Source organism: Rattus norvegicus, chromosome 2, assembly GCF_021556685.1.
Source record: "Rattus norvegicus strain SHRSP/BbbUtx chromosome 2, alternate assembly SHRSP_T2T, whole genome shotgun sequence".
NCBI lineage: Eukaryota > Metazoa > Chordata > Mammalia > Rodentia > Muridae > Rattus > Rattus norvegicus.
The window spans coordinates 70896984-71041162 of NC_141535.1; positions in this window are offsets into that span (position 1 = coordinate 70896984).

Below are 144179 nucleotides of genomic sequence, written 5' to 3' on the forward strand. Positions count from 1 at the left end.
TTCATAATAGCCAGAAGCTGGAAAGATCCAAGATGTCCTTTAGCAGAGGAATGGTTACAGAAAATGTGGTACATTTACACAAGGGAGTATTACTCAGCTATCAAAAACAATGACTTCATGAAATCCTTAGGCAAATGGGTAGATCTAGAAAATTTCATCCTGAGTGAAGTAACCCAGTCACAAAAGAACACACATGGTATATATTCTCTGATAAGTGGAAATTAGCCCAAAAGCTTGGAATACTCAAGATATAATTCACAGAATCTCAAGAAAAAGGAAGTTGAAAATGTGGGTACATCAGTTCTTCTTAGAAGAGAAAACAAAATCCTCATGAGACGACATACATGGACAATGAGTGAAGCAGAGATTGAAGGAAAGGACACTCAAACCATCTGGGGATGGATCCCATATGTAACCACCAAACCCAGTCTCTATTGCTGATGCCAAGAAGAGCTTGCTGACAGGAACCTGATATGAAGGTCTGCTGAGAGGCTTTGCCAGAGCCGTACTGAAACAGATTAATATGCTTACTGCTAACCATCAGACAGAGCACAGGGACCCCAGTGAATGAGTTAAAGAAAGGACTGAAGGTCCTCTAGGGTTTTGGTTTGCAATCCCACAGGAATAATAATAATATCAACCAACCAAAGCCCCCATAGCTCCTAGAGAATAGACCACCAATCAAACAGTACACATGGGGGTAACCGTGGCTGCAGCAACATATGTAGCAGAGGATGACATTGTCTGCCATCAATAGTAGGAGAAGCCCTTGGTCCTATGAAGGCTCTTTTCCCCAGTATAGTGGAATGCCAGGGTGTTGAGGCAGAGTTGGTGGGCATGAGGGTGAGCATCATCACAGAAGCAGGGGAAAGGCATGTGTTCGAGGAGGGAACCAGAAAAGCAGATAACATTTGAAATGTAAATACAAGAACTGTCCGATAGAAAAAAGAAAACTCATAAGAAAATCAATAAACCATGTCTACTCTGCATTCAGGCTTAAAGAGATAGATATGTGGGCTAGAATCCAATGAGTTAACTAAAAAGGGCATATGTAAGTTTTGTGTTTTTATGGCACTAAGTGGTAAGTCTATATTAACAGCAATCAAGTTTAAGGCAGGAGGATTATGCGTTCAAGGCATCCTGGACTACTCCAGCCTACTCTGGGCTGTGCAGTGAGAACTCACGTCAAACAAAATGAAGCACAGGTAAAATCTTCAACAAAATATCGACTTGGTTGGAGGAGGCAACAAATGAAATGACTCATTCACTGAAGCATTACTGTGCTGACTGCTTGAGTCACTGACAGATAATGTCAATGTCTGCTTTTGTGTAAAATTTCCTATAACTGGAGTTTCAGTGTTTTCCCCTCTAGTTTTTAGTATATGGCAATTTCTATGGTTTCGTCATTTGGATATTGGACTTGGAGGTTATTAATTACATATTAGTTTTCTAATATATAATGTGAGAATTACTTGTATAGCCTTTTAAAAAGGAATCAGATCTGGTTACTTTTATATTATATTATCATACACATTTTGTTTCATGTTGAAAATTAATTCCAGACCCTCGCACATGCTAGGGAATTATCAATCCTCACTCCCTTTTATTTGATTTATGTGGAAATCTTGCATTTATTTGTTAAGAGGAGGGAAGGAGCAGTGATGCATGTATAGTCTTTTTTGGCATCAGATATTCTGAAATAGACTATTTTTCAGAAGAATTACTGTCCAATATTTTATTAGAATTATTATGGCTATAAAAGAAAGAGCTTGTGTTAATATTACAATATAAATTTGCCTCTAGATTGTATCACTATATAGTAGTAAGGCTATCGAACTTTATCAACTCTTTAGTGTTCAGTTTTTGGTTTGTTTGTTTCGCCTTAGATCAGGTATCAATGTTTTCAATGACCCTGGTTCTTTTTCTATGATTTAGGTAAATTCAGAGCTACATGTTCTCTCCTTCTCCCTTTCCCAATCCCTCTCCCAAACCCTTTCACAATCCCTCTTTCTCTTAATGAGTGTCTCTGAATATATGTCTCTTCTTCTCTCCTTCTACAATCCATCTTTCCCCCATTTTGATTGATTTTAATTTAGTAAAGTAATTGTCCTCATGATTGGAATTTGGCCTATTGGGTGCAGTGCTTTCTTGACATATCAAAAGCTCCGAAGCTAGATATGGTGATGCATGTCTGTCTTCTCAGTACACTTGAGACAGAAGCAAGGATATCATTAATTCAAGGTTATCCTCCTGCTACGGTTCTTCATGACTTTGACGATCACCTGTCAAAAGTTATTAGCTAAACAACAAATATGAATGGAGCCATCTATTTATACTCTCTAGAAATTCAGTTTGGATACAGCAATGACTGATTCTTGTTTAAAAAATCACTCTCTCCATGTTGTAAGACCTACTTTAGACTCTATCTTTATTGCTGTTTCTGAATTTTTTTACTCAGTTTGCATCCCAATTGCAGTCCACTCATTCCTTTGCTCCAAGTCCCACTCTTACAAATCTCTCCGCTCATTTCCCTCACCTCTTCTCCTCAGAGAAGGGAGCATCCTTTGGTTACTACCCAAATCTGGGGCATCTAGTTCCATCTGGTTTAGGCACATTTTCTCCCACTGATTCTCAACTGGGCAGTCCTAGTAAAAAGGAAGGGGATGCAAGGGCAGAAAACAGAGACCAAGACAGAGCCCATTTCACTTGTTAGGGGAACCACACAAAGACCAACGTGCACATTTGCTACAAATGTGTAAGTAGGGTGTCTAGGTCCAGTTCCTATATGCTCTGTTTTGGGTGGTCCAGGTTCTGGGAATCCCTATTGTCTCAAGTTAGTTGACTCTGTGGTTCTTCTGGTCTCTTTAACCAGCCTGACTTATTCACTATTCCTCGACTCTTTCAGAAGATTCCCTGGGTCTTTGCCTCAGCTTTCATCTGCTGCTGGATGAAGCCTCTTAACAAAGTGCTGGACTAGGATACCATCTGCAAGCATAGCAGAGTATCATTAACAGTATCAGGGATTGGTTCTCCTACTTGAGATGGGTCTCAAATTGGGGAAGTCATTGGTTTGGTGTTCCCTTAGTCTCTGCTCCATCTTTGTGCCTGCACACGTTGTAGGGAAGACAAATTTTGTTTTTAAGGTTTTGTGGGTGGATTGATGTCTCCCTCCATCCTCTGGAAGTCCTGTCTGGCTACAAGAAGTGTACATATTAGTCATTATATCCCCGAGTAGTAGAAATCTAAGCTAGGGCTACTCTATAGACTTCCCTTATCCTCTCCCATTTCAGGGCTCCAGCTAGATTTCCCAACTACTACACCAATTTCCATTCTCACTACCAAGATTTTCCACCAAGCTACTGCTTCCCACACCTGATTGCCATCCTGTTTCACTTCTTACCTCTTCTTCTCAGTAACCTCTCTCTATCCTCTTCCTGTGATGTTTTTAGTTTTCTCTTCTGAGGAAGATTTGTGCTTCCTCCACTGGGATCTCACTGTTACTTTCTTTGGGTCTGTAGATTATTGTGTGGTTATCCTGCACTTTATGGCTAATATCCACTTATAAGTAAGTATATACTTATATGTCTTTCTGATGCTGGATTATCTCACTCATGATGATATTCTCAGATTCCATCCATTTGCCTCCAAAATTCATGATATTGATGCTTTTAATTGCTGAATACTATCCCATTGTGTCAATGTACCATGTTTTCTTTATCCATTCCTCAGTTTAGAGACATCAAAGCTGTTACCGATTTTTTTGGCTATTAAAAAAAAAAAAAAACTAGGTTCTGGGATCTGGTAGATAAGGGCACTGGAGCTGCAGGTTCCCTGCCCCCGAGACACCACCAGAACATGAAAAGACCAACCGGATCAACAGTTCTCTGCACCCAAATCGCATGGGAGGGAGAGCTAAACCTTCAGAGGGGCAGACACGCCTGGAAAGCCAGAAGAGACTACACCCTGCCCACATTTCTGACTCCAGAGGAAAACACCAAACGCCACCTGGGACGCTGGTGCACGGGGGCACCTGGAAAGGGCAGTGCAGGTCCTCCTGGTTGCTGCCCTTGCGGAGAGCTCGTAGGAAACACCCCACGAACGAACTTGAGCCTCGGGACCACAGGTAAGACCAACTTTTCTGCTCCAAGTGACCTGCCTGGTGAACTCAGGACACAGGCCCACAGGAACAACTGAAGACCTGTAGATAGGAAAAACTACATGCCCGAAAGCAGGACACTCTGTTCCCATAACTGGCTGAAAGAACACAGGAAAACAAGTCTATAGCACTCCTGACACAGGCTTATAGGACAGTCTAGCCACTGTCAGAAATATCAGTACAAAGTAACATCAGAAATAATCTGATGGTGAGAGGCAAGCATAGGAACCCAAGCAACAGAAACAAAGACTACATGGCATCATCAGAGCCCAATTCTCCCACCAAAGCAAACACTGAATATCCAAACACACCAGAAAAGAAAGATCTAGATTTAAAATCATATTTGATCATGATGCAGGAGGACTTCAAGAAAGACATGAAGAACTCCCTTAGAGAAACACAGGAAAACATAAATAAACAAGTAGAAGCCTATAGATAGGAATCACAAAAATCCCTGAAAGAATTCCAGGAAAGCACAATCAAACAGTTGAAGGAATTAAAAATGGAAATAGAAGCAATGAAGAAGGACCACAGGGAAACAACCCTGGATATGGAAAATGAAAGGAGGAGACAAGGAGCCATAGATACAAGCATTACCAACAGAATACAAGAGATGGAAGAGAGAATCTAAGGAGCAGAAGATTCCATAGAAATCATCTACACAACTGTCACAGATAATGTAAAGCAGAAAAAGCTACTGGTCCAAAGCATACAGGAAATCCAGGACTCAAAGAGAAGATCAAACCTAAGAGTAGTAGGTATAGAAGAGAATGAAGACTCCCAGCTCAAAGGACCAGTAAATATCTTCAACAAAATCATAGAAGAAAACTTCCCTAACCTAAAGAAAGAGATGCCCATAAGCATACAAGAAGCCTACAGAACTCCAAATAGATTGGGCCAGAAAAGAAACTCCTTCTGTCACATAATAGTCAAAACACCAAATGTACAAAACAAAGAAAGAATATTAAAAGCAGTAAGGGAAAAAGGTCAAGTAACATATAAAGGCAGACCAATCAGAATCACACCAGACTTCTCGCCAGAAAATATGAAAGCCAGAAATCCTGGACAGATGTCATACAGACCCTAAGAGAACACAAATGCCAGCCCAGGTTACTGTATCCTGCAAAACTTTCAATTAACATAGATGGAGAAACAAAGATATTCTATGACAAAACCAAATTTACACAATATCTTTCTATGAATCCAGTGCTACAAAGGATAATAAATGGTAAAGCTCAACATAGGGAGGCAAGCTACACCCTAGAAAAAGCAAGAAACTAATCATCTTGGGAACAAAACAAAGAGAAGAAAAGCACAGAAACATAACCTCACATCCAAATATGAATATAACAGGAAGCAATAATCACTATTCCTTAATATCTCTCAACATCAATGGTCTCAACTCTCCAATAAAAAGACATAGATTAACAAACTGGATACACAACGAGGACCCTGCATTCTGCTGCCTACAGGAAACACACCTCAGAGACAAAGACAGACACTAACTCAGAGTGAAAGGCTGGAAAACAACTTTCCAAGCAAATGGTCGGAAGAAGCAAGCTGGAGTAGCCATTCTAATATCGAATAAAATCAATTTTCAACTAAAAGTCATCAAAGAAAAGCCACCAAGATGAACTGTCAATGCTAAATATCTATGCTCCAAATACAAGGGCACCTACATATGTAAAAGCAAACTTACTGAAGCTCAAAACACACATTGCAACTCACACAATAATAGTAGGAGATTTCAACACCCAACTCTCATCAATGGCAAGGTCATGGAAACAGAAATTAAACAGAGATGTAGACAGACTAAGGGAAGTCATGAACCAAATGGACTTAACAGACATTTGTACAACATTCTATCCTAAAGTAAAAGGATATACATTCTTCTCAGCACCTTATGGTACTTTCTCCAAAATTGACCATATGATTGGTCAAAAAACAGGCCTCAACAGATACAGAAAGAGAGAAATAATCCCATGTGTTCCATCAGACCACCAAGGCCTAAAGCTGGTCTTCAATAACAATAAGGGAAGAACGCCCACATATACATGGAAGTTGAACAATGCTCTACTCAATGATAACCTAGTCAAGGAAGAAATAAAGAAAGAAATTAAGGACTTCTTAGAATTTAATGAAAATGAAGGTACAGCATACCCAAACTTATGGGACACAATGAAAGCTGTGCTAAGAGGAAAACTCATAGCTCCGAGTGCCTGCAGAAAGAAACAGGAGAGAGCATGTGTCACTAGCTTGACAGCACACCTAAAAGTTTTAGAACAAAAAGAAGCAAATACACCCAGGAGGAGTAGAAGGCAGATACTAATCAAACTCAGAGCTGAAATCAACCAAGTAGAAACAAAAAGGACCATACAAAGAATCAACAGAACCAAAAGTTGGTTCTTTGAGAAAATCAACAAGATAGATAAACCCTTAGCCAGACTAACTTGAGAACACAGAGAGTGTGTCCAAATTAATGAAATCAGAAATGAAAAGGGAGACATAACTACAGAATCGGAGGAAATTTTAAAATCATCAGATATTACTACAAAAGCCTATATTCAACAAAACTTGAAAATCTGAAGGAAATGGATAACTTCCTAGACCCCATAACTCCTAACGAAATAGAAGCAGTCATTAAAGGTCTCCCAACCATAAGGAGCCCAAGTCCAGATGGGTTTAGTGCAGAATTCTTTCAGACCTTCATAGAAGACCTCATACCTATACTATCCAAACTATTTCACAAAATTGAAACAGATGGAGCACTACCGAATTCCTCCTATGAAGCCACAATTACTCTTATACCTAAACCACAAAAAGACCCAACAAAGAAAGAGAACTTCAGACAAATTTCTCTTATGAATATCGATGCAAAAATACTCAATAAAAATTTGGCAAACCGAATCCAAGAGCACATAATTATAATCATCCACCATGATCAAGTAGACTTCATCCCCGGCATGCAGGCATGGTTTAATATACAGAAAACAATCAACGTGATCCATTATATAAACAAACTGAAAGAACAAAGCCACATGATCATTTCATTTGATGCTGAGAAAGCATTTGACAAAATTCAACACCCCTTCATGATAAAAGTCCTGGAAAGAATAGGAATTCAAGGCCCATACCTAAACATAGTAAAAGCCATAGACAGCAAACCAGTTGCTAACATTAAACTAAATGGAGAGAAACTTGAAGCAATCCCACTAAAATCAGGGACTAATCAAGGCTGCCCACTCTCTCCCTAATTACTCAATATAATTCTTGAAGTTCTAGCCAGAGCAATCAGACAACAAAAGGAGATCAAGGGGATACAATCGGAAAAGAAGTCAAAATATCACTATTTGCAGATGATATGATAGTATATTTAAGTGATCCCAAAAGTTCCACCAGAGAACTACTAAAGCTGATAAACAACTTCAGCAAAGTGGCTGGGTATAAAATTAACTCAAATAAATCAGTACCCTTCCTCTACACAAAAGAGAAACTAGCCGAGAAAGAAATTAGGGAAACGATACCCTTCATAATAGTCCCAAATAATATGAAATACCTCGGTGTGACTTTAACCAAGCAAGTAAAAGATCTGTACAATAAGAACTTCAAGCCTCTGAAGAAAGAAATTGAAAAAGACCTCAGAAGATGGAAAGATCTCCCATGCTCATGGATTGGCAGGATTAATATAGTAAAAATGGCCATTTTACCAAAAGCGATCTACAGATTCATTGCAATCCCCATCAAAATACCAATCCAATTCTTCAAAGAGTTAGACAGAACAATTTGCAAATTCATCTGGAATAACAAAAAACTCAGGATAGCTAAAACTATCGTCAACAATAAAAGGACTTCAGGGGGAATCACTATGCCTGAACTCAAGCAGCATTACAGAGCAATAGTGATAAATACTGCATGGTATTGCTACAGGACAGACAGATAGACCAATGGAATAGAATTGAAAACCCAGGAATGAACCCACACACTATGGTCACTTGATTTTTGACAAAGAAGCCAAAACCATCCAATGGAAAAAAGATAGCATTTTCAGCAAATTGTGCTGGTTCAACTGGAGGTCAACATGTAGAATGCAGATCGATCTATGCTTATCACCCTGTACAAACTTAAGTCTAAGTGGATCAAGGACCTCCACATTAAACCAGATACACTCAAACTAATAGAAGAAAAAGTGGGGAAGAGTCTAGATCACATGGGCACTGGAAAAAATTTCCTGAAGAAAACACTAATGGCTTATGCTCTAAGATCAAGAATCGACAAATGGGATCTCATAAAACTGCAAAGCTTCTGTAAGGAAAAGGACACTGTGGTTAGGACAAAACGGCAACCAACAGATTGGGAAAAGATCTTTACCAATCCTACAACAGATAGAGGGTGGCTTATATCCAAAATATACGAAGAACTCAAGAAGTTAGACCACAGGGAGACAAATAACACTATTAAAAAATGGGGTTCAGAGCTAAACAAAGAATTCACTGCTGAGGAATGCAGAATGGCTGAGAAACACCTAAAGAAATGTTTAGTCATAAGGGAAATGCAAATCAAAACAACCCTGAGATTTCACCTCACACCAGTGAGAATGGCTAAAATCAGAAACTCAGGTGACAGCAAATGCTGGCGAGGATGTGGAGAAAGAGGAACACTCCTCCATTGTTGGTGGGATTGCAGACTGGTACAACCATTCTGGAAATCAGTCTGGAGGTTCCTCAGAAAATTGGACATTGAACTGCCTGAGGATCCAGCTATACCTCTCTTGGGCATATACCCAAAAGATGCCTCAACATATAAAAAAGACACATGCTCCACTATGTTCATAGCAGCCTTATTTATAATAGCTAGAAGCTGGAAAGAACCCAGATGCCCTTCAACAGAGGAATGGATATAGAAAATGTGGTACATCTATACAATGGAATATTACTCAGCTATCAAAAACAATGACTTTATGAAATTCATAGGCAAATGGAGGGAACTGGAAAATATCATCCTGAGTGAGGTAACCCAATCACAGAAAAACACGCATGGTATGCACTCATTGATAAGTGGCTATTAGCCCAAATTATTGAATTACCCTAGATGCCTAGAAGAAATGAAACTCATGACAGATTATCAAAATGCGAATGCTTCACTCCTTCTTTGAAAGGGGAACAAGAATACCCTTGGCAGGGAATTGGGAGGCAAAGATTAAAACAGAGACAGAAGGAACACCCATTCAGTGCCTGCCCCACATGTGGCCCATACATATACAGCCATCCAATTAGACAAGATGGATAAAGCAAAGAAGTGCAGGCCAACAGGAACTGGATGTAGATCTCTCCTGAGAGACACAGCCAGAATACAGCAAACACTTAGGCGAATGCCAGCAGCATACCACTGAACGGGACCCCCGTTGAATTAATCACAGAAAGGACTGGGAGAGCTTGAAGGGGCTCGAGACCCCATATGAACAACAATGCCAACCATTCAGAGCTTCCAGGGACTAAGCCACTACCTAAAGACTATACATGGACTGACCCTGGGCTCCAACCTCATAGGTAGCAATGAATATCCTAGTAAGAGCACCAGTGTAAGGGGAAGCTCTTGGTCCTGCTAAGACTTTACCCCCAGTGAACTTGATTGTTGGGGGAAGGGCCGAAATGGGGGGAGGGTGGGAAGGGGAGCACCCATAAAGTAAGGGAGGGGGAAGGGTTAGGGGGATGTTGGTCGGAAATCGGGAAAGGGAATAACATTGGTAATGATCCTTCTGTTTCCATTTTGTGGAAAAGTTGAAGGAGTATTGCTATGAGCTCTTTTTTTTAAAGATCTGGTGGTATTCATCATTAAAAGTATCTGGCTCTTGTAGTTTTTGGTTTCTTTGTTTTGAGACTTTATTGGCTGTTTCTATTTCCTCATTTACTATTGGGCTGTTTAAGTAGTGTACCTAATCTTGATTTAACTTTGATAAGTTCTATCTATCTAGAACACATTCATTTTTCTTTGGCGTTCCAATTTTAGAATGTAGTGTTTTGAAGTAATGCCTAAAGATTCTTTTAATATCCTTGTTGTCTCTTTTTATGTTTCCCTTTTCATTTCTAGTTTTGGTAGTTTGGCTTCTCTGCATGTCTTTTATTTTGTTTGGTGAAGGTTTGGCTATTTTGTTGATTTTTCAAAGAACAAGGTCTTGAATTCATTGATTCTTTGTATTACTTTTGTTTGTTTGCTTGCTTCTAATTGATTGATTCAGCTCGGACTCTTATTATTTATTATCTTCTTTGGTGGTTTTTTCTTCTTTTAATTTCTAGACTTTTCAGACGTTATTTTAAATTGTTAACATTCTAATTTTTTTATGGAGGCAGTTAGTGCTATCAACTTTCCTCTTAAAATTGTGTTCATTCTGTCCCATAAATTTGCATATGTTGTGCCTTCGCATTCATTGGCTTCTAGAAAGTTTTAAATTCCTTCCTTTACTTCATCCCTGAACCAGAGATCATTGAGTGATTATAATGAGCAAATGTGGTTGCCCTTGTTTTGGGGATATAGATATTCAGAGCTAAGATATCATCTTGGTAGATTCTTTTCATTGATGATTATGAAGTGCCGTTCCTTATTTCCTTTGAATACTTTTGGATGAAAGACTACTTTATTAAATATTAGACTAGCTAATCCAGCTTCCTTATTGGGTCCATTTGCTTGAAAAACATTCCATTGATGTTGAAAGATATTAATGGCCAGCATTGTTAATTCCCTTTATTTTGATGTTGGTGGTGCTTGTGTGTGTGTGTGTGTGTGTGTGTGTGTGTGTCTGTGTGTGTGTCTGTCTGTCTCTCTGTCTGTCTGTCTTTCTGTATGTGTTTCCTTGTTTTGTTCTTGCAGGTATGGTGTTACTCAATTTCTTTGTTTTCTTGTGTGTATTTTTCCTCCTTGTGTTGGAGTTTTCCTTCTAGCACTTTTTGTAGAGCTGGATTCATGAAGAAATATTGTTTACATTTGATTTTATCTCGAAATATCTTATTTTCTCCATATATGTTGATTGAGAGTATTTTTTTTTTGATATAGTAATCTAGGTTGGTACCTGTGTTTTGTTTTTATCTTGTTTGTTTTGTTTGTTGGTTTCATTTTGTTTTGTTTTGCTTTTTAGAATTTGCTTAGTACCTATACAAGCCTTGGTAGCTATTAGAGTCTTTGTTGAAAACTCAGATGCAATTCTGATAGGTCTGCCTTTGGGTGTTACCTGGCCTTTTCCCCTTGCAGCTTTAAATATTCTTTCTTTGTTAGTAGATTTAGTGTTTTGATTAGTATGCAGTGGGAATATTTTCTTTTCTGGTCCAGTCTATTTTGTGTTCTGTAAGTTTCTTGTGTGTTTAAGGAACCTCTTTAAGTTGGGAAAGTTTTCTTCTATGATTTTTTAAAATATTTTCTTATCCTTAAAACTGGGACTCTTTAAATTCTATTTTTATTAATCTTAGGTTAAATCTTTTCATGATATTTCAGATTTCCAGGATGTTTTATTTCAGGAATTTTTTAAACTTAACACTTTTATTATTCTTGACTCATATATCAAATTCCTTCTGTGCTATCTTCAATACGTGAGATTCCCTCTTCCATCCCTTTTCATGGTGCTAGTGAAGTTTGTATCTGGTATTCTTTTTTTTTCCCCCTTAGGATTTCCATCTTCAGAACTCCTTTAGTTTGTGTTTTCTTTATTGCTTCTATTTCCATTTTTCAGACACAGAAAAGTTGTCTCTTTCACTTGTTTTATTGTTTTTTTCCTGTGTGCCTCTAAGGTATTTATTGGTTTTCTCTTCAAAGGCCTCTATCTGTTTGATTACATTTTCCTGTATTTCTTTAAGGCATTTATTCATTTCCTCTTTAAAGCCATCTATGGTCCTTACAAGATTAGATTTAAGGTTATTTTCTTATGATTGGATTGTGTTAAGATATTCAAGGCTAGCTGTACTCTGAAGGTGTCACATGCCCTGAAATTTTGGTTGTGTTTTTACCAGATGCTTAGATAACTGATTCTTCCTGAATGTTCCTGTTTTAGCATGAATTGGATGGGGGGCTAACCTCCATGACATTAGTGTGGCAGCCTCTGGTGGGTATTTTTGGGCTGTACAATAAAACTCAAGGGGACAGTGCAACTTCCCCAAAAGTTGGGTGTGCACCTGGGGAGAGAAAGGGGATTGGCTAGGAGAGGCAAGTAGAGAGTAGACCAGACAATGGAGGTTTTGCAGGGAAGAGGGTGGCCATAGCTGGTGTGCCTCAGAAGACTCCACTGGGAGTGGGAACTGAATGCATGAAGGGAATCTATCCTCTATGGTTCTGGTTCAGTAATTCTGATGAAAGTGAGAGGAGAGGTGTTTCGGTAATGGAGAACACAGCAACCTGTTCAGGCTGTGTTTGAAAATTTTAGTTACAAAAATAACCCATGCTAAAAGAATGTATAAAAAAAACACCTAATTAAAATTTTTATCATGTTTTTCTCTCTGCAACATTATTCTCCTCTCAGAAAAGCTTTATGCACATGCATCTACACACTTTTCTTTTTATTTTGTTTTCAAACACATACTTGTGGACTCGCTTGCACATGCACATGCGTGCATGCACAAACACACACACACACACACACACACACACACACACACACAGAATGAGAATTTTATCAGATGGGTTTTGTTCATATTTACCTCCTCCCAACTCTTCCCAGGTCCTCTAGATTCACTATTCTTTGCATCCCTTTGTACCTTTTTGACAAAGCAAAGAAACAAACCTGACTTCCTCATACTCAGAGGCTAATATTTGTCAATTACTCCTCAGCTAAGGGTGGGCTATCATGCTGAACTCCCTTCTATATGATAGGACTCTCTGGCTTTGACTTTCACAGAGGGCATGCAGGTGAGTTCACAGGTGGAACTTCCCTGTTGTGACAAGAAAAGTGTTTACTTGTAGTTATTCTCTACCTCTTATTCTTAACACTCTGTCTGTCCTTTCTTGTTCAATAATTCTTGCACCTTTAGAGGAAAGAGTGCAGTATATTTCTTATTCTTATGCTGAGCATCGTTTTCTTTGTTACTTAAACTAACACTATATTTACTATTTTGTAACGTCAATAAACATTACCAGCATATTTTGGAGGTCCGCATTGAAATAATTAAATTAATATTTAATTGTATTAATAGTACAGATATAACTATAGATGTGATAATAATTAAAACAAAAATAAAGATAGTGACAACTAAGACTTTTAAGAAAATATATTCATATCTTATAACACAGTCAATTTTTTCACCAAAAATGACATTAAGTATGCTAATACAAAATTGAAAATACAACTTGCAAAGTTTGTAGGTGGTAAAATCAGAATTCAAACATGGTTTATGAGTTTAGTCAGGGTTTGTAGTGTATCAGAATATGTAGAACTGAGCATTCTGCATTCTCTTCTTCTCCAAACCACTGACGGTGTGGGTCATATGTTAACCATCATCTGCTTGAAATATGTGCTTTCGAATAAAGGCTATCAAATACATTGTTCTATGAGTATTATGATAAGTTACTTAGAGTTGGTTTAGTACTATGCCCATTTAGCAAAAGTTTAAGGGCTTGTTCTTTTCTATGTGTAGGGACCATTACCTGTTAAGAAATAAGATGTTGACCTGATATTGGTGTCAGTTATGATTTAATATTATAAGGCAGGTATTAATTCTCATCAGAAAATATCTATTTTGACCGGCGGATCCCGGACCGCAGCAGCTCTCTGCTCCCAAACCCCGTGGGAGAGAGACCTCACCGCGTGATCAAGTGGGCACTCCTGAGGCTGCAGAGCGGAGGAGACCACCAACACTGCCCACCCCTGCCCACATCCCTGGCCCAAGAGGCAACTGTATAAGGCCTCTGGGTTCCCGTAGGGGAGGGCCCGGGAGCGGCAGGACCCCTGCGCCTGAGACACTGCCGGAACCTGAAGGAAACAGACCGGATAAACAGTTCTCTGCACCCAAATCCCGTGGGAGGGAGAGCTGAACCTTCAGAGAGGCGGACACGCCTGGGAAACCAGAAGAGACTGCACTCTGTGCACATCCAGGCGCCAGAGGAAAACACCAAACGCCATCTGGAACCCTGGTGCACGGAGGCTCCTGGAAAGAGCGGCGCAGATCTTCCCGGTTGCTGCCACAGCGGAGAGGACTTAGGCAGTACCCCACGAGCAAACTTGAGCCTTGGAACTGCAGGTAGGACCAACTTTTCCCCTGCAAGAAACCTGCCTGGTGAACTCAGGACACACAGAGGCAAAATTCCTCTAAGGCCGGGCACTTCCTGTGTTTACCGGAAGTCCCACACCGGCGGATCCTGGACCGCAGCAGCTCTCTGCTCCCAAACCCCGTGGGAGAGAGACCTCACCGCCTGATCAGGTGGGCACTCCTGAGGCTGCAGAGCGGAGGAGACCACCAACACTGCCCACCCTTGCCCACATCCCTGGCCCAAGAGGCAACTGTATAAGGCCTCTGGGTTCCCATAGGGGAGGGCCCGGGAGCGGCAGGACCCCTGCGCCTGAGACACTGCCGGAACCTGAAGGAAACACACCGGATAAACAGTTCTCTGCAACCAAATCCCGTGGGAGGGAGAGCTGAACCTTCAGACAGGCGGACACGCCTGGGAAACCAGAAGAGACTGCACTCTGTGCACATCTAGGCGCCAGAGGAAAACACCAAACGTCATCTGAAACCCTGGTGCACGGAGTCTCCCGGAAGGAGCGGCACAGATTTTCCCGGTTGCTGCCACAGCGGAGAGGACTTAGGCAGTACCCCACGAGCAAACTTGAGCCTTGGAACCACAGGTAGGACCAACTTTTCCCCTGCAAGAAACCTGCCTGGTGAACTCAAGACACAGGCCCACAGGAACAGCTGAAGACCTGTAGAGAGGAAAAACTACACGCCCGAAAGCAGAACACTCTGTCCCCATAACTGGCTGAAAGAAAACAGGAAAACAGGTCTACAGCACTCCTGACACACAGGTTATAGGACAGTCTAGCCACTGTCAGAAATAGCAGAACAAAGTAACACTAGAGATAATCTGATGGCGAGAGGCAAGCACAGGAACCCAAGCAACAGAAACAAAGACTACATGGCATCATCGGAGCCCAATTCTCCCACCAAAGCAAACACGGAATATCCAAACACACCAGAAAAGCAAGACCTAGTTTCAAAATCATATTTGATCATGATGCTGGAGAACTTCAAGAAAGACATAAAGAACTCCCTTAGAGAACAAGTAGAAGCCTACAGAGAGGAATCGCAAAAATCCCTGAAAGAATTCCAGGAAAACACAATCAAACAGTTGAAGGAATTAAAAATGGAAATAGAAGCAATCAAGAAAGAACACATGGAAACAACCCTGGACATAGAAAATCAAAAGAAAAGACAAGGAGCTGTAGATACAAGCTTCACCAACAGAATACAAGAGATGGAAGAGAGAATCTCGGGAGCAGAAGATTCCATAGAAATCATTGACTCAACTGTCAAAGATAATGTAAAGCGGAAAAAGCTACTGGTCCAAAACATACAGGAAATGCAGGACTCAATGAGAAGATCAAACCTAAGGATAATAGGTATAGAAGAGAGTGAAGACTCCCAGCTCAAAGGACCAGTAAATATCTTCAACAAAATCATAGAAGAAAACTTCCCTAACCTAAAAAAAGAGATACCCATAGGCATACAAGAAGCCTACAGAACTCCAAATAGATTGGACCAGAAAAGAAACACCTCCCGTCACATAATTGTCAAAACACCAAACGCACAAAATAAAGAAAGAATATTAAAAGCAGTAAGGGAAAAAGGTTAAGTAACATATAAAGGCAGACCTATCAGAATCACACCAGACTTTTCGCCAGAAACTATGAAGGCCAGAAGATCCTGGACAGATGTCATACAGACCCTAAGAGAACACAAATGCCAGCCCAGGTTACTGTATCCTGCAAAACTCTCAATTAACATAGATGGAGAAACCAAGATATTCCACGACAAAACCAAATTTACACAATATCTTTCTACAAGTCCAGCACTACAAAGGATAATAAAGGCTAAAGCCCAACATAAGGAGGCAAGCTATACCCTAGAAGCAAGAAACTAATCATCTTGGCAAAAAAACAAAGAGAATGAAAGCACACAAACATAACCTCACTTCCAAATATGAATATAACGGGAAGCAATAATCACTATTCCTTAATATCTCTCAATATCAATGGCCTCAACTCCCCAATAAAAAGACATAGATTAACAAACTGGATACGCAACGAGGACCCTGCATTCTGCTGCCTACAGGAAACACACCTCAGAGACAAAGACAGACATTACCTCAGAGTGAAAGGCTGGAAAACAATTTTCCAAGCAAATGGTCAGAAGAAGCAAGCTGGAGTAGCCATTCTAATATCAAATAAAATCAATTTTCAACTAAAAGTCATCAAAAAAGATAAGGAAGGACACTTCATATTCATCAAAGGAAAAATCCACCAAGATGAACTCTCAATCCTAAATATCTATGCCCCAAATACAAGGGCACCTACATATGTAAAAGAAACCTTACTAAAGCTCAAAACACACATTGCACCTCACACAATAATAGTGGGAGATTTCAACACTCCACTCTCATCAATGGACAGATCATGGAAACAGAAATTAAACAGAGATGTAGACAGACTAAGAGAAGTCATGAGCCAAATGGACTTAACGGATATTTATAGAACATTCTATCCTAAAGCAAAAGGATATACCTTCTTCTCAGCTCCTCATGGTACTTTCTCCAAAATTGACCATATAGTTGGTCAAAAAACGGGCCTCAACAGGTACAGAAAGATAGAAATAATCCCATGCGTGCTATCGGACCACCACGGCCTAAAACTGGTCTTCAATAACAATAAGGGAAGAATGCCCACATATACGTGGAAATTGAACAATGCTCTACTCAATGATAACCTGGTTAAGGAAGAAATAAAGAAAGAAATTAAAAACTTTTTAGAATTTAATGAAAATGAAGGTACAACATACCCAAACTTATGGGACACAATGAAAGCTGTGGTAAGAGGAAAACTCATAGCGCTGAGTGCCTGCAGAAAGAAACAGGAAAGAGCATATGTCAGCAGCTTGACAGCACACCTAAAAGCTCTAGAACAAAAAGAAGCAAATACACCCAGGAGGAGTAGAAGGCAGGAAATAATCAAACTCAGAGCTGAAATCAACCAAGTAGAAACAAAAAGGACCATAGAAAGAATCAACAGAACCAAAAGTTGGTTCTTTGAGAAAATCAACAAGATAGATAAACCCTTAGCCAGACTAACGAGAGGACACAGAGAGTGTGTCCAAATTAACAAAATCAGAAATGAAAAGGGAGACATAACTACAGATTCAGAGGAAATTCAAAAAATCATCAGATCTTACTATAAAAACCTATATTCAACAAAACTTGAAAATCTTCAGGAAATGGACAATTTCCTAGACAGATACCAGGTATCGAAGTTAAATCAGGAACAGATAAACCAGTTAAACAACCCCATAACTCCTAAGGAAATAGAAGCAGTCATTAAAGGTCTCCCAACCAAAAAGAGCCCAGGTCCAGACGGGTTTAGTGCAGAATTCTATCAAACCTTCATAGAAGACCTTATACCAATATTATCCAAACTATTCCACAAAATTTAAACAGATGGAGCCCTACCGAATTCCTTCTATGAAGCCACAATTACTCTTATACCTAAACCACACAAAGACCCAACAAAGAAAGAGAACTTCAGACCAATTTCCCTTATGAATATCGACGCAAAAATACTCAATAAAATTCTGGCAAACCGAATTCAAGAGCACATCAAAACAATCATCCACCATGATCAAGTAGGCTTCATCCCAGGCATGCAGGGATGGTTTATTATAAGGAAAACCATCAACGTGATCCATCATATAAACAAACTGAAAGAACAGAACCACATGATCATTTCATTAGATGCTGAGAAAGCATTTGACAAAATTCAACACCCCTTCATGATAAAAGTCCTGGAAAGAATAGGTATTCAAGGCCCATACCTAAACATAGTAAAAGCCATATACAGCAAACCAGTTGCTAACATTAAACTAAATGGAGAGAAACTTGAAGCAATCCCACTAAAATCAGGGACTAGACAAGGCTGCCCACTCTCTCCCTACTTATTCAATACAGTTCTTGAAGTTCTAGCCAGAGCAATCAGACAACAAAAGGAGATCAAGGGGATACAGATCGGAAAAGAAGAGGTCAAAATATCGCTATTTGCAGACGACATGATAGTATATTTAAGTGATCCCAAAAGTTCCACCAGAGAACTACTAAAGCTGATAAACAACTTCAACAAAGTGGCTGGGTATAAAATTAACTCAAATAAATCAGTTGCCTTCCTCTATACAAAAGAGAAACAAGCCGAGAAAGAAATTAGGGAAACGACACCCTTCATAATAGACCCAAATAATATAAAGTACCTCGGTGTGACTTTAACCAAGCAAGTAAAAGATCTGTACAATAAGAACTTCAAGACACTGAGGAAAGAAATTGAAGAAGACCTCAGAAGATGGAAAGATCTCCCATGCTCATGGATTGGCAGGATTAATATAGTAAAAATGGCCATTTTACCAAAAGCAATCTACAGATTCAATGCAATCCCCATCAAAATACCAATCCAATTCTTCAAAGAGTTAGACAGAACAATTTGCAAATTCATCTGGAATAACAAAAAAGCCAGGATAGCTAAAGATATCCTCAACAATAAGAGGACTTCAGGGGGAATCACTATCCCTGAACTCAAGCAGTATTACAGAGCAATAGTGATAAAAACTGCATGGTATTGGTACAGAGACAGACAGATAGATCAATGGAATAGAATTGAAGACCCAGAAATGAACCCACACACCTATGGTCACTTGATTTTTGACAAAGGAGCCAAAACCATCCAATGGAAAAAAGATAGCATTTTCAGCAAATGGTGCTGGTTCAACTGGAGGGCAACATGCAGAAGAATGCAGATCGATCCATGCTTATCACCCTGTACAAAGCTTAAGTCCAAGTGGATCAAGGACCTCCACATCAAACCAGACACACTCAAACTAATAGAAGAAAAACTAGGGAAGCATCTGGAACACATGGGCACTGGAAAAAATTTCCTGAACAAAACACCAATGGCTTATGCTCTAAGATCAAGAATCGACAAATGGGATCTCATAAAACTGCAAAGCTTCTGTAAGGCAAAGGACACTGTGGTTAGGACAAAACGACAACCAACAGATTGGAAAAAGATCTTTACCAATCCTATAACAGATAGAGGCCTTATATCCAAAATATACAAAGAACTCAAGATGTTAGACCGCAGGGAAACAAATAACCCTATTAAAAAATGGGGTTCAGAGCTGAACAAAGAATTCACAGCTGAGGAATGCCGTATGGCTGAGAAACACCTAAAGAAATGTTCAACATCTTTAGTCATAAGGGAAATGCAAATCAAAACAACCCTGAGATTTCACCTCACACCAGTGAGAATGGCTAAGATCAAAAACTCAGGTGACAGCAGATGCTGGCGAGGATGTAGAGAAAGAGGAACACTCCTCCATTGTTGGTGGGATTGCAGACTGGTAAAACCATTCTGGAAATCAGTCTGGAGGTTCCTCAGAAAATTGGACATTGAACTGCCTGAGGATCCAGCCATACCTCTCTTGGGCATATACCCAAAAGATGCCTCAACATATAAAAGAGACACGTGCTCCACTATGTTCATCGCAGCCTTATTTATAATAGCCAGAAACTGGAAAGAACCCAGATGCCCTTCAACAGAGGAATGGATACAGAAAATGTGTTACATCTACACAATGGAATATTACTCAGCTATCAAAAACAACGAGTTTATGAAATTCGTAGGCAAATGGTTGGAACTGGAAAATATCATCCTGAGTGAGCTAACCCACTCACAGAAAGACATACATGGTATGCACTCATTGATAAGTGGCTATTAGCCCAAATGCTTGAATTACCCTAGATCCCTAGAACAAAGTAAACTCAAGACGGATGATCAAAATGTGAATGCTTCACTCCTTCTTTAAATGAGGAAAAAGAATACCCTTGGCAGGGAAGGGAGAGGCAAAGATTAAAACAGAGACTGAAGGAACACCCATTCAGAGCCTGCCCCACAGGTGGCCCATACATATACAGCCACCCAATTAGACAAGATGGATGAAGCAAAGAAGTGCAGACCAACAGGAGCCAGATGTAGATCGCTCCTGAGAGACACAGCCAGAATACAGCAAATACAGAGGCGAATGCCAGCAGCAAACCACTGAACTGAGAATAGGTCCCCCATTGAAGGAATCAGAGAAAGAACTGGAAGAGCTTAAAGGTGCTCGAGACCCCAAAAGTACAACAATGTCAAGCAACCAGAGCTTCCAGGGACTAAGCCACTACCTAAAGACTATACATGGACTGACCCTGGACTCTGTCCCCATAGGTAGCAATGAATATCCTAGTAAGAGCACCAGTGGAAGGGGAAGCCCTGGGTCCTGCTAAGACTGAACCCCCAGTGAACTAGACTATGCGGGGAGGGTGGCAATGGGGGGAGGTTTGGGAGGGGAACACCCACAAGGAAGGGGAGGGGGTAGGGTGATGTCTGTCCGGAAACCGGGAAAGGGAATAACACTTGAAATGTATATAAGAAATACTCAAGATAATAAAAAAAAAAAAACAAAAGAAAAACAAAAAAAAAAAGAAAATATCTATTTTTCCCATAAAATAACCGGAAAAATTAAATTTCATTTGGGATCAGGGTTCTTTAGCATTACAAGGAAGGAAAAATAATGCTTAAGTCTCTTGAAAATCTCATCTAGATATCCACTACTGCAGATGCTTTTTATGATTTATATATATATATATATATATATATATATATATATATATATACTAACTTGTGTAAAACATTTTTGTTACTCTATAAAATCAATTAGCCCCATGAACGTGATTGTTGGGGGGAGGGCAGCAATGGGGGGAGGATGGGGAGGGGAACACCCATAAAGAAGGGGAAGGGGAGGGACTAGGGGGATGTTTGCCCGGAAACCGGGAAAGGGAATAACATTCGAAATGTAAATAAGAAATACTCAAGTTAATAAAAAAAAAATCAACTAGTCTTCTAGAAGGTAACATGCTCTAGTGTATAAAAAGTCCAATGTTAGAAGCTGCTTACTAATTTTGAATATGTCTGTCAGCAACATGCAAAAGACTTCCAAACATGAGTATAACACAGAGATATGGAAGATATCTCATACTTGTATATAGAATATGAAGAAATTATGCTGATTGTGACCTAGAAGCTTGATTCTCACTGGCTAGCTTTCTCAGTGATAGGTAGTTAGTAGGTAGTGATAGGTCGATAGGTAGTTAGGTACATGTTAGTTGAGGAGAAACTTATTTGTCAGTCTTACTCAGCTGTGAATTCAGGAAGCTCCAGTAATAACCAGGCTGGGAAGACATGACTACTGCGACAAGAGTGGCATGAACATAAGACTAGCAGGACTTTGCTTTTAAAGGTTTATTGAAACATCAGTAAACGAAGGTTTTCTAATAGTAAAATTACTAACAAAGAAAAAATCAACACATATATCCCTGGCCCAAGAGGAAACTGTATAAGGCCTCTGGGTTCCCGTTGGGGAGGGCCCAGGAGCAGCAGGACAGCTGCGTCTGAGACACTGCAGGAACCTGAAGGAAACAGACCGGATAAACAGTTCTCTGCACCCAAATTCCATGGGAGGGAGAGCTAAACCTTCAGAGAGGCAGACAAGCCTGGGAAACCAGAAGAGACTGCACTCTGCACACACATCTCGGACGCCAGAGGAAAACACCAAACGCCATCTGGAACCCTGGTGCACTGAAGCTGCCGGAAGCGGTGGCACAGATCTTCATGGTTGCTGCCACCACTGAGAGCTCCTGGGCAGCACCCCTCCAGCAAATTTGAGCCTCGGGACCACAGGTATGACCAACTTTTCTGCTGCAAGAGACCTGCCTGGTGAACTCAAGACACAGGCCCACAGGAACAGCTGAAGACCTGTAGAGAGGAAAAACTACACGCCCGAAAGCAGAACACTCTGTCCCCATAACAGACTGAAAGAAAACAGGAAAACAAGTCCACAGCACTCCTGACATACAGGCTTATAGGGCAGTCTAGCCACTGTCAGAAATAGCAGAACAAAGTAACACTAGAGATAATCTGATGGCAAGAGGCAAGCACAGGAACCCAAGCAACAGAAACAAAGACTACATGGGACCACCAGAGCCCAACTCTCCCATCAAAACAAACATGGAATATCCAAACACACCAGAAAAGCAAGATCTAGTTTCAAAACCATATTTGATCATGATGCTGGAAGACTTCAAGAAAGACGTGAAGAACTCCCTTAGAGAACAAGTAGAAGCCTACAGGGAGGAATCGCAAAAATGCCTGAAAGAATTCCAGGAAAACATAAATAAACAAGTAGAAGCCCACAGAGAGGAGAAACAAAAATCCCTGAAAGAATTCCAGGAAAACACAATCAAACAGTTGAAGGAATTAAAAATGGAAATAGAAGCAATCAAGAAAGAACACATGGAAACAACCCTGGATATAGAAAACCAAAAGAAGAGACTAGGAGCTGTAGATACAAGCTTCACCAACAGAATACAAGGGATGGAAGAGAAAATCTGAGGAGCAGAAGATTCCATAGAAATCCTTGACTCAACTGTCAAAGATAATGTAAAGCGGAAATAGCTACTGGTCCAAAACATAAAGGAAATCCAGGACTCAATGAGAAGATCAAACCTAAGGATAATAGGTATAGAAGAGAGTGAAGACTCCCAGCTCAAAGGACCAGTAAATATCTTCAACAAAATCATAGAAGAAAACTTCCCTAACCTAAAAAAAGAGATACCCATAGGCATACAAGAAGCCTACAGAACTCCAAATAGATTGGACCAGAAAAGAAACACCTCCCGTCACATAATAGTCAAAACAAAAAACGCACAAAATAAAGAAAGAATATTAAAAGCAGTAAGGGAAAAGGGTCAAGTAACATATAAAGGCAGACCTACCAGAATCACACCAGACTTTTCGCCAGAAACTATGAAGGCCAGAAGATCCTGGACTGATGTCATACAGACCCTAAGAGAACACAAATGCCAGCCCAGGTTGCTGTGTCCTGCAAAACTTTCAATTAACATAGATGGAGAAACCAAGATATTCCATGACAAAACCAAATTTACACAATATCTTTCTACAAATCCAGCACTACAAAGGATAATAAATGGTAAAGCCCAACATAAGGAGGCAAGCTATACCCTAGAAGAAGCAAGAAACTAATCGTCTTGGCAACAAAACAAAGAGAAGAAAAGCACAGAAACATAACCTCACATCCAAATATGAATATAACAGGAAGCAATAATCACTATTCCTTAATATCTCTCAACATCAATGGTCTCAACTCCCCAATAAAAAACATAGATTAACAAACTGGATACACAAAGAGGACCCTGCATTCTGCTGCCTACAGGAAACACACCTCAGAGACAAAGACAGACACTACCTCAGAGTGAAAGGCTGGAAAACAACTTTCCAAGCAAATGGTCAGAAGAAGCAAGCTGGAGTACACATTCTAATATCAGATAAAATCAATTTTCAACCAGAAGTCATCAAAAACATAAGGATGGACATTTCATATTCATCAAAGGAAAAATCCACCAAGATGAACTCTCAATCCTAAATATCTATGCCCCAAATACAAGGGCACCTACATACTTAAAGAAACCTTACAAAACCTCAAAACAAACATTGCACATCACACAATAATAGTAGGAGATTTCAACACCCCACTCTCATCAATGGACAGATCATGGAAACAGAAATTAAACAGAGACGTAGACAGACTAAGAGAAGTAATGAGCCAAATGGACTTAACAGATATTTATAGAACATTCTATCCTAAAGAAAAAGGATACCTTCTTCTCAGCTCCTCATGGTACTTTCTCCAAAATTGACCATATAATTGGTCAAAAAACGGGCCTCAATAGGTACAGAAAGATAGAAATAATCCCATGCGTGCGATCGGACCACCACGGCCTAAAACTGGTCTTCAATAACAATAAGGGAAGAATGCCCACATATACGTGGAAATTGAACAATGCTACACTCAATGATAATCTGGTCAAGGAAGAAGAAAAGAAAGAAATTAAAGACTTTTTAGAATTTAATGAAAATGAAGGTACAACATACCCAAACTTATGGGACACAATGAAAGCTGTGCTAAGAGGTAAACTCATAGCGCTGAGTGCCTGCAAAAAGAAACAGGATAGAGCATATGTCAGCAGCTTGACAGCACACCTAAAATCTCTAGAACAAAAAGAAGCAAATACACCCAGGAGGAGTAGAAGGCAGGAAATAATCAAACCTAGAGCTGAAATCAACCAAGTAGAAACAAAAAGGACCATAGAAAGAATCAACAGAACCAAAAGTTGGTTCTTTGAGAAAAATCAACAAGATAGATAAACCCTTAGCCAGACTCTTGAGAAGACACAGAGAGTGTGTCCAAATTAACAAAATCAGAAATGAAAAGGGAGACATAACTACAGATTCAGAAGAAATTCAAAAAATCATCAGATCTTACTATAAAAGACTATATTCAACAAAACTTGAAAATCTTCAGGAAATGGAAAATTTCTTAGACAGATACCAGGTACCTAAGTTAAATCAGGAACAGATAAACCAGTTAAACAACCCCATAACTCCTAAGGAAATAGAAGCAGTCATTAAAGGTCTCCCAACCAAAAAGAGCCCAGGTCCAGACGGGTTTAGTGCAGAATTCTATCAAACCTTCATAGAAGACCTCATACCAATATTATCCAAACTATTCTACAAAATTGAAACAGATGGATCACTACCGAATTCCTTCTATGAAGCCACAATTACTCTTATACCCAAACCACACATAGACCCAACAAGAAAGAGAACTTCAGACCAATTTCCCTTATGAATATCGACGCAAAAATACTCAATAAAATTCTGGGAAACCGAATCCAATAGCACATCAAAACAATCATCCACCATGATCAAGTAGGCTTCATCCCAGGCATGCAGGGATGGTTTAATATACGGAAAACCATCAACGTGATCCATCATATAAACAAACTGAAAGAACAAAACCACATGATCATTTCATTAGATGCTGAGAAAGCATTTGACAAAATTCAACACCCCTTCATGATAAAAGTCCTGGAAAGAATAGGAATTCAAGGCCCATAACTAAACATAGTAAAAGCCATATACAGCAAACCAGTTGCTAACATTAAACTAAATGGAGAGAAACTTGAAGCAATCCCACTAAAATCAGGGACTAAACAAGGCTGCCCACTCTCTCCCTACTTATTCAATATAGTTCTTGAAGTTCTAGCCAGAGCAATCAGACAACAAAAGGAGGTCAAGGGGATACAGATCGGAAAAGAAGAAGTCAAAATATCACTATTTGCAGATTATATGACAGTATATTTAAGTGATCCCAAAAGGTCCTCCAGAGAACTACTAAAACTGATAAACAATTTCAGCAAAGTGGCTGGGTATAAAATTAACTCAAATAAATCAGTAGCCTTCTTCTACACAAAAGAGAAACAAGCCGAGAAAGAAATTAGGGAAACGAAATCCTTCATAATAGACACAAATAATATGAAATAACTCGGTGTGACTTTAACCAAGCAAGTAAAAGATTTGGACAATAAGAACTTCAAAACACTGAAGAAAGAAATTGAAGAAGACCTCAGAAGATGGAAAGATCTCCCATGCTCATGGATTGGCAGGATTAATATAGTAAAAATGGCCATTTTACCAAAAGCGATCTACAGATTCAATGCAATCCCCATCAAAATACCAATCCAATTCTTCAAAGAGTTAGACAGAAAAATTTGCAAATTCATCTGGAATAACAAAAAACCCAGGATAGCTAAAACTATCCTCAACAATAAAAGGACTTCAGGGGGAATCACTATCCCTGAACTCAAGCAGTATTACAGAGCAATAGTGATAAAAATTGCATGGCATTGGTACAGAGACAGACAGATAGACCAATGGAATAGAATTGAAGACCCAGAAATGAATCCTCACACCTATGGTCACTTGATTTTTGACAAAGAAGCCAAATCCATCCAATGGAAAAAAGAGAGCATTTTCAGCAATTGGTGCTGGTTCAACTGGAGGTCAACATGTAGATGAATGCAGATCGATCCATGCTTATCACCCTGTACAAAGCTTAAGTCCAAGTGGATCAAGGACCTCCATATCAAACCTGAGACACTCAAACTAATAGAAGAAAAACTAGGGAAGCATCTGGAACACATGGGCACTGGAAAAAATTTCCTGAACAAAACACCAATGGCTTATGCTCTAAGTTCAAGAATCGACAAATGGGATCTCATAAAACTGCAAAGCTTCTGTAAGGCAAAGGACACTGTGGTTAGGACAAAACAGCAACCAACAGATTGGGAAAAGATCTTTACCAATCCTCCAACAGATAGAGGCCTTATATCCAAAATATACAAAGAATTCAAGAAGTTAGACCGCAGGGAGACAAATAACCCTATTAAAAAATGGGGTTCAGAGCTAAACAAAGAATTCACAGCTGAGGAATGCAGAATGGCTGAGAAACACCTAAAGAAATGTTCAACATCTTTAGTCATAAGGGAAATGCAAATCAAAACAACCCTGAGATTTCCCCTCACACCAGTGAGAATGGCTAAGATCAAAAACTCAGGCGACAGCAGATGCTGGCGAGGATGCGGAGAAACAGGGATACTCCTCCATTGTTGGTGGGATTGCAGACTGGTACAACCATTCTGGAAATCAGTCTGGAGGTTCCTCAGAAAATTGGACATTGAACTGCCTGAGGATCCAGCTATACCTCTCTTGGGCATATACCCAAAAGATGCCCCAACATATAAAAAAGACACGTGCTCCACTATGTTCATCGCAGTCTTATTTATAATAGCCAGAAACTGTAAAGAACCGAGATGCCTTCCAACAGAGGGATGGATGCAGAAAATGTTGTACATCTACACAATGGAATATTACTCAGCTATCAAAAACAATGACTTTATGAAATTCGTAGGCAAATGGTTGGAACTGGAAAATATCATCCTGAGTGAGCTAACCCAATCACGGAAAGACATACATGGTATGCACTCATTGATAAGTGGCTATTAGCCCAAATGCTTGAATTACCCTAGATCCCTAGAACAAATGATTCAAGACGGATGATCAAAATGTGAATGCTTCACTCCTTCTTTAAAAGGGGAACAAGAATACCCTTGGCAGGGAAGAGAGAGGCAAAGATTAAAACAGAGACTGAAGGAACACCCATTCAGAGCCTGCCCCACATGTGGCCCATACATATACAGCCACCCAATTAGACAAGATGGATGAAGCAAAGAAGTGCAGACCGACAGGAGCCGGATGTAGATCGCTCCTGAGAGACACAGCCAGAATACAGCAAATACAGAGGCGAATGCCAGCAGCAAACCACTGAACTGAGAATAGGACCCCCGTTGAAGGAATCAGAGAAAGAACTGGAAGAGCTTGAAGGGGCTCGAGACCCCATATGTACAACAATGCTAAGCAACCAGAGCTTCCAGGGACTAAGCCACTACCTACAGACTATATATACATGGACTGACCCTGGACTCTGACCTCATAGGTAGCAATGAATATCCTAGTAAGAGCAACAGTGGAAGGGGAAGCCCTGGGTCCTGCTAAGACTGAACCCCCAGTGAACTAGACTGGGGGGAGGGAGGCAATGGGGGGAGGGTTGGTAGGGGTACACCCATAAGGAAGGGGGTGGAAGGGGATTTTTGCCCGGAAACCGGGAAAGGGAATAACACTCGAAATGTATATAGGAAATAGTCCAATTAATAAAGAAAAAATCAACACATATGTATAAATGCTATAACAGTTTTATAGTGTACAATTAAATTCATAGGTACAGGAATGCATGTCCAGGAAAAGCAGTAGGTATAATGTTATTTTAGAAAAAAATGAAGCAAATAATTATTTTAAAATGGGAGGAGAATTTGTTGAACAGGGAGGTTGACATCCAGAAAACCAGAAATAAGAAAGAACAAAAAAAAAAGAAAAAAATACAATTTATAAATAATGTATGAAATTAAGAGATGATTGATGACTTAAAAAAGCATCTAAGTAAAATTATTTTAAAAATTCCAAAATAATAGAAAATACTGAAGAATTACATTATAAAAATAAGCAAGATTTGTGATCTGTATTATAATGTAATCTCTATGTTTAAATGCACAGAAAAGAGTAGATATAAAATTAGTTTATCCAATGGTTTTGCAGCCATGTACTATAATATTGAAATATTTCATCCTACAGGGAAGCTCTTTTTTCAGGGAGGCAAATAACTCGAAATAGCTTCAGGATCTCTTTAAAACTAACCAGATTCACTAAACCCTTCCTTTTCAGAGTAAGCAATAAAGAAACAAAGATGACTCAGAATAGCCATTGTAAAAAACAAACAGACAGACAGACAGACAAAACACTCTCTCAGGACAATACAACAGCCTTCAATATAAGGGACCATTTTAACTTCCTGAAGAAGTATAAGAACGAAGTCACATGAAAAGAACACACTCTATGTATGTTCAGGTTGACAACTTTTGTGAGCTGCCACCTATGTTGGGATGGGCTTTGGTCATACAGTGGTCTTTAAGTTATTTCTGGTCTTATAACTAACCCCTCCTCCATATTCCTAAGGGACACCTATAAAACTCTGGTTCACCAAGTTGAACTTTAGTGATATCTGTACTTCGCACTGGCGATGTTTTCCTATCTTGAATGAATAAACAGATGTGTTGTCTTTCCTGACAAAGAAGTTTTTTACAGAATAGCAAACATATTTCTTCAATCTGATGAATACAACCAATTAAAATCTAAATAAATAATAATGAATATGACAGGAAACCACACAGTTATGTCCTTGTCAACATATAAAAAGTAGAATTCTACTGAAAAAGTGCCCAGGGGATCGAGATTGGTGCAAAAACTGAACTTAAAATGTTGGCAGGATGCATTGATTTTTTTTTTTACTTCCAAGTATGTAATATGAAACTTTTAAAACACAAATATTGCAGAGCATGTCTCAGTTGGACATCAGTTGTTCAGTAACTTTGATTTCATTTATATATTTTTTCTTTTTTGTAGTTTGTAGTTTGTATTTTACTTTCTATTTTGTATTTTTCTTTTCAAATGTTCTAGAGAATAATTTATCAAGAATAAGCCTATAGGCTTCTCTGTGGTGATAAGGAAGATTAAAATCACCCAGTAAGTCAATGTTATATGCATTATTTATGTATTTCCACAATAAGAGTTAACACAAAATGCCAACAACTACCATAAAGAAGCAATGTCTGTGTTTGCAACAAATTATACAAATATATATATATATATATATATATAACCAGTATAACCAATTAAAATGATTTCTGCTTTAAATATTACTTTCAGTATTTTACCTTCACAATATTTTTTACAACTAAATTAAATAGAAATCTATTAGAAGGATGCTCAAAGTTTTAGTTGAAAAGAGAAATAACTCAAAATAAATTAATTTTCAATGATTAAAAATAGAAAAAGGAGGAAAATAATTGAACAGAGCTTAAAAGTTGAAGAGCATTATAAAAAGAACTAGTATATTAATAACAGCAATAAATGAGAGGAAAGAGACATACAGAAACTACACAGAAATGAAGACTAGAACATCCTCAGCTTGTTGCAAAAGATTATGCACACTGAAATGTTGAACAAATTCTAGTTACGCTACATTAAAGAACAGCCAGTTATGAGCATACACAAATTATTGAAAAACAAGAGCAAACATATTTAAACAAGTAATAATAAAAGACATCATTTGTAAGTGATCCATGTGTGCAAGTTATAAAGATATTATGATGACCTTCACAGCCACAGTGGGCAGGGGCAAGTATGTTCTGAAAAACAGATAGGGAAGCTTTCAGAGTAGTCTGTTTTGAAGTACCTTGAAGTGGCCAGGAGTCTGTTTAAGATGACCACTAGGGTGATCGTGAAGTAATCCTGAGGGAATGTCATTTGAGGTCCAATACCTATTTTGAGAAACATTTCTACATCTAAAATGGCCTCACCCAAATAAACCATGCTCAGTCAGAGCAAAGCTGCATAGTTATTCCCCAAATCTTTAGGCTTTCAGGAAATGTCTGAGAGGCTGACTGAAAACCCATCCTTCAAATTCTCAACCACAGAATAGATAAGTACATGGAGTCAACTGTGATAAGTCCCCAAGCTTCCAAGAATATGGCAAATATCCATGGTTTTGGATATTTGTTACAGCAGCCATGTCAATGAATCTACAGGTGTGGAGGCTGGAGGAGACTCTCTGTAACTTTTGGCAATGGTGCAAATCAAGTTTCAGATGATGAATAGTTCTTGGTTCAGAACACAACAAAGAACAAAACTGCACATCATAAAATCTCAGGAACTTTAGTGCACAGGAACAGGCATGCAAAACTAATATTACTACTTAGGCAGAGTAAAGTGAACAAGGAAATCAAAACTGTCACTTACAAACTGCAAAAACTGAAGGTGTAATGAAGTGTAAGCAGAAGTAAAACCATTTCCTCCCTTTCGTGTTATTTAGGAAAGTGTGAAAAACAAGATAGTACCTTTTCCTGTCCTTAATATAAAGTCTTATTTGTCATTTATATGTCGAAGATAATGTAAAGGTAAAAATGTAGAGATATGCCACACTTCAAGAGAAATTCTGGCTGTGACAATAGTCCTAAAGTTTTAGAAGAATAATCTGATTATAAATTATAGCTATAAAAATTGGTTGGTCCAAGAGATGGCTGATTTACATTTCTTGTCTGATCCTAATTATTGATAACATAAATTTTAGTATTAATAGGTTCTAGACTGCTGAATTTCTATGAATATATTGTCATAACTGAAATAAATAAGCCATAAAAATCTACAAGGACTATTTATAAAGAGTTGAAAGCTGTTTTGAAGAACTTTCTCACAACAACAGTGGAAAAGTTTGAGGAAAAATTGAATCTACAATTGATTATCATGTTTTAATCTGTTTTTAATGATATTCTTATCTGTAAAATTATATTTAAATGTTTATGAATTTTAAATAGGTAAAAATGAATAGAACTGAGACGTTGTTATGAATGTGTTTTACCAGTTCAACAAAAATTGACTGAATTGTATTTTGATTAAAATAAAAATTATGAATTTTGCTTTCTAGAAAGATGGGATGAGAAGGAGAAAGAAGAAACAGAGAGAATGAGTGATTTATTTTTTAAGAAACCACTATAGTTTAAATATCTCAAAATTTACAATAAGGAAACACATTTAAATAATCCTAAGAGATGAAATGTTCAGAGTATTAGGTCATAGATAAGCAAACCAGAAGAATGGACTGAGGTAGCACTTGTTATTTTGGATAGCTCCTAGTGATCAGCAGAAGAATTGTTCTTGTAAAATTGGATGGGTTCAAGATAACTTTTTTCTACCTTATTATTAATTGATAATTTCATAATACATGTAATGTGTACTGGTCTACTCCACCTGTTGACTAACATGTATGTCTCCTACCACCACATTTCCTTCACAACTCTAAACAGAATTGTGACATATTTTAAAATCCCTCACAATGCAACTCTTGCTCTCCTTAAATTGGCAACCTCTAGAATCCAAGTCCAATAAATGTCTATTGTTATGAATTTCTCAGTATAGATAGTCTGACACTAATTTTGGCTTCAGGGAATTTTCAACTTAGGAGTAACAAAATGGCACTCACTTGACAGTTCTTCAAGCCTGCAGTCAGAAAAAGCAACTTTGCAACATTGAGAACTCTTTATCTAGCTCATTCAACAAACTGTGATGATATAAACATAGTAGATATGATAAAATTAATTCACATTTTGTTGCTGGAGAGGTAACTCAGAGGTTAAGACTACTGGCTGCTGTTAAATAGGATCTGGGTGTGATTCGTCACCCAAGCAAGTGGATCACAATGACTCGGACCAAACTTCCAGGATATCTGATGGCTTTACAGGACCTACCTGTTGCACATATGGATAAAGTCACACTCATAAACATAAATAAAGTAAAATACAAAGTTAAAAGACAAATTATTCTTTAAATAGTTTTATCTGGAAGAGAAATATTTCAAGATTGTTCAATGAATTTCTGAAAGGTCAGGAGTATTAGAGCCTATATGTGTTATACTTTATTCTTTGAAAATGTCATTACAATAAAGATTAATTTATATATTAGTAGTAATAATATCTAAAAGTGAAGTTGATTGATTTTAGCTGTGATATGTAATATTATTAAAGACTTCTGAACTTTTTTACTTTATTTTTATTTTTCATTCAATATAATTGAAGCAGGATTGATTATGAAACAGTTTCAACTAATGTGAAACTACTCTATCTGATTCTGTTGCTTTCCTCAAAATAACACATGAGGTTAAAAGGATAAACAATTTGAGTTTAAATATAAAATAATCGTGAAAGAACTGATAATTACAGAAAACACTGTTACTCCACATGCACAAAGTATATTATCTTTTAACATCATTAATTTAAAAAGAAACCTGAAATTCTTTTAATCAATTTTAATCAATTTTGTTCCATTATCCACAATTAATTGAGTTTTTTTGAGGCAATTATGTTCATTAAATTAAATAATGGTTGAGTGAATAAAATCCATGGTTTAGGTGTGGTGGTTTATGTCAGAAGTAATATCACAATGTTTTGCCTTTAATTCTAAAATAAGCCGTTCATTGACTTTTTTTGGTGAATGAAATACAGCAGGGGGTTACTATGCAGACTGTGTTTCTTATTAGAAATGGAGACTTTTATTTGAGTATTGCATGTGTTATTTATTTAAACATAGACAAATAATAAAGACAGGATGATTCACATCTGTAAATTCACAAAAAAGTATGAGAACTTTATAAGTATGGATAAATTCTTGTTGTTGAAATGATTATTGAATGGGTTTCCTTGGTCTCAACTTATTTTGTTTTAATGTGAAATTATGTATTTTGTTTCCATTCAATGTTTCAAAGAAAGAATATCAACAGGGTGCATGCTAGGGGGATATTTGACTCTTCTTGTCAGAACACTTGAGTAATTTGTCAAATGTTTTGTAACCTCTCCTGCTGTACTCTGCATAAAATTCCACTTTGTAGTCTGTTTCTTAAGCAAGAATGGAGAATTAAATTTAGACAGAAGTAACGCCATTGTAAAATTTCATTTATCCTTTTGATAAGTATGTATGAATATAAGCAATATTATAATTAGAAAAGGCAATCAGCAACTTTTTCTGCGTAGTAGCATAACATGTTTGAGTAATATACAAAATGAGTCAATATACAAAAGTGAATTGAAGAATGCACAAGAAAGTAGATGAGTAAGAGAGGCATGATAGTTAATGAACAGGAAAGGAATGACTTACTGAGATAGCATGCTGCTTTATATATTAGACAATTCTGTTTGTAAATTTGACCAAGCTGTACTTTGAGTAAGAGTTAATTTAAAGTGACTTAAGAGCACTAGGTACTTAAATAATTTTTGATAATAATATAAAAATTCAGGTTTAAAGGGTTGAATACGTTCTTTCTTCTAGAAATTATATACTATATTTAGACAGGAATATATCCTTAATGCCAAGTACAGGATAAACAAAAAGGTGATCATGTTGTGATTTTTTTAAATTAGATATCATTACATAATATATAGAAATAATTTTAAAGATTCAGCATAAAATGAATGTTTATGTTACCATAAATATTCAAAGACTGCACTGAACTAATCTGTGTCAATTGATTCCCAGTGTTGTCTTTATATGGGAAATTTGTTTAAACTTTATTCACTTCTGTTTTTTGTTTGTGTGGTTGGTTGTTTTTCTTAAATTCTTTGAGTTGACAAGAGTTAAAATTGCTCTGATAATTACTTGCAAAGTTTTAAAACTTTGAGAACTTATGTTCTAAGAGAGTAATTACTACTCTAATTCTAATTATTTGATTAATTTAACTAACCTAAATGAAAACAATTGTCATATAATGTTCTAATTTTCTCTATTTTTCTTTTATGGAAATGTTTTTCATACAATATATTCAAATTATGGTTTCCCATCTTTGAACTCTTCCTGTCCTCCCACCTGTCCTCCTCTCTGGATTCTTAACCTTTTTTAAATCTTATAAGACAAACAGGCATTCAAAAATATGATAAAGTCAGACAAAATCTATCTTGGAATAGGACAAAACAAAGAAAAAGAAAAATAGCCAAAGAAAATCCACAAGAAACACAGACATGGATGTACACACATTTGCAAACACAGAAATCCCACAAAAAAACAAAAACAAAAACTTAAAACACACCAAGAATCAGTAATATTAAAGAAAAGGAAACAAAGAAACCAAAAAGCCCTGACAAAACATTATGACACCCACAATGATGCTCCTGAGTTTATTTACTGCCTGGTCTGAGGATTTCCTTTAATTGTGGTTTGTGTACCCACTGTACTCTTGGAGAAAACTAATTTTTCCTTCATCAGTTGTTATCAGCTTCATGATCAATTGTAGATAGCCTCAGTCTTAAGGTAAACATGTGTCTACAATGTATGGTACAGATATGTGTAGGTCCTGTTCATGATGCCACACTCTGTGAGTTCACATGTGCATTGGTCCTGCTCTGTTTAGGCATTGGTTGCATGGGGCCTTCAATCCCTTCTGACTCTAACAATCTTTCAGTCTCTTATGGCAGAGTTCCATTAGCCTAAAGGGGAGAATTTGATGGAGATAACACATTTTGACTGAGTCTTCCAGTGTCTCTAACTTTCCATGTATTGTCCAGCTGATGATCCTTATTTTTGTTCTCATCTGCTCTTGGAGGAAATGGCTCTGATGAGGGCTACGTAAGACTGAGTTTGACTGTAGGGGAATGTCCTTATGAGTCATTTTGTTGCTACACACCTTTAGCAAAACAGTAGTATTTGCTTTTTCCATAGGCCTTGGGCTTTTTACCCTTGTTTTTAACCATCCAATAGAAAGTGTCCGTTTCATATAGTGGGACTTAAATCCAATCAGATATTGGTTGGTTGCTTCCACAAGATGTGTATCACAATTGCATGTGTGCCTTCCAGCCAGGTCCCCATTGCAGATGTAAGGGATTGTAGTTGGAGTTCTTGACGCTTGGTGGAATTTTTTTGTTTTGGTTTTGTTTGTTTGTCTTATTTTTTAGATGTGGTTTTTGATTTGGTTTGCAAGAATTTCATTGAGATCTTTTGGCATGTATGCCCATAGAGGAAATTTATAGGTAATTTTTTTTTCTTTTTTTCCCTTTATTTGGATTAGATATCAGAGTAATGGTGGCTTTGTAAAAAGAATTGTACCACGTTTCATTGCTTTTATTTTGTGGAAAAGTTTGAGATGCACTGATGTTGATTCTTTGAAAATTTCACATGATTCTGTGCTAAAACCAAGTGGCTCTGGATTGATTTAATGATTAATCAATTAATTAATTAACTTGGAGACAATTAAATACTTAGATTTATTCTTTTAGAGTATCCAATTGGATAGAGTACAGGTTTTAAATGTATATTCTTATGATTCTGTGGATTTGTTTGGTCTGGTTTTATGTCCCCAACTTTCATTTTTTATAATGTAAATTTATATTTTCTCTCCACTTTTAGTTAATTGACTAAAAATTTGTCAATCTTACTGACACAACAGTTTGTATCATTGATTCTTTATATTGCTTTTGATTGATTTATATGTATCTAATTCATTGACTTCAGTACTGAGTTTGGTTATTTCTTTACCTCTCTTTTTGGGGGGTGTGTCTTTTTCTTTTTGCTCTAAAGAAATGGTCTAGACCTTGTTAATACTGTGAATCTTTAATAACTTCCTCTTTTGTAGTAATCTCCACACATAAAAATTATTTTTCTCGGCGGATCCCGGCCTGCAGCAGCTCTCTGCTCCCAAACCCCATGGGAGAGAGACCTCACCGCCTGATCAGGTGGGCACTCCTGAGGCTGCAGAGCGGAGGAGACCACCAACACTGCCCACCCCTGCCCACATCCCTGGCCCAAGAGGCAACTGTATAAGGCCTCTGGGTTCCCGTAGGGGAGGGCCCAGGAGCGGCAGGATCCCTGCGCCTGAGACACCGCTGGAACCTGAAGGAAACAGACCGGATAAACAGTTCTCTGCACCCAAATCCCGTGGGAGGGAGAGCTAAACCTTCAGAGAGGCAGACATGCCTGGGAAAACAGAAGAGACTGCACTCTGTGCACATCCAGACGCCAGAGGAAAACACCAAATGTCATCTGGAACCCTGGTGCACGGAGGCTCCCTGAAAGAGCGGCGCAGATCTTCCCAGTTGCTGCCGCTGCGGAGAGGACTTACGCAGTACCCCACGAGCAAACTTGAGCCTTGGAACCACAGGTAGGACCAACTTTTCCCCTGCAAGAAACCTGCCTGGTGAACTCAAGACACAGGCCCACAGGAACAGCTGAAGACCTGTAGAGAGGAAAAACTACACGCCCGAAAGCAGAACACTCTGTCCCCATAACTGGCTGAAAGAAAACAGGAAAACAGGTCTACAGCACTCCTGACACACAGGCTTATAGGACAGTCTAGCCACTGTCAGAAATAGCAAAACAAATTAACACTAGAGATAATCTGATGGTGAGAGGCAAGCGCAGGAACCCAAGCAACAGAAACCAAGACTACATGGCATCATCGGAGACCAATTCTCCCACCAAAGCAAACACGGAATATCCAAACACACCAGAAAAGCAAGATCTAGTTTCAAAATCATATTTGATCATGATGCTGGAGGACTTCAAGAAAGACATAAAGAACTCCCTTAGAGAACAAGTAGAAGCCTACAGAGAGGAATCGCAAAAATCCCTGAAAGAATTCCAGGAAAACACAATCAAACAGTTGAAGGAATTAAAAATGGAAATAGAAGCAATCAAGAAAGAACACATGGAAACAACCCTGGACATAGAAAATCAAAAGAAAAGACAAGGAGCTGTAGATACAAGCTTCACCAACAGAATACAAGAGATGGAAGAGAGAATCTCGGGAGCAGAAGATTCCATAGAAATCATTGACTCAACTGTCAAAGATAATGTAAAGCGGAAAAAGCTACTGGTCCAAAACAGGAATACAGGAATACAGGAAATCCAGGACTCAATGAGAAGATCAAACCTAAGGATAATAGGTATAGAAGAGAGTGAAGACTCCCAGCTCAAAAGACCAGTAAATATCTTCAACAAAATCATAGAAGAAAACTTCCCTAACCTAAAAAAAGAGATACCCATAGGCATACAAGAAGCCTACAGAACTCCAAATAGATTGGACCAGAAAAGAAACACCTCCCGTCACATAATAGTCAAAACAAAAAACGCACAAAATAAAGAAAGAATATTAAGAGCAGTAAGGGAAAAAGTTCAAGTAACATATAAAGGCAGACCTATCAGAATCACACCAGACTTTTTGCCAGACACTATGAAGGCCAGAAGATCCTGGACAGATGTCATACAGACCCTAAGAGAACACAAATGCCAGCCCAGGTTACTGTATCCTGCAAAACTCTCAATTAACATAGATGGAGAAACCAAGATATTCCATGACAAAACCAAATTTACACAATATCTTTCTACAAATCCAGCACTACAAAGGATAATAAATGGTAAAGCCCAACATAAGGAGGCAAGCTATACCCTAGAAGAAGCAAGAAACTAATCGTCTTGGCAACAAAACAAAGAGAAGAAAAGCACAGAAACATAACCTCACATCCAAATATGAATATAACAGGAAGCAATAATCACTATTCCTTAATATCTCTCAACATCAATGGCCTCAACTCCCCAATAAAAAGACATAGATTAACAAACTGGATACGCAATGAGGACCCTGCATTCTGCTGCCTACAGGAAACACACCTCAGAGACAAAGACAGACACTACCTCAGAGTGAAAGGCTGGAAAACAACTTTCCAAGCAAATGGTCAGAAGAAGCAAGCTGGAGTAGCCATTCTAATATCAAATAAAATCAATTTTCAATTAAAAGTCATCAAAAAAGATAAGGAAGGACACTTCATATTCATCAAAGGAAAAATCCACCAAGATGAACTCTCAATCCTCATCTTCGATTGGTTTATATACAAGTGTGCAATTTCTAGGCTTGAAAGTAAAATGATGCTATCTGGTGCTGGATAGAGGAGCCTTATTTTTTATTATGGCAGCTTGCTATTTTTGTAACATGGTGATTTGGTTGAACACAATAAAGTACAGTAGTAACTGAAAAAAAAAAAGAATTGGCTGCGTGGCGGTTGATCTCCTCGGAGAAACTTCAAAATGACGAACACATGTATGCGGTGTACAGATATCTTCTGAAACCTTTTAGTAATACACCATTGTAAACCAGCAGGCCATCAGCTAGAATTTTGAGAAATGTTGCAGTTTCCTAGTTTTGTTTGTCTTTCTAGTAAGTTTACTATATTACTATGATATTTGATCACTGTGACTGACATCATACAAGTAAGAAATTAATCAGGCTTTGTTTTTGACATAGCCTCATGTTCTATGGCACCCAGTTGTTAACGGAATGTTAAAAACAAACAGAGCAGTTTTTGAGGTAAAGTTATGCTTGGTCTTGATTGTAGTTTACAGATCTGCTTAGAAAACACTCATTCTTCAGAAGGTACCACCTGCAGTTTAACAGGTAATCCAGGACGACCTGAAACTGAATCCCCGCACTTCTTTCGTTAGCTTTTTGATTTTGAGCACATTACTTGATTTCTCCAGGCCTTGATTTTTTTTCACTCGTGAAGAAAGTGGAACTGGTATTTACTTTTTCTGGTATTTAAGTGGATTTGAATCAGGCAAATTCTTAGAAAACAAGAAGACTCATTAAGTGTTGGCCATTTATTGTATTCATTATAATTATTGCTGCTTAAAATACATTATTATCATTAAATCTGGTAAATACCCAGCACAATAACCTAAATTACTTAACACAAAAAACTTAAATAACTGCTTCTATGCCCTCAATAAGGCACTCTTTTTTTTGGGGGGGTTCTTTTTTTCGGAGCTGGGGACCGAACCCAGGGCCTTGCGCTTCCGATAAGGCACTCTTAACAAGTGCCTATTTATAGAGTCCTAAATATCTTACAAGTGGGATGTGAAATACATATCAACTAGTAGGTTAATTAGTTGTTCTGTGTCATCAATTAAATATGTAGCTAATACTTATCAAGAGGAATGATTAAGTGTTCACTGAGCCCTAAAACCTTTTGCATATTTGGTGGAAATACTAATTTGTTAGGGATCATCTTTTCTAGAATGTTGTTAAAATTGAATAACTACAGTTTCTGTTGTTGATAATCCTTGCTACATTGGTCCTCCTATCGGGTTCCAGGGACCGATAGTTAATCACCTCAAAATATTCAATGGAAGCTTCCAGAAATAAACTGTTGATATGTGTTAAATCGTAAAAAAAAAAAAAAAAATTTTTTTTCTCAGTAATTCATTTTGAATTCTGTTGTAATGTTGTTGCTATTATGAATTGTGATATAAATATCTGTGGTTTTGATGGTCTAAGGTGATCTCTGTGAAAGAGTTCTTGACCCCGAAACAGATTGTAGAGGAATTTTAGTCCAGCAACATGGCTGCTCTGGCAAGGGATCAGAGGTCTATGTGATCTGTCTGGAATGCCACGTTTATACCTTGGTTGGAATACAGACATGTCCTTAGGATACACCTTTAATCTCAAACATTGAAGATAAAGTTAGTTTGTCAAAGAAATCTACTTAATTCACTTCTTCTCTGTTGTTTTTTTTCCATTCACATGATGTATACACACACACACACACACACACACACACACACACACACACACACACACACACATTTCAAAATACATAGTACAACCTTCTCATGGAGCATAATGTTACTTGTATTTGTTTTGGGGGATGACCATTTGGTAGTGTTAACCAACTGGTATGCTCTTCCCTGATGAAGTCCATTTCTCCCATTCTCAGCTTTTCTCAGATCTTTGTGTAGTCTTGAGGCCTCTGGGCTTTCTCCCACTTACATTATTATGTGTACTGTTGTCCTTGTTCAGCATTCTTTAGCCAGGCTTCTGTGTGAGAGTTTATGAGTGAAGTTTTTAGGACAGTCAATACTTCCTGTTTGTCTGGACCTTACAATCTTTGGGCCACCACTTCAGCAATGATCCCTGAGTCTTATGTGACACTGTAGATATGTATGTGTACTGTAGATATGTCCATTTGGACTGCTTTTTACAACTTTGCATTATAAATTGAGGTCTTCTGCAATGGGCTTTGTTTCAAGGAGCCATTTGTGTCCTAAAGTGTGCTGACTACAGTTATTGGAATAAATCCAGGAGAAGGATGTCATCTAAGCAGTTTTTTGGTATTCTGAAAATATCTTCCTTAGAAATGAATTGATGAAAAGACCATGCTTTTGATCTAAAATATTGAATTCTTGCTTTGCCATCTGTTTATATGACATTGTAAACTATGGGTCATTTTACAAACTGGAAATACTGGCTATATTTTTAAACTACTATATTATAATTCCTAATGCTACACTACTTGTGATTGAATCCTATCCCTTAGTAGCCTAGAGGAAAGCTTAGACTTTTGCAGTCTTGATGCTGAGTAAAGATGTTCACCATAACAATTACTGTGTTAATATCTCAAAGACAAAGTCAAACCCAGACCCCGGGAACATAATGACATTCATAACAGATATATTCCCTTAAGCTTTCCTTCTATGCTTCTACTTGGCTCACAGTGTCCTCAAAATATATATTGTTCACATTTTTAAAAAAATCTATTTTTTTCATTTTTTTCTTTGTTAATGAAGAGGGAGAGAACAACATTATAGTTGAAAGTCTGGACTACATCTCCCTTTATAATAACACAGGAAAATACCAAAACCCAACTCCCAAAGAGAGTATGTTGGTATTCATTTTTATGTTCATTGTATTATTATTTCATCCATTTTGGATGGAATTTTGCTTAAAGATAGAGACAGTTTACTGCCACAATTAGGACTAAGAACAAGTAAATTTTACAAATCACTCACTAAAAAAGATATTCACATCTTCTTCTCTAATGCACAGGGAACACTGTAGAAGACAAGAGAGAAAGAATGCAATGGCTGAAAGTTAGGAACAAGGCTGTGAAATGCCATCTTCCCAGCAAAATGCAGCCACTTCAGTCTTTAATGCATAGCAGCTGCAGAAACATGTGTTGGATTTGCAAAAGAATCAGACCATAAACAGTCAGTCATGGGTGAAGTGAAGACTCAGAAAGCCCTACCCTTCTGTGTTCAGCCACTTGCTGCTGGGGGTTTTAGGGAAACCATCATTCTAAATTAAGTATTTACAGATGCTCCCATCAGGATGCAGTGCATGCTTCCAACTGAATGTTTCCACAAATGATCCTGGTTAAAGGAAATAGCTCATAAAACATGAAAAAACAAAACAAAAAATCAGGACCTTTGGGGAGGCATGATTGGCGTGCATTGGTAGTGAAGTAAATAAGATAAAACAGGATGTGGAAGAGAAAATAATCAAAATGGAGATTGTGTGCATGCATAACATTATCAATCAAATTAACCCAAAAAAGGTTATGACTGAGCTGATTGGATAATTGTATGTGTAAATTCATTGACTTATTTCCTCCTGCTTTCTCTTGATCTTTACATTGTGTCTAATATATGTGTTTTAGATGAGTGTGGTCATAATGGCTTTAAGTACCTGTTAAAGTACCAATTCAACAGACATAAGATACATGGTGATGTGACTTCAGGAATTTTTGCCACTTGGCTACTATAGCAAAAGTGTACTAAAAAATTATATAAAGAGTAGCTGAGGAGATGGCTCTGCAGACAAGAGCACTTGCAAGCATAAGGTTGAGAGCTTGAAATCTCAGTGCTAAATAAAAACAAAAACAAAAAGTCATGCATTCCTGTATGATTTCATTATACATAATGACTTAATAATATATTAGTCAGGGTCCACTAGATTCAAAGAAATTATGAACTGTCCCTATATATTAAGGGTAATTGTTGGAATGTCTGATGGTTTGCAGTTCAACCATGGGCAGCCGTGAATAAGAAGTTGCTCAGTCACATGAGGTTAGGTGCTTCAGCTGGTCTTCTGTGTGAGCTGGAATCCTGACAAAGTAGGCTCCAACAGATGTCCTGGCAAGTAAGTGCAAGAAGGCAAAGAAGACCCCTTCCTACCTCCATTGTCCTTTTGTAGGCCTCCAACAGAATGTATGACCCAGATGAAAGGTATATATCGATATGTCTGGGTCTAAGCTATTCTTTATTTAGAACTTGCTCTCTCCCAGGCTGACCTTGAATTCATAGATCTGCTTGCCTCTGTCTCTTGGGATTAAAGCTATGTACCACCTTACGTTGGCCTAAACTTTTCATGGCCAAGATCAGGATCAAAAGCTTGTGTTTTCCCGCCTCAAGCTCTGAATCACATCTGAACCCTCATTTCTGGACTATAGTTCATTCCAGATATAATCAAGTTGACAACTGGGACTATCCATCAGAGATAATGACTGAATTATTTTTATGATTTAAGTGTTGGGAACCAGGGATATGTAGATCCTCAGAGTTCTCTGGCAAGGTCTCATAGCTGAATTAGAATCCAATTAACTGTAAGACCCTGTCTCAAGGAAAAATGGTGTACTGCAATAGAGAAGGATGTCCTCCCTTCCGCTGGCTTCCACCTGTGTCCACATGGGTACCTCCTAAGCCATCACAAAGTCATGTACATGTACCACACACAATATATAAAGATATATAAGTTTAGGCAAATTAATCATGGAGGAAGAATATATTCTTCAAGTTTAATAAAATCTGAACATGACCAGAAGAAAGAGCAAGTGGTCATCTTCATGTGCATATATAGTGTATATGAAAAGACACTAGGAAGACAGACTGTGAACTTGGCCAACTCACAGGGTGCTTGATTTTGTGGAGGTCTAGCAGTTACCTCTGAATATGACAAGGGAGAGGTATGTTGACAAAAGAGAATCTGACACCAGAAAATAACAAAATGAAGGAAAAGATAATATTCACATTATGTATGTATATAGGTACCTCAGGATGAAAAGATCAGGCAACCACTACTTACTTAACTTGTAAACCATTTTGCTAAGACCGAGCTAGATTTAAACTAACAGACACATGTATGTAATAATAGTTAGAATACATCACATTTTGTAAGATTATAGCCCAAGAAATTTCAGGAATATTTTAAAAATACTTTATCCAGAATATGATTGTATACACAATAAATACAAAGTTAAACTTATGAATTGCTCTTCCTCTTTAGTTCAAGGGTAATTGATTATATCTTCCCAGTCAATAGTACATGTGAGATTAAAGTATTAAAAATTAACTTTCCATAATTACTCTCCATTGATATATATTATTTAAAACTACTATGTAATGGTTCTGGTACTAATTTTTTTTCTTTTTGTTCTTTGGTAAGTTATTTAGTCTCTTTAAATAGACATAAAATTCTTGATAGGAAGTAATCATCATTGGAAAAAGAATGAGCTATGTCTATGTAGTAGAGAATTATTTGAGAAAGAGCCCCCAGAATGGGGGAAATTACAGATGTGTGTAAACACATCTACGTTCCCATATTTTAAAAGTGAGTTTTCATTTTGTTTTACATTAAAACAACCTAAATATAAAGTAAGGGAAAATAATCTGGAATCCTGATAGTACTTTCTATCCTTATTTGAAAAAAAAAGTGTGCTTTGTATTATGGAGAAGGTAAGTTTCCAGTGAGATACTGCTCTTTTTGTTCCAAATAAAAGTGATCTGAAACTTCTGCACAGAAGTTTGCCCTTCAGTAAACAGATTTTCCTCTAAATTATAGAGGGACATCTACCACATGCAGCTAAGTGAGGGGAAATTGGAATTCAGTAAGTAGCCCTTGTTTCATTTTCTCTATGAAGAGCAAAACATGCTTCTGCATATTTTAGACTTTGATACAGCAAATTTCCTTTCTGTCCACTCTAGTGATTATAAGATTCTCATGTTTAAGTGGAAAAAAATGCCTTTCTGGCACATCTGTATTCCTCTCATTCACTTCGTTAACCATTTTTTTCCTTCTCTAGAATTTGGTGACACCTAGATGAAAGTCTGTGGAAATGTAAAGCCAATAGCTAAATATTAAAATTCTAACGTGGATGTAATATTACAAAATGGCAATTTAATCATGTCAATAAATATAATAAACCAGATTAATGAAATATAATATTCATGAGATATTTATGAGAAGGAAATCATTTAATTAATCAAAACTTTTAAAACTAACATATTAAATAGAGAGAACTTTCACAGAGTAATTTTATGAGGTAATCATACTGAAATATTTAATAATGTCTTTATAGTCTATCATAAATTTTTTTAAAAAAGTATATACTGTAACCTATTGTAGAAAGTATACCATTGTTGATACTTATTATAGATAATAGAAGTCTATTTCAGTGTTATTATTATGCAAAAGGTAGTATTTAAATGTAATTTTCGATTTTTAAAAGAAAATGAAAACAATACTTTTCTTTTTGTTTGAAAGTTCACCTGAGGGTTGCTCCAGAGGAAGACCAGCAGTCCTAACTAACCTGAACCCCTGAGATTTTTTTAGGCACTGAGCCTCCAACCAGGAAGAATTCACCAGCTGATATGAGGCCCCCAACACATATACAGCAAAGGACTGGCTGGTCTGGCTTCAACATGAGAAGATGCATTGCACCTAACCCTTGAGAGACTTGAGGCCCCAGGGAGTGGGGAGGTCAGGTGGGGTGTGGGTGGGACTGGGGACATCCTCTTGGAGATTCAGGATGGGTGGCAGGAATGGGATGAGGAACTGTCAGAGGGCAGGCCAGGAGAGGTATAATGACTGGATTGTAAAAAATATGATTAAAGAATAATAATTAAAAAAGTAAAAAAGAAAGGACGTTTTTGTTTTCGTTTATCATTCCATTGAAGGTCACAGAGAGAGGAACATCCTAAATCATACTTTATTTAGTATTAGCATAAACTGGCAATTAAACTGTCATCCCTAACTTAAAATCCTAATAAAAAATACACACTGGTTCGTGAAACCTTGTTTGGACCAAAGATGGGGACAATTAGAGTTTTTTTAAAAAATGTTATTTTTACATTTTATCAGTTTGGGGTACTTTAAATAATCCAGAGAAATTAGATCAGAAACTAAATTCACAATAAATGCCTCATGAATTCACAGACCCATATCTGGTTATATCCACAGGCCTACATACATCCCATCCAAGAATAGCCTATCTGTTTAGGCTTTTATTTCTGTGAGCACAGGATATGTACTTCCCTTGACTTGTTCAAACATTTCCAGCTGTGCTGTGTGAAATATAATTTATGTGTTTTGTGATTCCCACAGTGAGAGTCTAGACATCTTTTCCTTCTAGTCTGATTTTAAGTACTCTGCATTGGTTCAAAAGCTATACTTACAAGGTGGTTAACTGAGACAGTTGTCCAGATGTTACGGTAAATATTGATGTCAGCCCAGGCTTGTGGAAACCTTATCTCTGATTAAGATTGAGGAGGGAGTTTCTCAGTAGAATCCAATCTGTACAGCTTTTTGCTGACTCCCTGACAGTAAGACGGCTCTTGACTCTTTAACACAGAGAACATGAAGGATTGCTAGTTCCAATCTAGTTCGCTATGAAAGTAAAGAACAAGGAAACCGACTGTTGAGGATATGGGAAAGAACCTGATTTCTCCAGAGTACATTTGCCCGCTCAACGCAATTGTTTTTATTTCTGAGACGGTCTGTCAAAAAGCAGTTCCATTTCAAAAGTTTACAATTTAAAGAAATTGCTTTATTTTCTGACTTTGTCTAATATTGTCCAAACAAAGCCCAGCACAATACAAAATGCCTCACCTCTTCTGTGTCATTTTTCTATATGTGACAATATTTGTTCATGAAAAATGTGTACAAAGCAAGCCACAAAGTTATACCTCACTTTGAAAAAATTACCACAACGTCTTCTTTATGATAATGAAAATAAACAACAGTGTGTGTGTATGTGTGAGTTATTCTTCTTCTCCAAGATCAGACCTCTTGATTCATAAATAAAAGTGCATTTCTTTTGTTTGAAACTAATGACTTTTCCTCTATTAAAGGCATACAATGTGGAGAAATTGTATGGGTACTCAACTGGAAGCTTCACCCTTACTGGTTAGCATTCCACGGTGCTAGAGGTAATATACATACTACTTCATAAGAAATTTTGTCATTAATTTTACCCAGCTATGAAACCTTTGAGCAATAACTTACCTGCAAAATATGTCCACAGGAGCAAGAGTGGTACAAATATTCCTGGAACAACAGACCCCTTTTTGATTAGGTTTAAGACCAAGCTATGATATAAAGCCCATGGATAATATTGATAGTGAGGAAAAGAATCTGAAACTAGATGAATCATTGGCCCAGGGGAAAACCTACTACTATTATTATGCTTAAGGAATGCCTCATGAGGACATATTTTTGTAACCATAGACTCATGATGTAGCACAGAACCTTCTTAGAGCACATGATAATTAAACACACCAACATCTAGAAAACATGCAGAGAGGACAGACTTTGGAGTACTCAGCCTCCAATGTAATGTCTTTGTCACCCCCCTCCTACCCCCAAGGTTCAGGAACCTATGAAAATGAGGGGTAAGAAAAATATAAGAACCAGAGGTCATGGATTATTTTTAAATAAACAGAAGTTAACTGACACATATTCACATATGCTGCTGCATATATTAACAAGTAGAGACTGTAAAAACTGACACAAGACCTGTACAAGTACAAGTCAGCCAAATGTCCCAGCATAAAGGAGGGTACATGAGTGCAGAGCTCCATGTTCAGGCAATACATTAGTGACAGATAATAGATGCTGGAAGGAGAAAATAAAATTTCTCCAATAGAATGTCACTGTGGATATCAACCATACTTCAGGAGAGGACCCGTGCTCAGGAATGGATACCCAACACAATCCTGACTCTGTGGCTTTTTCTACTATTAAAATTGTTTTTTCTTTATTCTAAGAGAAGAACACACATTTTTTAGTATATAAGGAGGGGAATATCTGGAAGGATTTGGGGGACAGTAAAGTTTATAATAAAAATATGCCGTATGAAATTCTTAAAGAGTAAATTTAAGGTAGATACACGCAACACTAGATTTTTTTGTTTAAATACAATGAACTTTGAGTTTTCCTTTTGGTGTGATTGATACAATACTCAGTTTCAAATTTACACAGATGCATAGATTAACATGTCCTCTCATAGAATATTTTGATTATAAATTAACATTTATAATTTTCTTGAAAAATATTTAGATTGTTTGTTATTTGGAATAGTATTCAATTAATATTATTCGATGATATTGAAAAGTTTTGAAAACTTGAAAAACATGTGAATGGTACTGAAAATTTTATAAACTAATGCATGGAAAATTAGCATTGCAATTCCTTGTCATGGAGTTCCATGAAACATATATCACCTGTAATGAGGACTACAGGTGTGATTTTTTTCCCATTTTCTACACAAGGCTGTTGTTCCTGCCATTTAAACTTTTCTCTAAACTACTGTTTGTACAGATTTTGTCTGAGACAAAAGGACAATGACCAGGCCTTATTTTAAGTGGAGATGTGATATACTTGGAAGTAGAGAAGTTTAAGCAGGGAGAGACAGAAAAGTGTGGGGTAAATCAGAGAGATGAGGAATGGGAAACCTAGAGGAAGGGTGGATCATGTGATAGCTTACTGTCTCACAAGCCAATTATTAAGGCTTATGTCACACATCTCTCTGAACACAGTAAATATATCTCTGAATTTGGCTATAGAATCAGTAAAGATAAGAGGCTACAAAAGAGCTCAAGTGGTTTTAGAAGTGGACTCAGAGAAAGGTAAGTGGAGTCTGCATTGTTAAGATAATCAAGCCAAAGCAGCAGCTGGGTAATTTTTCATATATAAAAAAAAAAACATTTAATTGGTGCTGGCTTACAGGTTGAGAGGTTTAAGTCCATTACCATCAAGGCAGAAACATGACAGCATGCCAGTAGGTGTGGTTCAGGAGAAGCTTGAGAATTCTACATCTTCATCTGAAGGCTGCTAGCAGAATAATGGCTCCCAGACAACTTGGATGAAGTTTTATGTTTGTTTTCTCTCTCTCTCTCTCTCTCTCTCTCTCTCTCTCTCTCTCTCTCTCTCTCTCTCTCTCTCTGTTTTATTGGACATCCTTTTAATTTACATTTCAAATGGCATCCCTTTTCCCAGTTTCCCCTCTCGAAACCCCCTATCACCCTCCCCCTGCTTATATGAGGGTGCTCCTGCACCCACCCACCCACCCACTCCCTCCTGCCTCCCCGCCCTGGTATTCACCTACACCGTGGCATCTAGCCTTCATAGGACCAATCATCATTCCTTCCACTGATGCCCAATAAGGCCACCCTCTGCTACATATGTAGCTGGAGCCATGCGTTTCTAAAGTGTTGATGCTTCAGTCCTTCTTAGAAGGGGGAACAAAATATTCACAGGAGGAAATACAAAGTTTGGAGCAGAGACTGAAGGAAAGGCCACCTGTTCCACCTGGGGATCCATCCCCTATACAGAAACCAAACCCAGATACTATTGAGGATGCCAAGAAGTGCATACTGACAGGAGCCTCATAGAGCTGTCTCCTGAGAGGCTCTGCAAGAGCCTGACAAATGCAGAGGCAGACACTTGAAGCAAACCATTGGACTGAGAACGGGGTTCACAATGGAAGAGAGAAAGGACTGAAGGAGCTGAAGGGGTTTTTAATCCCATAGAAAGAATAACATTAGTCAACCAGACACCCCCCACCCAGAGCTCCCAGGGACTAAACCACCAACCAAAGATTACAGGGAACTTGAATTAGAGAATGAGGGCATGGGCAGAGAAAAATGAGCAGAAGTGGATTAGAAAAACAGGAAATGAGTTCAGCACAATACTGCTGAAGAGGAGACAGTAGATGACAGGCAATTTTGGAGACCCTATCAACAGAAAGAGGACAAACTGTTCTAGGGCCCCAGGCCAATTTGGAACACCACTGCCTGCTGATTCGTAAGACAAGTGTTAGATCATAGATTTGTATGAGGTCCTTGCCTTGTAAATGTTAAGCATTTGTTGTGAAAGAGTTTAAGTGAGAGAGTTACACCTTTTCCCTATTCTGACATGTCTAATACATTCCTGACCCTGGTTTTCAAGATCTTATTTTTCTCCATGTGCCCTACATTCTCACATCACCCTAATACGTCTGTATAGCAGCCCCTTTCTGCTGACAGGCATACAGCACTTTTCACTCTGTACTGTATGCTGCTGCTGGATGGTTTGTGTCATTTCTTGTTTACCTTCAAAACTGGTCCAGAAGTTGCTTGAGAGATGTATTGTCTCAGGGCAAGCAAGTATAGCCTAAAATATTCACCAATTTAGACAGTATGAAGTTGTTTAGAACAGGGGCTAGCTAAATCTTAACACAGAGGCTGTGCTTAAGTTTAAATCCTTTGTCTCAGTCTCTTGAGCAATAATAATGCCCATGCCTCCGTGAGTGATTAAAATTAACAAATAAATTTAAGAATTAAATTCCTTACTTCACTATTTTTCATTTGTTATGAACTAACATTCCATGCTTTCCTCAGTGTATAAATGAGACTTGTCACCTCAGTTTTTTTTTCTGTTCTCTGGCTTTGTCTTTGTTTCTTCTAGCTTATACATGACTTTTAGAACAAAATGATTTTTGAAACTTATTCAACACATAGGAGTTGCCATGAAACATGAGGACATGAACCATAATACATGTATATATCCATATGTTTCTACCAATCAAACAATCAATCAAGTTATTTTATATTTTATCATATATTTTATAATCATATTTTCAAACATATATGTATGTACTATATAAAAACTATATACAAACAAATACACACACATATATATACACATATATATATATACATATATATATCACATATATACACACACACATACACACACACACACACAGAGGCATGGTATTTATGGATTTAGCCTACAATGGCTTTCCATTCTCATTTGCTCCTAAGTTGTGAGACTTTATTTTCAGGTTTTCTTTATGTTTCAAAAATTTAAAATTCAAAATGCAGACTCTTTTGAGAAATAATCTCCTTATTCACAGAATTTTATTTTCTAATTCAGTTTATTTTCTTAATCAGCTAATTTTTAACACAGCTCTATCTTTATTTCTATCTCTCCATTGTATTCCAACCTCTGAATGTGTTTCTGTCTTTCTCTCTCTCTATTGAGATCATTCTTACCTTGTAGCCATGACCTCGAACCCATGGAATTCCTTCTTACTCAGCCTTCCAACTGTTAGCATTGTAGGCATGAACCAACATCCCAAACCACACCAATATTTTCTTCTGCTGCTGCATTTGATGATGTTTTCATGTTCTCTCTGTTTCTGTCTCTGTCTCTGTCTCTCTCTGTCTGTCTCTGTCTCTGTCTGTCTCTGTCTCTGTCTCTGTCTCTCTCTCTCTCTCTCTCTCTCTCTCTCTCTCTCTCTCTCTCTCTCTCTCTCTCTCCCTGTCTCTGTCTGTCTCTCTCTCTCATTCTGTCCCTGCCTCTGTCTCTTGGTCTCTCTGTTGATTCCTGGGTTTTTGACCCTATACCTTTAGTACTTTCAGTTTACATTCCTAAATTTAAAAAAATCCTTGAGATGTACTAAACTTGAAAGCAAATTAGGGCAGCACATTTCCTTTAATTAAATGTACAAAAACATGAAGTTTCATCTATGTATATAATTCAGATCTTGTAGACTTCAAGTTAAATGTTCCATGTGAACTCTTATTGTATCTTTAAAGAAAAACAAATCAGACTGATGTATTAAAGTCATAGGTTTTGAGACTTTATGCTATGTTTGCTTGCTTATTTCCATATGTAACACTTGAGAGCATTGTGAACATGCGGGTTAATGGGGGAGATATTATCTGATGAACTGTAGTTCCTGCAGAGTGAAACTCTTGTGATTGAAAAGATAACTGTAGGGCAAAGAAATACTTAACTCATGAACTTTTAGAAATTTATAGTAATTTTGACATAAGATAAATAAGTTATTCTGAAAGTGTAATCAAGAGGTCAAATGCAGATCTTTCAAAGATACTTTGTGTATTAATAGTACCAGTAGCCTAGTCCACAATATTTGGATTTTTTTTTAAATCTAGCAGTCATGACATTTTCAGACATTTAATAAAACCCTTCAGGTTGTTACATTGTTCACTGCATTTATAGCTATGAAGGTGTGTGCTGCCATGGCATTTTCTTTGGTTTGAATGACAGTTCTCGTAAATTCAAACAATGGCAATATGAGATCATTCAAAGAAAGAGCTGCTAGCTTTTGATTAGATCATTTAGATTCTGCCTTGGTTAATGGACTTAGCATTTTGATAAAAGACATGATGTTTTGCTAGCTTCAACTTTTTCCCATGTGGGGTAGAAGCAATAAGAGCCTCTGGATGTACTGTAGACCAGATGTCCCAGAAAAGGGTGGTTCTTATTAGGGGCTCCCAATTCTTTGAGAAGAAGGGGAGGGGCCAATGGGGGAAGGGATTTGTAGGGGTAGGACTGGGAGGATAAGAATGAGCATGGCTTTAATCTGTATGTATAGTGAATAAAAAAAAATTGAAAAAACTGAGTGGAAGTAATTACCCCCCAACAAGAGAAACCTTAGATGAACAAATTTCAGAAAATTGATCTTGAACTTTTCTACCTTCTCTCTCAGGATGGCACATAGAATTTCTGCTTTAATAATTATCCACTTGACACTATCTTGCTAAAATGGTACAAGAGAATAAGTATATTTCATACACTCAAATATTTCAGCATTTGCCATTAAATGTAATTTTCAAGATAAAAAGAAATTTTGTGTGGATTTATAATTTTGTTTCACCTCTACAGAAAAATAGCTAACTTCTGTTTAAAAATAATTCACTGACTTGAATAACCTAATGCTTAGGTTAGCTTATTGTGCTTAGCAGGAAATTAAATTTTTGTTATTTTAAAGTAAAAGAACTATAATTTTTAAATTTGTGCTAATGAGTTAAGAGAAAATAATTTTAAGAAGGCTTCTGCATGGCTTGAAGAAACACCTGGGAATTTATTACCCAGACAGTTTAATTAATGTAAGATTGTTAAGCATAACTATAGGCCAGACACTGCTTTCTGTTCAGATGCTAAACTATATGAAATCCTAACACTCAGTCGTCTACTGATTAGGCACAGGCAGATCTCAAGTAAACTTGGTAAAGTAGCACAGAGATGTTTTCTAAGATATATAGATGCAGCACAGAAAGTGTATGTAGATGGAGGGGTCACTAATTCATGTTTTACCCATAAGTTTTCGACTCTGGAAGCATTGTCCATTAATTATATCAAATACTTGTTATCAAGAAGTTCCTTCCTGGAGGCCTTTGGTATATATATATATATATATATATATATATATATATATATATATATATATATGACTAAGTAATCTGACATCATGTGGGTAAATATATATTGCCATACATTACTCTATTTTTAATGTAAAATTTCTTCAAAGACAATGTCCATCTAAATTGAGCGATAAACACATGATAAACATTAACATGTTAGATAATTGATAAGGTTACAGAAGAATTTTATGCATTTCATATGCTGCTTCTTTAAATACTGGGTTTAAAATAAAGTATCAAAATACTTGTAATTAATAAAATTCAGTGAATATACACACAACAAATCATTGAATCTTTTTTTTAAACAAAATGTATAAATGAAGATTATCTTGATAATAATTTTAATTTGGAATTTATTCAAAGGGACATTACAAATGTGTGTATCCTTTCATCACAATGGCCATAAAAATGATACTGAGTAAAGGCCAAAAATACTGAATGGCAACCTAGATCTCAAAAAAATAATTGAAATCATTTTCATGGGTAACCATCAATATAAAATGTCTGCCTACAGACCTCTTACCCAAATTCTGCCTGCAGAAAGCTAGTCTCCCAGGAGTGCTCTCCCTCCTGAGATTACAGGCTGACAGGTCCACAGGAGGGATAAACTCCATTCAGAGACAACAAGACCAATTAACATCAGAGAACCAGAGAGTGAGACACAGTCGCAAGAACCTAAGCAACAGAAACAAAGGCTACCCAGTTCTCCCACTACAGCAAGTCCTGAATACCCAAACACACTAGAAAAGCAAGATTTGGGTTGAAAAAATGACATTTCATGAAGATAGAGGACTTTAAGAAAGACATAAATAACTCCCTTGAAGAAATACAGGAGACCATAGGTAACCAAGTAGAAGCCCTTAAAGAGGAAACACAAATATACCTTAAGGAATTCCAGGAAAACACAAACAAACATGTGAAGGAAATGAACAATACCATCCAGGATCTAAGAATGGAAATAGAACAAATAAAGAAATCACAAAGAGAGGCATCCCTGGAAATAGAAAACTTAGGAAAGAGATCAGGAGTCATAGATGCAAGAATCACCAACAGAATACAAGAGATAGAAGAGAGAATCTCAGGGGCAGATGATATCATAGAAAACATTGACACAATAGTAAAAAAGAACTCAAAATATAAAAAGCTCCGAAGCCAAAATATCCAGCTAATTCCAAAACAAAATGAGTAGATCAAACCTAAGGATAAGAGGTATAGAAGAAAGTGAAGATTCCCAACTTAATGGGCCAGTAACTATCATCAACAAAATCATAGAAGAAAACTCCCCTAACCTAAAATAAGAGATAATCATACAAGAAACCTACAGAACTCCAAATATATTGGACCAGAAAAGAAATTCCTCCAGTCACATAGTAGTCAGAACACCAAAGGCAGAAAACAAAGAAAGAATGTTAAAAGCAGTAAGGGAAAAATGGTCAAATAACATATACATGCAGACCTATCAGAATTACACCAGGATTTTCACCAAAGACTATGAAAGCCAGAAGATCCTGGGTAAATGTCATACAGACCCTAAGAGAATACAAATGCTAGCCCAGGCTACTATATCCAGCAAAACTCTCAATTACCATAGATGGAGAAACTAAGATATTCTATCACAAAACCAAATTTATACAATATTTACACAATGTCTTTCCATAAATCCAGTCCTATGAAGGATAATAGATGGAAAACTCCAACACAAGGAGGGAAACTACACCCTTTAAAAAGGAAGTATATGATATTCTTTCAACAAACCCAAATGTAGATAACCATACAAACATGATTCCACCTCTACCACAAAAATAACATGTCTATAAGCCTGAAAACATGTTATGTTCATTTTCATGCATTGTATGTGTGTGAATTTGGATGTGGGGCAAGCACACATCACAGTGCTTGTACGGAAGTTAAGAGAAAATACAGGAGTCAGTTCTTGCTTTTTACCTTGTCAATCCAAAGAATTAAACATGGGTTGACAGTCTTCTCAGCAAAACGTCCTTATTTGCTGAACCAGCTTGCAGGATAGAGCAACCAGGTTCTTTCTGTTAGAACTTAAGGATTACTTCAGAGGATCACTCATGGAAACTCATATAAGCAGCAGTATTTGGACTCAGTATATCAGAATAAATATAAACAAATAAAAATGAAAACATGAAGTCACAATGATGGCCTGATCCGTAGGGAGTACTCAGAGGGGAGTGAGAGATGAATATACCATGTGATGGAAATATTTCCAAGGATTATCTTTAATAATTAATTAATTAATTATGTTCCAAATGCTGCCCTGTCCCAGTCTCCCCTGCACAGTGTCCCTCACTAGCTTCTCCCTTCTGCTTTGACTCTGAGATGGTGAGGCCAGACAGAATGGCCTTCTGGAATAAAGGTGCCTAGGGCCTCAGTCCAGTCCATGCATGTTCTTTGGTTGGTGTCACAGTCTCTGAGAACTCCCAAGTGTACACCTTAGTTGATCCTGTTGGCCTTGCTATGTGGTTGCACTCCCCTTCAGTTCCTTCAATACTTCCCCCAACTCTTTCATAAATGTCTTGACATATGTCCAATCTTGGGCTGTGGGTATCTGGATCTGTTTCAGTCAGTCCTCTGAGAGGCTCTATCACCAGCTGTCATGCTAGACTCCAGTCTGGAAACTAACAGAGTATCATTAATAATCTCAAGGATTGGTGCTTAAGCATGGCGTAGGTCTCAAGTTGGGCCAGTTGTTGATTGGCCATTTTAAGGTTTATTTACAAGTTGATGTTTACTGAGTAGCAACGTAGTAATTTCTAGACTTACCTTTTAATGTTTTTTTTCTTTTTCATGGATTCCTGTCCATGACATTTTTCAATATTTATACATTCTAAAAATTGAAATTTATCTTTTGTTCTAAAATAAGATTTTTGTATATAACAAAGCTCTCCTTCTCAGCTCCCACAAGCCCACAAGCATTGAGGTGCAGATATATTCCTCATGCCACAATTGAAAGATTTACTCATGATTCATTTAATTGAATTGTGTTAATTTAAACACTACACACACACACACACACACACACACACACACACTCAAATTTTACATTTTGTTCTTGCTCTCTACTTTGATCAGAAACATCAATTGAAAATATTCTGAGAAATTCAATATAGCCTTTTAAACATGTTTATCCTTGGTTGGGAACTTGACAATAGCATGCATGAAGAGAGAGAATGAGAGCGAGAGAGAGAGAGAGAGAGAGAGAGAGAGAGAGAGAGAGAGACAGACAGACAGACAGACAGACAGAGACAGACAGACAGAGAGAGAGAGAGAGAGAGAGAGAGAGCAGCAAAAGCAATCATGTCTTCATCTATCATGCTTTAAATTTCCCACATAAAACCAGACTTTTTCATCCACTTCAAAAGGATTCATTTTCCTTTTAATTTTCCTATTTTTCTAGATTCTGATTTTGATTTTGTTTTCTGCATATGTTATAAAAATTAACTAAAACAACAAAATGAGATATAACCTGGTTAATTTGATAAACAGTGTCATATCTTGCGTATTGCCTGCCAACTTTGTCCCTGCCTGGTAAGGTTTCACCAACTTGTAGGCACAGTAATTAAATGTTCAAAACTGTCCCACAATTCTACTAAGCTAACTTTCTGCACGACAGAGAGTTTAACAATCCTGGTGAATTTCACAAGCATGGAACAACTGTAATGCTTTATTTCTTGTTAGATGGGTTCATAAGTTAGATGTGCTACTGAAGTAAATGAGAGGATGGTGGGTGTGGTATCTGTATTTTTGCAGAGAATGTGAGGACACATGCATCCTTAGTCTCTCTTTCCATTAACGACAAATACTGCTGCTTCTACAATTTGAGCTTTTGTATAATTAACCAGCATTCATGATAGAGTTCAGAATGTTTGGAAGTGACACAGTATTAGAAATTTTGGGGTTCATATCAATTGCTTTAACCAGATCACATATTCTGAGAATATGTCTATTACTGAGCAGAAGCAACGCCTCTATTGTTGCCATCCAGATCATGTATTTATTAATTTGCTTGACAATGAAGGAGAAAAGAGAGTGAATATAAGACCTAAATAAAACTATCAAACAAAGAGTTTGCATCAGATTTACTTGATGTAGCCAAGAACTTCCATGTGTTTTATTTTCTTTTTGGGTATGACTCACTTCCACATTAGAAAAGTCAGAGACTTAAGAAATAGCTGACTTCTTTCTTTCCCTCGAGAGAACATTTCTACACCTGCAAAATGACTTTTAGTTGTGTCTTATTAACTGTAATATTTTAAAGCATCTCATAAACATAAATATTTTCAAGGAGTATCTTATGTATTGAAATGATGATAAGGCCTTTAATTCAATATTAGTAAACTTGGAAACTAAACCTTTTGCAGGGATAATTATACTCTGATTACAAAAGAGTACACAGTGCTTAGAGGCCTCAAAAGTACTTGAGAATAATGAGAAAAATTGGCGTTGGTGGAGAAATTCACTCATTTATCAGTTCATTCTACGATCCACCCTAATCATGCAGATGTACTCTTTTAAAATATAATGAAAAGAATTTATAAGTCAAACTCAGTGCTACAGCGATTTCACTGTACAGTAGTAAATAGTCCAGCATAATGAATCTGTAATTTCAGGCAATGGAAACTTGTGTTCCCAATTGTGGTTGATTGCATCAGAAATGTTATGTTATTAGACAACTATTGAACTATGCACTCATAGCAAGTTTATTAAGTTTATATATGTGGGTGGTTAATAAAAGTTGCTGCATATTCATTGTAATTAGATATAATTGGCTCTGGGCTTCACATTATGATATTTTAATAAAAAAATCAAAGAAAATAAAATATTATGTAGGATATGCCCTGCAAGTGTGGTAACATTTAGTTAGGCACTGTTGTGTCTCTTGAAAAGATGATTTCCTTTAAACTCATACACCTTTAACCAATTCTGTCTCCATCAACTTACATGTACCCTGTGTCCATCATTGCTTTCTGGGCCAGTCTCTTACCAGCTAGTTATCATTTAAAATTTAAGAGAAATCATTTCACTAGGCTCTGAACACTATCCAGAGAACTTTGAGTTCCTTATAAAATCAAGACTAACAACTTAAAATAATTTGCAATGTTCTGCATCATTGAAAGAGACATTGATCAAGTCTTTGATGCTCTAAAGTAATCTCCCCCTCTCCTCTCTCTCTCTCTCTCTCTCTCTCTCTCTCTCTCTCTCTCTCTCTCTCTCTGTGTGTGTGTGTGTGTGTGTGTGTGTGTGTGTGTGTGTGTTGTTTATGACCTCAGGCAAATTAATTAACTCCTGAATGCATTGAAATTCCAGGTTATAAGTCAATGTCTGAAAGTTGCTACTATAATTTAGATAAAATTATAAAAAAAAACTTTGGACACTTTTAATTTTCACAAATTTTTAGTTAAAACACATTATTTGACATTCTCTATACTACTTTGTTTCTTTTCATGATCTGTCTAAATACTTGAAATAAGGTTGCCAGGATTCTCTAGCAAGAGAACTGGTAATGAGTGCAGATTTGATATGACAATGAGCATTTGATATGACAGCCATTAATTAGTTTTTAAATATGTAACAGAAAAAATTTGGTTATGGTATAAAACTACATGTTGAGAACTTTGCCTAAGTTTAAAATATTTAAGGTGGAAGCACAACGCAGAAAAAAGTATTAAAAAATCAATAATGCCTGGAGTCAAGGTGGATATTAAAACATCTCATATATTCCTAGTGAAATTCAAATTAATCTATATTGTAGAATTTACTTTGCAATGAAGATCAAAGCTTAAATATGCTTCTCAACATTTTCAATGTTACAAAACTTTCTCTCTTATAGCATCTTACATAATTAAATAATTTATATAACTATACATATAAAATTCATGCAAAAAGAAATAAATACTATCTATCTATATTAAAAACTCATACCCTCTGGGTAAACTGTGTACCAAATAGCTCTGCTCTGTGACCAGTGCCCACCATTACCTGGATCACAGCTCATCTTGCATTCCCAGAGACCTGCTGCCCTCTGGAACTACAAGGTGAGATGCCTTGACACTGATTCACTACTTTCTGGGTTCCCTCTGTGTAAGCCCAGAAGTGCCTGTTCCCTATGCACTCCATTACCCAACCCACTGTTTTACCTGGATTTCCAGTGGCCTGTTGCTCTCAGGGGGTACAAGGTGAGTATCTTCTGCAAATTGCAAAATTCTCTGCCTGCTAAGTCTCCTACAGCTAAGCCAAACAGCAGACTACCAGCTCTACCTGCATTCACAGAGGCCCATTGCCATCAGGGACCACCAGAGGTCTGTTGCCATCCAAGATTATCAGTGCTGCCAACATCAAGGACAAGCAGATGAATAAAGGCCACTCTAAGAACACAGTCACCCAGAGGCAGGGCGATATGGTGCTACCAGATTATCTTACTACACCAGTTCTACACCATAGCTGAAGCAGAAGAAAATTACATTAAATCCAAGCTTATAAAGATGATAGAGGCTTTTAAAGGGAAAATAACATGTTTTTTTAAGGAAATATAGGAACATACAATTTAAAAGGTGATAGAAATGAATAAACTGTTAAAGACATGAAAATAGAAATAGAATCAATAAAGAAAACACAAACTGAAGTATTCCATGAAATGAAAATCCTAGATCAGAGAACAGAAACTACAGACTTAAGCATCATCAACAGACTACAAGAGATGAAAGAATGTCAGGCTTAGAAGATACAATAGTCATGTTTGTACATGACTATACATGTACAAATAGCTTACAGAGCACCAGAAAAAAAACTCTTTCTGTCCATATAATATCCAAAACCTAAATGTTTAGTACAATGAAGAATATTAAAAGCTGCAATGAAAAAGACATAGTAACACAATAAGGCAGACCTATCAGAATTACATGGACTTCTCATAAGAGACTTTCAAAGACAGAGGGCTTGGGTAAATGTCTTGTAATCTCTAAGTGAAAACAACTGCCAACCCCGACCAGTAAGCCCAGTATAACTCTTATTCACCATAAATTGACAGAACAAAATATCCCAGGACAAAACCTAATTTAAACACAATATCAGTCCGTCAATCCAGAATCCAGCCTTGCAGAAGATGTTAAGGAAAACAATCCAGGTACACCTAAGACAACACCAAAGTAAATAACCCCACAACAGCAAAATCAAAAGAAGGAAAACACACACACACACACACACACACACACACACACACACACACCATAAACACCCCTACCCTACCACCACCATCAAAATAACAGAAATTAAAAAATTATTGGTCCTTAATATCTCTCAGTATCAGTGTACTCAATCCCCCAATTAAAAGACACAGACTAACAGAACAGAGCAAAAAAATAGGATCTAACATTTTGATGCATACAAGAAACATACCCCAGTAAGAAAGATAGACATTACTTTATTATAGGGCTGAAAAAAATTTCCAGGAAAATAGAACCAAGATCCATACTGTAGTATCCATTTTAATTCCTAATAGAACATATTTTAACCAAAATTAATCAAAGGAGATGGGGAAAAACTCATCAAGTGAAAAATCCACTAAGATAATGTCTCAATTATGAACATCTATATCACAAATGCAAGGGCACTCATACTCATAAAAGAAACATTAATAAAGTGTATTTCACACATCAAACCCCACACATTAATAGTGGGAGACTTCAGTAACCTACTCTCACCAATGAACATGTCATTGACACAGGAACTACACAGAGAAATGATGAAATTAGCTGACCTTATGAATCAAATGGACCTAATAGTTATCTACAGAACACTTCATTCAAACACAGAAGATTGTATCTTCTCAACACCTCTCAGAACCTTCTCCAAAACTGATCAAATAGTTGGGCACAAAACAAACCTCTGCAGACATAAGAAAATTGAAATAACTCCTTATACTTTATCAGACCACCATGGAATAATGCTGGAATTCAACAAGAACAGAAATAATTGAAAGCCTACAAACTCCTCAACATTGAACAACTCAGTGACGACTGGCTCATAAAAACAAACAAACAAACAAAACTTGGTGGGAGACAGAGTAGGTAGGGCAACTGGGTGGAAATGGGGTGTGTAGGAAGCCTGAGATGCCCCAGATCCCTGGGATGCCTGGGAGGGTGAACATTTATCTGTAGGAGTACAACTCTTTGATGGGAGAGAATCACGGGTTCCTTTGGAGGTGACCCCACGTAAGAATCTCAAGTAGCCTGGGATATTGAGCCTGAAAAGGCCATGTCCTCTGCCCAGGTGGAACTTCTATTTGATGAAGGGAACACCAACCCACCCACAAAACCTTCTACTCAAAATTTGTCTTGCCTACAAGAAGTACAGGGGTAAAGCTGGAGCAGTGAATCAGGGAATGCTGGTGGCATAACGGTCTTCTAAGAGTCTTCATTCAGCAGCTGATAAAAACAGATGCAGAAATCCCCAGTCAAACAAGGCCCAGCTCAGGGAGTACTGTGGAAGGGTTCAGGGAAGGAATGAGAGAGCCACATTAGTCAAGTACATCACAAGAAAACCTACAGAGAAAATCAGTCTGCGCCTGGGTGCTTACAGAGACTGAAGGAACTTAAGAGCATGCATAAGCTGCACATAACCCCCATACACCGATATAGCAAATCTGCAACCTGTTCTTCATGTAGGTCCCCTAGCAATTAGAGCAGAGGTTATCTCTTTTGCCTGGCTTTGAATCCTTTCCTTATAGCTGGTCTATCTTGTTGGGCCAAAATGTGAAAGGATTGCTTATTCTTGCTGTGACTGAGTGATATAGGGTGGGTGGGTTCCCAAGGTGGAGGCACTCTTCTTCTCTGAAGAGAAGGGAAGGGGAATTGGGAGATGGGGCACTAAGTGGAACTGGGAGGAGGGAAGGAAGTTGTTTTGTGATCATGCTGTAAATAAACAACTAATGGAGGAAAAAAAACCTCACATAATATTAATGTTAATAAATTTTACACAGAAGAAACTTCAGCATTGAACCTCTGAGGAATAAATAAAGGGGGAATAAGGTAATTTTCCTAAAACTTGATAAAATTGTTGTAAGCATATACTTAAGTGAAGATATTCCCTTTAATATGATTTTACATTATATACATAAACATATATAACACTTATGCATGTATATAAGAGCATCTATGTATGCATGATACATGCTATAGTTCATCATCTATTGTTTTGTGTTTGTACGTACATACATACCTTGCAAAATGTATCTGATAAAAACATTTATCTTCCTTGAGCTTTGTAGTGTGACTTCTGTCTCTTTTTCTCTTTCTTTCTTTTTTTTGCCTTTGTTTAGTCTTTTGGTCAAGCATTTTTACAGATGTTTTCAGGACCTTTTGATGAAATTATCCCCAAAGATTTTTTCCTAAGTTTGGAATAATTGTATTTCTCTAGAAATTTCCATACTAGAGCTTATCTCCACATGATGTTATTCAAAGAGAGGTTCATTCTGAGTTGATTATAGAACAGAGTCCAACATGATTAAGTTCTTTATGGCAAAGGACAAGAGAAGATGGTTTGCCCCTATTTTGATTGCTTACCTCCTATTTAGAGAAAACATGAATGTATGAGCACAGTGATCTTGAACTCTGCAGATATGAGAGCTGTGGAGAGTATGCTGCTATGTTTTGTGATATTTTTGTAACGTAGATTGAGTGGAATAATATAATGAAGATGTTCTCCAAAGCCAATGGCAATTGTCCTTATGAGATGCACAGAAGAAACTGGAAAGTAAATAAGTGAGGATTGTGACAATAGAGGCATGGTTTAGATAAAAGGAGAAACTGGTTCTGTCCTACAGTGTACATGCCTCCCCTGTGCCATTTCAGGAAGAACTAAAAAACAATAATGCATATTGTTTGGCAAGAACTAAGTCCCAAGATTTTTAAAGAAATCTTCCCATAAATTACTGAAAGATCATTTTAGATCTGAGGCTGAAGTTGGTAAAAGAGAAAGTGAAAACTGACATATTTCAGAATTGTAGAGAATGTTCTCCATTGTACTCCAAATTAAGAAATTCAGAATACATAAAAGATTCAACACAATCATTTGAGAAGACACAACCCACCTAGTATGAGAAGCAAAGGAGAAAAATTGCGCTTTCAGCATCCATTAAAAAGTAGAGGTCCGGGGTGGGGGATTTGGCTCAGTGGCAGAGCGCTTGCCTAGGAAGCGCAAGGCCCTGGGTTCGGTCCCCAGCTCCGAAAAAAAGAACCAAAAAAAAAAAAAAATAGAGGTCCTTACCATACATGTGTCAATGTTAACTAACTCAATTAGGTCAGGAGAGATGAATATGGGTGTTGACATTTACATTTCATGAATCAAAGTAATTCATAGCCTGTAAACAATTGCTCAGTTTACCAAAAGAGAAACAGGCTGATTCGCATGTCAGTAGAGAACTGCATGGGAGGAAGTGAACACTCTAGGTAAACATAGTTGTTCTGTAGAATATTTTGCTTAATGGGAAAGGAAAGAAGGCAGGGAGAATAGTGTAATTATATGCTGTATGTGTGTACTCATGTATGAGTGTGCATATGCATACACATGCATGTGTGTGTGTATATTATGACAACTGTCACTGTATGTGTGTGAACATGCCTGTGGACTGTTTGTGTGTGTGTGTGTGTGTGTGTGTGTGTGTGTGTGTCTAGATACAATTCTTTTAAACTTCACTAGTTTAGCCATCAGCTAACCATCATTACACATGAACTTACAAATTGTGAATTGATAGGAGCAAAAATAATTAAAACTTACCAACAGCGCATTTTGAGAAGAGATTTATTAGAAATTTATAGAGAGAATCTTCTCTTATTAGAATGAATTTGTAAGCAAGAGATCATAGAACGAAGTCTTCTGGCAGTCCTCTGACTCACTATATTTTAATTCAATATCTATTTCTCAGAAGAGTGAATAAATTTACTACTTTAATTTTGTAATTGGACAAGTGAAGAGTTATTTGGTTTTATCTTATTCTTCAAATACCCAGTTTGGCTGACTATAAAGAATAAAACAAGGGCAGTCACTTTTTAGATTAGCTGTGTGTTATTGATGAGTAAATGAAGTTCCAGTAGTGGCTTGTATGTCTGCTTCACTTTCATATTAGAAAGCTTTATAAGCCAACGCTTAATTTCTCTCTCTCTCTGTCTCTCTGTCTCTCTGTCTCTCTCTCTCTCTCTCATTCTCTCTCTCACTCTCTCCTTTCTCTTTTTCCTTTTTCCTTTATTTTCCTATTGATTTTAGGCCACTACATAGAATGCCATCTGCATCTTGTTCTCTCTTGCTCATTTTTAAACAAAGGTGGCATTATGCAATGTTAGGTCAATAAGAGGGACACTGATAAGACCTTTCCTTGATTTCTCTTTTCTTCTTTTATTGAAAATAGATGTTTTGTACAATTATGATTATGATTTTTGCTCTCTTTGACTCCTCCTAGATTCTCTACTGATTCTTTTCTATTGAAATCTACATTCTTTCTGTCTATAATTAGAAAATAAATAATAAAAATATAATAAAATAAATGAAGATGAAACAAAACAGCCATATTGACATAGAACAAATAACAAGACAATCAGACAAGGAAAAGAGCCATGAGAAAAGCATGAAGTACACATGTCTGCACAATGCTGAAATAAAACCTGCTTTTCATGCTGTCAAGTGGTAAGAATCTTTGTCTCCCTCTTTGCTCCTACTCAGTTTCTTGGTTTCATCCTCTCCCTCTTCCTCCTTCTCTTTCTTCTCTTCCTCCTCCTCCTCTCCCCTCTTTCACCTTCTTCATGTTCTCTCTTTCTTTCTCTTTTTCTCTCTCTCAAATTATATTCATTATTAACAATTTACGATCAAGCAAAGAACATAAAATACTCTGTCATGAAACTAGAAATGTTGTAGAAAATATGAATATATTTAATTGGTTGAAATCAATGTATAATTAACTAATATATTACAATTGACTGCTTATAGGAGTTGGGGATCTAGGAGAAGTAAGTAACAGTTGCTTTAAATTCTTGTTATATTCATGATTGTCTATATTCTATGTAGAATATATAACATATATTCTATGATGTTATATTCATGTCAGTGTCTAGTTATTTAAGGTTAAAAATCAAAAAGAAAATTTATCCCTTTATTTTATCATTATGCTAAAAGATGGAAATTAAAGATGCTTTAGAAAAACAAATACGATAATAAAATAATCACCTCTTCCTATGTTCTATATAAATGTATTGCTGCTAGTGACAAATGATCAGAGTCTTATAGTTCTAAGCCACAGAGCCACTAGTGACAGTTTGTCAATCCCAACAAAGAAAGCTCTGACAGATAGCCAATATCAAGAGAGCTCTTTGCCCTGAAATCTAGATCTTTCAAGTATTTCCCATAATACATTTATTGTACTGTAAATGCTTAGACCAAAAGCAATCTAACAATTCTGTGGGTAGTAATTGCCTTTAATTGATAGATGTTTTAACTATTCTTATTGTGAGCAATAGCAAGGTTCTGAGGCATAAAATAAAATCCCTTGTGCCTGACCATAGTAGGAATAAAGAAGAGGGTCATGTCTTTTTGCTGATTCAAAAAACAGACATATTGATAATGGTTTACAGGATTGTACAAGAAAAGCTATCTTCCTGCTTAGAGGAAGCATGACTTTTAACATATTAGACAAGAAAAGTAGATTGTTAAAAACTCACCTTTTATTTATAATTTTTTATACAAATTCATTTGTAATTTGTAAATACCCTGATCAAGTAATTGGAGAACACATAATTCTTGTCTACAAAGAGATTGTGAAATTGCGATGGGTTCTCATTTTTGAACCAACCCAAGGTAATGCATATTGTGGAATTTAATTAATCCTATAATCTAATATAACCAAATTCCTCTAACTTGATCATAACTGTAACAAATCTGGTGGTGAACTGCTCAAAGGAAATTGATTAATCAAGAAGATTGTCATATTTATGAAATATGAGCTAGAAATGGATGTTTCTTTTGTTAAAAATGCATATAACCCATATATGTGCATTATATATGCATATAATGGAAAATGTAAAAGAAAATCTCTTTGGGTGTTAATCAAAATTCTGCCTAATAGGAACTCTTTATATGATATTGTTTATTTTTATATGTGGACTCATTGGCTATAAACACCTCTTTATAGTCCTAGAATGTTTCTAGTTTAAGGCTGATATGAATGGAGCAGTCTAAGAGTAATGTGGTTGGACCATATGGAACATCATAATTCAGTCTTTTGAGAAACTCTATACTTGTTTCCAGTGTAGCTCTACCAGTTTGCACTCCTCTGTCTAACAAATATGTCTTCTCCTTTCCAATATCCTTCCTTCCTTCCTTTTTTACTTCCTTCTTTCCTCATTTTTTCTTTGGAATTATTCTTTGCCGTTCTGATTGCAATGAGATGAAAACTCATGGTAGTTTGAATTTTAATTTCTATGATGGCTAAATATGTTGTACATTTTTCAAGTTTTCTCAGCTATTGCATTTTTTTCTGTAATAACATGAGGTTTATCAATAGGAACCAGTGCACTGTGGTCGAGACTCGTATCGCACGCAGGGGCACAGGAGTTAGACCTCGAGAGGCTGAGAGAAAGGGTATTTAAAGGGAGAAACCACAACCCAAGGGGGCAGGGATGACATCATTGGAAAGTGTGGAGAATAGCAGTGAAAAGTCACAAGGAGGAGCGTCCTGTTTCTCAAGATTGTTCTCTTAAGATTCTAATTTAACTTTATGGTCAGCTAGTTCCTGGAAGAAGCTTTCTGTTATCTTTACTAGGTCTGGAATCGCATACCTAAGGACCTTAACTTAAGTCCTTTTATCTAGTTCCTGGGAGAGCAGGCTAAAAAATGTGACCTTTTACTTACTTACAGGTAGAGGGCAGGATCTGGAATTTGAGGTGTTTAGGGCTTCTTAGGGGTGAGGTTGCATTTTTAAACTTCTGACTTTTTGGCTGTATTTTTTATTCTTTCATTCCCTACTTTTACTGGCTAGTTCTAATCATAGAACTAAATTTTATTACCTTTATAATATTGGTTTTCTTGTCCTCCTAAAGCATGATACTGTTGGCGTAACATCAAAATCTGAACAGTACTCATTCTTTCTCTAATGAAGGTAACTAGATTATTTAACACACATGGACCTATAATCAGAAGCAGAGGCAAAACTAAGAAGGGTCCCATAAGGGAAGATATCAGAGTAGTCATCCAAGGAGATCTACTAAACCAGCTCTCGAACCATCCCTGATATGTTTCTCAGTCTCTCTGTCTTTTGTCTAACCTTTCTCTAAGTTTACTCATGGAGTCTTTAATTACTCCTGAATGGTCTACATAGAAGCAACATTCTTTCTTTTAGTGTAGCACACAGACCCCATTCTTTAAGGAATATCAGGTCTAATCTTCTCCTATTCTGAAGGACTACCTCTGAGAGGGAGGTTAGGGATTCTTGGAGGTCAGCTAAAAAGTCTTTTTTACTCTTTCTATATCTAAGTCAATGGCAATTCTGAATTCACCATAAGCCTTATGTTGCAGGGGAACAGCAGACGTCCTTGTATCTGCCCTTGCAACACATAGAATCAGCCTTGAGATAGCCCTAAGTAATTGCCCTTGCAACACCTAGACTCAGCCTTGAGATAGCCCTAAGTAATTCTCAACTCTCTTTTGTGTGTTACTAAGGCTTTAACATCAGGATTCCAATCTGGACGCTATCTGAACCTACACACCAAGGTCATGACTGTCTTTTAGAACTTCTAAACTTATACAGATTGTGATCCATGAGGCACAGTTCTAAGAAGGGTTAGGAGTACTAACACACACAATGTTACATCATTTGCAATAGAAATCAAGCCTACCCCCACACCTACAATTGGGGGACCTTTCTCGATGGAACCCAGGGCAAACATGAAATTCTTGTTTCTAAAGCACACTACTCAAGTGAGCATCATAGTAACCCTACCAGTCACATCTCTGATGTACCCACTTATTTGACATGCAGGTCCAGGGAGCTTTTTGAAAATCTGAGTGTCCCTCTAGGTCCCAGCTTTCAGCCCCAACAACTAGTACACAGCTGGTGAGGGCTGAGATTTGACGGCTGTCAGGGTGGTCAGCAGCACCAGGTAAGGTCTTTCCAGTGAGGCTCGAGTGTCTGGGCTCTGTGTCTTTGTATGTAGCTGAGTCTCCGACCTGGAACTGATGAGATGTCTCCTGATGAGGTGTCTCAAGGGTCCCTGGGGCATAGGCTGCTGCCAGCTGTGACCAGATCTTTTTTTCTGTATCACCTGTAGGTCTTTTACCTGGCATACAAATCATTATTACTATGACATGTTGGTTCAGTAACATCATCTAATACAGTCAGAGGAGCCAAGGCCCCATATAAGATCTCAAATTAGGTAAGGCTGAATCTGGAAGGGGTATTTCTTGCTCTGAAGAGAGCAAGAGGGAAGGAGTGCCACCCAGTCTGCGCCTGTCTCCATGGTCAATTTGGTCAGGGTCTCATTTAGAGTTTTATTTATTTACTCTACCTGTCCTGAACTTTGAGGTCTGTAAATACAACGTATTTACAACAATTTCCAATCGACCTCTAAATACATGGCCACACCCTGGCTTACCTTGGCAATGAAAGTAGGGCCTGTCTGACAGATTACCTTGGGCACTCCAGACCTGGGAGAAGATTTCTTCCAGTATCTTCTTGATGACTACCGAAGCCGTCTCTTGCTTGGTGAGGAAAGCTTCTATCTATTCCTAAAAAGGTTTCTACAAGCACTAGGAGACATTTGTGATCATATATTCCTGGTTTTATCTCAGTGAAGTTCACTTTGACTTTTTACTAAACTCTCTAGGTCTCTTTGCCCTATTTGCTTGCTAAGCATTTACTTACTGACATACCTTATATTTTTTTACTGCCTCTATGGCTAAAATCTTAAAGTCTATTATGTATATCTTAACCACTTGGACAAGCTTCTTATCTCCTAAATGAGTCCATTTGTGTATTTGGCAAAGTGAGTCTTTTGTTTGTTCTCTGGGGAATATAGTTTTCCCTCAAGTGTGCCATTGTCTTTTTTTTCTTAAGCAATTTGGGCCTTTTCTTCTGTTGTGCATTCTAAGTGAGGCCTCCCTTAGTCTGATCCCAGTTCCCAGTGGCTGTCTCTTGCAGGCCTGTAACCAGGATAAGCTCCTGCATAGCCATTTCCCGAGCCACTGTTTTGTTACTGCCCCATGCCACAGAATCTCTTCCCTCCTGATGTCCTGGGCAATGAATAATACTCACAGTTGCTGGCTTTATCAGGGCATCCAAGAGATGGCAAAAGCATCTGCAGTGCTGATGTGATGGAGGGTAAAGGTTTGTCCATCCCAGATGACATTAGTGTTGTCCACCATGGCAGCACCCACTTATCTCTGACCTTCATGAAGAGAACTGTTACCGTCTGTGGACTAGGTAGCTTCAGCTTTCAGCAGGGGTTGATCTGTCAGTCGCAGAGGTCTTCCCTCCACTCATGTGCTTCTGCCAGTGCTTGACACTCATGCTGTGGTGGCTCCAGGTCAGGATTGGGCAGCAAGATGACCAGATTGCCTCCAACCGGTGGAGAATCTAGTCCATGTCAGCTGACCAGTGGTCCAATTCTCTGGGACATTCCATTCAAAGGCAAAACATCAGCCAGTCTACCACAGTTTAAGTCCTGGATTGGGTGATAATTGTTAGTGCCCAGCTGGCAGGAGCGATGTCTTCCAGGCAGAATGGCACTAAGCCACCATCTCCCAGCATCAGGTACTGATGCACTAAGACAGGTCTTAAGCTCCACATGCACAGTCTGCAGATATGCATACACATGGCCTCACCCAGCCATTTCAGCCCACGCAAGCCATTTTGGAGAGCAAATTTCTCATGAGCGAGGGATGGGGCAGTCAGGGATGACCATGAACTAGTGGGTTACCTGGCCCATGCCAAGGTCCACTGTTCTTCGGGTATTGTTTGTTGCCAGTAGCCCCCTATACCCAAGGTCTTTGATGGACACTGGCCCACTGGGGCATAGGAGCACAAAGCGTTGGGTCCCTATATCCACAAAACACTGATTGGGCTTCCCCTCTATCCTGGGGCAGTCCCTGACCTAGTGTCCTTTTTCTTTGCATTAGGCACACTGATCTTTAGCCAGGAATTCTCTTCTGTTGCCAGGTACTGCCTTCCTAGATTCCTTAACTACTGTGGCCAGTATAAGTTTTTCCCTTGCCTTTTATCTCTCTTTAGTTCTCTAGCCTTCTTCTTTTACCTCTTTCTCTTATGATTTCTTCTGCATCTTTCTCTACAGCTACTGGATGCTGCCCACTTATGTGTACAGACCCTGAACCACACACCAACCTTATTTTCTCTGCAACTTACACTAACTCTCTCAGCGACATAGCTTAACCCTTCAAGTTTCCGCAACTATTGCATTTTATCGTTTGATAACAACCTGTATAGTCCTATAATATTTTGGCCCTGATCACATTAATATTTTGAAATTATTTTTTAAAAGGAATGATTGGATTTGCACATTTATAAAGTTTTAAACACATTACCAGAAACTCAAGTAATTACCACTATTTTGTGTTGTTATTATTCCTTTCCAAAAAGGAACATGAACAACATATACCCCTTTTCCTAAAGACTGCAAGACAAACTAAAGCATGATATCAGCAAAGTTCATTTAAAATTCAGAAAAACCAGGGGGCTACTCCATTTTAAAATTATATAATTATATATTTTTTTTCAAACAGAGTCCCTCTATCTAGCTTTGAATGTCCTCAAACTTGCTCTGTAGACCAGGCTAGCCTCAAGTACTGAGTACTGCCTTTCTCTGCCTCCCAAGTACTGGGAGTAAAGAGTGAGCCACTATCTCCCAGATATTATTTGCTCTTAATGTTTAGATATTTCTGCTTTTTGTTTATTTTTGATATATATTTCTGCCAGACATGAAATTGTAAAGATTATTTTCATATTCTACAGACCTTGCTGAAATTATGGTGTACCCTGCTTTTTCCTTTCATGAGGTCCCATGTATTAATTGTTAGTCTTAAAGCTTGTGCTATCAGAAGGGCCATTCATGTCCCAATGATTTTTTTTATTTTTTATTTTATTAACTTGAGTATTTCTTATATACATTTCGAGTGTTATTCCCTTTCCCGGTTTCCGGGCAAACATCCCCCTAATCCCTCCCCCTTCCCTTCTTTATGGGTGTTCCCCTCCCCATCCTCCCCCCATTGCCGCCCTCCCACCAACAATCTAGTTCACTCTGTCCCAATGATTTTAATCTTATTTCCTACTTTCTTTTCTATCAAATACTGGCTAGCTTTGTATGTAAACTTGACACAAGTTGGAGTCATCAGAAAGTAAAAAACTTCAGTTGAAAAATCCCCTCTATGAAATCCAGCTCTAATTAGTGATCAGTTAGTGATGAGTAGGGGAGGGTAGTGCCATCCCTGGCCTCCTATAAGAAAGCAGGCTGGGCAAACCATGTGAAGCAAGCCAGAAAACATCACACTACATGGTCTTTGCATCAGCTCTTGCCTCCACATTCCAGCCCTGATTGAGTTCCTGTCTTGACCTCCTCCAATGATGCACTACGATTTGGAAGTGTAAGCTGCCAGTAAAGTCTCCCTGCCTGACTTGCTTTTTTGGTCATGATGTTTCATCACAGCAACAGAAACCCTAAGACACTGGTTTTCTGTTGAGGCTTGCAATCTACTGGAGTTGAGTTTTAAGCAGGATGGGAGAGATGGTTCTGACTCTATTCTTCTTCTTGCAGCTAGCCAGTTTGACCAGAACCAGATTTTGAGATGCTCTTTTGCTTGTTTGTTTGTTCTTTTGGCTTCTTTGTCTAAAATCATGTGCCCTTGGGTGTATGGTATTATTTTTGGGTCCTCAATTCTCTTTTATAGATCCATGTCTCTGTATTTGTACCATACTATTCTGTTTTCATTCAAACTGTATTAACTTCATAGTACAATTTGAGATTGGTAACAGTGATACATTCAGGAGTTATTTTATTATTCAGGATTAGTTTAGGCATCCTAGAGTTTTTGTGTTTAGAGATGAAGTTTAAGATTGCTTTTTAAATATTTATGTGAAGAATTGTGTTGGAATTTTGATTGCTACTGCACTGAATGTGTAGATTTCTTTAGGGAGGATTTCTGTTGGCAACATTCACAATATTCATTCTACCAGTCTGTGGGGCATAGGAGATCTTTTATCTTCTGATGTCTTCCTCTATTTTATTCTGCAAAACTTTGACTTACTTGTTAAGAATTATCCCAAGATAGAAGTTTTGAGACTATTGAGGCTTATTGGTTCCCATATTTATTTCTCAAAATACTTGAATGTGTATGAAGAGCGGCTACTTATTTTAGGATTATTTGTGTATGAAGAGAGGCTACTGATACTCTGTGATACTCATGATACTCTGTGTCCTGCTATTTTTGGAAAAAAATTGTTTATTAATTTGAGATGTCTCTTGATAAAGTCTTTAGATTCTTTTATATATACACATTCATATCATCTGTAAATGAGGATACTTTGATTTTTCCTTTCCATTTTGAAATCATTGTATCTCCTTTGTCTTAATGCTTTAGTTAAAACTTCAAGTACTATATCAAATTGGTGGGGAGAGAGTATATAACCTTGTCCTTCCTGATTTTAGTGAAAATGGTTTGAATTTCTCTCCACTGAGAATCATATTTTTTTGCAGGTTTACCGTATGTCATCTTTATTATGTTGGTGAACTTCCCTTGTTTACCTATCCTCTCAAGGATTATTTTCATGAAGACGTGATGGATTCTGCTTTGAAATGTATACAAAATATGCACAAGAAGTTTGTTTTATTCAACCAACCTTACAGTATGCTGTTCTCTATTGCTCTTTCAACATTTTTCCTTTAAAAAATACATTTAACTTTACAGTGAGAAATTTGATTGATATTGTCATGAATTTAGAAACATACACAAAATTGCCAAATTTCAAAAGACTGGTATTTCAGTTATAATTAAACTGATTTTGAGACTCGTTTTTCAATTATATGTTTTTTCACATATATGGCATAACTAAATTCTAAGCATTAGGTAAGTAGTATTTTAAGGTCCTTCCATCATTTTTTGTTGTGAAACTAATTTACACATTAAAAAATAAATAGAACTTTGGAAGAGTAGACAATGAGACTATAAATGAATAAAAGTGTCATATAAAAAAACCTGGGTTGACTGGTGGGGAGAACTGAAGGATTCAATGGGGTGACCTTAGCCAAAAAGCCCAGTACTTGGGATGAGGAATTAAAAGAGTCTACCTCCAGTAGATGGACAGGGTCTCAAGTGTAGCATCAGGGTTACTAACCCACAATCAAAATTCCTGACCCAGAATTGTTCCTTTCTAAAAGAACTGCAGGAACAAAAATGGAGAAGAGCGGGAAAGAAAGGCAATCCAATGACCAATGCAATTAGGATCCATCTCATGAGGGATACCAAGACCAGACACTACTATGTTATGATGTGCTTACAGACATGAGCCTTGCATGGCTGTCCTCTGAGATGCTCTATGAGCAGCTGTCTGAGACAGAAGTAGATACTTAAACCCAACCATCGGACTAAAGTCAGGTAGAATTAGGGGGATGATTGAAGAAATTGAAAGGGAGAGTAACCCCAGAGCAAGCCCAGCCGTTGCAACTAACACAGATCACATGGAGTTCCCAAATACTGAGTCACCAACCAGGAGCATACAGGGGCTAGTCCTAGACCCCTGACACATATGAAGTAGAGCTCTGCATGGTCTGGCCTCAGTGTTAGAAAATGTGATTAACCCTGGATAGATTTGAGGTCCCAGTGAAGGGGGAGGCCTAATGTCTGAGGAAGCATCCTCTCTAGAGGCAAGGGGTAGGAGTAATGGGATGAGGAACTGTGAGGGGGGTGATAAACAGGGAGACAATAACTGAAATTTAAATAAATAAAATAATAAAAAAATCCAGGTTGAGTTAGAAATGCATTGAAATATCTTTAGGTATAATAAAACGATCAGGGCAAGAGTACATTTTTTAGAGGACCATCAAACAGTAACAGAGTCTACACATGTCCTAAGTCACTTCAAAATATTACTACATATAATACAAAGTAAAACACTAAGAAATAAATCCTTTCAATTCACATCAAATTTCACAATGGAAAAGCAAGTTGAACATAAAAAGAAATAAAAGGAAAAAAAGAAACATAAGTGCCCTAGGAGGAACATCAAAAGATTCAAATAGGCTATGTGTAGAGCACTGAAGACTACAGTTATTAAACTGGTGCCTTTATCTTGTGTGTTGATCACATACATTTAAATTTCTAAATAGATACCCCCATAATCCATTCAGAAATACATTTCTTGCTGGTTTTGCCTCCCATAGATACTATTTTATACTGAAAGTGGTCCTTAGGAGGCTATGAATAATTGAAAAGGAAAGATAAGGCATGCAGTAAAAAAAGAAAGGCCAGCGTTCAGAAATATTTTTTACAAGGCTGAATAAGAAGCACTTGAATGGACTCGTGATGTTCCATTTGTGGTATTATCTTAGATCAAGGGTTCTTCACATTTTTTGTAGACTAGAAACAAACTCTTCAATAGCAGCATTGCCGAGAAGCATAAACAAGTAAAAATATATCAAAATCAGGAGCATGTGATCAAAAGACACATTTTAGGATTTCATATAGACAATCTGCTCAGTTAAACACACAAATGGGATTTGGGCAGTAGAAAGAGGCATTGCTTGTGTATTATTGTTATGATAAATAGATGTCATGATAAATACTTGGTTAAATTGTTCGTGTTTATGGTTTCTTTCACTTTGGCATTTCAGATTAAAGAAAGACTATTAACATTGGTTATAATCTGATCACAAGGGGAATTGTGAAAATGGAAAATGAAAAATGAAAGTTTACAACTTGAAAACAGATGCTGACTAACTATTGTATTAAATAATGTTGCTCTTCCCAGAATACATACATTGATATCTACTGCTCAAGATTGTTTTATTTGCAAACAATTAGATTATGATGGGGAGGCACTATAAATTTGATTAATCCCTCTTAGAAAGGGAACAGTGTTAGCCTGCTCTTCACCGGCATGCTGGAAGGTGACAACAGCTTAACATGGAAACTGAAAGAACCACCTCATCAGTTCAGGCTGCACTCTTGTTTTCAGTGCTCACTCTCCAGCACTGTGAGAATTACAATTCTGTGATACACACCCTGTCTGGTCTCTACTATATTAGTATCGGAGTCTGAAAGAAAGAGACAGTGCATGCAGAAGGTCAATTTGTTACAAATATACGATGTATGCTGTTATGTTATATATTTTTATAAATGCATTTATAGGATCTTATAAAAAATTCTAAAAAGAAATAGAACCAAATTATGATTTTTGTCTCTTCTACAGACTAGTTGTCCTCATACAACTTTGTAAGTATAGATTCTGTTCATGGATTCCAACATTTATATTTAGTGCATGTGTCATTTGTCTCAGCTAATCTCGTATTTAAAGTTGTTGTGCATATTCTTGCTCTCTTTCTATGCTAACGATGCAAAGAAAAAAATGAGATTGTCCTTATATCATCAATTGTTCATCAAGTACTGAAATAAATAACATAACTACTTCCTGAGTCATTTTTATGCATTTTATCAAGAGCAACTGAGGAAGTAGATTGGGATTTGTTTAAGAAGCTGTGAGTCACTCATAATGTAAAAATCCATGGAGAAAACACATGGATGCCTACCCTGTACTAGAAAATAGGTGACATCATCAAAAATAGTTTCAGGTGCTCTGCTTTTGCAAATAATTTTAAATATCTGCCGTCATATTATAGTGCTTAAATGAACAATTTCTTTTGATAGCCTTATAATCAAAACATATATATATATATATATATATAATCTTCAAGAACTTTTCGTTTTTAACTTTGAGAAAAGGCGTTGCAACTGCAAATTGGTTCACCAAAGACCTTATCAAAGAACACAAAGAAACACAATTATATTTCCAGAAGCACTGACTATTTCCCTAAATTGCAGTCATCAGAAGAAGCAGCTGCAATGATCCTCCTTAGATTTTGGCTGCAGGCAAATAAAGTGTTAGAAGTACTTTTGGGAAAGGGATGCAGGAAAATGAAATGAGGTAACTAATTATTGAATTAAGTTCGTGTAGCTTGGGGGAAAAAAGTCATTTGTGAAGAGCATATATTCCACTAAAAACCTGTGCTATGTAAGTTTAAAAGACGTCATATCCATAAACGTGCTACATCTTTGCCTGGTTTATTTAATGAATTTATTGCTAACTTCATTATATTATTCCTTGTTCATTGAGAACGAGGTATCTATCTATTATGTTCTTTCTAGGGCTCCCTGTACTGACTCTTTCACAGTCTAAGTTTTGGCAGGGATCTAAGTTTTTACATTCTTCAAAGTTTCTGGAAAAAGTTTATAAAACCTTGTTCCAAGCCTCAACGGACAGGATCTAATTAAGCATTTTTCTTTCTTTAGCCAGCCGCAGGAAAGACATTAAAAAGATACAACAGCAACAAATACAAAAGTACCTTCAAATGATTCTGATAGATCATCCACTGTTCTGTCTTTGAAGTCTTGATTTTGGAATTCCAGAGGATAATTTTCACCTCTTAAACAGCAACACATGTTATGTGCTATTGTTTATATGTGTCAGCCTACGAATAAGGAAGAGTGGGATTAAATGTTGTCCATCCTTTTATTTGTGCATCTGCCTTTCATCTGTACAGCACCCCCCCAGCACAAATAATAATTCTGTGGCTTTCTTTTTTTTTTAATTTTTCTTTAGTTTGGTCAGTGCTTTCTTTTACAAAACAATGTGCCTATGGCATATTTTAACACATTATGTAAGCCTAATTTATTTAAATTCTCACATAAGTTAAGGGTGTACTTTACAAAGGCATCTGCATTCCCATTTTCATAAAAAAATATGACTAGTTTAGTTTAGTTTAGGGCCGCATTACTTCAATAATAAAGCAGCAAAATTACAATCCATGCTAGAAACATATAAGCACTTTTAGGTTTCTTTTCATCTATTTACACTTTGTTGATTTTTTTGGTAAATATACTTGAACATTTGTATTTGCCCTCCTTATTCTATTTTTCTTTGATGGAGGGTATGATAATCCTAGCAGTCTGTGAGCATTACAAGGTTATGCTTGGCAAAGGCACATGGAGGAACTTTTCAAAGCGTTCCTCTTGTCTGCAGTATCAGTGACAGTTGTAGGATGTTATGAAGGATCCATTAATAAAGTCTGGATGAAGTGGAGTAGACTTGATACTTTATAGATAGCAGTACCCCATTTGTCTGTGTTAACTGGCTGAATCTTTTGTGCCTGGCTAGTGCATAATTAACATGTCACTATAAAACTGCTCAGCATTTGGAAGAGTAAATTCACATTCCATTAAATAAGGATCACCACCACTTTAATGGTCTGCATGTTGCATTTTAATAGCCGTATAAGTAACCAGAAAATTAAATAGGTCTTTTATCTAATATGCATTTTCACATTTAAGAGCACTCCTTGCAAAAGATAACCAGGATGGCTGCAACTGATCAGGATCCATTAATGTGAGATTGCTTGTGAAGCAGTACATTTTCTAATACCCGGTGTGTGGAAATGTTATGCAAATTATTTGTAAATGTGAAATCCTCAAGAGCAAAGCTGCATTAGCTGTTCCTATTGCGAAGGTACACTCAATAATTCACCACCATCTATAGCTGAACTGAAAATAAATTTGTTTCTCTGCAGTTGCAAGCTGCTGTAGAAATGGAAACAGCACCATCTTCTGGACTTCAGGAGGTCAGAGCAGCTTATAAAGTTATGGTCACTGCTTTCTTGGTCAAAGTTCCAAAAGATATTCAAAATTGCATGTGGGCACTGTCAAAACAAAACAAAACAAAACAAAAACAAACTGCAGTGTTTTTAAAAATTCTAAAACATGAAGGTGTACATAGTATCTAACTAAACTATGCATGAATAAAATTAAGCATTTTTATGGTTTAAAGTTTTATATATTATTCCACGTTACATCTTCCAGTACAATAAATGTGGTTTTTGACTTAGATTATTTTATTTCTTTGTGGCCATTGCAAATCTATAAAAGGCTCAAAGTGGTAAAATACTTAATAAATAAAATAAACATTTTGGGCAAAAGTTAAACAAAAATATTCAACATCTATAAATATACCCACTTTAATCCATTGAAGTGTAAAGTGAATAAATACATAAATACATTTCAAAAAAGAAATAAATGCAAGCATAGGAAATTGGCTAAGACTTTCATAGTTAAGAACATAACTTAATCATCTGCTTTTCTCACTGCTCTGAGATGACAAGCTATTGAAAGGTGAGTCTCCTGTGCTGTTATCATAATCTTAGCTGAAACATGAACCTCATAAATAACATGTCAATACAAGTAGTACATTTTAGATACTTTTACTTTCTTATATGAGAAAATTGGAGTTTTGAAACAATGAAACAAGAAACAAGATAGAAAGTCTATTAAGGTAGATTCGAGAATGTTGAAGGGGGTGGAGTTCTTCTACCCGTGTCCTTCATATCATTTTCCTTCACCTTCTCCTTACTCCATGAGGTGACCTTCTAACGTTTTATTCCTCTTCTCCCATCTTCAGTCCCCTGATAGTCCTAACCCTTTAAGGGTTACTCGTTATGCTCAATGACACATGAGTCTCCATAGCTATTGAAATTAAACAGTAAACTAAACTATAAGCCAATCTACTCCTGGCTTGTGCTGTGTAGGCTGAACAGTCCAGGCCAATTCTTGACCAATCATTGGCTCCTGAGATGTTCACACAATACCCTAAACTTGATTCTTAACCTCTTTTCTGTTTTCCTCTAATGCTCAGTTTTTAACCAGCTTGTAGCTATAGGCATCCCCTAACTACTCCATATATCAAAAGTCGGATTTGGTAGTCAATTTTCCCTTCTATTTCTTCAAGAAACTTTATTTTAGATGAAGGTATGTAGTAGAAAAGTCTCAGGTGTTGAGAGCTCCCACTGTTTAACAGAAGACACATGTTTGAATCATAGCATCATGGGGAGGCTCCCAAACATCAGTAACTCCAGATCCACAGTGATGTAACAAATTTGCCTTCCATAGATATCTGCCCTTATGTGGAGGAACCCATACACAGACTCATATACATGATTAAAATAAAATAAATGTTAAGAAAGGAAAATAAAACATAAAAACATCAGGTATAAAAAAATGTCCACAGAACCCCAAAGGTCAACAAGCTGAAGGGCCCCAGTGAAGACTCCTCAGTAGTGCTTAGGAGGGAGAAGAAAGCAACCACAAAGCTGGAGGGAGGAAGGGACAGGGGAGGGAAAGAGGATGAGGGTCGGGGAGAGGGGAACATGATCTGGTATTGGGTGGGGGGAAATGACTGATGCCCTGAGGGCCAGCAGAAAGAATGGAAACAGGCAAGCTCAGGAGGAAAGAGATTGGGAATGGCTCTAGAATGTACCATAGACCTGGAAAGTGAGAGACTCTGAGGATTCGAAGGGGAACCCTAGATGAAATGTCCAATAGTTGGGAGAGGGAACTTATTAAATCCACCACTAGCAGAAAGACAGGGCACCAAATGAGGGATGGGGTTGTTATCCCACAGTCAAAACTGTGACCCATAATTCTTTCTGTCTGAAAGAAATGTAGGGATGGAAATGGAGAAGACCCTGAGAAAAAGAAGTTTCAACAACAGACTGAAAGTAGGATCCAGTTCAAGGGGATGTCCCAAGAACTGACACCATTACTGAGGGCTGAGGGGTGTTCACAAAATGTACTTATCATGATTGCTCTCCAAAAGATCCAACAAGCAGCTGAAACACTTAGATGCAGGTATTTGCACCCAACCAATGAACAGAAACTGCTGACCCCTCTGGTTGAATTAGAAAAACGCTGGGGCAAGCTGAGGAGGAGGACGATTTTCTAGGAGGATCAGCAGTCTCAATTAATCTGGACCCTCAGATTTCTCAGACACTGCATCACCAACCAGGCAGCATGCACCAGCTGAGATGAGGCCTCCAACACATATACAGAGGACTCCTTGGTCTGGGTTCAGTCAGAGAAGATGCATCTAACGCACAAGAGATTGGAGGCCCTAGGAAATTTAGAGGTCTGGTGGGGGGGTGGAGTGGGGACATCTTTGTGGAGACACGGTTTGGGGGAGGTGAGGAGGCAGTATGAGATGTGGAACTGTCAGGGAGGGTGTAGCGGGAAGGGATTAAAATCTGTAGTGTAAAAATACATAAATACATACTTACATATATACATACATACATACATAAATACATACTACAAAAATAAGATAATATCAATCTTTGCAACTGTGCTAATTTTCTTTCTTTCTTTCTTTCTTTCTTTATTCTTTCTTACTTTCTTTCCTCCGCTTTCTTCTTTTCTTTTCTTCTCTTCTTTTCTTCTCCTTCTTCTCCTTCTTCTTCTCCTTCTCCTGCTCCTCCTCCTCCTCCTTCTTCTTCTTTTTCCTCTACTTCTCCAATATATGCATATAGTTCTAATGAGTATTTAGACAATTTGTATAGCTTGCACTAAAATATCAACAAAATCATATTTATGTCACATGGTCACCTTATCTATACTATCAACTTTATTAGAAAAAACATAATAAACTTCTTATTACTCTTTAGTCTCTAAATATTGAATAATTGAGCATAAAACTATGGTTCTGATGTGAATGGTGCCTGACACCTTTATGAATACCATGAGAACTATACAGTTGGGAAATGCTTCAAGTAAACAAATAACTTCCTATGGCCCTTCAAATTATCTTCTCCATGACGTGAAATGAAGAAAAAGACAGCTCACTTTGTAAAAGGTCGAGATGCTGCCACCAAGGAAGACCAGATAAACAGGCTTATTAGACAGCTGAACTAAGTTATTATCCATCATAGTTTTATAATCTGTATAATCTGGTCAGTTAGTAAACATTCACAGCTTGGCAAAAGAGTAACATGAATGAACGACACAGAAGTGTGATATGCAGGTGTATGGTGAACATTCACAATGCTTGTCAACCACATCACTAATCATTATTTAATCATAATAATTTGAGCATAATGACACTAATTTTGAAATTTTCATATAGCTTATAGTATATTCTCTACAGATGTAACACATTTTTAACTATCCATTTCCAATAACTTCTCTGTATGAGTTTTTATGCTCAACTCTCCGTTCCATGCTGTAACTTTCTTTTTCTTGATGTAGTCTAGGTAGGACTTGTCCATACAGTCACAACCACAGGCACTTCATATGTGAAACCACACTGTTGTATCAGAAGACATTTCTTTGTAACCATCTTCTACTTCTTTGCATGTTTTTTCTGCCCTCTTCCCACAACAATCCTTGAACCTGGGAAGGAAAGAATTTGATATTGATGTTCCAGTCAGGCCTGAGAATTTCACAATCTCTTATTTTCTGTTCTGTGACAAATTTTAGGTCTCTGTGTCATTTTGATAAATCTCCTGCATAAGGCATAATTCTCTGAGGAAGATTGGAAGTTGCATCAATAGCAATCTGGAAATAATGACAAGTCATTATGAGTTGCTTATCTTTTTTACTTTTTTCCTTCCTTTTTCTTTCTTCCCTTTCTTTCTCTCTCTCTTACTTTCTTTCTTTCTTTCTTTCTTTCTTTCTTTCTTTCTTTCTTCCTTTCTTTTTCTTTCAAGACAAGGTTTCTCTGTGTAGCCCTGGCTGTCCTGGAACTAACTCTGTAGACCAGGCTTCAAATGCAGAGATCTGCCTGAGTTGTTCCTCCTCAGTGCTAGGATTAAAGGGGTGTGCCACCACTGCCTGACTAGGAGTTGTTTTAATATTGTCTTTATTTCATAGTTTAATATTTAACATAATAAGAATAAAAGGTTATCCTCCTAGGAACTGTGTCCTATTTACCTATAGGTACTTGTCCCCTGATCTTGCTGTCTTGTATCAGTTTCATCTTTTGGAACAAAGGTCAAAAGTAAAATCAGAAAGTGGTTAATTATGGGAATAAATAATAGTCATGTATTCTAATATTTTACCAGTGGGCATGACTTACCAAACTGGTCATTACTGAAGATCTCAGGTATCCAAAATGAAAAATCTAACTATCTCTGTCCCTCAGCGTACATAATACCTTCTAGCATTATGAAAACGAGACAGTAAGAATAAACGTCCAGATGAATAATTTGTTTCCCCATGTTTTTATGGCACAAATGTGGTAACTTCAGGAATATGGTCTTATTGTGAAGTTCTAGAAGAGAACATAGCATTGGCAATAGCCTGTAATGTTTGTGAGTTTATGGGACCCTATTGGCAAACAACTCTTAAAAAGGTTATCTTATTCTGTCATAGGATATTCATTTGCTAGACTGTGATGTTTGATGAGGGCATTAACTGTTATTTTTTTTCTCTGTCTATTTCTTACTCTTCATTCTCATCCCCTAGCCTATCCTAATCCTTCCTGTTTCATTATTCCATTTCATAATCCCTCCTATCACTGCATTCTTTCTTTTCTTCATTTATCTCGTCCATTAACTCTTACTAATTCTTTGATCTCTGTGGGCATTGCAAATGAGATATGAATCAAGAATAGTCAGCATAATATAGCTAAAATGGCAAAGTAAGATTTTTCTTTTTAACCTTTTCAATATTTCTTTTATTTTTCGAGATTATAACTCATGATAATTACATATATCAACCTTTCCCTTTCCTCCTTCCAAATTCTGTAATATACGCCTTGTTGTTCTCTTTCACATTGGAAGACACTTTTTAATTAATCATTGTTATATATAAATACAATGTTCCAGGTCTGTATCAAGTTACTTGTAGATATGTTTTTAAGGATGAAAATTTGGTATTGAAGAATATATCAGTGTGCTCTTTTAGGGAAGACTATTTCTCCTGCTTTTATAATTTATTAGTTGCTTATAGTATTTTAGGGTAGAGCGAAGCCTCATAGACAGTTTCTTATTTATGTTAACATGTCGATTGCTCTTGTTCATCTCATGTTTAAGCAGTTCATAAAATATTTTATTTAATGTAAATGAAAAACTTCTATTATACAAAATTTTTTAAATGTTAATTTTACATATTTTAATATACTAATTTTGATTAATTGAGTACAGTTTCTCACTCTTAGTACTGAATTTTATCTGAAAGAATGGAATTATAGTAGCTTATATACATTTCTACCTGTAGATAGCAGCAAAATACTATAAACTGAGGCCCATTATTTCTTTTGCCATTTAAAGGCTTTATTTTAAAACACACCAAGAGCTCTATATTTTTAGATCTTTTACAATGCTGTTGCATGATATGTTCTTTAGTTTGGACAAATGAATATATAATCCTAAATCAATGTCTTTAAATGGAGGTTCTACACAGAATGACATTACCATGTCCTGAGAACCATTCAATGTCTTCAACAATGCCTTAAAACTATTACAGATGGAACTGAAATGCTGTTTTAAGAAACTGTTTTCGTAAACCTGGTTGAATATTTTTATAATGACTCAGAGCCAGATCATTTCACATTCTAGGCTACTTTGAACCTCTTATAGAATCCAAAGTCAATCTGAGCCTCTGTCTCAAAAAAACGCAAAAATTGTGAGATATTATATTAAGTCATTTTTGTAAGTCAGATACATGCAGCAGTTTTTGTGATAGTGGAATGTTCTGTATCTAATTCACAAATGTAATTGTCATTTCATTTACATTAAATAAAATATTTTATGAACTGCTTAAACATGAGATGAACAAGAGCAGTCGGCTGTCTATCCCCACTGAGCTTTTGTGGCAGCTTAATGTTTTATATATTAATTCATTTTAAATCTAAAATGTCGTATTAATCAAATGGTAATGATTTATGGCTGCACAACTCTAAGATAATTAACAAATTTAGGAGATTAATAATCCCATAGGATTAAATTAAACACTAATTAAAAGTGTGTTATAACTTTCAACAACTAGTAGAATCTTTGATGCTAGAATTTATGATGAGAAAAAAGAAAATTTTTTGATTAGGATTTTGAACTACAATGAGTAACTACAGTAATTAAGTGGATAGTTTGTCAAATTTAATCATTTTTAAATTATTATGTAAGGGTACCAGGTATTGATGTGAAAACTCTTAGAGAATAAAAAAAAAATAAGAAAGAAGAAAAGAAGAAAAACCACCCCCAAATAGTAAAAGTTTTAACCACATTACTTAATACTATAAAACTTCTAGAAATAAAGCAAGATTTTTTTTTGCCAATGTCTTCTTGAACGTAACATCTGAAGAACTACACAAAGCAATCTGACAAGTTGAACCTTTTCAAAGTAAATTCTTATAAACAAACAAAAACATAGACTGAAAAACTCTCCTACAGACTCTCAAGAAAGAGTTGGAAGCTGTATATATCATAAGTAATTAAAATTTATAAAGAAATATCCTAAATTCAACAACAAACAAATAAAAAGGCTAAAACAATACAAATGCTCAGTTAAAACACTGACACGTTACTTTTCTTTGAAAAAAAAATCCATACGGATAGCCAACAACTCTCTGAAATAATAGTAAATGTTACAGATCATTAGAGAAATGTAAGTAAAACCCATTGATCTAGCATATAAGTGTCAGGATGACAGTCATTACAAATACACATGAAAACTCATGAACCTTGGAAGATGGGACTGCAAGTAGGAGGGCCTGCCACTAAATTTGAGGATGTGTTCAACTCCTGGAGTCCATGGGTTTGAAGGAGAGAACCAAGACCCAGTTATCTGCTGACCTCTACCTGTATGCTGCGACATGCAGACACTATGTACACACAAACATATACACATAAATAAAATAAAATTCAAAATAAAATGAAAGCAAATGAACAAACCAAGCAAAAGAAAAAACCAAGAACAAAGCAAAATATTAGTGCTAATGGGGATTTGGAGAAAAAATTACTGTGACTAGGTAAAGGACTGCAGACAAAATTACTCAGGATGATGTGAAAGAAAAAATTGAAGATGTAGTTTAGGATCTGGCAGTTCCATTTCTGGAAATATATACAAAATTTAAATAGTGATCTGAGAGTAATCCTGGCATACCCATTGCACCACTAATAACAACAGTAAGGATATTGAAATAAACCAACATTTCCTATTTAATATTAACTTACAGATTTAGTAGGTAATAGAATTTTGTGTGTACATGTAATGGAATATGACTAATCTTGGAAAAGATAAACCTCTTCAATAGGTGACACTGAGAATTAATCTGGAAGCAATTATGCTTTTTGAAAATTGACAGACACAGAAGGACATCTCAGCGTGATGAAAATTTTGGAAAGGTTATAAAATAGCAAAACTTACATAAAGAGGAAGTAGAAGGACTGTTTCCAGGGAGAATGGAGTGACAGAACAGAAAACTTCATTCTAATTATACATATGCAGCTGTACAAAATGGGTAAGTACCATAGATTAACACTATATCATAAGACCAATAGCGAAAAATACTTCAGTGTATACTTGTCTTAATTAGAGCTTTACTGCTGGGAACAGACACCATGACCAAGGCAATTGTGCTTACGACAACATTTAATTTGGGCTGGCTTACAGGTTCAGAGGTTTAGTCCATTATCAACAAGGCAGAAACATGGCATCATCCAGACAGGCATGGTACAGGTGAAGCTAAGAGTTCTACATCTTCATCTGAAGATTGCCAGCAGAATACTGACTTCCAGGCAGCTAGGACTAGGGTATTAAAGCCCACGCCCACAGTAACACGCCTACTCCAACAAGGCCACACCTATTCCAACAGGGCCACACCTTCTAATGATGCCTCTCCCTGAGCCTACCATATTGAAACTGTCACATTCTAATCTATGGTCCCCATTGGCTTGTTGAAACATGAGAATATAGGGGCCATAATTAAATGTAACGTAATGCTAAAATATATTTAGTCCAACTTCAAAAGTCCCATAGTCTATAGCAGTTTCAATAATGTTAAAAGTACAAAGTTCAAGATCTAATCTGAGATTCACCCATTCGCTTAACTATAATGCCCAAATCAAGACAGGAAACCAGCTGGGTAAACCCCAAATGGTATTTCCATGTCTGATGTCAAAGCAGTCTTCAGATCTCCAATTCATTTTTCATCTTTGTTGATGGCAGTAAAGTTTTTTTTTCCTGGGTTGGTTCCAATTGCTATTAGCAACATTCCTCAGAAGATATCCTAAGGCTCTGGCATATCAAAAATATTAGGGACCCCAAGGCAACTTCAGTGTTATAGATTCTTGTTTCAATATCTGGGATCCATACATGAACTGCTGGGCTTCTCCAAAAGGATGGCATCATTTCTCCAGCTCTGTCCTCTGTAGCACTCTCAGTTCTAATCGATCCACTCCACTGCTGCTGCTGTTCTTGGTGATCATCAGACGGTATTGGTATCTCCAATACTATGGGGTCTTCTGTTGAAAACTAGGCTTCACAAATAGCATCTCATAGGCTATCTCAAGGTACCAAGTTTAAATCCTTTGCAAGAACCCATCAGTCCTGAGACATCAAGTGTAACTGAGGCTACATCTTAACCAATGGACTTCCCTGGCCTATTACAGTGCCTAGCTTCAACTGTCCTTCATGACCCCTTCGAGAGTTCAAAACCAGTACCACCTGGGTAACTCACAGACATTAACAAGTACAGCTGCAGCATGAGAAACAACCTTGGCTAACCCTGGAAAATTGCTTCTTTGTGCTCTCAGAAAACATTTCTCAGAAGATTTTCCCTCAGGGATGTTTGCTCCATCTTAATTAGCACCAATTTCTTAGTTCCACCTAACCACCATCAACTGTGCCAGTAGTCTGTTTGATTCTTTTCTTTTGGATATTTTATTTAAATTTAAAATGTTATCTCCTTTCCCATACCCAACCACCCACTTCTACATGCCTCCCTATATTCCTCTATATAAAAAAGGGGGGCAGCCTTGGCAGAACCAAGGGCTTCTCCTCCCTTTGGTGCCCAACAAGGTCATCCTTTTCTACAAATGCACTGGAGCCATTATATGTCCCTGTATACTCTCTGGATTTTGATATAGTCCCAGGGAGCTCTGGTTGGCTTGTATTGTTATTATGAGGTTGCAAAAACTTTCAGCTCCTTTAATCCTTTCTCTAACTCCTCCAATGGGGACTCTATTCTCAGTTCAATGGTTGACTTTGAGCATTTGCCTCTGTATTTCTCATGCTCTGGCAGAGCCTCTCAGGAGACAGCTATATCAGGATCTTGTCAGCATACACTTCTTGGCATCAACAATATTGTCTGGGATTGGTGGCTGTATATAAATAGGCTGGATCCCCAGGTGGGACAGACTCTGAATGGCATTCCTTCAGACTTTGCTCCAAACTTTGTCTCAAGATCTCCTTCTGTGAATATGTTTGTTCTCTCTTTTAGGAAGAACTGAAACATCCACACTTTGGTTGTCCTTCTTCATGAATTTCATGAGGTATCTGGATTGTATCTTGGGTAATCTGAGCTTTTGAGCTAATACCCCTTTATCAGTGAGTGCATACCATATATGTTTTTGTGATTGGGTTACCTCACTCAAGATGATACTTTCTAGTTCCAACAATTTGCCTATGAATTTCATGAAGTCATTGTTTTTGATAACTGAGTATAATTCCATCTTGTAGATGTACCATATTTTCTGTATGCATTCCTCTGTTGAAGGATATTTGGGCTAAATCGAGCTTCTAATTATTGTAAATAAGGTTGCTATGAACATAGTGGACCATGTGTCTTTGCTGTATGTTGGAGCATCATTTGTTGCCCAGGAGTGACGTAGTTGGAACCTCAGGTAGTGGAATGTCCAATTTTCTGAGGAAACTCCAGAGTGATTTCCAGAGTGGTTGTAAGAGCTTGCAATCCCACCAACAATGAAGGAGTGTTCCTCTTTCTCCACATCTTCAGCAGCATCTGTTGTCATGTGAGTCTTTGTACTTAGTCATTCTGACTCGTGTGATTGGAATCTCAGAATTGTTTTGATTTACGTTTCCTTCATGACTAAGGAGTTTGAACATTTCTTGAGCTAATTCTTAGCCATTTGATATTCCTCAGCTGAGAACACTTTGTTTAACTCTGTACTGCATTTTTAATGGGGTTATTTGATTCCCTGGAGTCTAACCTCTTGAATTCTTTGTATATATTGGGTATTAGCCCTCTATCTGATGTAGGATTCGTAAAGATCTTTTTCCAACATGCTGGTTTCCATTTTGCCCTAATGACAGTGTGCTTTGCCTTACAGAAGCTTTGCAATATTATGAGGTCCCAATTGTCAATTCGATCTTAGAGCATAAGCCATTGATGTTCTGCTCAGGAAAATTTGCCCAGTGTCCATGTGTTAGAGGCTCTTCCCCACTTTTTATTCTATTAGTGTGAGTGTATCTGGTTTTATGTAGAGGTCATTGATCCACTTGGACTTGGGCTTTGAACAGGACAATAATAATGGATTGATTTACATTCTCCTATATGCTAACCTCCAGTTGAACCAGCACCATTTGCTGAAAATGCTATCATTTTCCCACTGGATGGTTTTAACACCTTTGTCAAAGATCAAGTGACCCTAGGTGTGTGGGTTCATTTCTGGGTCTTCAATTCCATTCCACTGATCTACTTGCCTGTCTCTGTACCAATACTGTACAACATTTCTGTCACTGTTGCTCTGTAATACAGTTTGAGGTCAGGGATGGCAATTCCCCCAGAAATTCTTTTATAGTTGAGGATAGTTTTCGTTATCCTGGATTTTTTGTTATTCCAAATCAATTTCCAAATTGTTCTTTCTAACTCTGTGAAAAATTGAGTTGAAATTTTGATGGGGATTTCATTGAATCTGTAGATTGCTTTTTGGCAAAATGGCCATTTTATAATATTAGTCCTGCCAATCACTGAGCATGTGAGATCTTTCCATAATTTGAGATCTTCCATTTCTTTCTTTAGAGACTTGAAGTTCTTTGTATACAGATCTTTCACTTACTTGGTTAGAGTCACACCTAGGTATTTTATATTATTTGTGACTATTGTAAAGGGTGTTGTTTCTCTAATTTCTATATCAGCCTGTTTATCCTTTGAGTAGAAGGCTAATGATTTGTTTGAGTAAATTTTCTATCCAAGCACTTTGCTGAGATTGTTTATCAGGGTTTGTAGTTCTCTGATGGAACTTTTGGGGTCCCTTAAGGATACTATCTTATCATCTACAAATAGTGATATTTTAACTTCTTCCTTTCCAATTTGTATCAATTTTGACCTTCTTTTGTTGTCTGATTGCTCTGACTAGAACTTTGAGTATTATATTAAATAAATAGGGAAAGAGTGGGCAGCCTTGTCTAGTCCCTGATAATACTGGGATTGTTTCTATTTAGTTTGATGTTTGCTACTGGTTTGCTGTATATTGCTTTTACTATGTTTAGGTATGGGCCTTGAATTCCTCATCTTTTCAAGATTTTTAATATGATGTAATGTTGAAGTTTTCAAATTCTTTCTCAGCCTCTAATGAGATGATCATGTGCTTTTTTGGTTGATTTTGTTTATATAGTGGATTACTTTAATGGATTTCTTTATATTGAACCATCCCTGCATCCTTAGAATGAAGTCACTTTGATCATGATGGGTGATGGTTTTGATGTGTTCTTCGATTCATTTTGTGAGAATTTTGTTGAGTATTTTTGCATCAATATTCATATGGGAAATTGGTCTGTCATTCTCTTTCCTTATTTGTTCTTTCTATGGTTTAGATATAAGTATAGTTGTAGCTTCATAGAAGGAATTGGGTAGTGTTCCTTTTGTTTCTATTTTGTGGAATAGTTTGGACTGTGTTGGTTTCAGGTCTTCTATGAAGGTCTACTAGAATTCTGAACTAAACCCATCTGGCCCTGAGCATTTGTTTTTTGGTTGATAGAATTTTTTTTATAAGTGTTTTATTTCTTTAGGAATTATGGGATTGTTTAGATGTTTTATCTGATCCCGATTTAACATTATTACTTGGTATCTGTCTAGAAAACTGTCCATTTCATCCACATTTTCCAGTTTTGTTGAACATAGGCTTTTGTAATAGGATCTGATGATTTTCTGAATTTGATCACATTATGTTGTCTTTGTCACTGAGGTGTATTTCCTGTATGCAACCAAATGCTGGGTCCTCTTCATGTATCCAGTCTGTTACTCTATGTCTTTTTATTGGGGAATTAAGTCAATTGTTGGTAAGAGATAATTAGGAGTAGTGATTGAGGTTTCCTGTTATTTTTGTTGTTACAGGTTAAATTATGTTTGTTTAGCTATCTTCTTTCAAGTTTTTTTAAGATTAATTTTTTTTGCTTTTTCTAGGCTGTAGTTACCTGCTTTGTGTTAAAGTTTTCCATTTATTATCTTTTGTAGTGCTGGATTTGTGGAAAGATATTGTGTAAATTTGGTTTTGTCATGAAATTTCTTGGTTTCTCCATCTATGTTAATTGAGACTTTTGCTGGATATAATAACCTGAACTGGCATTTGTGTTCTCTTAGTGTCTGTATGACATCTACACAGGAAACTTCTGGCTTTCATAGTTTCCAGTGAGAAGTCGGATGTAATTCTCCCTTTATACGTTACTTGACCTTTTTCCTTTACTGCTTTCAATATTCTTTCTTTGTTTCACGCATTTAGTATTTTGACTATTATGTCATGGGATGAATTTCTATTCCGGTCCAATCTATTTGGAGTTCTGTAGACTTTTTGTATGTTTATGGGCATCTCTTTCTTTAGGCTAAGAAAATTTTGTTCTATAATTTGTTGAAGGCATTTACTGGTCTTTTAAGTTGGAAAACTTCACTCTCTTCTTTACCTATTATAGGTTTAATCTTCTCATTGTGTCCTGGGTTTCCTGGATGTTTGGAGTTCAGAGTCTTTTGTGTTTTTACATTTTTGTTGGTGGTTGTTTCAAAGTTTTCTATGGTATCTTCTGCATCTGAGATTCTCTCTTCTATCTCTTGTATTCTGTTGGTAATACTTGCATCTAGGACTTTTTTTCTATTTCCTAGGTTTTCTATCTCCAGTCTTGTCTCCCTTTGTGATTTCTTTACTGTTCCTATTTCCAATTTCAGATCTTGTTTATTTGAGATTGTTTTGTTCAATTCCTTCACCTATTTGGTTGTGTTTTCCTGTAATTCTTTAAGGGAATTCTGTGTTTCCTTTTTAAGGGCTTCTACTTGTTTACCAGTGTTGTCTTGTATTTCTTTAAGAAGTTATTTATGTCTTTCTTAAAGTTCTCAATCATCATCATGAGATGTTATTTTAAATCCAAATCTTTCTTTTCCAGTGTGTTGGGATATCCAGTATTTTTTTAGTGGGAGAACTGGGCTGCACTTCTGAAAGTCCAGGTCTATCTCCAGGGGATCTGGGTACAGAGAGCTCTGGATCCAAGTCAAATCTGAGCACAGGTGGAATCCACAGGGATCCTGTCCGAGGCTGTTCCTGGGTTCCTTTGTCCTGAAGGCTGCAGGAGGGTCCCTTGGAGCCAAAATGGTTGATGGTCTTACCTCTGCTCTCTGCTTTGTCAGTGCTCCTGGCCACTGGCTTTCAGCTCTGGCCATACACAGAGATTGGAAGGATCCTGTTCCCGACTACTCCTAAGTTCCTGTGTCCAGAGGGCTCCAGGTAGGATCCTATTGAATCAGGAATGTGAGCAGAAATCTTGGTCTCTGCTGTGCTCTCAAGATTGTCCCCAAGTCTCAGAGTTAGCCATTGAGTTACCTCACCAGGCTCGGAGTCCTGCTCTCTTGCTTTCTTTTATTCTTGACTCTAAACTCAGAGCCCAGGAGTGCAGAAGCTGAATATGGTTCCCTTTTTCTATTACACTACCTTTCCATACATTATCACTCCCTAAGCATGGCTGTCCTGATCTTGCTCTGCATATAGACCTTGAACTCAGAGATCTGCATGCCTGTCTCCTGTGATTAGAAGTGTGTATCATCATGCTTGGATCTAAATTTAGCTGGGTTGTATCTTATCCCAAAGTCCCACTCCCTTTATCGGCTGTCTCCTAGATCACAGGATTCAACTTCATTTCACTTCCTAGTGCCCCTTTAATACTCAAACAATACTGTTTTTATTTTTCCTTTCTAAGTTAGCTATGTGTGTTCAAATATTTCTTCATGAAACTTAAGCAGAGAACCAAGTATCTACTAGGTTTTTTTTTGAGACATCCTTAGTCAATGCAATTAATATAAATCTCTTTTCCTTAATTCATTTAGACTGTTCAGACAAGGGTAATAGCAGACACAATCTTCACAAAAATACCACAAAACAGTCTTTATGCCACATACTGAAATTGCACACTTCTTGGACCAGGCTTGCACATTTCAAATCACGCAGAGCAACAAAGTCTTCCATATTCCTACTAGGGTGGCTCATTAAGCCTCACTTAATCCATCCCATGGCTTTCCCATCCAAAGTGCCTCAATCCACATTGTTCCAAACAAAAGCATGGGCAGCCCCATCTCAGCAATACCCCATCACTGGTGCCAATGTCTGTCTTAGTTAGGGTTTCACTACTGTGAACAGACACCATGACCAAGGAAATTGTTATTAAAAACAGCATTTAATTGGGGCTGCCTTACAGAGTCAGAGATTCAGTCCATTATCACCAAGACTGGAACATGACAACATTCAGGCAGGCATGGTGCAGGAGGAGCTGAAAGTTCTACATCTTCATCTGAAGGCTGTTAACAGAATACTGACTTCCAGGAAGCTAGGACGAGAGTCTTAAAGCCCACACCCACAGTGGTACAGGTACTCCAACAAGACCACCCTTAGTCCAACAGGACCACACCTTCTAATTCTGCCACTCCCTGGGCTAAGCATGTATCAACCATCACAATACTTAAGACTTACCAGAATATCATGCCAAAGTGCTCTTATGAAAAGCTTTTTAAAGGGGCCTGGTGAGGTAACTCAATGGCTATAAGCAAATGTTGTTCTTCAAGAGGATCCATGTTGTTTTCCCAGTACCCATATAAGAAGGCTCTCAACCACTTGCCTCTCTAGTCCAGATGTTATGACACCCTCCTTTTACATCATCAGACACCAGTGCTCACATGTCCATACCACAACACAAATACTCATACACATATAAAATTAAAGACTAAGCAGTATTTAATATGAGAACAAAACTTACAAAATAAATGGAAGCATAAGGGACAAAGAGGATAGTACAAAGAAAAGTAGATTTGGAAATATTCACTTCCATTCTCCAAAAGCACACTACACTTTATTACAGTGTTTAGAAGATACTCTATATGTACTAATGCTCCAAGTTTTATAACTAATATAGAATTAATTAGCATCAACCAATAAGTTTAAAATATAATCATGAACCTCAAGTTAGATTACATTTCTGATTCTGAAACTGACGATCTGAGACCCTGAGTGGAGAAAAGTTTAATTTATGCCTTGGCTATAAATGTATCATTTATTCTAGCTAACCTGTAAACATGGCAAAGAACCTTAGCATTTTATTTACAAGCTGTAAGCCTAGACTCAGTAGTTTCTGAGCTATACTAATCTGTCTACTTGTTAAGAACCATATAACTGCCTGTCAGTTGCCAATCTGATGTCTTCTGGGTTTCTACTCTGTCAGTCTGTCCTAAGGATGCACTTTTTCTGACCATATGCCTTTGGTTGATCCTGTTTGATGGTGGCCTTCTCTCTTGTCTTTTTGCTCCCCTATTCTCTTCTTATATACCTCATTTGATTCTGAAGTTCTGCCTTCTTTTCTCTACTGCCCCAGCACAGGTTGTATAAACTTTTACCAACCAATCAACTTCAAATTAGAAAGAAAGGTTTACATAACAAGTCAAGTATATGTAAGAATACAGTCCCCTGGACCGCAAACAAATCTTGGGGTTCAGAATTTAAAATTCACATACATAGTACCATACTAAATCTCAACACTTGCGATCCTGACTCACAGGATGATGATATAGTAGATTTATATTGTTTCAAGACACTGACCATGTAATAATGTCTTAAATACAATAAAGTCTAAACTATATGATGGATTATTTTTTGGTGAGAGTTTTTGAATAAATAAAAAGGAGAGAATATTCCAGGTACTTTTGTGATAAAGTTATCATAAGAGAAGATATGAAAATCCATTGGTTCTTTACAAGTGATACTTCTTTGATAGAATGAATTACAATAAAGGAAGAAGAACATGAGGCACTTTTGTCAATATTGCTACACTGAAAACCTATCTATTCTTTTTCTCTCTGTCTTTTTATGTCTTTCTGTCCCTCCATCCCCTCTCTGTATCTCCTTGTCCTGCTTTTCTGTCGATCATCCCAAGTGTATGTCTCCCCATCCTCTATGATGTGTGTGTGTGTGTGTGTGTGTGTGTGTGTTCAGACAGATGTTCACTTTGTACAGGTGTGTTTACTTGTATTCATGTGCATGTGGAAGCCAGATGTCAACTTCTGATGTCCTTTCTCTGTCACCATCCACCTTATTTGAGATAGTCTCTCAATGGCCTACACCAATCAAATAGGCTAGGCTTACTATTCTGTGAGTCCTGGGATAAGCCTATCCTACCTCGTCTTTATATTACAAAAATGATGTAGTAAGCCCAGTAATTATAATTTCTTCCTTAAAAAATCATATATGTATCTACTAACCATCTCAGAAAAATGTTTTCTCAACAAGACTGAGAAATAGTTCTCTTATAAAATGTAACTTCCTTTTGTGTAAACTATAATAGAATCCTCACTTTCTCTAGCAAATTATCTCACATTTCAAATATCCTTAAGATCTGTAGGTTAGTACCTGATTCAAGTCTTGCTTTAGGTTATTGTTTTCTCCATAAGAAGCAAAACAAAAACTTTTATTTGAATGTACATTTAAACAAAAAAATTTCTTTTGTATTGTCACTATTCTCACAATTCACTGAGAAAAAAATATATTATGTGAAGTTCTCTACTCCAAATACGTCAGCAACAACATGGATTGCTTTTTGTTTGATTTGTGAACACTATTCTATATGAACCCACCAAGGTAATTAAATATGAAAAACATTTTGAATTTTGATGATATATACTTGAGGAAATGTCCTATCTTATTCCCTCTTTCACATTCTTTTCAAAGACTAGTAATTTGCTTGTTTGGTACAGAAAAATAAAATAAATAAATCAAAAGTTCTTGCATCAAGAAACCTTTTATCTTCCATAGCTCAATGCTTGCCTATTGGGAAAAAAAGCCAAATGTCCTTACATCTTTCAGTAAAGCATTAATACCTGTTGTGAAAAACCTTTACTAGTGCTAACTGTTCCAGCAAGCAGTGAATGAAGAGCAGCAGGCCTAGGGATTGTATATGACTATCTACAATAAAATGAAGTTCTATACTTCATGGGCTTCTAAGCATGGCACAAACCCTTCACATTACAAAAGGCACAAAGTACCATTAAAAGGCATCAAGATTTCCTGAAGACAATTATAAAAGCATATAACATCTGTTCTCAATCATGGGCAACAGGGGAGAAAATGTGCACCACATGACATACTACACACACAAAGAAGTCAAGCTGGGAGAACGAAAGCAAATGAAAAGGGCCTGGCCAGGAAAGAACACTGCAAAGTTGGCATTGTGTAATGATAGGGTCCCATGGAGATCTCTTTGAGGAACTCCACAGTGCCAAGATCAGTTTGTCTTTCTACAGTAAGAGCCACCTGTGCCATCCTCAATTATTGGCACTATTTATAAATTGCTACTATTTACAAAAAATTTGGTTGTACAATTTTAAATAGACTCCTGTAAATGTTACATAGAGAAATGTTTTTTTCTTTAGTCCCTTGTTTTATGGTATAGTATCAAAAGTTCCTCATCCCATTATACAAATCCATGTTATTTCTGATAAAGTTTTCATAACTATAAAAGACAGGTGTAACAGTACTGTGATAAATATCAATATTAAAATTAATGATTAGGACACACTGTGTGATCATCTCTATGTCTGACTCCATTATTTTTCTTACTTATTCTGGGTTTGAGTCATACTGCCTTTCCTTTGTCACAGACATGGTTACACTCCATTTCCATATTTCCTATGATAATTGACTCCTCATGTGCTTTCCATCCATTTTCTAATAAGCATGCTTTCTTGGCAATTGCTTGTATCAGAGAAACACTGCGACACTGTAAGAGCTTTCCAGTCAAGGTGAACTGAAATTGGAACCAATATAAACCTCCAGTTCCTAAACAGTTTCCCCATATAATACTAATTAGCATCAGATGAAGCATTTTAAATTTGTTCTCATCTCTTAGCCTACTATATTTTTGCAGAAGGCAGTACATCACAAAGTTTGGGCTAAACATTTTGTCCCCTAACTATAATTATATGTTCCTGTGCTAAAACAACAAATTCATTTTTAAATAATACAATTGTCTTAGAATCTCTGTATAACTTTTAACTGAATAGAAAAAAGTCAAACCAGTAGGAATATTACTACTTACACCCTGAGTATTTAAAATAAAGAAATGGTCCTTGAATAAATAGTATATTTATTCTAAAAGTTTGATATGCTGTATGCTCTTGACCTTTGGTAGGAAGAAATCACTTAGGGCTTATGTTACATATGTAGATACTTCAAGCCTACAAGTCTGACCATTAACATATCCCTGATGGGCAGCACTTCACTGTGATAGCATATTTTTTTTAAAAGAAATAAATTATGTGACCTTTGGTTGACCTACAGAAAGAGTTTTATGGTTTTTTTTTAACCTGGCTTCTCATGGATTCTGTCTTTCATAACATTTCAAAAATGTGTTTTAATTGAAGTAGAATTATATCTCTTTCCCCATTCCTTGGACTCCATCCAGGCCATGCTCAGTACCTTCCTTCTAATTCTTCATATGTCCTTTTAGCTCTCAAGTTATAATCCCCTTTCATTCATTCACTATTGTTGTTACATAACATATGAATATATATGTATATATATATATATATTGACTCAAATATGTAAATACAACCCGCTGACTCCAATTTTTTATTCCTTCCATGTAGATGGTTTCAGGCTGACATTTTGTATTAGAAAACTAATAAAAGATTCACTCTTTGGGAAGACTCTTCTTTTCTTGTAATCATTAGTTATCTATAGTTCTTTGTGAAAAATATCTTCATTTCCACACGAATACATCCAATGATAGTAAAATTTTCTTGTGCCAAAATATGTGTATTCGCATTGGATTTAAATTTTATTGCATTATAAACTATGCAGAACAATGAACATTCTTTTCAAGATTGTTTTCTGAACCAAAGTTCAATCACATAATGAATTGAGAATTCATGGATTCATTAAACATGCAGTTGTGTCATGTGATGTTTTTCTGGAAACTGTCATAGGATGTTTTGCTGAAGCAAACTTGTGAAATGATGTTTTGCTGAAGCAGTTGTGTGAGAGGATGTTTTGCTGAGAACAGACATGTGGTGTTTTTCTGGAAGATGCCTGTTTAAAGGGCATGCGATGTTTTGCTGCAGCAAACACTCAAGAAGATACACATGTGGTGTTTTTCTGGAAGGTGACTGTCTAAAGGTCATGTGATGCTTTGCTGGCACAAACACTCAAGAAGACACATAATGTTTGGAAAGATTTTATGAATAACCTAACAGACAGTATGTGATGCTCTGGCATTGGTCCACCTTGCTAGTCTTTGTTGGGCTTTGCTGATGCTAGTCTTCACAATAACACTCTGACATTGGTTCACCTTGTTTGTTTCTACACTTGTTGTGACTTTTTAGAGAAAAATGCACAAAAGAACTTCTGGTGGTATTCAGGCTGCTTCTTTGTGCTTCCATGGACTTAGGCCAATTGGCAGAGTTTCATGATTTCTTCTGGACTGAGTACCTGCTGCTGATTCATGCTTGATGTTTGCTAGTGGACTGGACTGGTGGCAATGAATACTGGATTAAATTCCAAAGAACTACTTCTAAACAGGTACATTTACCCCTTTTCGTATGTGGGACCTTGAAAGGTAGCCTGGTTCTGGGTTGAGCTAAGGCTAGAAACTCCAGAGACCCAGAATGGATGATAGACCCTTCTCTTGATTTTTGGACACCAGGTTTCTGTCACTAGCTGCAGCCCCCCCCCCCAATAGATTTGTGACTATCAGTCACATAACAGCAATGCTCAAGGACCCTCCACATGTAGAGGATGTAAACTGTGGTCATGTAGGCTCAAGAGAGATCTGCATTTTAATGAGGTACCTAAAAGCTTGGAGGACTTAGCCAATAAGATTTTCTTCCCACACATTCCTCCCGGAAACAGTTATTTAGCCTCAGGCCCACACTGAAAAATGTGGTATGGTTTTACTCATCCACTTTCTGCCCGATGACAATAAATTCCTTTAAAGCCTTGGACTGTCCTTTTTTTTTTTTTTTCATCAGGATTTACCTTGGGGAGTCATGGAGAAGGTCATCACCTACAGAACTGCTGCCTAGTCTCCCTTAGAAGGCCTCTCTGTGCTCCCAGCCAAGGTCAAGCCAATACCACTGCCATCAATAAAAGACTTCTCCTTTTTTGCCCTTTGGCCCTGGGCTAGATCTAGCCCAAGGGGACCTCACTTCATTATCAGCTGGGGATGAGGTATTATGAAGGCTTAATTTACAGGGAGAGAAATTCTAAGAACCTGCTGGTCTTTATCAGGAGAATGAAAGTTGAAGAAGTAATTTGGCTAAAGACTGTGAGACTGTTCTCAGGGGTGGAAGAAGTGAAGTCATGCAGTTGAGCATGTAGGCTGAAAGCAGGAAGAGAACAATGTTAACTACTACCTGTCTAAGTATGAATTTTTTAGGGCTTTGGGCATGTTTCAATCTCACTCTTGCTCTGGGCAAACTTCCCTGGTCTCATGTGCCCACAGATATTCTCAAGGCACTAGAAAGTCGGTAGCGCTGTACTTTGTTTTTTTATTTTATAATCATCAAGACCCTATAAAAATCACATTTCAATTAAATTATGAAATCAAAAAGGATGCAAATTCATAATCATTACACAACTTTTCATAGTGAATTTTTTTGAAGCAACCAGTATCATTTAGTCTTTTACTAAGCAAATTTAATTGCCTCTAATCTGTCATTTTGTTCTGAGTATTCTGTACATTGAATTTGACTTCCAATAACAGGAAAGAGTTCTCTGTAGAGATGGCACTAATATTTATTTTTTTTTTACATTCCTTGAAGAGTCTATTTATCAATAGAAGATTTAGGAAAAGACACCACCCAGATCTGAAGGGAGCCAGTCAAACAGCGCCCTGCACCCAAATCCCATGGGAGGGAGAGCTAGAACTTCAGAGGGGCAGACATGCCTAGGAAGCCAGAGGAGACTACTCCTCTGCCCACATATCTGACTCTAGAGGAAAACAAATAGCACCATCTGGGCACCCATTGCCCAGGGTCCTGAGGGAAGGTGAGGCAGCCCCTTCTGCTTGATGCCCTCCCAGAGAGCTGAAACCTAGATCTGAGAAGTGACTCCAGGCCTGAGACCAGAGGTAAGACCAACTTTTCTGCTCCAAGTGACCTGCCTGGTCACCTGAAGACCAGTAGACAAGAACGACTACATGTCTGAAAGCAGAACACTCTGTTCCCATAACTGCCTGAAAGAGAACAGGAAAAAAGGTCTATAGCACTCCTGACACACAGGCCTATAGGAAGGTCTAGCCACTGTCAGAGATAGCAGAACAAGGTAACACCAGAGAAAACAGGATGGAGAGAGGCAAGCACACGAACCCAAGCAACAGAAACCAAGACTACATGGCATCATCGGAGCCCAATTCTCCCAAAAAAAGCAAACACTGAATATCCAAACACACCAGAAAAGCAAGATCTAGATTTAAAATCATATTTGATCATGATTTTGAAGGACTTCGAGAAAGACATAAAGAACTCCCTTAGAGAAATGCAGGAAAACACAAATAGACAAGCACAAGCCTATAGAGAGGAAATGCAAAAATCCCTGAAAGAACTTCAGGAAAACACAATCAAACAGGTGAAGGAATTAAAAATGGAAGCAGAAGCAATAAAGACAGCACAAAGGGAGACAACCCTGGATATAGAAAACCAAAGGAAGAGACAGGGAGCCATAGATACAAGCATCAGCAACCGAATGCAAGAGGTAGAAGAATCTCAGGAGCAGAAGATTCCACAGAAATCATCGACACAACTATCAAAGATAATGTAAAACGGAAAAAGATACTGGCCCAAAACATACAGGAAATCCAGGACACAATGAGAAGATCAAACCTAAGGATAATAGGTATAGAAGAGAGTGAAGACTCCCACCTCAAAGGACCAATAAATATCTTCAACAAAATCATAGAAGAAAACTTCCCCAACCTAAAGAAAGAGATGCCCATAAACTTACAAGAAGCCTACAGAAATCAAAATAGATTGGACCAGAAAAGAAACTCCTCCCATCACATTATAGTCAAAACACCAAATGCACAAAACAAAGAAAGAATATTAAAAGCAGTAAGGGAAAAAGGTCAAGTAACATATAAAGGCAGACCTATCAGAATCACACCAGAGTTCTCACTAGAGACTATGAAAGCCAGAAGATCCTGGGAAGATGTCATAAAGACAATAAGAGAACACAAATGCCAACCCAGGTTACTGTATCCTGCAAAGTTCTCAATTAACATAGATGGAGAACCCAAGATATTCCATGACAAAACCAAATTTACACAATATCTTTCTACAAATCCAGCCCTACAAAAGATAATAAATGGTAAAGCCCAACACAAGGAAGCAAGCTACACCCTAGAAAAAGAAAGAAACTAATCGTCTTGGCAACAAAACAAAGAGAAGAAAAGCACACAAACATAATTTCACATCCAAGCATGAATATAACAGGAAGCAACAATCACTATCCCTTAATATCTCTCAACATCAATGGATTCAATTCCCAAATAAAAACATACAGATTAACAAAGTGGATATGCAATGAGCACCCTGCATTCTGCTGCCTACAGGAAACACACCTCAGAGACAAAGACAGACACTATCTCTGAGTAAAAGGCTGGAAAACAACTGTCTAAGCAAATGGTCTGAAGAAGCAAGCTGGAGTAACCATTCTAATATTGAATAAAATTGATTTTCAACCAAAAGTTATCCAAAAAGATGAGGAAGGACAATTCATACTCATCAAAGGAAAAATCCACCAAGATGAACTCTCCATCCTAAATATCTATGCTCCAAATAAAAGGGCACCTACATACATAAAAGAAACCTTACTAAATCTCAAAGCACACATTGCACCTCACACAATAATAGTAGGAGATTTAAACACCCCACTCTCCTCAATGGACAGATCATGGGAACCAAAATTGAACAGAGACATAGGCAGACTAAGAGAAGTCATGAACCAAAAGGATTTAACTGTTATTTATAGAACATTCTGTCCTAAAACAAAAAGGACATACCTTCTTCTCACCTCCTCATGGTACTTTCCCCAAAATTGACCAAATAATCGGTCATAAATCCAGCCTCAAAAGATAAAGATAGAAAGAAATAATCCCATGCATTCTCTCAGATGATCATGGGCTAAAGCTGGTCTTCAATAACAAAAAGGAAAACATGCCCACATATTCATAGAAGCTGAACAATGCTCTACGAAATTATAACCTGGTCAAGGAAGAAATAAAGAAAGAAATTAAAAACATCTTAGAATTTAATGAAAATGAAGGTACAGCATACCCAAACTTATGGGACACAATGAAAGGTGTGCTAAGAGGAAATTTCATAGCTCTGAGTGCCTGCAGAAAGAAACAGGAAAGAGCATCTATCAGCAGCTTGACAGCACATCTAAAAGCTCTGAAATAAACAGAAGCAAATACACCCAGTAGGAGTAGAAGGCAGGAAATAATCAAACTCAGAGCTGAAATCAACCAAGTAGAAACAAAAAGGACTCTACAAAGAATCAGCAGAACCAAAAGCTGGGTCTTTGAGAATATCAACAAAAAAGATAAACCCTTAGTCAGACTAACCATAGGACACAGAGAGTGTGTCCAAATTAACAAAATCAGAAATGAAAAGGGAGACATAACTACAGATTCAGAGGAAATTCAAAAAATCATCAGATCCCACTACAAAAGCCTATATTCAACAAAATTTGAAAATCTGGAGAAAATGGACAACTTCCTAGAGAGATACCAGGTACTAAAGTTAAATCAGAAACAAATAAACCTTTTACACAACCCCATAACTCCTAAAGAAATAGAAGCAGTCATTGAAAGTCTCCGAACGAAATAGAGCCCAAGTCCAGATGGGTTCAGGGCAGAATTCTATCAGACCTTCATAGAAGACCTCATACTAATACTATCCAAACTATCCATTAAATTGAAACAGATGGGGCACTACCGAATTCCTTCTACAAAGCCATAATTACTCTAATATCTAAACCACACAAAGACCCAACAAAGAAAGAGAACTTCAGAACAACTTCCCTTATGAATATCGACACAAAGATACTCAATAAAATTCTTGCAAACCGAATCCAAGAGCACATCAAAACAATCATCCATCATGAGCAAGTAGGCTTCATTCCAGGGATGCAGGGATGGTTTAATATACTGAAAACCATCAACATAATAAACTATATAAACAAACTGAAAGATAAAAACCACATGATCATTTCATTAAATGCTGAGAAAGCATTTGACAAACTTCAACACCCCTTCATGATAAAAGTCCTGGAAATAACAAGAATTCAAGGCCCATACCTAAACATATTAAAAGCCATATACAGCAAACCAGTAATGAATATTAAACTAAATGGAGAGAAATTGAAGCAATCCCATTGAAATCAGGGACTAGACAAGGCTGCCCACTCTCTCCCTACTTATTCAATATAGTTCTCAAAGTCCTAGCCAAAGCAATCAGTCAACAAAAGGAGATCAAAGGATACAGGTTGGAAAGTGAAAAGTCAAAATATCACTGTTTACAGATGATATGATTTTATACTTAAGTGATCCGAAAAATTCCACCAGAGAACCAAAATTGATACCAAACCTGATAAACACCTTCAGCAAATTGGCTGGGTATACAATTAACTCAAATAAATCAGTAGCCTTCCTCTATACAAAAGAGAAACAAGCCAAAAAAGATATTAGGGAAATGACACCCTCATAATAGTCTCAAATAATATAAAATACCTCCTCAGTGTGACTTTAACCAAGCAACTACAAGATCTGTATGATGAGAACTTCAGGCCTCTGAAGAAAGAAATTGAAGAAGATCTTAGAAGATGGAAAGATCTCCCATGCTCACTGATTGGCAGGATTAATATAGTAAAAATGGCCATTTTACCAAAAGCGATCTACAGATTCAGTGCAATCCCCATCAAAATACCAATCCAATTCTTCACAGAGTTAGACAGAACAATTTGCAAATTCATCTGGAATAACAAAAAGCTCAGGAGAGCTAAAACTATCCTCAATAAAAAGACTTCCATGGGAATCACTATCCCTAAATTCAAGCAATATAACAGAGCAATAGCTATAAAAACTGCACGGTATTGGTACACGGAGAGATATATAGACTGGTGGAATAGAATTAAAGACCCAGAAATGAACCCACACAACTATGGTCACTTGATTTTTGACATAGGAGCCAAAACCATCCAGTGGAAAAAAGATAGCCTTTTCAGAAAATGGTGTTGGTTCAACTAGAGGTCAGCATGTAGAAGAATGAATATCGATCTATTCTTATCACCCTGTACAAAGCTTAAGTTCAAGTGGATCAAGGACCTCCACATAAAACCATAATCACTCAAACTAGTAAAAGAAAAAGTGGGGAAGAATATTGAACATATGGGCACTGGAGAAAATTTCCTGAATAAAACACCAATGGCTTATGCTCTAAGATCAAGAAACTACAAATGGGATCTTTTAAAACTGCAAAACTTCTGTAAGGTAAAGGACACTGTTGTTAGGACAAAAGGACAACCAACAGATTGGGAAAAGATCTTTAGCAATCCTACAACTGATAGAGGGAGGGCTTATATCCAAAATATCCAAAGAACTCATTAAGTTAGACCGCAGAAAGACAAATAACCCTATTAAAAATGGGGTTCAGACCCCCAGTGAACGTGATTGTTGGGGGGAGGGAGGCAATGGGGGGAGGATGCGGAGGGGAACACCCATAAAGAAGGGAAGGGGGGTTAGGGGGATGTTGGCCTGGAAACGGGGAAAGGGAATAACAATTGAAATGTAAATAATAGATACCCAAGTTAATAAAGTTGGAGGAAAAAAAATGAAGATTTTGGTAATCATATATTTTCTCCACTTTAAACACTTTTTCTGAATAGTTACCAGAATGTTTCTTGCTGTTTAGCTATTCTGTCAAGTCATTTCAAATCATATTTTATGACTGTTTTTCTACTTATTTTATATAGGTTTATATATCTGTGTAATGCATAGCCAAAACTTTTTTGTGTTTGCTACATAGAAAAATGAAGAAAATTACTTTTTTATATTGTCAATGATTCCTAGCTATTTTCTGCTTAGTGTCATGTGCCACTACCTCCCATTCCCTGCGGCTGCATATTTCAATTCATTCTCCAGGCCCTTCTGCACTTCCCCCCTATTTCCCACCCCTGTCCAATACCTGATCCTGTTCCCCCTTTATCCTCCTGCTTTACAATTCTACTCAGGTCCCACCCTTCCCTATGCATCCCATGACTATATAGTTCCCTCCTTTAAGTGGGAACATGCTCACTTGGGCCTTCCTGCATGTCAAATTTCCTGTGGTCTGTGGGTTGTATTCTGGGTATTCTGTACATTTTGGGTAATGTCCACTAGTCACTGAGTACATACTATGCATGTTCTTTGTGGTCTGGGTTACCTCACTTAGGATGTTATTTTCTAGTTCCATCCATTTGCCTGCAAAATTCATGTCTTCATTTTTAATAGCTGAATAGATTTTCATTGTGTAAATTAACCACATTTTCTGTGTTCATTCTTCAGTTGTGGAACATGTGGGTTGCTTCTAGCTTTTGGCTATTACAATTAAGGCTTCTATGAATTTAGTGGAGCATATGTCCTCATGATATAGTGAGGCATCCTTTCAGTATGCACACAGCAGTGAAATAGCTGCATCCTCAGGTAGAATTATTTTCAGTTTTCTGAGGAACCATCAGATTGATTTCCAGAGTGGTTGTACCTGTTCCCAATTCTACTTGCAATGAAGTAGTGTCCTTTTTCTCCACATCCTCACCAACATACACTGTCACTTGAAATTTTGATCTTAACCATTCTGACTGATGTGAGGTGGAATTTTAAGTTTGCTTTGATTTGCATTTCCATGATGACTAAGGACTTTGAACATTTCTTTAAATGATTCTCCACCATTCAAGATTCTTCTGTAGTGAATTCTCTGTTTATGTCCCTATCCCATTTTTGAATGGTGCTATTTGGTCTTTTAGAGAGTAACTTCTTTAATCTTTAATATATTTTGAATATTAGTCCTTTGCTGGATATAGGGTTAGTAAAGAATTTTCCCTATTTGCTGATTTATTGATTTGTTGCTGATTTGTCCTATTGACTGTGTCTTTTCCCTTACAGAATATTTTCAGTTTCATGAGGTCCCATGCATCAATTATTGATTTAAAGCCTGAGGCATTGGGATTCTAGTTGGAAAATTTCTCTCTGTGCCAATGAGTTCAAGGCTGTTTCCCACTTTATCTTCTATTCAATTCATTGGATCTTGTTTTATATTGAGTTCCTTGATCTACTTGGACTTCAGCTATGTGTACGGTAACAATATGGATCTATTTTCATTTTTCTGCCTACAGACAGCCAGTTAGACCAGAACCATTTATTGATGATATTTTCTTTTTCCATTTATTATTTTTTGTCAAGGATCAAGTATCCATAAGTGTGTAGTTTTATTTCTGGCTTTTTAATTCTCTTCCATTGATCAACCTGTCTGTTCTGTACCAATACCATGCAGTTTTTATCGCTATCTCTCTATATTATAGCTTGAGGTCAGATGCTATTTTCCCCAGAAGTTCTTGCATTGTTAAGAATTGTTTTTGACATTCTGGGATTTTTGTTTTCCTAGATTTGAGAATTGCCCTAAGTCTTTGAAGAATTCTGTTAGGATTTTGATGGGGGTTGCATTAAATCTATAGATTGCTTTTGATAGAAGTGCCATTTTTACTGTTAATTCTACCAATCCATGAGCATAGGTGGTCTCTCCATTTTCTAAAGCCTTATAATTTCTTGAGAGACTTGAAAGAATTATCATTCCTATCTTTCACTTGTTTGATTAAGTTATCCCAAGATATTTTATGTGATTTGTGACTATGGTGAAGATTGTTGTTTCTCTCATTACTTTCTCAGCCCATTTATAATTTGTATAAAGAAAGGCTACTGATTTATTTGATTTAATTTTATATAATATAATATATAATATAATTTTATATAATATAATTTTATAAAAGTATCAACAGATACTTTGTTGAACTTGTTTCTCAGTTATAGTAGTTCTGTGTCAGAATTTTTGTGGTTGCTTATGTGTACTATCATACCATCTGCAAATAATGACACCTTGACTTCTTTGCCAATTTACATTCCCTTGAACTCTTTTTGTTGTCTTACTGTTCAGCTCCATGTTCAAATCCTACAATGATTGGTTATGGTGACAATGGGCATCCTTATCTTGTCCCTATTTTAGGGCATTGCTTCAAGTATCTCTCCATTTAATTTGATATTGACTATTACCTTTCTGTATATTGCTTTTATCATGTTTAGGTACAAGCCTTAAATTCCCAATCTCTCCAATACTTTTAACATGAATGGGTAATGTACTTTGTCAAATGCTTTTTCATCATCTAGAGAAATGTTAATGTGATTTTTTTCTTTGAGTTTGTCAGGGAAGAAATAAAAAAAAGAGATTAAAGTCTTCCTGGAATTCAAAGAAAATTAAAACACAGCATATGCAAACTAATAGGACAAATGAAAGCAGTTCTAGGAGGAAAATTCATAGCTCTAAGTGCCCCGGTAAAGAAATTGAAAAGATCCTACACTAGCAACTTAACAGCACACCTGAGTACTCTAGCACAAAAAGAAGAAAACTCACCCATGAGATGTAGAAAGCAGAAAATAATCAAACTCAGGGCCAAAATCAACCAATTAGAAACAAGAAGAACTATACAAAAAAAAAATTAACAAACCAAAAGCTGTTTTTTTTTCTTTTGAGAAAATCTACATGATATATAAGCCCCTAGTCAAACTATCTAAAAGGCTCAGAGACAGTATCCAAATTAGCAAAATTAGAAAAAAAAAGGGGAGGGGAGACATAACAAGATAAACTGAGGAAATTCAGAAAATTATCAGATTCTACTACCAAATTCTATACTCAACAAAACTGAAAATCTAGAAATAGATGGTTTTCTACACAGAAATCACATACCCATGTTAAATCAAGAGCAGATAAACCATTCAAATAGGGCCATATCACCTAAGGAAATAGAAGAAGTCTTAAAAATATCCCAACCAAAGAAGCCCAGGGCCAGATGATTTATCAGACCTGCAAAGAATAGCTAATACTCTTCAAACTATTCTATAAAATAGAAACAGAAGGAACACTACCTAATTCATTCTTCGAAGCCACAGTTTGATACCTAAACCACACAAGAACCTAATAATAAAAGAAAATTTTGGTCCATTTTCACTTATATTGATGAAAAATACTCAAGAAAGTTCTCACAAACCAAATCCAAGAACACATCAAAATCATCGTCCACCAAGATCAAGTAACCTCCATCCCAGAGATGGATGGAGTTGCTTCAACATATGAAAATCCATTAAGTGATTCGCTAGAAATTGTTTTATTGCATTGGATTGTTTTAGTTATCCTGGATTTTTATTTTTCTACATGAAGTTGAGAATTGTTTTCTCATTGCCTATAAATAATTTTGTTGTGTTTTTGATGGAAATTGCATTGAATATGTATATTTATTTTGATATAATGGCCTAAATGGCCATCTTTTTTTTTTTTTTTTTTTTTTTTTTTTGGCGCTGTGTTAATCTTACTGATCTATAAGCATAGGCGATCTCTCTACATCTGGTGTCTTCTTTAACCTTATTCTTCAAATACTTGAAGTTCTTTTTTTTTTGGTTCTTTTTTTCGGAGCTGGGGACCGAACCCAGGGCCTTGCACTTCCTAGGCAAGTGCTCTACCACTGAGCTAAATCCCCAACCCCCTGAAGTTCTTTTTATACATGTATTTCAGTTGCTTGGTCACATATATGCCAAGGTATTTTATGTTATTCATATGGAGTTAATTGACTATTTTTTCCCTCAGTATATTTATAGTTTGTGGAAAGAGAGCTCAGTAGCTTTTGTTTTTGTTTTTTGTATTTTGTATTTTGTTTGTTTTCTTTTGAGTTTATTTTGTATCTAGGCAACTTGCTGGCAATGTTTATCAGCTGGAGGAATTCTCTGGTAGAATTTTAGTGTTCAATTATGTATAATATCATCGGTAGGTAGCAATACTTTGACTTCATTTCCTTTATATTTTTTGAAGGTATGGCTTTTTTATTTCCTGTGTTTTCTTGGGTGTTGTTAGCCTGCTGGGTTGAAATTTTCTTCTAATATCTTCTTTAGGGCTGGATAAATATTGTAGATGTATTGGGTTTTGTCATGGAATATCTTGTTCTCACCATTCATGGTAATCAAGTATTTTGCTGGATATAGTAGTCTGGTTTGATGTCTGTGATGTCTTAGGGTCTGCTAGGTGTCTTCCCAGGCTCTTCTGGCTTTTAGAGTCTATTTTGAGTTTTGAGAAGTTGATTATAATTTTCATAGATCTGCCTTTATATGTTACTTGGCCTTTCCTTTTTTTTTTTTTATTAACTTGAGTATTTCTTATATACATTTCGAGTGTTATTCCCTTTCCCGGTTTCCGGGCAAACATCCCCCTCCACCCTCCCCTTCCTTATGGGTGTTCCCCTCCCAACCCTCCCCCCATTGCCGCCCTCCCCCCATAGACTAGTTCACTGGGGGTTCAGTCTTAGCAGGACCCAGGGCTTCCCCTTCCACTGATGCTCTTACTAGGATATTCATTGCTACCTATGGGGTCAGAGTCCAGGGTCAGTCCATGTATAGTCTTTAGGTAGTGGCTTAGTCCCTGGAAGCTCTGGTTGCTTGGCATTGTTGTACTTTTGGGGTCTCGAGCCCCTTCAATCTCTTCCAGTTCTTTCTCTGATTCCTTCAATAGGGGACCTATTCTCAGTTCAGTGGTTTGCTGTGGCATTCGCCACTGTATTTGCTGTATTCTGGCTGTGTCTCTCAGGAGAGATCTACATCCGGCTCCTGTCGGTCTGCACTTCTTTGCTTCATCCATCTTGTCTAATTGGGTGGCTGTATATGTATGGGCCACATGTGGGGCAGGCTCTGAATGGGTGTTCCTTCAGTCTCTGTTTTAATCTTTGCCTCTCCCTTCCCTGCCAGGGGTATTCTTTTTCCTCATTTAAAGAAGGAGTGAAGCATTCACATTTGATCATCCGTCTTGAGTTTCGTTTGTTCTAGGGATCTAGGGTAATTCAAGCATTTGGGCTAATAGCCACTTATCAATGAGTGCATACCATGTATGTCTTTCTGTGATTGGGTTAGCTCACTCAGGATGATATTTTCCAGTTCCAACCATTTGCCTACGAATTTCATAAACTCGTTGTTTTTGATAGCTGAGTAATATTCCATTGTGTAGATGTACCACGTTTTCAGTATCCATTCCTCTGTTGAAGGGCAACTGGGTTCTTTCCATTTTCTGGCTATTATAAATAAGGCTGCGATGAACATAGTGGAGCACGTGTCTCTTTTATATGTTGAGGCATCTTTTGGGTGTATGCTCAAGAGAGGTATAGCTGGATCCTCAGGCAGTTCAATGTCCAATTTTCTGAGGAACCTCCAGACTGATTTCCAGAATGGTTTTACCAGTCTGCAATCCCACCAACAATGGAGGAGTGTTCCTCTTTCTCCACATCCTCGCCAGCATCTGCTGTCACCTGAGTTTTTGATCTTAGCCATTCTCACTGGTGTGAGGTGAAATCTCAGGGTTGTTTTGATTTGCATTTCCCTTATGACTAAAAATGTTGAACATTTCTTTAGGTGTTTCTCAGTCATTCGGCATTCCTCAGCAGAGAATTCTTTGTTTAGCTCTGAACCCCATTTTTTAATAGGGTTATTTGTTTCCCTGCGGTCTAACTACTTGAGTTCTTTGTATATTTTGGATATAAGGCCTCTATCTGTTGTAGGATTGGTAAAGATCTTTTCGCAATCTGTTGGTTGCCGTTTTGTCCTAACCACAGTGTCCTTTGCCTTACAGAAGCTTTGCAGTTTTATGAGATCCCATTTGTCGATTCTTGATCTTAGAGCATAAGCCATTGGTGTTTTGTTCAGGAAATTTTTTCCAGTGCCCATGTGTTCCAGATGCTTCCCTAGTTTTTCTTCTATTAGTTTGATTGTGTCTGGTTTGATTTGGAGGTCCTTGATCCACTTGGACTTAAGCTTTGTACAGGGTGATAAGCATGGATCGATCTGCATTCTTCTACATGTTGCCCTCCAGTTGAACCAGCACCATTTGCTGAAAATGCTATCTTTTTTCCATTGGGTGGTTTTGGCTCCTTTGTCAAAAATCAAGTGACCATAGGTATGTGGGTTCATTTCTGGGTCTTCAATTCTATTCCATTGGTCTATCTGTCTGTCTCTGTACCAATACTATGCAGTTTTTATCACTATTGCTCTGTAATACTGCTTGAGTTCAGGGATAGTGATTCCCCCTGAAGTCCTTTTATTGTTGAGGATAGCTTTAGCTATCCTGGGTTTTTTGTTATTCCAGATGAATTTGCAAATTGTTCTGTCTAACTCTTTGAAGAATTGGATTGGTATTTTGATGGGGATTGCATTGAATCTGTAGATTGCTTTTGGTAAAATGGCCTTTTTTACTATATTAATCCTGCCAATCCACGAGCAAGGGAGATCTTTCCATCTTCTGAGGTCTTCTTCAATTTCTTTCCTCAGTGTCTTGAAGTTCTTATTGTACAGATCTTTTACTTGCTTGGTTAAAGTCACACCGAGGTACTTTATATTATTTGGGTCTATTATGAAGGGTGTCGTTTCCCTAATTTCTTTCTCGGCTTGTTTCTCTTTTGTATAGAGGAAGGCAACTGATTTATTTGAGTTAATTTTATACCCAGCCACTTTGCTGAAGTTGTTTATCAGCTTTAGTAGTTCTCTGGTGGAACTTTTGGGATCACTTAAATATACTATCATGTCATCTGCAAATAGTGATATTTTGACCTCTTCTTTTCTGATCTGTATCCCCTTGATCTCCTTTTGTTGTCTGATTGCTCTGGCTAGAACTTCAAGAACTATAATGAATAAGTAGGGAGAGAGTGGGCAGCCTTGTCTAGTCCCTGATTTTAGTGGGATTGCTTCAAGTTTCTCTCCATTTAGTTTTATGTTAGCAACTGGTTTGCTGTATATGGCTTTTACTATGTTTAGGTATGGGCCTTGAATTCCTATTCTTTCCAGGACTTTTATCATGAAGGGGTGTTGAATTTTGTCAAATGCTTTCTCAGCATCTAATGAAATGATCATGTGGTCCTGTTCTTTCAGTTTGTTTATATAATGGATCACGTTGATGGTTTTCCGTATATTAAACCATCCCTGCATGCCTGGGATGAAGCCTACTTGATCATGGTGCATGATTGTTTTGATGTGCTCTTGAATTCGGTTTGCCAGAATTTTATTGAGTATTTTTGCTTCGATATTCATAAGGGAAATTGGTCTGAAGTTCTCTTTCTTTGTTGTGTCTTTGTGTGGTTTAGGTATAAGAGTAATTGTGGCTTCGTAGAAGGAATTCGGTAGGGCTCCACCTGTTTCAATTTTGTGGAATAGTTTGGATAATATTGATATGAGGTCTTCTATGAAGGTTTGATAGAATTCTGCACTAAACCCGTCTGGACCTGGGCTCTTTTTGGTTGGGAGACCTTTAATGAATGCTTCTATTTCCTTAGGAGTTATGGGGTTGTTTAACTGGTTTATCTGTTCCTGATTTAACTTCGATACCTGGTATCTGTCTAGGAAATTGTCCATTTCCTGAAGATTTTCAAGTTTTGTTGAACATAGGTTTTTATAGTAAGATCTGATGATTTTTTGAATTTCCTCTGAATCTGTAGTTATGTTTCCCTTTTCATTTCTGATTTTGTTAATTTGGACGCACTCTCTGTGTCCTCTCGTTAGTCTGGCTAAGGGTTTATCTATCTTGTTGATTTTCTCAAAGAACCAACTTTTGGTTCTGTTGATTCTTTCTATGGTCCTTTTTGTTTCTACTTGGTTGATTTCAGCTCTGAGTTTGATTATTTCCTGCCTTCTACTCCTCCTGGGTGTATTTGCTTCTTTTTGTTCTAGAGCTTTTAGGTGTGCTGTCAAGCTGCTGACATATGCTCTTTCCTGTTTCTTTCTGCAGGCACTCAGCGCTATGAGTTTTCCTCTTACCACAGCTTTCATTGTGTCCCATAAGTTTGAGTATGTTGTATCTTCATTTTCATTAAATTCTAAAAAGTTTTTAATTTCTTTCTTTATTTCTTCCTTAACCAGGTTATCATTGAGTAGAGCATTGTTCAATTTCCACGTATATGTGGGCATTCTTCCCTTATAGTTATTGAAGACCAGTTTTAGGCTGTGGTGGTCCGATAGCACGCATGGGATTATTTCTATCTTTCTGTACCTGTTGAGGCCCGTTTTTTGACCAATTATATGGTCAATTTTGGAGAAAGTACCATGAGGAGCTGAGAAGAAGGTATATCCTTTTGCTTTAGGATAGAATGTTCTATAAATATCCGTTAAGTCCATTTGGCTCATGACTTCTCTTAGTCTGTCGACATCACTGTTTAATTTCTGTTTCCATGATCTGTCCATTGATGAGAGTGGGGTGTTGAAATCTCCCACTATTATTGTGTGAGGTGCAATGTGTGTTTTGAGCTTTAGTAAGGTTTCTTTTACGTATGTAGGTGCCTTTTTATTTGGGGCATAGATATTTAGGATTGAGAGTTCATCTTGGTGGATTTTTCCTTTGATGAATATGAAGTGTCCTTCCTTATCTTTTTTGATGACTTTTAGTTGGAAATTGATTTTATTTGATATTAGAATGGCTACTCCAGCTTGCTTCTTCTGACCATTTGCTTGGAAAGTTGTTTTCCAGCCTTTCACTCTGAGGTAATGTCTGTCTTTGTCTCTGAGGTGTGTTTCCTGTAGGCAGCAGAATGCAGGGTCCTCGTTGCGTATCCAGTTTGTTAATCTATGTCTTTTTATTGGGGAGTTGAGGCCATTGATGTTGAGAGATATTAAGGAATAGTGATTATTGCTTCCCGTTATATTCATATTTGGATGTGAGGTTATGTTTGTGTGCTTTCATTCTCTTTGTTTTGTTGCCAAGACGATTAGATCTTTCTTCTTCTAGGTTATAGCTTGCCTCCTTATGTTGGGCTTTACCATTTATTATCCTTTGTAGTGCTGGATTTGTAGAAAGACATTGTGTAAATTTGGTTTTGTCATGGAATATCTTGGTTTCTCCATCTATGTTAATTGAGAGTTTTGCCGGATACAGTAACCTGGGCTGGCATATTTGTTCTCTTAGGGTCTGTATGACATCAGTCCAGGATCTTCTGGCCTTCATAGTTTCTGGCGAAAAGTCTGGTGTGATTCTGATAGGTCTGCCTTTATATGTTACTTTACCTGTTTCCCTTACTGCTTTTAATATTCTTTCTTTATTTTGTGCGTTTGGTGTTTTGACAATTATGTGACGGGAGGTGTTTCTTTTCTGGTCCAATCTATTTGGAGTTCTGTAGGCTTCCTGTATGTCTATGGGTATCTCTTTTTTTAGGTTAGGGAAGTTTTCTTCTATGATTTTGTTGAAGATATTTACTGGTCCTTTGAGCTGGGAGTCTTCACTCTCTTCTATAACTATTATCCTTAGGTTTGATCTTCTCATTGAGTCCTGGATTTCCTGTATGTTTTGGACCAGTAGCTTTTTCCGCTTTACATTATCTTTGACAGTTGAGTCAATGATTTCTATGGAATCTTCTGCTCCTGAGATTCTCTCTTCCATCTCTTGTATTCTGTTGGTGAAGCTTGTATCTACAGCTCCTTGTCTCTTCTTTTGGTTTTCTATATCCAGGGTTGTTTCCATGTGTTCTTTCTTGATTGCTTCTATTTCCATTTTTAATTCCTTCAACTGTTTGATTGTGTTTTCCTGGAATTCTTTCAGGGATTTTTGTGTCTCCTCTCTATGGGCTTCTACTTTTTTATTTATGTTTTCCTGGAATTCTTTCAGGGATTTTTGTGATTCTTTCAGGCATTTTTGCGATTCCTCTCTGTAGGCTTCTACTTGTTCTCTAAGGGAGTTCTTCATGTCTTTCTTGAAGTCCTCCAGCATCATGATCAAATATGATTTTGAAACTAGATCTTGCTTTTCTGGTGTGTTTGGATATTCCGTGTTTGCTTTATTGGGAGAATTGGGCTCCGATGATGCCATGTAGTCTAGGTTTCTGTTGCTTGTGTTCCTGCGCTTGCCTCTCGCCATCAGATTATCTCTAGTGTTACTTTGTTCTGCTATTTCTGACAGTGGCTAGACTGTCCTATAAGCCTGTGTGTCAGGAGTGCTGTAGACCTGTTTTCCTCTCTTTCAGTCAGTTATGGGGACAGAGTGTTCTGCTTTCTGGCGTGTAGTTTTTCCTCTCTACAGGTCTTCAGCTGTTCCTGTGGGCCTGTGTCTTGAGTTCACCAGGCAGCTTTCTTGCAGCAGAAAATTTGGTCTTACCTGTGGTCCCGAGGCTCAGGTTCGCTCGTGGGGTGCTGCCCAGGGGCTCTCTGCAGCGGCAGCAACCAGGAAGACCTGTGCCGCCCCTTCCGGGAGCTTCAGTGCACCAGGGTTCCAGATGGTCTTTGGCTTTTTCCTCTGGCGTCCGAGATGTGTGTGCAGGGAGCAGTCTCTTCTGGTTTCCCAGGCTTGTCTGCCTCTCTGAAGGTTTAGCTCTCCCTCCCACGGGGTTTGGGTGCAGAGAACTGTTTATCCGGTCTGTTTCTTTCAGGTTCTGGTGGTGTCTCAGGCAGGGGTCCTGCTGCTCCTGGGCCCTCCCCCACGGGAACCCAGAGGCCTTATACAGTTTCCTCTTGGGCCAGGGATGTGGGCAGGGGTGAGCAGTGTTGGTGGTCTCTTCCGCTCTGCAGCCTCAGGAGTGCCCACCTGACCAGGCGGTTGGGTCTCTCTCTCATCTGGTCTGGGAGCAGAGAGCTGCTGCGGGCCGGGATCCGCGGGTGTGGGACTTCAGGTAAACACAGAATGTGTCCGGTCCTAGAGAAATTCTGCTTCCATGTGTCCCAATCTCACCAGGCAGCTTTCTTGCAGCAGAAAATTTGGTCTTACCTGTGGTCCCGAGGCTCAGGTTCGCTCGTGGGGTGCTGCCCAGGGGCTCTCTGCAGCGGCAGCGGCCTTTACTTTTTTTAAAAAAATATTTTCTGTTCTATCCCTTAGTGTTATGATTATTATGCAGTGAAAGAGTTTTCTTTTCTAATCCATTCTTTTTTGTGTTTATAGGCATTTCTTTCTTGACATAGGGAAAGTTTTATTTTATGGTTTTGTTTGAAAATATTTTCTGGGCCTTGGGTTTGTGAGTCTTATCTATTATGATTAGGTTTAGTCTTTGATAAAAATCTCAGATTTCATCAATATTTAATGATAGTAACTTTTTTGATTTAACATTTTAATTGACTAATTTATCAACTTTTATTGTATCTTCTACACTTTAGATTTTCTTTTCTGTCTCTTTTATTCTGTCAATGATGCTTGTGTCTATAGCTCCTGTTCTCTTCCATAGATTTTTGACCTCTAAAACCTTAGTTTGTGGGGTCTTTTTTTAGTGTTCCTATTTACATTTTCAGGTCACAGACAATTTTATTTATTTAATTTACCTGTTTAATTGTATTTTCTGTATTTCTTTAAGGGATTAATTAATTTCTTCTTTAAATTTCTCCATCATTTTTATAATTGGATTTAAGGTCATCATTTTGTGCTTTGGTTGTGGTAGGATATCCAGGGCTAGCTTAGTGCTGATAGTGAATATTGACCTGTCTATTGTTGATTGTGTTCTTGTGCTGGCTGGTCTTTTATCATCTGGTTACCCTGGTGTTGGGTTAATGATCTTGATATGCATTGGATTTCTTGGGGAGACAGGGAAAGCCTCAGGCCTGACAATGAGCCCAGGTACACTCACCTCTGCTGGCTATGCTCAGGTATTACGGGTGTTCCTGGCATCCTAAAGGTCTCCTTGGAAAGGTAGGCAGAACAGTGGGACTGCTAATGGAGCTTAGGTGACAGAGTACAGCTCACTTCTGTTGGCTGTTTCCCAGGTAGACCCAGATTGGTGGGATGGAGTGTAGGCTCGATGTTTCTGGGGCCAACATGCCTCCTCAGGAGGGCAGATATTGGAGTAGAACTTGGGGTGGGAGCAACATGTAGGTCACATCTACTGGCTGATGATGTGCTTAGTCTTACTGCAACCTGATGTGCCATGGCTGATTAATGGGAGCCCTAAGTTTTCTGAAGAGAAGGGGAGGAGGAATGGATGGAGGACGGCCAGGTGAGAGGGAGAAACTATGGGGAAAAGAGTGAGGAAAAGTGTGATGTAAAGTAAATAAATAACTTTTTCATTTAAAAAGTAAATTTAGCTTAGTCATGAGAAAGTGGAGCAGAATCCACATAGAGATTGTGAAAAATTAAAATCAGTTTTATTCAAAGACAAGATTTCTAATTGGTTACCAAAGCCCAGTCATTAACTACTTTCAGATCTTGATATATATCTTAGCGATGTTCCTATCTACATCTGAACTTTTTAACAAAAAATAAAACTAATTTATTTATTGATTTTAACACTCCACATTTTATTCCCCTCCATGTCCACCTCCCCACAATTGTTCCACATGGAATACCTCCTTCCCCTCACCCCCCATCTCCAGAAGGATGTCCCCACCCTATCAGACTTCTAAACTTCCTAGAACCTACAATCTTTTGAGGGTTAGGTACGTCTTCTCTGACTGAACCCAGACACAGGAGTCCTCTTCTGTCTATGTGTTGGAGGCCTCATCTCAGTTGCTGTATACTGCCTGGTTGGGGATTCAGTGTCTGACAGAACTCTAGGGTGGGGAGGGGCATGTTAATTAAGACAGCTGGTTCTCCTACAGGGTTGCCTGCTCCTCAGCTTACTCCAGCCTTTTCCTAATATAACCAGAGAGGTTAGCAGCTTCTTTTCATTGGTTGGGTGCCCATATCTGTATTTGACTCTTCCAGCTTATTGTTGGGTCTTTTGGAGGGAGTCATGATAGGGACCTTTCTGTGAATATCCCTTAGCCTAATTAATGGTGTCAGGTCTTGAGGTCACCCCTTGAGCTGGATCCCATTTTGGGCCTGTCACTGGACCTTCTTTTCCTCAGGCTCTCCTCCATTTCAATTCCTGAATTTCTTTCAGATAAAAAGAATCATGGGTCAGAGTGTTGACTGTGGGATAGTATCCCCATCCCTCATTTGATGCCCTGACTTTTGCTGGTGGTGGGTTCAATAAGTTGCCTCTCCCCACTAAAGGGCATTTCACCGAGGGCCCTCCCACCTTGAATTCTGAAGTTCTCTCACTACCCAGGTCTTTGGTACATTCTAGAACATCCTCCAAACCCCCTTCCTTCCAAGGTCACCTGTTTCCATTCTTTGTGCTGGCCCTAAGGGCTTTAGTCCTTTTCCCGCACCCAATATCACATCATGTTACCATCTCCCCCCTAACCCCATCTCCTTTTTCTCCCCTGTGCCCCACTCTCTCCCCACTTGTGGGTGCTTTCTACTCCCTCCCAAGTGGGACTGAGGTGTCCTCACTTAGGCCCTTCAGCTTGTTGACCTTTTTGAATTCTTTGGACAGTATCTTAGGTATTCTGTACTCTTTTTTTTTTTTTTTGGCTAATATCCACTTATTAGTGAGAACATACCATGCATGTCCTTTTGGGTCTGAATTACCTCACTCAGGATGATATTTTCTAGTTCCATCCCTTTGCCTGCAAAATTCAGGATGTTCTTGTTCTTAATAGCTGAGAATTATTCCATTGTGTAAATGGACAACATTTTCTGTATCCATTCTGTTGTGTGACATCTTGGTTGTTTCCAGCTTCTGGCTATCACAAGTAAGTGTTCCTCTTTCTCCACATCCTTGCCAACACGTGTTTTCACCTGAGGTTTTGATCTTAGCAACTTTGATTGTTGTAGGTAGAATTGTACCCTCATTTTGGTTTGCATTTCCCTGATGACTAAGGATGTTGAACATTTTTCTAAGTGCTTCTCAGTCATTTGATATTCCTGTGTTGTGAGTTCTTGGTTTAGTTCTATACCCTCTTTTTTGATTGGGTTGTTTCATTTTCTGGTGGTTAATTTCTTGAGTTCTTTGTATATTTTGGATATTGGCCCTCTATTGTATGTGTGGTTAGTGAATATTTTTTCTCAATGTATAGGATGCCAATTTGTCTTCCTGAATATAGTCTTTGCCTTACAGAAGCTTTCTAGTTTCATGAGGTACCATTCATCAATTCTTGATCTTAGAGAGTGAGACATTGGAGTTCTGTTTAGGAAATTTCCCCCTTTGCCAATGGGTTCAAGGCTCTTTCTCACTTTCTTTTCTATTAGGTTCAGTATATCTGGTTTTATGTTGAGATCCTCAATCCTCTTGGACTGGAGTTTTGTGCATGGTGATAAATATGGGACTATTTTCATTTTTCTACAAACAGACAAGCACCATTTATTGAAGATGCTTTCTATTTTGCATTGCATATTTGTGGCTTCTTTTCAAAATATCAAGTATCCATAAGTGTGTGATTTTACTTCTGGGTCTTCAATTCTCTTCCATTGATCAACCTGTCTGTATTTGTATCAATACCATGCAGTTTTTAAAAATCACTTTTATTCTGTAGTAGAGCTTGAGGTCAGGTATGGTGATTCCCCCAGCTGTTCTTTTATGGTTAAGCATTGTTTTTGCTATTCTGTGTTTGTTCCCTTTCCAGATGAATTGGAGAATTGCTCTTTCTATGCTTTCAAACAATTGGGTTGGGATTTTAATGGGAATAGCATTTAATTTTAGTATATGTGCTGCCGAAGCGAGCACGGGAATAGCATTTAATTTGTAGATTGCCTTTGGTAGAATGGCCATTTTAACTATGTTAATTCTGCCAATCCATGAGCATGGGAAATCTCTCCTTTTTCTGAGACCATCTTCGATTTTTTTGAGAGATGTGAAGTTCTTATCATAAAGATCTTTCACTTATTTGGTTAGAGTTACCCCAAGATATTTTATATTATCTGTAGCTTTTGCGAAGGGAGTTGTTTCCCCATTTTTTCTCAGCCTGTTAAACATTTGTATAAAGGAAAGCTACTGATATTAATTTAATGCAAATGTTGACACATCATACCCAAATTTATGGAAACAACGATCGCAGTGGTAAGAGAAAAATTTATAGCACTAAGTGCACTCACTGGTTAAGTAACTGGAGAGATCTTACACTAGCAACTTAACATCAAACCTGAGAGTTCTAGAACAAAGAGAAGAAACTTACCTAAGAGGAGTAGATGGCAGGAAATAGGCTGAAATCAAATAGAAACAAAGAGAATAATACAAAGAATCAGCAAAACCAAAAGCTGGTTCCTTGAGAAAATCAACAAGATAGATAAATCCCTAGCCAAACTAAGTAAAGGGGCCAGGCACAGTATTCAAATTAAAATCAGAAGTGAAAAGGGACACAGAGCAATAGAAATGGAGGAAATTCAAAAAATCATCAGATCCTACTACAAAAACCTATACTGAACAAAAGTGGGAAAATCTAGATGAAATGGACCCTGGTCTAGACAGATACCCTATGCCAAAGTTCATTCAAGATCAGATAAACTATCTAAGCAGGCCCATATACCATGAAGAAAAAGAAGTCAGTAAAATACTCCAACCAAAAAAGTTCAGATTTTATATTAACAGATTGATTTAGTTCAGACCTTCAAAGAAGACCTGATACCAATATTTCTCAAATAGAAAATAGAAACAGAAGGAACACTACCTAATTTCCTCTATGAAGCCAAAATTAGTCTATTACCTAAACCACACAAGGAACTTATCAAAAAAGAGAACTTCATGTCAATCTCTCTTATGAATATTGATGCAAAAATGCTAATAAAATTCATGCAAACCAAATTCAAGGACATCAAAACCATCATTCACCTCGACCAAGTAGGCTTCATTGCAGGAATGCAAAGTTGGCTCAACATACAAAAATCCATTAATGTAATCCACCATATAAACAAACTCAAAGAAAAAAATCACACGATCATCTCCCTAGATGTAGAAAAAGTATTCGACAAACTACAACACCTCAAAAAAAATACAACACCTCTTCATGTTAAAAATATTGGAGACATCATGGATTGAAGCGCCATAACTAAAAATAATAAAAGCAATTCACTGCAAAGCAACAGCCAATATCCAATTAAATTGAGAGATATTTAAAGAAATTCCACTAAAACAAGCCTCGTCAAGGATGGTCACTCTCCCCATATCTATTCAGTGTACTATTCAAAGTGCTAGGTCGGATAATAAGACAAAAAAGAAATCAAGGGGATATGAGTTGGCAAAGAAAAAATAAAGGAATCACTATTTGAAGATGACATGATAATATACATAAAGAACACCAAAAATTCTACCAGAGAACTTCTTCAGCTGATAAACAACTTCAGTAAAGTGGCCAGATATAAATTCTATTCAAATAAATCTGACCTTTGAAGGTTATAAAATATTAAAAGCCATCCAAATAAGTATATTCTCATTATAAATACCTATGAGTAAGAAGAAATACCTCATAGAGAATGCTTAGTACAGGCCATATTTCTCTCTATTATATGTAGAATCTGGACATGACACATGTCTATAAAAAATATTGTGATTTAAAGAGGATGGAGAGTTTTGGAAGAAGGGTTCATGTAGGAGTGAAAAAAGGCAGTAAGTGCCAGATAGGAGAAAAGTTATGATTACATCTAAGTTTGAGGATATCATAGAGAAACCCGTTATTCTGTATGCTTACTAGCAATAGTAATAGTAATCTTTACTTTCTTTTGATTTAAACATCCCAGGTAAATTGAATAATAAGAGAATTAGAAATTTCTCAAAATACAATAGTGATATCTGGTCAAATATAATGAGAGATTAGGAAGACAAACAACCATGCAATGTTATTAACATTCAAATGTGCTGAAACCCATCCTGAAGGACAGATAGTTTTGCAATGGATCAAATATTTCAGGGGGAGTTCTTGCTATTCTTTATATTGCTATGAAGAGACATCATTACAAAGACAACTTCCAAAAATACTTATCTGAGAGTTTTATTTAATTTCTGATGATAAGTCCATGACCATCACGGTGAGGAGCTAGATAGCAGGCAAACAAGCACAGGGATTGAGCATTAGGTGAAGCCTACATCTGATCCATAAGGTGGAAGAGAGGGAGAGGGAGAGGGGGAGGGGGAGAGGGAGGGGGAAAGAGTCTGTGCTTGAAACTTCAGTGTCCACTCCCAGTAACACATCTCCAACAAGGTCATAACTCCTAGCCTTCCCAAAATAGTTTCACTTTCTAGGAAGTAAACAATAAAAACATTTGAGCCTATGAGGACTGTTCTCATTCAAACCACCATAAAGAGTGAGTAACATTTTACATTAGAGTGTAATTGGTAGTGTATCTACTCTCATGTACACATACACATTTATAAGAAAGAACATATGCACAGTTCACTAGTAAAATCAATTTTAACATTCAAATCAGTTACTGTACAATGTTATGATGTGGTTGACGACTTTATTTAGAAGACATGAGCTTGAGACATTTTTTACCAAACAATAAAGATGAAAGATGATTATCTCACAATAAGATTTCTACATAACCAAGAAGAAAGAATGACTTTATGGTCAAAAATAGTTTTAAGTGTTATATGAAATGTATGCTTCTAGACATAAAAGAAAATAAGAATAATTATCATATCACAATGAAACCCATTGTTAAATGTAAGATTTGCTCAAAAAGATATGATAATGTAACAGTATAGACAGAGGAAAATAAAAGAAAAAGAAAAAGAAACACTAACACTTTGGGATTCTTTTACTTAAGTGTCACACTTTGTAATTGAGTGAATAATCTTATTTACATTTAAATGTTTTCTGATGACTTTGGAAAATGACATAGAAAGGACACATTCGATCTATGTAGTATGTTAAAATATTACAAAGTTGGTGTTTTCTGTATTAATTTTTTGAACTGCATTGTACTTTTGTTTAGAAGTACAAAATAGTGAGACTGGAGATTCAACAGTGAAGAGCATTGTTGCTTTCACAGAGGACCCAGACATACATGAAAGGAAAATAGAAATATACAATTATAAAAAATAAACCTAAAAACCAAATACAGATTACAAATTCTTATACTTAGAATTAAGTAAATCATTACATTTCCAGCTGTTATTTTTAAAAATTGAAACACGAAATGCCTTTCCATCCTGCTTCTTTTAAATGCGTGATTACTGTGTAAAAATGGGTTTTATATTTTTTCACACAAACAAATAATTTATCTATGCCTCAATTATTTTTTAACTATCAGTTATTTTTTCTTCTTCAAATTCACTGATCCCTTAAACATGAACAGTATATATTATGCTTTCATGTCATATATAAATTCTACATGTAAGTTCTAAATATGTATTTTTACATATGAGAGAAAACATGATATTTGCAGATTTTTTTCTCCCAAAATGACCCTCTTTTTTCACTACCTCCAAATCATAGACCTGTGCCATCCCCTACATGATCTATTCTACTTGCATGACACACACACACACACACACAGGCACACACAGGCACACACATACACACACACACACACACACACACACACACACACACACATATATATATATATATATATATATATATATATTCTGAATGTGGTCCTTTTGGGCTGGGTTTGGCATATTTTATTAACATGATAATATCAATCCTTATACCTTTTCCTTAAAAAAGGCATAATTTTATTTCTCTTTATGTCTGAATGTAACTCTGGTGTGTCTATATGTCACATTTTACACACACACACACACACACACACAAGCATGCACGCACTTATGCAACGCACACACATATGCACACACACACATATACACTCATACACACACCCACAAACACTTCATGTTTCACATTATATTTATTTTTTCACCTATTGGTAAATCTGTAGATTGGTTCTACATATTGGGTATCGAGACTAGAGCCATAGTACGCATGGATGTAATGGCATCTTTGTGGAATATTGACAGAGTCTATCTGATAAATGCCCAGCTCATCTGCTATTCTTCAGACCATCCTCAAATTCTCGTGCTTGGTGTTTCCCTTTGCTAGTTACTCCAAAGTGTCCAATGTGGCTAGCAATATTCACAATAGAATTTTGAACTTTGAATCAAAAATTAAAATTATGTTTGTACTTACACTGTTACATAAATAAGTGAATGAATCTGCACTGATGAAGTTTTCCTGATCATTCATTTCTGCATTTCTAGGGACAGAAGTCACTAAGTATTATGTGTTTTGAAATTTTTAAATCATTAAATCTGTTAAAGAAGCATGTGATAATTCAGGCCTACAATGTAACAGAACATTGCTTTTCCCCCATTAAAGAGATTATGTACACATGCTATGAGCACGTATTTACAAGTCAGATCCTTCTTAATGAATGTTGGAAGTAAACACAGAACGCTAATGTTCCGTTTAGAAGGTTGAATTTAATTGCATATGTTATTGACCTTATCTTTCTTTCTATTTCCCCAATAGACAAGAAGAATGTAATTATTTTTAAAACAGAGTAATATGATGTAAATGTGTGACCTTTCCAAAGTTTAAGCAACAGACTCACTCCAGGGGTTTCTGGTGAAGCATAATATTAATAAACCTCAGCCAGACAGACTTTTAATCAAATATGTTAACATATTACCAGGAAAATATCCCTGAAGTATTTAAATTGTCACTGAGCATTGGATATAAAAGGATTACTTAATATTTGGGAAAATTCATTTTCAGTAATCTTGACTTTTATTTATATGGAAAGTTATACATACATTTATACTTAAATGAGCAGTTCTATATATGAAATTTGTCAACAAATATAGAAGAATGTTCATATATTTAGGAAATTACATTCTTCTGTTTTAGTGAAAACCTCTTGCAAATTTGATTAGACAAGTAAGATAAATCAGAATGTATACAAAAAGACTAAAATATTTTATATATTTTGACTGTGAGTGCTAATAGTATTTATTTTTGTGACACAAAAATGCTTAGAAACTAGATATCCTCTTCATAAGTAAGCATGATTTAGTTTTTAAGGTATTCTTACTAGGTATATCAGTTGATACTTTACACTAAACAGAATTGTTCTTCTTTTTACTTATTTACGTAATAGTTACTAATGACTGATTATAAAGCTTACTTTGTTAAAAAGTCAAAGGAATAACTACATAGTTTAAAGAATAAAATATTTTTTAATCTTACAAAAATATAATGTTTTTTTCATCATGGTTATTTTCACTAGTGAATTTAGCATTGTGTTCAAAACAAGTCGGTAGTGAAATACAAACCCTAGTGAAACATAAGCAGCAAATTAAAGACTATGAACACAAGCAAACAAACCAGAAAACAAACAAAAAACCAAACTAAACAAACAAAATCACCACAAGGCCAGATGGTTTTAGCACAGAATTTTATGAGACTTTCAAAGAGTTAATGTCAATACTCCTTAAAAATTTTTACAAAATAGAAACAAAAGCAACATCCTCCAATTTGTCCTATGAAGTCATGCTTACACTGGTAGCCATATAACAATTGAACAAATAAAGGGAATTATAGAGCAATATCCCTTATGAACACATAAGTGAAGGAGCTGAAGGGGTTTGCAACCTCATAGGAAGAATAACAATATCAACCAACCAGACATCCAGAGCTCCCAGGAACTAAACCACCAAACAAAGTGTACAAACAGGTGCCCATGTAACAGAGGATGGCATTGTCTGGCATCAAAAGGAGGAGAAGCCCTTGGCCTGTGAAGACAATTTTCCCCAGCATAGGGTAATGCCAGGGTATTGATGGGAGAGTGGGTGTGTGGGAGGAGGAGCATCCTCATACAAGCAAGGGGAGGGAGCATGGGAGGGGGGACCAGGAAAGGGAATAACATTTGAAATGTAAATAGATGAACTATCCAATTTTAAAAAAAAGCTAGAAAAATACATGCTGTAAATAGGCAAAAAAAAAAAAGAAAATCTCAAATAATACTTGTAAATCAAGTCCAAAAGCACATCAAAAATGTCCACAATAACCAAGTTGGTTTCATTCGAGAGAAGTAAGGATGGTTTATCCTATATCAATCAATAAATACACTAATCGTATAAAGTAATGGAAAGACAAAACTACGTCATCATTTCACTAGATGCAGAAAATGTCTTTGACAAAATCCATACCTTTTCATGATAAACATCTTGGAGAAATAAGGCATACAATGGACACATATCAACGTAATTAAGGCAGTATATGTCAAGCTCATAACCAACATTAACTTACATGTAAAGGAACTCAAAGCAATTCTACCAAGATAAGAAACAAGGCAAGATTGTTCTCTCTCTCTCTCTCTCTGTCTCTCTCTCTCTCTCTCTTTCTCTTCCCCCTCCCTCCCTCCTCTGTCTGTCTAAAACAAAGAGAGAACTGAAGAATACCAAGGAGATATACATAGGAAAGAAAAAAGTCAAATATCATTAGTTGCAGAGTATAAAATAGTATACATCAGTGGTTAAACACAAAAATGGGAGGAGAAAGAACACTGACTCAAATCATCATGGCCAAGTTAATTAAAGCAAGTTTTTTTGTTATTCTTGAATATGGTCCATCTCCGCATAAGTTGGTATTCAAGAGGTCAGTGTTATATGTGAGGAAGAAAATGCTCATAAAGCTCGAATGGGGGTTCCCAAATGGGCAATGTGGCAGGCAAAATAAATGGTTATAGCAACAGAATATAAGTATAATAAGTTAGTTCTTCCTGAAACAAAAACAGAGTTGCAAGGTAGGCCAAAGATGGTAATCATAGTCATAACAAGCTAGTCATAGGTGGGAATATAATCTTTTTAACAAAAGGTATGGTTGGGGGATTGCTATAACCAACATTTTGAAACAAAGAATTGTTTGTCATTCCTGGAACATGCAGCACAAAATCATTTGTAGCTAAAGTTACAGGGTGTGTGGTTTGGTGTGTGTGTGTGTGTGTGTGTCTGTGTGTCTGTGTGTCTGTGTGTCTGTGTGTGTGTCTGTGTGTGTGTCTGTGTGTGTGTCTGTGTGTCTGTGTGTGTGTCTGTGTGTCTGTGTGGGGGGGGTGGTGTGTGTGTATATGTGCATGTGTGCCAGATACCGCAATCCTTTAGAAACAGAGGTTTAATCATTAATAGGATTTGTCTTTGCTATAAGATAACTTTCAAGACTAAGATGGAGGCAGGCTTCTTCTTCAAAATGATCCTAAAAATTCCACCTGGAAACTCCCAACAGCTGCTAAGCACCTTGAGCAATGGAGTGGGATACAATGTTAAGTCACAAATATTAATAACTTTTCTATATACAAATGACAATTTGACTAAGAAATCAGGGAAACAACACTTTTCAAATAGACTCATGAACTACAAAATATCTGTACGGTAACTCTAACCAAGCAAATGAAAGGTCTAATGAGTATCAGAAGATAGAAAGATGTCTTAATCTCATGGATCAGTAAGTAGGATAAATAGTGTAAAAACGTTCATCCCACCAAAGTCAACATACTGATTCAGTGCAACCCCCCAACAAAATTCTAACCCAAGTCTTCACAGGTCTTGATAGGGTAATTTTTAAATTCATACAAAAACATAAAAGAAAGCCAAGAATACCTGAAAAAAACCTTAAAAATTAAAAGATCTTCTAGAAATATCACCAACACCAATATTAAGTATTACTTCAAAGCTTTAGTAATACAAACAATAAGATAATGATGCAAAAACAGATGCATTGATTAATGGAATTGACTTGAAACTCAGACATAAATTCACACACCATGGACACCTGTTTTTTGATAAGAACGTCAGAAAAGAACATTGGAAAAAAGATAGCACTTTCAACAAACTGTTTTGCCCAAATTTAGTTGCTGCATGGAGAAGAACGTATCATCCTGCACAAACCTAAGCCCAAATGGATAAAGACCTAATATGTTACCTAAAAGTCTAAACCCAAGAGAAAAGACAATGGGGAAACAGCCTTGAATTTATTGACATAGGAGAAGGTATTTCTTTTTTTTTTTATTCTTTTTTATCCGGGCAAACATCCCCCTCCCCCCTCCCCTTCCTTATGGGTGTTCCCCTCCCAACCCTCCCCCCATTGCCGCCCTCCCCCCACCAGTCTAGTTCACTGTGGGTTCAGTCTTAGCAGGACCCAGGGCTTCCCCTTCCACTGGTGCTCTTACTAGGATATTCATTGCTACCTATGAGGTCAGAGTCCAGGGTCAGTCCATGTATAGTCTTTAGGTAGTGGCTTAGTCCCTGGAAGCTCTGGTTGCTTGGCATTGTTGTACATATGGGGTCTCGAGCCCCTTCAAGCTCTTCCAGTTCTTTCTCTGATTCCTTCAACGGGGGTTCTATTCTCAGTTCAGTGGTATGCTGCTGGTATTCGCCTCTGTATTTGCTGTATTCTGGCTGTGTCTCTCAGGAGCGATCTACATCCGGCTCCTGTCGGTCTGCACTTCTTTGCTTCATCCATCTTGTCTAATTGGGTGGCTGTATATGTATGGGCCACATGTGGGGCAGGCTCTGAATGGGTGTTCCTTCAGTCTCTGTTTTAATCTTTGCCTCTCTCTTCCCTGCCAAGGGTATTCTTGTTCCCCTTTTAAAGAAGGAGTGAAGCATTCACGTTTTGATCATCCGTCTTGAGTTTCATTTGTTCTAGGCATCTAGGGTAATTCAAGCATTTGGGCTAATAGCCACTTATCAATGAGTGCATACCATGTATATCTTTCTGTGATTGGGTTAGCTCACTCAGGATGATGTTTTCCAGTTCCAACCATTTGCCTACGAATTTCATAAACTCGTTGTTTTTGATAGCTGAGTAATATTCCATTGTGTAGATGTACCACATTTTCTGTATCCATTCCTCTGTTGAAGGGCATCTGGGTTCTTTCCAGCTTCTGGCTATTATAAATAAGGCTGCAATGAACATAGTGGAGCACGTGTCTTTTTTATATGTTGGGGCATCTTTTGGGTATATGCCCAAGAGAGGTATAGCTGGATCCTCAGGCAGTTCAATGTCCAATTTTCTGAGGATCCTCCAGACTGATTTCCAGAATGGTTGTACCAGTTTGCAACCCCACCAACAATGGAGGAGTGTTCCTCTTTCTCCACATCCTCGCCAGCATCTGCTGTCCCCTGAGTTTTTGATCTTAGCCATTCTCACTGGTGTGAGGTGAAATCTCAGGGTTGTTTTGATTTGCATTTCCCTTATGACTAAAGATGTTGAACATTTCTTTAGGTGTTTCTCAGCCATTTGGCATTCCTCAGCTGTGAATTCTTTGTTTAGCTCTGAGCCCCATTTTTTAATAGGGTTATTTGTTTCCCTGCGGTCTAACTTCTTGAGTTCTTTGTATATTTTGGATATAAGGCCTCTATCTGTTGTAGGATTGGTAAAGATCTTTTCCCAATCTGTTGGTTGTCGTTTTGTCCTAACCACAGTGTCCTTTGCCTTACAGAAGCTTTGCAGTTTTATGAGATCCCATTTGTCGATTCTTGATCTTAGAGCGTAAGCCATTGGTGTTTTGTGGAGAAGGTATTTCTAAACAGAATACCAATAGTACATGCATTAAAATCAACAACTAATAAATGGGACCTCATTAAACTGAAAGGCTTCTGTAAACCAAAAGTCACTGTACTTTGAACAAAGTAGAAGCCTAAAGAATGGGAAAACATTTTATCAATTACATATCTGATAGAGGTTTAATATTAAAATTATGTAAAAACTTTAAAAAAAACCCTAGGCAGCAAGTAACAAATGTAATGACAAAAATATGGCACATTTCTAAACAGAGAATTACCAAAAGAGGAAACTCAAATGGGTGAGAAACACTTAAGGAAGTGTTTGACACCCAAAGTCATCAGGGGAATGCAAATAAAAACTGCTTTGAGTTTTCCCTTAACTTCAGAATGGCTAAGATGAGTAAAACAAGTGACAGTTAGTGCTGAAAAGGATATACAAAAGAGGAACATATATAAATTTGTACAGCTGTTGTATTAATCAGTATAGTAGTTCCTTGGGAATACAGGAATCAATCTATCTCAAGATCCAGCAATAACACTCTTGGGCATATACCCAATGTTCACTACATTTTACCTCAGAGACTTGCACAATCATGTTCAGTGGTGTTCTATTTATAATAGCATTAAATTGGAAACAACTTACATATTCTTGCATAGATGAATATATAAAGAAAATGTGGTATGTGTACACAATGAGGTATTTACTAAGCTATGAATAAAACAAAACCAATTTGCAGGAAAACGGGTGGAACTAGAAAAAATCATTCTAGGTAATGTAATATAGACCCACAAATACATATATGGTATATATTTTCCTTAAAGGTGGATATTACCAGTTAAATCAAAGCTAAAATACATAGAACCACAGAGGGTACTTATAGGGTAAGGGAGGGTGGGCTTGCAAACAATTCTTATTAGGAAAGGAAAATAAATAGCTCTGGAATGACCAGGGAAAGGGAAAGTCTAGAAGGAAAGGTACAAATGGGAAGTAGGAGGGTAGAGGGCAGGAGGAAATATGGAAACCAATAGCAAAATTTAGGGGCCATTTTTTATGTAGTATGGAAAGCTAATATAGTTGATGCTCCTTAAAATATATACATAAAAAGAAATTCTTAATGAAATCACCAAATAATGGGAATAGCCCCAGCTTGACATTTGTGTTAATAAATAAACTTCCAGTATTGGAAAAGGGTTAAATTTAGTGGAGTTGTAAAAATTGTCTCAGAGGAACCTCCCTCCGCACCCCCAACCCCCCCAAAACCCCCAGTCTGTTGCCAGGCTGTACTTGCCCTCCACAAATCTTGGCAAGGCTCTATTGCTGAGGACAACACCTACACAACTCATTGAACACAGAGAAGTGAAATTAATGAGTGCGTAGAGCCTGCGTGACTACCAACTAGTGTTCTTGTAACAGGAAGGGATTGTGCGAGAAGTTAAAGGAAACATAGTAAAACCAACCAATCTACAAAGTCTTTTTATCTACAATGTGTTCTGTTTAATATATATATATATATATATATATATATATATATATATATATATATATATGCTGGCATAATGCTATCTCAAACCTTGTGGGAGTAAACAACCAATATCTAATTCGTCTTAAGGCCCACTCCACAAAATAGAACCCAACATCCCTTGGTCCACTAAGAAACTATGAGTCAGGCTAAAACTTGTAGTATGAATATTTGAATAAATCCTGCCAAGGAGTTCCTTTCCACCTTAGACCATTTACATTTGAAGATGAAAACACACACAACCTTTATATTTTAATATGCCCTAAACAACACAATAGCTGGGAAACTGCCTAACCTGCATGTAGATAGAATCTACCTCCCACCAATAACTCCCAGTTACCACTTACTGATTTCTATCTTCCAATTTGTCTGCTCTTAACTCCAAGCAGTTAGCCCTCTGAGCTATGTTTTCTTGGCCCAGAGCCCAGGGTGCTCGCCTCCTCTCTGTTTCTCTTCTTCATAGTGACCCTTATCTCTGTCCTGCACACTCCTACGGCATGGCATCACTCTCCTCTTCTGTTTCCTCCTGGTTCTAAGCTCTGGAACTCTAACCACCCCCCACTCCACCTATGTAACTCCTCCCTAGATGTTGGTTGTTGACATTTTTATTTATCAATAAGAATTAACTGGGGGCAGGTTCCTAGAAGATTGTGTAAACTCTCTCCTGTAAACAGTTTTAGGGACACGATCAGCATTAGGATATAAGCTGCTACAAAAACCAAAAGATAAAAAAAACATATTACTGTTGCACTGAACAAATGTAGCAATAAAATGATTCCTAATGGCATTCTACTATAGTAATCAATTAGTCCCTCGCTCAGACATGATAAGAGATGCTTCCCCTTGCAGTAGATGGTGCGAACAAATACACAGACTCATAGTCAGATAATATGCAGACTGAAAACATTGAAACAGGCAGCCAGAAAAAGCATGGCTTCATGACATCTCTCCCCTTAGGACTTCTGTAGCATTGCAGAAGACCTGGAAAGATCCAGAGAGTATTAGAACCAGAGATGTTGGATAACTACATGGGAATAAGGGATTGTAAATACAATAGGGCCAATGTACATATAAACTCACAAGTCTGAGGCCACAGGTGCATGGTCTGCATGGGTCTGTACCTGATGGAGTTCAAGAGCTGAAAGAAGTGAACACATGTCCCTATTGCTAAAGTAGAAGCTATCTCCAATTGATAACTTCATGCAAGAAAGATTTAAAATTTAAAGGATCATCATTGGGGAAATTAACTAATCATAAGGATTGACTGCCTGACCATCAATATACAGCCAAGAGAAAAAAAACTCAGTAGCATCTTGGGGGATTCTTTGTCTCATAGGGTCATGTCTGGATTTTTCCATTTACACACATACACACACACACGCGCGCGCGCGCGCAATTGTCTCATTAGATGCAAAAAAAATAAAAAAATAAAGCATCTGTGACAAAATCCAACACCTCTCCATGGTAAAAGTCTTAGAAAGATCAGAGATTCAAGGCACATACTTAAATATAATAAAGGTAATATACATAAAGCCAAAATGGAGAGAAACTTGAAACAATCCCACTAAAAACAGGGGCAAGATAAGGCTGCCCATCTATTCAATATAGTACTCAAAGTTCTAGCTAGACTACAAAATGAGATCACAGTGATACAATTTGGAAAGGAAAATGTCAAGATATCACTATTTAGGGATAATATGATAATTTACATATGCAGTCTCCAAAATTCTACCAGAGAAATCCTATGGCTAATAAAAAATTTCAGCAAAGAAGCTGGATCTCAAAAAAGTCAGCAGGCCTTCTTTATACCAAGGGTAAATGAGCAGGGGAAAATTAAATAATAGCCCTTCACAATATACACAAATAGTATAAAATATTTTGGTGTAACTCTGACCAAGCAACTGAAAGATCCTTATGACAAGAACTGCAAGTCTCTGAAGGAAGAAATTGAAGAAGACCTTGGAAGATGGAAAGCTCTCTCATGCTCATGGATCAGCAGGATTAACATAGTGAAAATGGCCATCTTACAAAAAGCAATCTACATACTGAATGTAATCCCCATTAACATTTGAACATAATTCTTCACAGACATCAAAGGAGCAATACTCAACTTCCTATAGAGAAAAACAGATCTAAGGATAGCAAAAACAATTAAAAAAAACTTCTGGGGGAATTACCATTCCTAACCTCAAGCAGTATTACAGGCAATAGTGATAAAACCTGTATAGTATTGATACAGAAACCGGTTGATAAATGAAATAGAATTGAAGACACAGAAAAAAAATCCCATATACCTATGGATACTTGACTTTTGACAAAGAAGACAAAAGCATACAATTTTTGAAGAAAGCATCTTCAAATAAATGGTGCTGGTCTAACTGGCTGTCTGCATTTAGAAGAATTAATAGTTATCATCCTGCACAAAACACAAGTCCAAGTGGATCAAGGACCTCAATATAAAACTGAATACACTAACTCTAATAGAGGAGAAAGTGGGAGAAAACATTGAACCCATTGGTACAAGAGACAATTTCCTGAACTGTGTCTCAGGCACTAACTAAGATCAACAATTGATGAATCAGCCCTCAGGTAAATGCAAAGCTTCTGGAAGGCAAAGGACACTGTCAACAGAACAAAATGGCAGCCTACAGATTTGGAAAAGAACTCCACTAAACTTATACCCAACAGAGAGCTAATATTCAAAGTATATAAAGATTTCAAGAAGTTAAACTCCAACAAACCAAATAATCCAGGTAAAAAAAGGGTAGAGAGCTAAACAGAGAATTCTCAACAGAGGAATCTTGAATGGCCAAGAAGCACTTAACTTCAACATCCTTTGTCATCAGAGAAATGTGAATCAGAGTGACACCGTGATTCCACCTTTTACCAATCAGAATAGCTAAGATCAGATACTCAAGGGTCAGTACATGTTGGCTAGGATGTGGAGAAAGGCAAACACTCCTCCATTGCTGGTGGGAGTGCAAACATTTTCAACCATGCTGGAAATCAATCTGGCAGTTTCTCAGAAAACTGGAAATAATTCTACCTGAAGATCCAGCTATACAGCTCCTAGGCATATACCCAACCATAGTCTACTGTCTCACACGGATATGTTTTCTACTGTGTTCACAATGTCTTTATTTGTAACAGCCAGAAATTGGAAACAAGCCAGATATCCCTCAACTAAAGAATGGATACAGAAAAAACTGTGGTTCATTTACACCACGGAATACTACTCACCTCTTAAAAACAAGGGCATCATGAATTTTGCAGGCAAATGGATGGAATTAGAAAATATCGTGAATGAAGTGATCCAGATTCCCTAAAAGAGGCATGACAGGAACCTTACTTAAATTTCTCTGAGACGTTTGTGCCAGCAGTGGAGAAAAACAGATGCAGCTACCCATAGTCAAAATTTGGAATGGGGTTGGAGACATGTATGCAAGACTTGTGGACAGGATTGAAGATCCTGAAGAGGAAGGGAACACAGCAGAAAGACTGACAGAGATGACTAACCTTGACCTCTTGGAGCTCTCACAGGCTGAGCCACCAATCCAACAACATATATAGGCTGGTAGGAAGCCCCCGCCCCCCGCCTTGTACTTTCCATAATAGAAAAAAGGAATAACAAAATAGTAAATATATTTTTAGTCTGTTGTGGGACAGTGAACTGTGCCAGGAAACTTGGCAAGGTAGATCAGTTTTGAGACCCAGGTATCCAGGTACCCACCTGAGAAGATAGGCTCCTCCCTACTCTCTACTAGATTCCTGACGCAGAACACATATCTACACTCCCAACCTTGGTCACAAAGCCCAAAACAGAGTTCTCCATGTTAATGAGGAATTAGAAGTCTCGAGATTTTAGCCAATATGATCCCCTTCCCAGACATTCCTCCCTGCAAAATGTACCTAATCTCTGGTCCACCCTGAGGAGTTGTTATGCATCCCTTTTCCATGATGAACAGTCAATAAAACTTATAAATATACATGGACTGTCTCTTTCATCTCCCGCCGCCATGGAGAGCATTGAGGTCTTCCCATAGAGAGTTACTGCCTAACTCTCCCATAGAAACCCTCTTTGTGCTTATAAACAACCTCGTACACATTGAAGTCCTCAGCCTGCAGGTCCCCAGTGGTTACAGCCTCATAGTGGGCCTGTGGATCTCTGATCATTTGTTCACGACTCCTCTGTGCATGACCTTAGAGGTGCCTGCATACCTGGGAGTCAGGAAACCCCACTTTGGCCTCCCCCTGCTTAGACTGTGTTTTCCTACTTCTTGACTCATGTCTGGACACTTCCTTAAAGCTGAATATCCCAGGGCAGTGACTCCGGGTCAACAAAGTCAAGCACTTTGTATTTTGGTGGAACTTAGACCAACAGTCTGTTCAATTATTAAATATTTTTTGTATTTTTGAGATTATATTATAATTCTGTCACTTAATTTTCCTTGCCCTTTCTCTAATTAATCTTGTATATTTTTTAATTAAAACATAATTACTTTATTTTCCTTTTTCTTTTTTTCCCTCTAGCTCTTTGCTTATCTCCTGCCTCCAAATCCTCCACGCCCTGTGTATAAAACTGGTAACTGTTTTACACACACACACACACACACACACACACACACACACACACACACGTACTATGTGAAGAAAAAGATGAATAATCTTGATGAGAAAGGGAACCAGGAAGTAATGATAACTAAATATAATAGAAGTACATAGTTATATTTCTGAAACATGTAATGTACCCTAAGCAGTGACTTACCTAACTTAATATAATTATAATTTAATTCATGTGCACTTTAGGTAACCTCACTTAGTTATTCAGAGATCTAGTTGCATCACAATATTTTTACTTCTCTACAGTATTGCTATGAAGATGTTACATAACTGATAACCAGTCAATGAGTAAAAGCAAGCAATTCCCCTTGAGAAATTTATAATGTGACAGATTCTATTAACCATTTAACTGTCATAAAACTATGCCTCAGGAATAGGGAGTATTATTATATGTAGTATGGACAATATTACTATATGTAATACACAGACTGTCACCAACTGGTCCATACCAATTTACTTTTCATCATATACCAATCTGGTCATTTCCCATGTGCATATTCTTTTCATGATGATCCAAGTTGTTTCAAGATGCAACACACCCCAATTTAAATGATTCAGTTCTGATTTTATCCCATTGGTTGCCCTTTGTAAGGCTCTTGACCTGCAATTTGAGAACTTGAGGCTTCCTTAAGAATCTATGTCATAAAATGTAGGTTTTATAAAAAATTGATTGTTTCTTTTAACCTAGAATTCCCTCAAAAGAATAGTGATTTCATAGAGTGATTTCATGAAAGAGTGATTTCATATGTTTCTAGTCTTTAACCATACTTAAATCCTTTAAACTTCTAAGATTAATAAATGTCCTTGGTTTTTGACTTGTCTTTAGAAACACTGGATATTTTTAAACAATCGAATGTGTGGAGGAATGAAAAGATTAAATCACCTTTAGGCATAGATTGATGCCAAAAGTGAGTCAGCATCACAGAGTGCTACAAACTAGTCCTTATCTCACTGCCAATGAAGAGGCTGTCTAAGCCTCATAGCCAGCAGCACATGACTTGCATTCTTCCATTTCTACTATAGCGATTACATTTATAGATAAAATAATATGGTCCATTTTTCAGTGACTCAACAATCCACAGCTGAAGGTTTACAGGTGAATTTTAAGCATATCCTCTCCCAAAAAGATGGCATTTCATGGTACAGGTTTCTCCAATCATCCAGTTTGCTCATTTATTCTCCTAAATATGGCTCAAATATATACTTCCCATTTATTACTATTATCTAACCATACCATTGCCTTTACCAGATCTAGTCTATCAAGACCTCAAAGAAAATTAGAAATGTGCATATGGTGTGTGTGTGTGTGTGTGTGTGTGTGTGTGTGTGTCTGTGTGTGTGAGAGAGAGAGAGAGAGAGAGAGACAGAGACAGAGACAGAGACAGAGATAGAGAGAGATACACATATAATACGATTTTCCTGTAACGAATTATGTTTGATTAGAAAATGTTAAAATTAAATTAAACTGTAAATGTATTATTGGTTTCTCTTAAAATGTCTTTATTTAACCATCACAACACTATTAACCCATACTTGCCAAGTGGTCGATTCTCTGAAATATTGAAAATTGATATACAAAGATTTACACTGAAGCACTTACACATACAGTATGTCTGGGAAAGATTCTTTTCCTTTTGTAAAATATCTACAAATATTTTGATTCTGCTAGTAGCAATAATGCTTCTTAAACGTTCTATAAAAGATAAAATAATTGTCTACCAAATGTCTGACTTCTAGCTCTTAGAAAATGCATATCTCCTTACATATCAAAAGGGTTTCATAGATTTAATTAGGGTTCAAACATCTCTGAGATATAGAGATTAAATAAAATATAATTCTAATTTATGTAATTACTTATTTTAAGAGTTTACTTCATCCTATTCGTGTTTGGTAAAGTAATACATGAAACCAGTTGTTTTAAAAAAATTATTGCAGAAAATTTTACTTTTCATAGTCATAAGCAATAACAGACATCTCTTTCCAACAATCCAGCAATAGGATACAAAGCAGAAGATGGATGTTTTATTCTTCATCTTAAGGCAAGCATCAGATTATTGATCAATAACATATTCGTGGTTTATTAGAGGACATCATATCATCAAGTGATGCAAACCTATCAGCTTATTCTCTCTTTCTCTTGTATAAGCAGAAATCTTAGGAAGATTATAAGATAGAATCTTCACTCTTAGACTTAGTGCATTGGCACAAGTTTGTGCACTTACTAATGTCTGCTATGACATTTAGTAGCATTAGAAACCCAGTTTTGGGTGAATGCTCTCCAGAAGTCTTGACTATAATTCCCAGCAACCACATGGTGACTCACAATCTTCTGTGACAGGGATCCAATCCCCTATTCTGGTGTGTCTGACCGAAGACAACTCAGTGTATTCATATACATAAATATATAGATAAATCTTATAAAAAAGGAAATGCAGCTTTACTCTAACTTAGAAATAAAGGGCCCATCTTTCCTGCATGATATGGGAAAATCTAGGGAATTAATTTCCAGTTTGGCACAGCAATTTGCATGTTAATTATAAAGAGAACTTGACATGGGTCTCTTTAAGCCTGAAGCGTTTGTGAGTAAAGATGTTGAAGTCTGCTTTTTACTGTCTTTTTCCTAATGGGAAGAAAATTAACAGTTTGCTGTCCTATGCCAGGGTGGAAATGAGTGTAAAGCAAGCAACCTTAAGGCTTCACATATTAGACTAAAATTAATTTACGAACTACCAGAGAAATATAAAAATTAAGGAACAATTGCAGAAAACTCATTCTCATTTTTTGTAGGTTCCTAGTACTTGGCTTGGTATACAAAACTGTAAAGATGATGAGATGAATCCTTGGGCAATGGTAATTACTCAAACATTAGAAACAGAGCTGGAGTCCCAACACATAAATAATAAGCTGAGTCTCAGCCATACTTAAAACCTCAGTTCCACGGTCGATTGAAACTGAAGGATCACCATGTCATGACAGCAACAGTTTAGGCAACAAATGCCAGTTCCAGATTCATGGTGATACCCTTCTCATAAAAATAAGTGCAGAAAAATATAGAAAACCCAAACCTTCTTCTGTTGTTTGCATAAATAGAAAGGCACATCCCCACACATACAGGGTTGTATATAACCATGTAAACACATATATAAATAAATATTTATTCAAAAAATATCGATAGATATATTATAAATCCATGCTTTTAAATACGAAAGTCTAGATAAAACCATTTACCATTTATTAATTAAATATGCAAATAGAAAACAGGACTTATACCACAATAGATATAGAACTTCTGCTAACCTAATGTAAATTTTAGTGTAAAACTCAAACCAAAGAGAGCCTAGATCTTATGTACCAGCAAACATAGTATGAATTCTATGAAAAGCAAAGAAAACTCTGATTCAGAACTATTAATTATATAGATATGTATGAATTAACTGCTAATGAGAATGAGATAGACATGGACTTTATTACCATTTGATATATGTTCTAAAATGGATTTTGGTTTACCATGACCACACTCTTCAAAATGTCATATTTATACTCAGTGACCTTTCCTAGGAAATTAAATATCTGCAGTTAGAGAAGCAATATTTTGTTAAACAGTTTCATGCTTGAGTAACTTTTTGCTGTTTAAAATTCATTACTTTGTACACTTAAATGGCAAAAAATGAGCTATCTAAATGGTAGCAGTCTAAAATATTCATTATGAGTTAGCCAATTTTAGATATAAGACAATTAAGATGAAGTAAAATATGTTGAGGATCTTGGAGTTAAACTATTTATATGTGCTCGGAATGAAAATGATGACATTGATGGCTAATATATTATTGATAATATACTAAGACTGCTTATAAGAATGAAGTGGCTTTGCCTAAATGTATCATCAAAACTAATTTTAAATGATGTTAATTCCTTAGTTACTGACAAAAAGAAACATATACAAACATATTCAGGACTTTGGCAAGGTGCCTATGTTTATAAAGAATGTGTTTATATTAGGTTCAAACATGATTACTAATAATTGAGGGAAGATTCTGAAGTTGTTGACAAAGAGGGCCTGTCACTGTTTTGTATTTGTCTCTTTCTTCCTTAGAATGCATAGACTGTCTTGATACTGCTCCTCTTAAATCAATGTAAGAACAGATGTAGAAATGGGCAAGTTCACTTTCAATCTGTGCTTGCTTTACACATGACCAATACTAACCTGTTAATGTCACAGACCATGTTAAAGTCAGAATGGAATAGCAAGGTAAAATAGGAAGGGAGATGGAATCAAAAGCAAAGATTTAAACTGCGGAAATAAGGCACTAGAAGCAAGGCACGGCTGCTGTTATTTCTGCCCCACACCTTGCAAATTATTTTAACCCCCATTTCTTCTTAGCTCCTTGTTTCTACATCAAGAGTACAGCTGCAGAATGTCTGATCTGCAGATTCAAATCAGAGCTTATTTCAATTTTGAAATACCTACAAGTACATGCAATAAGTCCAAAGTTCAACCAATGTTAGAAGAATAGTTGTAGTGTGCACATACATATACATATACAAACCCTCACCATTATCCCCCTCCCATTCTCCTCTGAGAGGGCAGGAACCACTTAGGTATCCCCCACCCTAGCATATCAAGTGTCTGACAGAGTAGGAGAATCTTCTCCCACTGAGGCCAGGCAGGGCAGCCATGAAGACCGTGCTGCCTGTCTACTACATATGTGCCATTGGTGGCTCAGATACTAAGAGATCCCAGGGGTTCAGGTTTGACCATTTATTTTAAAATTTTTATGGGGTCAAGATTCTGAAGAGTGAAAACGATTATCAAATTTTACCTGAATAATTACTGTATATGGTTGCAGGTGAAATTCTGTTTGAAAACTTTTTTTCAAAACATATATATGCAAAATTTAAAGGACAGCATTATCTATTGTTGAAGAAAAGTAACTTATATCATAAACCCATAAATCTTAAGTATAATTTTCATAGTCTTAAGCAAACCTAGCAACCTAGGAAATATCTTAAGTGGACTGAGTTGCCCAAAGCCAAGAGGACTCCAGGACAGGTTGTAAACTGAGAGTTTGGGATATCAGGCCTAAGTTCTCATTTTCCAGAGAAGACTAACCAGGAAGCTATGATCATCCAACTACAGCTGTGGGGAGCCAATCAGAGGACACCTTGTCATCTTGTCTAAAGTAATAATAGGTAGCTAGAATGAGTAAGCAACCTCTGGGAGGTCTCCAGAGCCTAACCAATTCTAGAATCCATCAGACTCCTAGATATAGAGCTAAACTGGGTTGGGGATTTAGCTCAGTGGGAGAGCACTTGCCTAGCAAGCGCAAGGCCCTGGGTTCGGTCCCCAGCTCTGAAAAAAAAAGAAAAGAAAAGAAAATAGATAGAGCTAAGCAATAAAGATAAAAGGGCACATACACTTACCAGAAATTGCCCTAACTGACAATAAAAGTGGGTCTAGGAGTCCATTAGATATCTCCATTCTGCATGCAGAAAATTTAGTCACATAAACACTCTTTGCTTTGGCATACTATTTGAGCCTAGAGTATCATTCTTCAGCAATTCTTGGACCCTAATAATGTTTCCTCCTACTCCTCCAGACATAATTTCTCTTGTCTCATCCCAAGACAGGTAGCAGAAGACTTGCTGAGTTCTTCCTTTCCTCTCTGAGCTCAGCCCCAAAGGATCACAAAGATCTTGTCCTCCAACCTTCCTTCCATTAACTCATCATAGTATAGCAGCCTCCAATACCAGTACGCATTTACTGGGAAGGTGCTTGTTGATCAGGGCCATAAAAACAGGTAACACAGAGAATTCACTGAAAATGAATGTAAAACATACCCAAACTTCTAAGACCCAATGAAAGTGGTGCTAATAGGAAAGTTCAGAGCACTATGAGACTTCAGGAAAACAGTGAGATCTCTTACTATTTAACAGCACATCTGAGAGTTTGAGAGCAAAATAAGGAAGGTGGCCCAAGAGACAGAAATTGCAAGAACTAATAAAACTGAAGGCTGAAATCAATAAAATAGAAACAAAGAGAACACTATTAAAAATATGAATGAAACTAAGAGTTGTGGTTCTTAAAAAAAATCAACAAGTTTTTCAAACTAGATAAAAGACACAGAGAGAACACCAAAATTAACAAATCTGAAATCAAAGGGAGGACATAACAACAGACATAGAAGAAATCCCTCCAAAATCTTAGCTCATATTTTAATAACATATACTCCACAACATTGGAACATCTAAAACAAATGATTCTTTTTCCAATTGGTACTAGCACTTGCCAAAGTTAAATTAAGATCATGTAAACAATGTAAATTGAAGTATAACTACTAATGAAATAAAGCTCTCCCAACAACAACAAAATAAATAGATAAATAAAGCCCACACTAAAACTGCAGAATATCTAAAAAGCTTTCAAATACAAGTTAACATTAATGCTCCTCAAGTTATTCCACAAAATAGAAACAGGAGCATTATTTTATGAGACCATAGTCACTCTGATACCCAAACCACACATATTCAACAAAGAAAGATCAGTTTTCCTCAAGAATATTGATATAAAATACTCAATATAATACTTACAAGTTGAAACCAAGAAATTCAAGGATGCTTCAACATATACAGATTTGTCAATGTAATCCAATATATTTTCAATCTCAAAGGCAATAAACAAAAGCTTAAATCATTGGACACATGAAAGGCCTTTGACAATATCCAACACTATTTTATGATAAAAGTCTTAGAAAGAATAATGATACAAGGGACATGTATAAATATGAGGAAGATAGTTTCAAGCAAGGTTATAGCCAACATAAAATGATGTGGAAAAATCTCAAAGTTATTCCAGTAAAATCAGAAAGTAGACAAGGCTATCCATTGTCTCCACATGTATTCAATTTAGTACTTGAAGTGTTTGCTTGAATAATAAGCCAAAAGAAGGAGTTCAAGAAGATACAAACTAGAAGGGAGAAATTTAAAGTATCATTATTTGGAGAGGATATGATAGAAAACATAAATGACTTACAAAGCTCCACCAGTGAACTCAGAGTGTTGATATACACCATCAGGTGAGTAGCTGACTGAGGTAATCATACAAAATAAACTAAAACAGAAAAAAGCAGTAATCTTTTTCTTTCCATCTTTATTAAATTGGGTATTTCTCATTTACATTTCAAATGTTATTCCCTTTCCCAGTTTCCAGGTCAACATCCCCTAACCCCTCCCCCTCCTCTTCTTTATGGGTGTTCCCCTCCCCATCCTTCCCCCATTACTGCCCTCCCCACAAGAATCCTGTTCACTGTGGGTCCAGCCTTGGCAGGACCAAGGGCTTCCTCTTCCACTGGTGCCCTTTTTAGGCTGTTCATTGCTACCTATACAGTTGGAGCCCAGGGTCAGTCCATGTATAGTCTTTGGGTAGTGGCTTAGTCCCTGGAAGCTCTGGTTGTTTGGCATTGTTGTTCATATGGGGTCTCAAGCCCCTTCAGCTCTTTCAGTCCTCTCTCTGATTCCTTCAACAGGGATCCCATTCTCAGTTCAGTGGTAATCTTCTTATATAAAAATATCAATGGGACTGAAAAATTTATTATCTTTGGCTAACTTTACCCCAGCAAGTAAAGACCCTGATGATAGAAATGCCAAATCATTGAAAAAAGAAATTGAAAAAAAAATTAGAAGTTGGAGAGATCCCATGCTCATGCGTAGGTATGATTAACATTTAAATATGCACCCTTCCAAAAACAACATACTGAGTCAATGCAATTTCCATCAACATTTCTACACAATTCTTCACAGAGCTGAAAAGACAATTTTCAACTTCACATGTGAAAAACCATCAAAGCAAACCAGTATCACTAAAACAGTCTTTGATAACTAAAGGACTGAAGGTGTCAACATCTCTGAAGTCAACTTTAATTCAGAGCAATAGTAAGAAAAGTTGTACAGTATTGACATAAAAACAGAAACATTGATCAATGCAATAGAATGGAAGACCTAGACATAAATCTCCACACCTACCTGGACACTTAAAGTTTTTAATAAAGAAACCAGAAATATACACTGGGCAAAGATAACATCTTCAATTATTGGATGTCTGCATGTAGAAAACTATAAGTAGATCTATGCTAATAACCCTGCAAAAAACTGGATAAAAGACCTCAACATAAAACCAGATATAATGAATTTGATAGAAGAAAAATTGGGGAACTTCCTTGATCTGTAGGGAATTTTAATTCAGCATCATGGCTGGTCTGGAAAGGAATCACATCCAAAGACCTAGGTCTGTGTGATCCAGCTAGAAAGCAGGCACACTACACATCTTTAAGCCATCTGTCTGGAATGCAGACCAAGTCTTAGTATACAGCTTTAATCAAAGTAACAAACCAGAGAATGATCTAACCAGAAGAATCAGAAATAAGATACGCCCAACCCTCAGGTGGACTGGAAAGAGAAGCAATTTCGGAGAGCAGTGCAGTCAGGGGAGACAGAGAGAGTGGGGAATAGGGAGAGGGTAAGGGAGAGGGAGAGAGGGTGAGGAAGCGGGCGAGGAGAGGTGAGGGGCAGAGGGAGAGAGGGGCAGAGAGAGGGGAGGTGAGAAGGCAGCTTTCCAGAACAGTTTCCAGAGGCAGGTTGTATGTGAATACAGAATGTGCTTGGCAGTGGGGCTGGAGGTGGAGGGGGATCAGTAAGAATAGAACATAATGCCAAAGTTATTATAGGGTCTAAAATGTGGAAGAATGCAAATAGATTTATACTTACCACCCTGCTCAATCTCACATCAAATGGATCAAAAACCTACATAAAACCATTTATACTGAACTTGATAGAGAAGGTAACCTTGAAGCTATTGGCATAGAAGGTATTTGAACAGAACACCAATCGTGAAGGCACTAAGATCAACAATTAGTAAAGGGGACGTAATGAAGTCCCCTTCTCCAATGCAAAGAGCTCTGTCACCCAGACAAAGTGGCTGTCTTTTAACTTAAAATTTTTAAAAGTCTATTTTTAGTGATGTTTTTAAAATGCTTTAACTGTCCTTTTAGCCTATCACC